The sequence below is a fragment of the Oryctolagus cuniculus genome, chromosome 13 (genome assembly GCF_051225735.1).
Source record: "Oryctolagus cuniculus isolate XC-2025 breed Fujian yellow rabbit chromosome 13, ASM5122573v1, whole genome shotgun sequence".
Taxonomy (NCBI): Eukaryota; Metazoa; Chordata; class Mammalia; order Lagomorpha; family Leporidae; genus Oryctolagus; species Oryctolagus cuniculus.
In genome coordinates, this window is record NC_142879.1 from 75,076,724 (window position 1) to 75,220,902 (window position 144,179).

General features: G+C 41.1%; 1 long non-coding RNA gene across 1 annotated transcript; it reads left to right on the top strand.

Annotated features, from left to right (window-relative positions):
- Positions 1 to 14,331: 14,331 nt before the first annotated feature.
- On the top strand, positions 14,332 to 59,743 carry LOC127483581 (uncharacterized). The gene is made up of 4 exons (XR_016219761.1): positions 14,332 to 14,435; positions 44,153 to 44,207; positions 49,902 to 50,048; positions 59,538 to 59,743. It is a non-coding gene; the product is annotated as an uncharacterized LOC127483581 (long non-coding RNA).
- Positions 59,744 to 144,179: the final 84,436 nt, after the last annotated feature.

Genomic DNA, 144,179 nt, shown 5'->3' on the forward strand with positions numbered 1-144,179 from the left:
GATCTACTACTTTTTATAATTTGAAGCTTTGTCAAGAAGTGCAAAAATGTGGAGCCGGTGCTGTGTGAAGCGGCCATCATCCCATATGGGCGCCAGTTCGAGACCCGGCTGCTCCACTTCTGATCCAGCTCTCTGCTATGGCCTAGGAAAGCAGTAGAAGATGGCCCAAGTGCTTGGGCCCCTGCACCCACGTGGGAGACTTGGAAGAAGTTCCAATTCCTGACTTCGGATCAGCGCAGCTCTGGCTGTTGCGACCATCTGGGGAGTGAACTGGTGGATGGAAGACCTCTTTCTGCCTCTGCTCTCTCTCTGCCTCTTCTGTGTAACTCTGACTTTCAAATAAATAAATAAATAAGTAAATCTTTGTTAAAAAGTGCAAAAATGTTTAAAATGTTATTCCTTCTTGATAATTTGACCTCCTTATCACCATTAAATGATTTGTTAAATATTTGCTCTTTTTTAATATTTATTTATTTATTTGAAAGGCACAGTGAGAGAGAAAGAGACTGAAACCTTTCATCCACTGGTGTACTCTTTTAATGGTTGCAAAAGCCAGAGCTGAGCCAGGCTGAAGCCAAGAGCCAGGAGCTCTACCTTGGTCTCCCACCGTGATGTAAGGTGCCAAAATACTTGGGCCATCACCTGTTTCACTCCCAGGCACCTTATCAGGAAATTGGATAGGAAGCAAAGAACAGCTGACACTCAAACAAGCACTCCCTTTTCTATCACACACAGTAGACTTATTACATGTATATCATTGCTCCCACATTCACTTTTCTTAGGCTTTGTTCTTTGTGTTTATTTTTGAAGCTTCCTTTGCTATGTTATTAAGTTCATCTTGTTACACACTCTTTTACCCATCTTCTGGTAGTTACTTGAGATTTTACTATGTTTCAATGACCAAAAGTGAATGCCATTTTTACAGTTCTTTCTAGGTAATTCGATGACCTTAAACCATTTTAACATCATCACTTCCCCAAGTTACATTGTTATGATGCATTACATTTCTAAATAAGTGTTAACACTCTTATGCTATTGCTATAATTTTGGTCACCTAATCTTGATTCTATTTTCACATTTGCTTCCTTTTTTCTCTCTGCCTCTTCCCTAATTTTTGACTCTTAAGCTAGAATATTTTCTACCTACTTAATCTTTAGTTTCCATTATCAACCGTCTATTGACAATAAATTCTCTGCATTTTGGTCTGTAAATGTTGTATTCTTGAATGATATTTTTGCCAGGTACAAAACTGTGGTTTTCAGTCATTTTTTTCCAGTACTTTAGGTGTATCATTCTAATCCCGTAATTTGTAGAAACATGGATGGAACTGGAGGGCATTAAGTTAAGTGAAATAAGGGGTTGGTGCTGTGGCATAATGGTAAGGCTGCTGCCTGCAGTGCTGGCATCCCATATGGGCACCGGTTACAGTCCCAGCTGCTCCATTTCCAATCCAGCTCTCTGCTGTGTCCTGGAAAAGCAGTGGGAGATGGCCCAAGTCCTTGGGACTATGCAGCCACATGGGAGACCTGGAAGAAGCTCCAGGCTCCTGGCTTCAGATCAGCCCAGCTCCAGCCATGGCGGCCATCTGGGGAGTGAACCAGTGGATAGAAGATCTGTTCCCCCCACCCCCGCCCCTCTGCCTCTGCCTCTCTGTAACTCTGTCTTTCAAATAATTAAATAAATCTTAAAAAAAAAAGTTAAGTGAAATAAGCCAGCCACATAAAGACTGATTTTATGCATATGTGAAATCTAAAAAAATGGATGCACAGAATTTAAAACTAAAAAGGTGGTTACTAGAGGCTAGAGAGGGTAGGGGTGCAGAGAGATGAGAAAGCTTGATTATTCAGTTCAAAGCTATAGTTAGACAAAAGAAAAAAGTTCTAGGGCTGGTATTGTGGCAAAGTGAACTAAGTTGCCCCTGCAATACCTGTATCCCATATTAAAGTGCCGGTTCAGGTTGAACCTGCTCACCTTCCAATCCAGCTCCCTGCTAATCTGCCTAGGAAAGTAACAGGGGGACGTGCATGGAACATCAGGCTAGTGGCTTCAACCTGGACCAGCCTTGGCAGTTGTGGCCATTTGCCATTTGAGGGCTAAGTCAGCAGCTGTAAGATATATAAGATTCTCTCTCTCTCTCTCTCTCTCTCTCTCTCTCTCTCCACGCTCCTCCTTTCTCCATATGGATGCTGATTCCAATCCCAGCTGCTCTGCTTCTGATTCAGCTCCCTGCTAATGCACCTGAGAAAGCAACAAAGGATGGCCCATGTCCTTGGACCCCTGTACCCATTCGGGAGACCCAGAAGAAGCTCCTGGCTCCTGGTTTCAACTTGGCCTAGCCCTGGTTGTTGTGGCTATTTGGGGAGTAAACCAGAGGATGGAAGACTTCTCTCTCTGACTCTGTCTCTCCCTCTCTGTAACTCTGCCTTTCAAATAAATAAATCTTAAAATAATAATAATAATATTAAGAAGAAGAAGATCTGGTGTTCTATTGCACAGTATGGTGACAATAAGTTGAGAAAGGATTTTTGAGTGTTTATCATACAAATGTTCTATGTTTGAGATAGACATGCTCACCCTGATTTGAACATTACACGATGTGTGTGCATGGTGAAATGTCATGGGAGTCTGTACTTATGTACAATTTTATGTATCAGCTGAAAATAAAAATAAAATCTTAAACATAAATTCATCATTCTATTGACTTCTGGTTTTGTTGTTGTTGTTTGATTTTAGAATTCAGTTGTCAGTCTAATGGTTATTCTTTTCTAAGTAGTTTACCTTTTCTCAGCCTCCAGCTTTCTTTTAATGTTCTACTTCAATGTGGTTTTCTTTTTAGTTATCATTCTTGGAGCGTAGGGCTTCTTGAATCACAGTATTGTTTGTCTTTTTAAATCTGTATCTTATTCACCATTTAACCCAAGTCTAATTTGCTATTAGAACCACATCTACACATTTTCAGTTACTTTACTTTAACTCAGAATTTTCATTTGAGTTCCTTTTATACTTCCCAGTTCTCTAATACAGTTCCAGATTATCCTTATCTCGTTGAACCTTTACAACAGAGCTCCCTTAGTGTCTATATTTGAGTATATTTGATCCAATCTCTGGATCTCCTGTAGGCATTTCTTTCTAATATTTCGGTAGGTCTTTCTTCATGTTGTCTAGCTTTCTCATGTTTAGATTATTCTGGAAATACTTTAACACAAAAGTCAGTGTTACCTTCCTACAGGCAGGATCTGTAGGTATGTTTGAGCCAACCTGGTACCTGGTCCCTGGAAGCACTAATGCTTCTGGAAATCTTTACTTGAAACTTATGGATCGAGATGGCACAAAGAGCTTCTCTGGTTGTTTGACCTACTCCTTTTCATCCATATGCCCAGGATGCAGCCCTGTTTAAGAGTGTGTTGCAGATGTCCATGGCTGGACACATCCTGCCTTTCGTAACCTGTTACCTTAGCCCTGAAAAATTGCCAAAAGTGTCAATCAGTCTCTCTATGTTTAGGAAGGAAGAGGAGAAAACAATGGGATTAATATAGTGAGGTTATTACCCTAACCCTCCAGCATCCCCAAGAGTCTCTCCCAGCCATTCATCTCTAATCTGTCAGCTCTCCATGATATACAAGTATCTCTTTAAAGGTATTTCTCCAGCCTAATTTTTCTTGGTAAGGGATTGGTTTGAGTTGTTTAATTTCTGAATATCAGAAGAGGAAGTAACCTTTTTCCATGCGCTTTCACTTTTATCAATTACCACCATGGCAGTAGGGGCTAAATATTGGCAAACTGAGTTTGTGGCTGGTAGACAACAACTGTTAGAAAAGAAGGGTCATTTATCATTTAAGCATATGTTGTTTGGATTCCACCCAAACAATTGAAGCCAGGTGCTTCTTACTTTATCCTTAATTTAGATAAAATAGATAAACCCAACCTCAAAGACAGCTCTCCAAACTCCCGGTAATTCTCCTTTGAGAGACTTATTTGGCTCTTACCTCAATTACTTATATTGCAGTTTAAGTGCTTTGTGTCTATTAAGTTTTCTCTCCTTGAGTAATTTGCAGGGTACTTTGGGGATGAGATTATATCCTGAAATGTTTTCTAGCTTCTGATATTTAAGGCCATCCATGTTATTAAAGTGATATATATACTCGATAAAATCCTAAGTGAATGACATTTGAACACCTCCACTGCACTCAAGAAAATGCTCAGATGTATTTGGTTGCCATTCAAGAATTTTGTCATTTGCGAATTCCATAATCTCCATTTCTCTCTCTCTCCACCGCCGCCCTTCCTGTGTCACTCTGTCTCTCATAATCCTGTTTCCCCAGAGACTAACACAGCAAGTCTCTGCCCTAATCTTGCTGCACTGCTGTGCTGTCTCCACTTCACCCTCACAGCCACACCTTTGTACCTTCCATTCCCCTGCCTGGTTGTCTCCCTCGGTCTCCTACTCTCCGCCCCACCAACTTCCTTGTCTTAAGTCTGCTAACCCTTACTCCACATTACACACTCATATTAGCCATCGCCTCCTCTGGGAGTCTTTCTGATGTACCTAAGGTTGGTATAACTACCTGTTCTAGGTGCTGTATCTTCCCCCATTGCTGTAATTTCAGTGTTGAATCATGATAATTTTTATTTGTATGTGTCCTATACCCAACTATTAGTTTCTAAAGAGACACATTGATCTATTTATTGTTTTCTCGTCTCAGTTTTGAATAAATGTTTAATAACTGGATAAATAGAGAGAAAGAGAGAGAGAGAGAAAGAGAGAAAGAATAGGCTAACATGATAGTCAATTTTGGAAAATTACTCAATGACAATGTGTAACAACATGAAAATGAATGCTTAAGAATATATTGTCAGACTTGATCAATTATAATAAAATCACGCACATTGGTGAAAACTGTTTAAAAAAAGAAAAAGAGATAAGAACAATGTCCATCTTTAAAAGAATGAAAAAAGAAATATCAGTCAGCCTAAAACACAGTGCCAGGGAAGTTACTAAGATAAATCATCAAAATGATCAATTTGCAATCACCCAGAAGAGCATAACAGACTGGGTAGTAACCAACATAGCTTTTAGAGGAACAAATCATGCCAGACCAATTTAATTTCCTTCTATGATGGAGTGACAGGCCTTGTAGATAAAAAGGATGCAATAGATGTAATCTCGCTAGACTTCTGTAAGCCTTTGATTCTGTCCTACCTGACATTCTCATCAACAAACTGAGGAGATCTAATCTAAACCACACAACTGTGCAGAGGATGCACAGCCCACTGGACAGAGGCATCCAGAAAGCAGCTGTCAATGGCTTTGCACTAACCTGGGACAGCATTCTTGTGGCGCCTAGGATCATTTTGCTATTTTACAGTCAAATAAAAGGTGAAAGTATAACCATAGGCATACATTCCAAAAAGGATATGTTTGCACAGGAACGGCGGTGAATATCTTTTTAGAGTCAGAAAAGTATTTCTGCGTGGAATTACTCGGCATAAAACGAATGGATCAGTCAGCAAACAAATACCCGAGAGTGACCTATTGTCTTACTCAAGAGATTGTTTTAATGAAAAGATTGCAGTTCTAGGCCTGTAAAATACCCTTTGAAGTATTAAAACATCACCCCACTGCCTGTACTGTTTTTCTGCCTGAAATTTCTGTTTATCAATACTCTGACATTCGCTTCTATCCTGTTTGTTGTGTGTCATGTTGATTTCCTGTTCCATCTTCTGCCACCATTTTCTCAGCTTCCTCCACTGTGCAGATGATCACCTCAGCCCTCTTCCTGCTCTTTTGCAACTCATCTGCCTTCACTCATAGCGTCTAACCCCCTGCTTTTGTCCATGTTTTCTTCCCCTGGCCCAAATCCTGAAGGTACTGCTAAGACCAGAGACAGGAAACTCAACATGCAAAAGAAGCTAGGAAGTAGCATTTAGAGATGAGGTCATCAGGGTTACCCATGATTTTTTTTTTAAGGACTAGTCAGTAGGTTTGTGTGTGAGACCTGGAAAGTGATGAATTATAGAGTGGGTTTGTTGGAATGGATGACTTAAAAGGATAAGCAGAACACTGAGTAATGTTAAGACCAGGTTTTTGGGATTTGGGAAAGAATTGTTCATCAGGAAAACAGCCCAAAGGTACAGTACAAGGGGTCAGACCAGCTCAGTAGTAGAAAAGTTGCTGAATTTGAAATCACAAGATCTGCCACATTTTAGTGCATTAACATTAGAAAAGTCATTCCAATTCTCCAAGTCTGATTGGTCCACTGTAAAATAGGGTGATTACCTAACCAAGCAACACCTGAGGGTCAAAAGAAACAGTATGTACGAAAGCCTAGTGTACCATCAAGCAGTACACAACAGTTAAATGATATTCATTACTATTATTAGAGAGAGATGACTGTCCTTTATGGGCCTCTGAAAGACTTTAGAGGAGCTGTACTGTGACGATTTTTATGCAAACTCCTGGCTAGAGATAAAGAGCACTCTGATCTGCTCTCTGGGGAAAGAATCTTAACTCTAAAATGGCCAATTAAATTACATGTGCCTTCTGGAAACAGAAAACTAACAGCTAAATGGAATTTCTGTTTGGTACAGAAGAGCAAGTTAGATTTTGTTTCAGATAACTTCATTTCTACGCCTGTTTTCTTCATAGAAACAATTAAGCTGGACTCAGAATAAGTATCTCAGGTAATGGTAGGCTACAGGAAGTAAAACAGAACACAGGTTTTATCAAGAAGTATAAGCCAAAAATACTTTAAAGTCCTCTTTTCTAGACATCTCATCAATATTTCAGATGACAGAAATTAGAAAAATAGCTAATTCTTTCATATCCTCCATTTTCTTTGTATATTTAGATTATTACAGATTATCATATCATAAGCTGACTGATTTGTGGATTACAAAGTTTCCTCACATATTTTACCTTCCTCAAGTCACATGGCCTCTGAAAAGCAAATAGTCCTCCGTAAAAGCTGTAAATATCACTCTCATGAAGCTGCTTGCAAATTCTAAAGGTTCAGTTGTAATAAATTTGATGCTTATATGTTCTTAATAATAAAAACACGAGAGTGTGCGGAAAAAAGTGATTTTCTGCCATTCAATGCGATGACTCAACAAGCCCGTTGCTGATGATGAAGTCTGAACAAAAGAGGTCTTGCGATGCTGACAACATGAGAAAAAGAGAGACTGAGGATGGGTGTAAACAAAGCCCATGCCCTGGAATTGTTAGCAAGGCATCAACCTGTTCTGGAGGAGAATATGCATTTCTGTAAAATATGGTGACGTTTTTCTGAAGTAGCTTTGAACTAGTCTGCTTGAGTCTAATTCACTTTCCGGAGCTGAACTCATGCGTTTCCATCATGGTCTATAAGAAAATGCCATTGTGCCATTTTACTTCAAGGTAAGTAGAGTTTGAAAAAGGCAAATGGCTTAAAGTAGAATGTGAATGGCTACACTTCGAATTTATTAACTATGGGTTATTGATAGTGGCAGTGTTCAAGGGGCAGAAATAAACGTAATGCTTGACTTAAACCTCAGATTAGTGCACTAAGAAATTTCATGGTAATTATCTGTTGGGTTTTCTTTTTTCATCACTTTATAGAAGAGAGAGAGAACTTGTGTTCCAGAAGAAAATGAGAGGAATAAGCAAATAAGATGAAGAAGTCCAGAGTTAATTGTCTCTGCTGCATTTTATACATACAAAAATGGGAGCAGAAAAATCTCAGCAAAGACAAGATATTTAAAACTTACCCTATATGGCTGAACATTGATACATTGCATAAAAAGTTTATTCTCCAGTGTCCAACCTCCAAATCCTGTGCATTCCACTCTAGCGCTATCTTGGAACATTGGCCACACTGAGGAAGTTCAAGAGCACATATGGACTGCACTTTAGGTCATTGTTTTTGCCCAAACTGAAGACAGAGACAGTGAATACAGAAAATGAGCATGGTGGGAGAGGCCAGAAAAACTCTGCTGTAAAAACCCAAGTGAACTTTACTAAAAAGAGGAGGAGTGTAAGAAAAGAATGCATCAAGGTCAGGTTGTAAACAGAAAGGAGGAAAAAGAAAAAGTCAGGCATGAGACTGCATACAGGAACTACTGAGAGACTGAAGACAAAAGATGAAATGTGGTATTTCATCCAAAATCAATGAGGTTGCAGAACTGAGGCAGGAATTACTTAATAAAACACAATTGTTCACAAGAATTTTTGCTCTGTGTCCTGCAGGATGCCCAGCCCCTTTCCATGCATGGCCTCATTTCATTCCCACTAGAATCCCATGTTAGCACAGCTGTGGTGGTAGAGTAAAAGAGGCACAGAGGCATCCAATAGCTATCCCTAAGGCACACAGCCACAATGCAGAAAGCCCTCACGAGGGGAAAAGGCTAAAATCTATCAAGTGCTACTATGTGCATTCATTGTTCTGAGCAGTTAACTGTTAGTACCTCACTCAGTGTTCAAACAAGTCCATGAGAAGACACTATTTTATCTATGAGGAAACTGACTTACAGAAAGATTGAATTGCCCACAGCACTCCACTGATAAATGGCTGAACCAAGATACAAACCCTTGCTAGAGAATCCAACTCCTTAAAATAGTTTTAACAATAATACCAACAAGACAGGTTCTTGTATAAGAATGAGTTTATGTACAATGTTTAGAACTGTGTTTATTATACCATAAACTTCTATTTTTTAAAAAAGCATTTTTTGCTTTATTTTAAAATATTCCAATAACATAGAAAATTAGAGATCAATCAGATTTAACAACTTTTTAACATTTTGCCATATTTGCTTCTTCTTATCTAAATACTGTGTGCAAACACACATACTATTTTTTAAAATAGGAGTGGATATAATAATATCACATCATGTGGAATTCATGAAAAGATCCTAAAATTAGGAAAGAAGGGTAGATTATTATGTATGGAGTATAACCAGGGAAGATGACCTTTATAATGCTCACAACATCTGTGTTCTACACAAGCTGGGCAGAGTTGAGAGGATTAAATTGGACATGTAAGTGGGCTTCCTTCTGATTTCATTCCTGCTGAGTTCAGTGTGGTTTAATGAAAAGAATGCCAGATTGGAAACTGGGTTCTTTTCCCAGCAAAAGGCATTTAATATTCAATATTTGTATTATACAAGCATTTAATATTTGTATTATTACTAATAATATACTCTACTACTTCTCAAAAGATAGAAAAGGAAGTCAATGGGGGAATAGAATGATCAATTTTCTGGGAAAAATTCATTTTAAAAAGGATAAACAATCTCTATTAAAATAGGGGATTTTCAAGGCTTCTCAACTTAAATTTGAGCATTAAAATTCTTTAATGCTCAAAGGAAATGCAGGCAGGATACTAGGGCATGAAATTAAAAGGCAACTAAAGCAAAAGTTGCCTGAGACAGAGGCAGTAGTTGGAAATCCAGCACAGTAGGTAAGCCAAAGAAAATCAACTTATCCAATTGTGTTTGTAGGGGGCTGTACGAAGGAAGGCTATATGGCATATTCCTGTGACTCCTCTCTTAATTGCTCACCACTGTTCTTATCTTATCCTCCAAGTTCCCAGAAAAGAGACACCAGCACGTTTTCATTGCTTCTCCACCAAATTATTAGCAAAGAGGGAATCTCAACTCAGGAAAACCTAGAGAACCAACAGGATGCCCTAATCAGCATGGGAGTGCCCACCATGCCTCCTGTACAAGTTCACTCTAATACAGGGTGAGCAAATCATTTATCTTTCCTTTTCAGTAATAAGCTCTGTATTCCTGGTCTGGACTTTTGCAGATTGAAGGGTGGTGGATTCCCTCAACCTAAGCACCAAAGAACAGAGAACTCCTGTTTGATCTCTTGACCTTGCTTTGTTGTCCAAGATGAGATTGTGTTGAAAGCAAAGACAGCTTCCTGGACTTGCAATCGCACCAGACCCCAAGCTCAAAAAGACTCTATGTTTGATTTAATGCTCTGCTGTCACTGTCTTGAAACTCTCAATAATTTAATCTTTGAACTGATGTTGTGTAAGTGACATCCAATGAGACAGTAGAGAACATGCATAAGCAGAGAAAAATACACAAAATATGTGATTCCTCCATTCCTTGTCACCCTACTCGAGTATTTGTGATGCCCGTGACCGTGATGCATGGAAAATCAAAGAGCCTCCAGAGAGAAAAAGCTAAGCACACTGGGTTGGCAGAATGTACTTGCAACAAGAAGTGAAATAAAGAAAAGTGAATTAGTTTTATGCAGTGTTTCCACAGTGCTGGTAAGAAAACTCATACACACACACACACACACACATGAGGTATAAAATATACTTTGTGTAATTTCATTAATTTCATTTACTAGTTAAATCCTCTTATATTTATATTGAAAATTAGCATGGTGTAATATAAAATGGATGGTAAAAATCCATGTTAAGAATTTATTTTTTTAATTTTTTTTTGACAGGCAGAGTGGACAGTGAGAGAGAGAGAGAGAGAGAGACAGAGAGAAAGGTCATCCTTTCCGTTGGTTCACCCCCCAAATGGCCGCTATGGCCAGCACACTGCGCCGATCTGAAGCCAGGAGCAGGGTGCTTCCTCCTGGTCTCCCATGCAGGTGCAGGGCCCAAGCACTTGGGCCATCCTCCACTGCCCTCCACAGCAGAGAGCTGGACTTGAAGAGAAGCAACCGGGACAGAATCTGGCACCCCAACCAGGACTAGAACCCAGGGTGCCGGTGCTGCAGGAGGAGGATTGGCCTAGTGAGCCACGGTGCTGGCCAAAAATTTATTTTTTTAAGATTTTCTTTGCATATAATGATATTAAACAGCAACTAAAAACTCCATGACCAGGTGCAGACACTTAGCATAACAGTTAAGATGTTCACACCGCACATTAGAAGACTTGGGTTCCATTCCTAGCTCCAGCTCCTGACTGCAGTTTCTTGACAATGCAGATGATGGGAGACAGTGGTGATGGCTCAGATAATTGGATTCCTGACCCTTCCAAGGACACCTGGATTGCATTCCCCACTCCTGGCTCCAGCCCCAGGCCAGCTCCAACTGTTGAGGAATGAACCAGGGATAAGACCTCTCCACCTCCCAAATAAATTTTTTTAAAGTAATTATATAATAAATACATCAGTATGTTTTATAAAAAAAATAAAATAAATCATGGCCAGTCAAAAGAGAGAGTGAATTTACTCAAACTTAACATTTTAGGACCTCTATCATCATGTTTCTTTTCTGCTTTTTTGAACAAGAAGCCCTGATTCTTTATTTTGTGCTGTGTGTGGATGTAGCTGGCTCTGGTTGACAGGTTTCATGTGCCTGAGAGCAAGGGTGCTTCTTGCTTTGAGTTTATCCCATTGTGTCCTGAGTCATTTCTCTGCCCCAGGAACTTCCGGAGTCTTTGAGAAGGCAGCATCAGTCATACTCCCATTGCTGTAGAGCCACTGGTTCCGTCATACCTGGTGCCTCTTTCCCTACCTCGCCCTCACCCCAGCTGGACTAAATCACCATTCTCTGTGTTCTCTGAGTCTTTAGTGTGCTCCACCAGAGCACTTCTCCGTTCACCTTGGCTCCATTCCCACATTCTCTCTTCCTCACTCTTGCATGATGCAGACAAGTCTCCCTGAACGTGGAGTGAAGCAGATGGCAGTAGCGCATGCATCAGGTGGCATCTCCTCTTCCCAATGTGCCTCGTACACTTCCCACTAGATACAAAATAAAATGCTTTCTCTCCTAGTCCCAAGTTGTAGAGAAGAGAATTGTTTCATTGTGTTTTCATTGTCTCCTTGAACTAAATACAAGGGCAAAGAATCTACCTAAGACTCATGCCCTAGAAACCAACAACAAATATCTTCTCCCTTTTAATGGCATTTTTCATCCATTATGGCACTGGTATCAGAGGAAAATGAAAGACATAAATGAGAGTACAGGGTTTTACAGATATGAATTTGATTTTTTATTTAGCTTCCAGCAAGGCCTCTAGTAATTATCTGAGCCTCCATTTCCTCATTTTATTAAACAGGTGTAATAATAGCATCCCCATCCCCAATAATGTTCTTGTGATATATACATGTTATTTCTATATTATCTGCCATACACTTTGCTGATCCACAATGCATAACTGATTTTATTATGGCTATTCTGACCTTCAAGGATTTTTTTTTTTTTTGACAGGCAGAGTGGACAGTGAGAGAGAGAGACAGAGAGAAAGGTCTTCCTTTGTCGTTGGTTCACCCTCCAATGGCCGCTGCGGCCGGCGCACCGTGCTGATCCGATGGCAGGAGCCAGGTACTTATCCTGGTCTCCCATGGGGTGCAGGGCCCAAGCACTTGGGCCATCCTCCACTGCACTCCCTGGCCACAGCAGAGAGCTGGACTGTAAGAGGGGCAACCGGGACAGAATCCGGTGCCCCGACCGGGACTAGAACCCGGTGTGCCGGCGCCACAAGGCGGAGGATTAGCCTAGTGAGCCGCGGCGCCAGCCAAGGATTTTTATACTGTGTTTTTTAAGCTTCACATTGGTGCTATATCCTAGGAATATACAGTTTGGAGGAAACAAATACCAAAGATGACTGTCTAGCACCTTTCTCTGAATCTGAAACAAGGAGCTCAACAGGTGTAAGCACTATTAGTATACATTCCACTTCTCTTATTGGAAAGACCCCATGATGAATTTGACCCTGAAATAAATGAATAGCACAAACTATGATGAGAAGTAAGGTCTGGGCATTCTGGGCTGGAAGGAAAGGTAAGGAAACATGTATATGACTGTCTTCATAGTCATGATTATGTCCATCTGTGTACAAGTGTGGGTAACAGGTAAAGGGGTGACAGGAATATTTTGTATTGAGTGTTTGTTTGAATGCCTAAGTTCCTATTCTTTGTTGTTTGAATGAACCCGTCACTACTATTCCTTATCTAATGAATCTTGATAAATGTATATATGTGTCAATAGAAATTTGTGCATATATTTACTTAGACTCCATACACTGAATCTGAACGTATAGGCAGAGACTCTAATTCCTTTAAGGTATGTTTCCCTTCATTGAGCAGAATTAGAACTATCTGCTTGATTACATAATACATTAGTAAGCATCAACGCCCAATGGCACTCCTGATCTCATGATGGCCGGCTACTGAACTTCTCTTTGTTGAAAATCCCGGGTATCAGAGGAAGGCTATTTTAGGAAGGATGCCTCCTTCATCAATAATTGCTAACAAGTTACTTTGAAGGCAGAAGGATAAGTCAATGTTCCTGGACATAAGATTACCCATCTTTTATGTAGCATCAAAATAATTTTATTCAATTCAACTCACTGATAAAAGAGTCGACTTCTTAAACTCAATGTTTAGACTCATATTGCCAAACTGAGTGAAATTAATATTTAAAGCCATGGTGTGTGGGTAAGTGTGTGTGTGTGTGTGTGTGTGTGTTCAAATGATAGTGGGTGGTTGGGGCAGAAATGTGGTAATAAGCAGTTAATGTCAATGGCTTGTGACATTAATGGTTTCAAGAATTGGACAAAGAGGAGAAACTTTTCTCAGTTATATCCTTTATTACCAATCCTTTGCAGAAGAGCTTAGATTTTCTTTATAAATTATGAGCCCTCTTTTATGCTTTTTCTCTTCCTTAACTGTAAGTCTTTGCAAAAATATCCGAGACCTTTCTCAAAATGTTTCCAGGATCTGATTTTGCCCTTATTGGTCTATTCCTTACAAACACAAAGCAGCTCCTTCTTTTATTGGTCATTTGTTTGGCTTTATTTCTTAGACCTCTTCAGCATATCTCTAACAAGGACAGAGTATTCCTAAAGACTTTTTTTTTTGGCCATGAAAAGAAAAGCTTTTCTACAGACCCAGTTCTGTGTACACTCACTAGTCCGATAATGGAATGTTAGCAATGTTGCCTGAAGCAACCCAATACATGCAACAATATGTGTATTCATTGGAACATTAAATACTGAAACAGTTCTAGAGCACAAACCTTATGATCTGCTGATCAGAAACCCTTAGAATTTAGCTTCATCCCTCTTCATTCATTACTCTCTATTCCCTAAAAATGCATTATTATTGCACTTTTATGGCAAAGTTTATGACAATTATCACCCAAATCCATAATTAGCAAGTGGTAACAGATAGGCAGATAGATCTACTTATGGCGACATCTCTGACAGATTGACATCCCTCCCCTACTTACCTTCAAAAATCCCTGCAAGGCTTCTCACTTTAAATGTGACCAAGCTCAAACATAATATTGGCAAGCCTAGTCTCGTGTTTGTGGAGGGGGAGGGGGGCTATAAAAGCAACATGTTCACACAAGCATGGCAGAGCCTATGCATAAACCATTTGGTTTTGCAATTAAAAACAGGTTTGGCTTCCTCTGCATCAGTAAGACAACGTCAACGCAACATTCATCCTGAAAATTTTCCCTTGTGAATTCAAATGAACTGTGAGTCTTGGGGTTCTCTTTGTTTTCCTGTGCATGCCTTGAGAGAGAATTTCTGGAAGGGTTCAATGTGTTTCTTCCTTTGGGTAGTGCAGCTGATGCATGTGTGGAATCATTGCTACCAGATCGGTCTCCGTTGCACTTTCCATTCCATGTTCCTTGGTTATGTGGTTAGAATTTTGGATTCGTCCTATCAGGTTTTTACTGCAGGTAAATTAACCCTCCAAACCTGAACATTTGCCCTAAGAAACAATCACTCATTCTAAAGATCTGCTTGCCATGAACTCCGTAGAGGGGACGTGAGCTTCAAAGATACTAAAAAGCAAACACTTTCACTACCAGAAAGTACAGCAAGCGTATATACAATGGTGGCTAATTATATCTTTTGCTGTTGTTGTTCTTGAATTGAACTATTAGATCCTAAGATATTGGGAGAAATCTCTACCTTAAAGCTAAAATGCTTGCCTTCATTGTACAAAGATAAACTCATAAGAACACTATAAAAGCCAATCCTAGATGCAGTGGATTCATTAATTTTCTACAAGATAGATTTTGTTTCCATTTTCTTTTCTTTCTTTCTTTCTCTGTTCAGTTGGATGGGAAAAATTTTATTTTCCTTTATTTAGGTGTTTACTATAAAAATATCAGTTCAAAAGCTTTACCACATAAAAAAATACAGAAGATGAGATTCTTACCCATGAGACTAAACAGTGAGAGCCCAGGTTACTCTATGCATGACGAGATAAATAAAACAGAGCACCAACACCCAAGGTTCTTCCATGGACGTAAAGAAAAGTTCTGTGAAAAAAGAAGTTTAGTAAGAATGTCAACTTTTTAATAATGATGATAATAAACATTAATTATAGAGGATAGTAGGCTAAAAATAATCTCAGTGTAGTATACATGATCTAAAAGTTATCATAGGATAACTTTGCATTCGTTTAATTTATAAATGTATCACCAAGTTTCACTTTAAAAGTTTTAGTTTACTTCTGTTTCTTTGGAATTATCTTATCTTATAACATAACCATGAAAACTTATCCAATACAATAATTATTAACATACACATCAACTTTTTATTGCATCATTCTGAAATCCGTAATTTAAGATAAATATAAAACATTTTATAATGAAATAAAATGTACTAACTGCACAAAATAAATAAAAACATACTAGGATATACGATAATATGTGTAACAGCATTAAAAATTCAAATATCCATTAATTTATTTTTTATATATTTCACCCTTGAGTGAGAGTGTAGATATAGTCATGTATTGCTAAATTTCTCAGAAATACATGTTTTGCTTGCTTTGGATCTGTGAACTTAGCAACTAAGAAAAGAGAAACTAAATTTTTCTAAATATGAATTGTTATTTTTGTTTTAAGGAAATCAATTTTCTCAATTAACAGGTTGTTAATTATAAACAAATATTTTCCATTGCCAGTTAAGTCCATGTATTAGAGTTTTTGCATCAACTACAACCTCCCATTTGCTGGACTAAATGTTTTCTAAACTTCCACATAAACAGCGACATACGAAGTATTTCACACTTGATCTTAGCCAAAAAGCCGAGAAGAAGTAGTATTTCAAACTTAAGCGAACTAAAGTAGTAATCAATTCAGCTTCTATCACAAAAGAACACATTTTTTGAAATTGTAAACATAAAATAAATGAGAGTATATATGATAATGAAAACAATTTAACAAATCACTATGTAATTTGAATCTCCCCTCCACTTATCAAAGCATCACTTATTGAAAATAATTTTCAATGTGCAAAGAATATTGTTGATTAATTTAAACAATGACATCTGTGCTTTTTATAAGCTTATAAATTTCACTAGGGAAGCTACTTTATAATGGAATATTCTTTATTAATTCAGTGTTAATAGCTCCATTTCCTAACTGTTATGGATCTGAAGTGTCATAAAAGAAAGGAAGGAATAGAGGGAGTTATTATGTCTTTAAATTTAAGTTTTCCAATGCCCAATAAGTGACATGATTAAGTGATTAAAGAAGGTTATTGACTTGGAGAGAGGTTAAATAATGATGCTTAGTTTTTGTGAAACCTCAAATAGGTCAAATGTAAAAAATTGCTTCTATGAGGAAGTTAAAGAATCAGTAAGTTATTAGTAAAAATTCTTAGATCTTAATCATCAGTTTATATTTCAGTAAATGAAGCACCTTCTGTGTAAAGAAAAGACAAGCTGGGTTATTATATCATTACACTAATTTCTCATAGGACTTAACTGAAAAATCTTACTGTGGAGTTTATTCCTAGCAACTAGAATTACATAGTCATTTTCAAAAGTGTTTGTTGTTGTTTAGTTTTGTCTTTAAGTAACACATGCACTCTTATAAGTTGGAGAATTTGCTTTCCCAAGTATTACCATAAATCACATTTCTGAACAGGCTTGCTTTATGGAAACAAAATGAAATTAGCACACCTGCATATTGGAACCACATCAGTTACCGTGTTTATGTAACACCAAACATGAAAAAGCAGGCAAGTCCTTTCTTTTGCTCCCTGTGGTTTACAGCGAGGAATCAAGTTTAAAAGTGAAATCGGTCTCTGTTCTTTGCATTTTTGCTCACACATAGCCCATAAAAACATGGCTGAAAGTATAGACCCACTCCATAAGTGTGTTGTAGAAGCCGCTAGTAAAAATGATTTTAAAATGTTTGGAAACTGCCAGGCTCTGAGAAAATGCTTATTAAAGGCTAATAAAATTGTGAAAATGGAGAAGAAAACATACAGTAAACTTTTCTGTGTGCCTTGAGAAAGTCGGTTTAATCTCTAGCCACGTGGGTTTGGCTGTGGTAAACTCATGCCAGACAAACAAGCTTGGCAATTATTTCACAATGGACTGGAAGGGAGAGTCAAAAACAGAAGTTCCATATTCACTACGTTGCTCAAGAAGACAGAGTCATTTTACCCCCCTTAGCCACTGTCTTACAGAATTCCACAAGTGGCTGAAAATTCTGCAACCCAGTCTAATCGCCCAGTGTCCACATTTTCAATATAAACCAAGAATGAGTTATGTTCAGATCACATCTAAAACAGTCATTGTATCTTTTTCTGCCAGATATCTGGAATAAGAGGCAAGTGAGAGAATCACAATAACAACTAGTCTTGGATGGTTTCACCAACAAGCGTTAGAAGAATCAAAGGCTTTAATGGTTCATGGTGCCGTAGATGGGTTTGCTTCTTAAAAGCTATGATTTTCAGTGATGGAAGTAAGAGAAGAGTTGTGCTTTTCAATTTTATGACATCTGTGTACAATGTTTAGTTTTTTGAGAAAAACTTATTTTACTCTATTTCAATTAGTTGGGTAATTCTGCATGATTGGCAAACTTCTGTTGATCTTTATTCATTAACACTTTTTTCCAATCTGCTTGATCTGAAGAACCTCCTGAATACTGCTCTAGACCTCAGAAGTCAAAAATCGCTAAAGGAGGGACAAATATTTGGTCTCACAATTAATTTTACCGATTAAGGCACCCACTTCCCATATCAGAGTCCTTGGGTTTGTCTCCTGGCACCAGATTCCAACTTCCTGCCAATGTGGATGTTGGGAGGCAAGGGAGATGGCTCAAGTTGTTGGATCCCTGTCATTCATAAGGGAGATCTGGATTGAATTTCTAGCTCCTGACTCTGGCCCAGGGACCTTCCAGCAGATGGAAGAGCTCTCTCTCTCTCTCTCTCACTCTCTCTCTCGTTCTCTCTCTCTCTCTCTCTTCCTCTCTAATAAATAAACATTTTAAAAGTCTCTAAAGGAGATCCTGAACATATGCATTTTAAAGCACTGTATTATTTCAGAAATAATACCACAGAAGATGCTTATGATTATGAGAATCTTGGAAATCCAACTTAGTTTGAGAATTCCAACTTAATTTGAACATATTCAATATTGAAAAAACAAAACTCCTAGGAACAGAGAGAGTAATCTATGTTATGGCCCCAAGAAGCCTGGTATTGGCTTTCCCCGGAGACTCTCTGAGATCCATTATATAGATTCTGACATAGCTCAATCACCAGTAGTTGTTGTCAAAATTGAACACACAGCCGCAGCTCACTAGGCTAATCCTCTGCCTGCGGCGCCAGCACCCCGGGTTCTAGTCCCGGTCAGGGCACCAGATTCTGTCCTGGTTGCTCCTCTTCCAGTCCAGCTCTCTACTGTGGCCCGGAAGGGCGGTGGAGGATGGCCCAAGTGCTTGGGCCCTGCACCTACATGGGAGACCAGGGGGTTGAAGTAACGGAAGGAAGACCTTTCTCTCTGTCTCTGTCTCTCACTGTCTAATTCTGCCTGTCAAAAAATAAAAAATAAATTAAAAAAAAATGAACACACACAAGTAGATGTACGCAAATATTTTTAAACACTGTCTCAAAAGCTTTAGAATTCAATGTACCTGTACATCGAGCTTAAGCAAAATGTGTATTCATGTAGAACAGCTTTCCAAGATTGCAACTTATAAAGGTAAAAGCTTGTAACATGTTAAGTTACTCTGAGTAAGATGGATTAGCACAGAGTCACAAAAGTATTGCGTTTTTATGGATTAATATTCCTGTACTGAAAATAACACACATTATAAAACCAGGAGATTCTGATTAATATAGCTATGAAAATTATTTTTCACTGTTAAAAAAAGATTTGCTTATTCAGTTAGTTGAAAGGCAGAGCAACAGAGAGAGAGGGATATACAGAGAGAGAGATCTTCCATCTTCTGGTTCACTCCCCAAATGACCACAAGAGTCAGAGCTGGGCCAGGCTGAAGCCACGAGCCAGGAATTCCATCCCGGTATCCCACATGGGTATAGCACGTGGGAGACATGGGCCCAGGCACTTGGGTCATCTTCTACTGTTTTCCTAAGTGCAGTAGAAGGAATCTGGATCAGAAGCAGAGTAGCCAGGACTGAAACAGACACTTGGATATGGGATTCCCATGTTGCAAGCAGCAGCTTAAACTGCTTATTTCACTTTTTGATTGAGAAAACTGTACCTAACTATATCACACACCACAATGATTAATAACTGACTTTTCTTTAAAAGAAACATATTTATGTAGGTTTCATCTGCACTACTACTTAATAAATAATTTTTATAAAAGAAAACATCAACAAAATGGATGCAACTGGAAACTATTAAGCTTAGTGAAATAAACCAGTCCCAAAAAAATAAATACCATGCATTTTCCTTGATCTATGGTAACTAATAGCATACCTAAAAAGTAATGTATTGGAGTGAAAGTGACATTTTGAGATTCAATGATTGTTTATAGTCCTTGTCTCGACTATTAAAGAACATTGCTTTCTGCTTCATATTATTTGTTGAACTCTTTACTTGGTGTAGGGTTAATCTTATGAGATTAAAGTAAACAAAATAGATCTTATAAAAATTAAGTGGGGGAGTGTGACCAGGAGGGAGGGTAGGGTGGGAAGTATCACTGTGTTTCTGACTCTATATATAGGAAATACATGCAATTTGTATATCTTAAATAATTTTTTAAAAAGTAAATAAAAAAACAGTTCAAGTAGGTTCGTTCACACAAACTGCTATTTAAGTTCCTCTAACCTAATGCCTCAAACGTCACTCCCCATTCCCCATCCCCACCAAAGATACAATAAATTGAAATAGTGAGGTGTAGATAAGTATATTTTCATCTTAACATGGAATTATTGTTCTAAATCTTTTGCTTAGAGAACAATTCTGGGTAAATTATTCATCATAGAAATGTTTTATGTGAAAAAGATAGTAATATTACATAAATTGACAGCTTCCTATCTCCTTACTATAAACAAAGCAACCAAGGCTCAGGAAGCTGTGAGGAATTTTCAAATAAGTGAGGCTAGTCAATATCCCAGAAAGACCCAGTAGCAATTAGGAAGAGAGCAGTAATCATTGTAATTATTAGTTTTATCTGTATACCCAATTAAATAGTTGTCATTTCCATAAAACTTCACAAGGGAAAAACTATTATGGATAATTTAAAGCAAAAGAAACAAAATGAAATTTTCACCTCCAGATACGTTGGTATCTTTGACTGCAGTGGCAATCTGTGCAAGAGATCCTTGCTTGCCCTTTTACTTAGCTTAAATGCCCCCAAGGGTATCCTAATAGCTATATGATATGTTTGCTTTGGAATCAGATACCTAGAACTGTTAGCAGTTGACCTAAAAACTCAGTGATAAATTCAACCTTGCCTGTTTGCTCTTTTGTAACCTGGATGTTATAATTGAACATTCCCATTCAAAGGTTGTCTTTAAAGTTAAAAGCAAGAGTCTAGAAAACTGTTCAAATAATATTCACAGGTTGAAGTCAAGGGTAATATCCTAACTTTCCAAATGAAAGGAGAAGTGGCTGTCTCTCCTTTTTTTTTTTTTTAACTTTTTCTATTTTTTTTTTTATTTTCCCCTCTGACGTTACAAACACAAAGTTTCACCTCCAAGCTATGTCAGCTTATTTCTTGTTTCCCTGGGTTTGGTGGCAAAAGAGTGGGAAACAAGACCAGCCAACAATCCTGGGAGATTTTCTTCATCTACTTTTATCTTCCTATCTTCACCAATACCATGCCCAAGTGTGCATAAGGCACTGTTGTGCATGAAATGAGAATTTACAGATGAGAGCATACTTTCTCCCAGACTCACAAATAAAACAATTGTGAAATTGCATCAATCGGTTCTGTTTGTGGCCCATCACATCCCTAGCTCAAGGAGAAGCTTAAATTAAAAAGAGACCCTAGCATCTCTTCCCCCTTTTATTTGCAAAAGAAATATCCAGTCACTAGCAACCATATAGCTCCTCCAGAAGAGGAATCCAAACTCAGGTGAGTTTGACCTGAGATAGAGGGTCAACACGGACCATCAAAAGGCAACAAGTACCTGTTGCAAACCTCTATTGTAGGTATGAGACTGCCACAGGGATATAGATCAGCATAAGATACAATCTAGCTTCCAAGGAATTTATTATCTTCATGAGTAAATGAGATTTAAACATGAGAAACAACCTTTGCCAAAAGGAAAAAAGAATGACACAAAAGAAGTATACAACTTAAGCAACAACTTAGCAATAGATACATCTTAACAGGATTTCTGAGAAAACGGTCCCAGACACTTTGAGATGACTCGTATGGAAGTAAGTCATGGATTTCGAGCAGTTCAAGATCTCAGGGTATTTGTAGGTGGAACAATGATTATTTCTGATGTAGGAATGTGCCCTAGCATCTCATTACTTCTGACTCCCCTTAACTGATTTAAAATATTCTGTGGCCGGCCGGCGCCGTGGCTCAATAGGCTAATCCTCCGCCTGCGGCGCTGGCACCCCAGGTTCTAGTCCTGGTCTGGGCGCAGGATTCTGTCCCGGTTGCTCCTCTTCCAGGCCAGCTCTCTGCTGTGGCCTGGGAGTGCAGTGGAGGATGGCCCAAGTCCTTGGGCCCTGCACCCACATGGGAGACCAGAAGCACTTGGCTCCGAGCTTCGGATCAGCAAGGTGCACCGGCCGCAGCGCGCTGGCTTCAGTGGCCATTGTGGGGTGAACCAACGGAAAAGGAAGACCTTTCTCTCTGTCTCTCTCTGTCTCTCTCTCTCACTGTCCACTCTGCCTGTCAAAAAAAAATTCTGTGGCCAAAGAAAAGCTGAGAGGTGAGATCCTCATCATAGAAGAAGAGCAATAGGACAAACATTGAAAAGTGTTTTCACTTTGTTAGGCTTTTTATTTTGTTTGGTTTCCCTGTAAGAATGTTTGGTGTTGGATTTGCTGACTTCTGTGGGAAGAATGAGGCAGGATCTTTCAGAAATCTCTGAACATGCTGAATAATTATGCTCTGTTTTTCTTTATAGACCATTCCAATATTACAGTAATGGTAGTTCCAACAAGTCAGTACAGATTTATAAAAACAAAGTTAATGAAGAAGTGAAGACTGCATTCAACTTGTCATTCTAAGTTTCTTTGTTATGTGTCGTCATTTTAGTCCAAAGTTTCTTTATAATTCTATATGTATTACTTGCATTGGCAATGTGTCCTGACAATGCATCCGCCATATATTTCTCACAATCCAGCACTGATAAGAATGTCTTTAAACCTTAGGGCAGAAGGAAAACTACAATTTTTGTAGCTGCCTGCAATGAGTGGGTCACCAAGGTCCTTGTCAGGGCTGTCACAGAAATAGAGCTGACTTCCCACAATGACCAAAGAGGGACGGGGTGGAGGGGATGCAAAGAAGGAGGGAAGAAGAAAAGGGGAAAAGAGATGGGAAAGAGAAGGAAGGAAAGGAGGGAGTGAGGATGGGAGAGAGGAGGTAAAAAGAAAGAAGAAACAAAAAAGAGCAGTGAGCCTGTATTGTTTCAGAGCTCTGTCTTGGCTTGTCACAGAGATATTTCACTTGACTGAAATAATAGTGCAATAAAGTCATAACATCAGTTACCTCAACAACAAGCCTGCCACCCACACAACCCTGCCATTCAAATATCTTGCTTGTTGTTCTCCTTACCTTATTATGATCAGCCTCTTAGTCAAGTCTCAGTTTGACTAACCTATTGCCATAGGCTACTGGTTGGTCAACTTTCATCCTATTTTACAAAGGTAATGAAATGGACCTGGACACTCCTGTTGACTCCACTGCTGTCACAGGTTCAACCAGATCATCGAGCTAAGCAGCTATGTCGGAGATTGAGGGGCTTTTAAGGACTAATAGCTCCTTCTCTATAGTCCATTCTCTTATAAAGAGATGCGTTCTCAATAGGAGCTCAGCTTGCATTCCAATAAGACATGTATGAAAGCGTGTGTTTTTTCCTTCTTCTCATTTACATTTGGATGAGGGACATTCCAGTTGCTTATGAGGAAATGAAGAACCAAAACTGTGAACAAAGATCAAAAATTACAGCAACTGATCTAGTATGTTGCTTACCATGTGCCAAGCAATGTTCTGAAAACATTCCCCATGCTGACTCATTTAATCATCATTACAGTTCCATGAGGGGGATGCTATAATTATCCTATTTTATAGACTAGAACATTAAGGCACAGAAAAGTTAATTGATTTGCCCAAGGTCACAGAGCTGAAAAGCAGCACAGTCAGAATTGATATCCAGGCAGTTTGTTTAACCCCTACACATCACTGAAAACATAAAAGAGCACACCTTAATGATGTTCTGTTACCATCAGCACATTTGCAAAAACTGATCATGTAAAAAGCATTAAATACACAAGAGCCAGGGTTATGGGGAAGAGGTGGGGAGTGGAGTTGAGGAACAAGTTCCCAAAATCCACATTAAATTTTGAGAATCTGAATCCATGTGTCAAATTTTCCATGTCTGAAGCATCTTTTGAAAAACAATGTTTCATATCTAAGAAGGATTGAGTCTCAGTTTCCTCACTCATATATAAACCTTTACTTTACAGAGTTATTGAGAGGATTAAGATGATGAACGCAAAGCTCATGGCATAGAGTTTAATGTATAGGAAATGATCAATGAATGTTAGCTCCTATTTATAATCATTATTGGATTTTCTCCATGTTCCTCACTATCTGATTTATCTTGTATTTATGTGTTTCCTCTCACTTCACGAAGTAAATAAATGTTTCCATTCACCCACCAAAACAAACCACAGTGCTATGCAATGACACCTTGAACCAAACTAATTGGGAGATAGCAAATACATAAGCTAGTACTCCCTAGACTTAATAATCAGGTTTCAAAGGATGCACTTCACATATGATGGTGAAAGTTATTTTAGAAAGATCTGTTAGAGCAGATATACAGATGGAAACTTGGATAGATACACTGGCTGAAAGAAGAATGATACAGCCAGGTAGTTGTAATTAGATAAGGTGCATCCAAATACATTTATGAGTCAGTAATTGAACTCCACGCTAGGGGAATCAGCAGAGCAAATTTCCACAGGGTTTTTTCCCTGTAGCCTGGTTTTCTTCCCATCCTCTCTCCTACCTTCAGAAAAGAATAGCAGATAATCAAAACATGTAAGGTACATGGTTCCCAGATTTGCAAAGAAAGAGGCCAGGACTGAGACAACCGCTCATGTGTGCAGGTGTTTGTCCCATTGTTCTGACCAGAACATCCCCACTCTGCCTGTGAAATGAAGTTGGAGTTCCACTGTCAGTGGTCGCAGACCAGAGGCCTTAAGTTTCAGAGACAATCAGAGAAGGTGATTCACAGACTATGATGTATGAAAAATCAGAGCAATTACAATGCAAAACACAAATGAGTACACATAGTTTAATTCATACTTCTGAATTTGCCACTAAAATCTCCCACAGCTGAGATGGAGAACACGTCTGTTTAATAGTCCATGACCAACAAAGGTATAAATAGTACAGTGGACATACGCATGTCTGTGATTGTCTTTATATATATATTGTGTGTGTGTCCATCTACATGTGTCTGTGGGTCTGTCTGTATGTTTGTCATTTTGTGAGTTGTTTCCATGTATATTTATGTGTGTGCTATACTACATGGATCTCTATGTATTTGTCTATATTTGTATGCTGGTGCATATTTTTGTGTGTGATCATATATCTATGCATGTCGCTGTGGGCCTGTGAAGAGTTATGCAGAAATAAATGCAAATGCATTCCAGAGCACAGTGTTTCTGTTTAAGTTGCCAGCCCCCAAAACACATTTGAACACATGAATCCTGTGTACATCCTAAACTTGAAAAATAAATGTTTTACAATATCTACAAACTTTTAACACCAGTAAAGGAATTGTAAAAAAAAAAATGCCTGAGACTGATATCAGATATTCATTTGACAAAATATAAACATGCAGAGTTCCAAACTTAAATATAACTTTATCAAAAGCAGCAATGATCCTGTGCAGTAAAATTTCTGATCTATTTTTTTAGAGACAGAAAGATAGAAATGGATCTTCCATCCACTGGTTCACTCCCCAGATGGCCACAACAGCCAGGGCTGAGCCAAGCTGATGCCAGGAGTCAGGGGCTTCCTCTGGGTCTCCCACATGGGTGACAGGGGCCCAAACATTCAGGCAATCCTCCACCACTTTCCCAGGCCATCAGCAGGGAGCTGGATCAGAAGTAGAGCAGCTAGGATGTGAACCTATGCTCATATGAGATGCTGACATCACAGGCAGCTGCTTTTCCCATTACACGGCAACAGTTGCTGATCTATTAATGAAAGCTGCTAAAAATATTTGAACAATGATTCACTGCTGCCGATTTTTAAAAAAAATAGTCGTTATTTTTCATGGCACTTTCAGGTTCACAGCAAAATAGAGTAGAAGGTAGAGAGATTCCTCACATACGGTTTTCCCCACAGATGCACAGCATTCCCCATTAATATCCCCAACCAGAGTGGTTCATGTGTTATAATTAATGAACATCCATGAAGACATCTTCTCCCGGAGTCCACAGTTGACAGTAAGTTGACTCTATAGATGTAGACAAATGTAATGACATGAATCCACAATTATAGTATCACACAGGGTACATTCAGTGCCTAAAGTCTTCTGAGCTCTGTTTATTCATTCCTCTCTCTCCTCTAACTCCTGGCAACCATCTATTTTTTTTTACTGTCCCCATAGTTTTGCCTTTTCCAGAATGTCATATAATTGGAATCTGTATGTGGCTTTTTCAGACTTTTTTTTCACTGTTTAAAGTGAAGTAAGTTTCTTCTTGTCTTTTCATGACTTGATATCTTATTTCCTTTTAGCACCCAGTAATATTCTATTATCTATATGTACCACAGTTTGTCAGTTCTATGACATCTTGGTTTAGTAGTTATGAAAGAAAGAATTCCTGTGAACATCCACTTGTAAGTTTTTCTGTAGACATGTTTTCTTTTTAATTTATTTGACAAGTAGAGCTATAGACAGTGAGAGAGAAAGACAGAGAGAAAGGCCTTCCTTCTGTTGATTCACTCCCTAAATGGCCACTACAGCCGGCGCTGTGCTGATCCGAAGCCAGGAGCCAGGTGCTTCCTCCTGGTCTCCCATGCGGGTGCAGGGGCCCAAGCACTTGGGCCATCTTCCACTGCCCTCCCAGGCCACAGCAGAGAGTTGGACTGGAAGAGGAGCAACTGGGACTAGAACCTGGTGCCCGTATTGGATGCCGGCACCGCAGGTGGAGGACTAACCAAGTGAGCCATGGTGCTGGCCCCTTGTTTTCAATTCATTTAGTGAATACCAAGGCTTGAGGTTGCTGGATTATATGATAAGAGTATATTTAGTAAGAAGTTTCTAACTGTCTTCCAAAGTGGTCATACCAGTTCCCACTCCCAAAAGCAACGAATGAAAGTATTGTCTACATCCTCACTAGCATTTGAGATTGTACCATTTTGGATTTGACCATTCTAATAGGTATATAGTGGTTCCTCACTGTTGTCTTAATTTTTTGATTTTTTTTTTTTTGAAGGACAGAGAGAAGGAAAAATAGGGAGAGAGCTCCCACCTGACTGATTGTTCATTCACCAAAGGCCTGCAATGTCTTGGACTGGGATAGGCATGAAACCAGGAGGCAAGAACTCAATGCAGGTTTGCCACAGAAGTGATAGGAACCCAGTTACTCGAGCATTGACACTGCCTCCTGGGGTGTACATTAACAGGAAGCTAGAATCAGCAGCTGGAGATGGGTGTTGAACCTAGTTACACGGAAGGGGGGCAGGACTGTCTTAAATGCTGGGCTAAATGCATACCCCTCATGATAGCTCTCATTGCATTTCCTTAATAATGTAGGATGTGAACGGTTTTCTCATATGTTTATTTTCCCCCTGTATGTCTGCTTTGGTAATATGTATATTCAGGCCTTTAGCCCATGCCATTTACTTTTACAAGAAACATTTTTTAGAAATTTATTTATTTATTGAAAAGTCAGATAACAGAAAGGAAGAGAGACAGGAGAGAGGGATCTTCTATCTGCTGGTTCACCCACAAGGTGGCCACAGTGGCCAGGGCTAAGCCAGACCACGTGAATCCAGGAGCTTCATCCAGGTCTCTTACATGGGAGGCAGGGGCCCAAACACTTGGATCATCTTGTGCTGCTTGTCCCAGGCTATTTGCTGGGGGCTGGATCAGAAACAGAGCATCTGGGATAGGAACCAGCACCCATATGGGATGCTAGTGTCTCAGGCAGCAGCTTTACCTGCTACACGACAACAGCATCCCCAGAAAAACATTTGTTTGACACAGAAAGTCTGTGGCTAATGAGGACAACTCCTGTAGACAGCTTCATAGTTGGGAAACACCCTGATACAAATGCTACGTTTACTTATTGGAATTTGGTATAAGTAAGGTGAGCGAATTCTAATCACAAAGCATTGAAAAGAATGGAATGTCTTAATTGGCTGATGATAAACTTCTGACCAGGCATATCCTCTTTAAAATATTTGAACTGGGGCCAGTGCTGTGGCTCAGCGAGTTAAACCGCTGTCTGCAGCGCTGGCATCCCATAAGGGAGCTCGTCTTGACTGCCCCACTTCCCAGCCAGCTCTCCCCATTGTGGCCATTTGGGGAATGAGCCAGCAGATGGAAGATATCTCTCTCTCCTCCACCCTCCCCCACCTCTCCCTCTCACTGTGTAACACTGGCTTTCAAAAAAATATAAACAAAGCTTTAAAAATAAATAAAAATTAAAATATTTGTAGTTAATAGCTTGCTTAAAACTTTTGCACACCAGTTTTTGTCTCTTACTGTGAAACTGATAGGAAGGTTTCTCCATTTATTTTTCTTCTAAAATCTTTGCCAATCATTAAATTCAGGATAGTTCTGCAAAAGAACAGAATATTAAACACCCCATATCTCTCTCTTAGGCCTACACCACTAGTATTAAAAACTGTTATAGGAGTGGCACTGTGGCACAGTGAGTTAAGTCTCCACCTGCAGCACCCGTATCCCATGTGGGCGCCGGTTCTAGTCCCGGCTGCTCTAGTCCAATCCAGCTCTCTCCTGTGGCCTGGGAAAGCAGTACAAGATGGCCCAGGCACTTGGGCCCCTGTACCCACATGGGAAACCCAGAAGAAGCTCCTGGCTCCTGGCTTTGGATAGGTACAGCTCCAGCCATTGCAGCCATTTGGAGAGTGAACCATCAGATGAAAGGCCTTTCTCACTGTCTCTCCCTCTCACTGTCTATAACTCTACCTCTAAAATAAATAAATAAATAAATAAATAAATAAATAAATAAATAAATTGTTACAAGGTGGTGTAAAGAGAATGAGAGAAAAAGAGGTGATTTGAAAAACAACTTTAGGGGCCGGTGCTGTGGCTCACTTGGCTAATCCTCCGCCTGTGGTGCCGACACCCCAGGTTCTAGTCCTAATTGGGGTGCTGGATTCTGTCTCAGTTGCTCCTCTTCCAATCCAGCTCTCTGCTGTGGCCCAGGAGGGCAGTGGAGGATGGCCCAGGTCCTTGGGCCCTGCACCCACATGGGAGACCAGGAGGAAGCACCTGGCTCCTGGCTTCGGATCTGCGCGGCATGCCAGCCGTAGCGGCCATTTTGGGGGAGAACCAATGGAAAAGGAAGACCTTTCTCTCTGTCTCTCTGTCTTTCTCTCTGTCTAACTCTGCCTGTCAAAAAAAAAAAGAAAGAAAAACAGCTTTAAGAAAAGTTTATAAGGCAGCCTGACTCTGGTGTGTGTGTGTGTGTGTGTGTGTGTATGTTATCACGGTAGATTTAGACATCAGGACACAGTCTACAATTCTTGGGCTAATATTCAGATGGCCTGAACCCTCATCTTCACCCTTCACTGATTCTCTGGTTGGCTAACCACAGGGTTGCCAGGGTCCAATTTGGCCAAGTGGTGTTGATCTGAATCCTCTCTCAACCACTTTAAGAGCTGTGTAACTTGCACAAGTTACTTAACCTTCTTGTACCTCGGTTTTCTCATCTGTAAAACAAGGATGATAATGGTCTTTAGTTCACACAGCTGTGGTAGGGGCAAATGAGATGATGTATACAAAGTATTATTCCAATCATCATAAGTACTCAGTAAATATTAGCCTTTGTTATTAGGTCTGAGTCACAGTTTGCTCAGGTACAACACAAGGTGGTCAGACCAGATGATGTAATGAAGTCTTTCAGTCAACCTCCTAGAAAACTACAGTATGGAGTGAAGCTACAAAGCCAACTTCCAAAAATCTCTGTGGCTACAAAGAGCCCTCATCTGATTTTGCTTACCAAAGCTCACCCATCACAGTGTCAGTCTTATGGATTCCTTTTACATGCAATTCTAACAACTGAGTTTATCTGATTTCTCACAATACAGCAAACTAGATGTCCAAGTTAGGAAAAGCAAAGAATGCTGGGAGAAAACCACCTGTGAGAAAGATTGCAAACGGGATGACATTAGCGAAAGGGACAGTAAACAACGGCTCTTATGGAATAAAGTACACATGCACAACCATGACTCCAACTCATTAAAAACTGTTGAGTTACATTTAATAAATTGCTCAAGGCTATGACCAATTTTAGAACTATTGCTTTCAAAAAAACCTTAGCATTTTATAGGCTTAGAGATGATCAGTTTTCTGATCTTTTTCCTTATGGACAAAATAGCACTGGCTATTGTTTAAGCCTCTCCCCAGATGTACTGGCCCTCTTTATCTCTCCTGTCTGGGCCTCTCTTGCACCATGCTCACCATGTGCAGAATAATTTTTGTTTTCGAAAGGGAAGTCACTATAGGGCTAGAGAATAACAAGTCATGTAGCCAACATGGTGGCAAAGCTTTCCTGTTCAAATATAAGATTGACTCCAAAATTCTGACATACTCACTTTTAAACCCAATAATTCTGATCACTTTCCTCCAGGCTCCCATCACCCGGCTCCTTTTCCATTCAAGAAGGAAACAGATTCCAGAATTAGGACTCAAAGAGACCTAGAATAAGGCATGAATCCTGCCTCAGCCACTTACAAGTTGTGCACCTTTGAGCAAGACATTGTAACTTCTTTATACATCACCTTGCCATCTTTAACATGTGAATGACAATGTTTCATTTTTCAGGGCTGTTGAAGACAGAAAATGGGATCATGGGAATAGAACAGGGCAGCATAGAGAAAGTGATCGTGATGTCCCATTAGCAATTCCTGCTGCCTATTTTAATTGTATCTAGGGCTTTGGTAGGTCTTCCCAACCACAGCTCATCATATCACATAGGATTTGCAATAGATGAAATATAGCTTTTGCAACAGACAGACCCAGACTGACAGTCTCTTTCCATCATTTACTCAGATGCATGATTTTGGCTGCCAGGACTCAGCTTCTGCCTTTGTATGTGTTAGGAACACTACCACTTCCTGCAAGAGCTGCAGGAGGATCTAGACAGAAGCATATTTAAAGAGTCTTTCTCAAAAGAGTAGACATTTACCACTGAGAACGGCTTATATTGAGTCTGTAGTCTTCATAACAGTCTTACATACATTTTCCTATTTTATTCTTAGAGGACCACTCACTGTAAGGTAGGTAGGGAAGGCATTGTTATGCCTCTTTGAAAAGAAGAGGGGCCGGTGCTGTGACACAGTGGGTTAATGCCCTGGCCTGAAGCACCAGCATCCCATATGGGTGCCCAGTTCGAGACCCAGCTGCTCCACTTCCAATCCAGCTCTCTGTTATGGCCTGAGAAAGCAGTAGAAGATGGCTCAAGTCCTTGGGCTCCTGCACCCACATGGGAAACCCGGAAGATGCTCCTGGCTCCTGGCTTCGGATCGGCGCAGCTCCGGCCGTTGCGGCCATCTGGGGAGTGAACCAGCGGATGGAAGACCTCTCTCTCTCTCTCTCTGGCTCTCTCTCTCTCTCACTCTCTGCCTCTCCTCTCTCTGTGTAATTCTTACTTTCAAACAAATAAATAAATCATAAAAAAAAAAAGAAGAAAGCAAGTGATAGCAAGTGGAGAGCAAAATAAGCAACCACTCCTTTCTTCATACTCTCCCAGCACTATTAGAATACTTAAAATACAGCCGGTAATAGGAAACCCCATCACAAACTGACTTCAATCACAAGAAAATCTATCCTGGTTCACATAACTGCACACCCACTATGTGGAACCACAGCTCCAGGCTCAGGGTGATCAGCACAATAATTGCCAACAAAGACTTTTCTTTCTATCCCTTCTCCTACAAGCATCATTTTTAAAAAAGTTATCTATTATTTGAAAGGCAAAGTGACAGAGAGGGAAAGATCTTGCATCTGCTGGTTCCCTCCCCAAATGACCACAGCAGCTGAGCAGGGATAGGCTGAAGCCAGGATCCAGGAACTCCATTTGGGTCTCCCATTTTCATCTTAATGTCATTTGCTTTCGTGGTTATCAGTGGCAGGAGATCTACAAATTCTCTTGTGAGTATCCAACAGGACAAAGAGAGAATGCTCTACCACACCCATTGAGTGGAAGTCCCCCCCACCACTTCATTCTCTTGGGTGTTCTTGTGTCATAAACTATCACTGGCCCAATCATAGGAAACAAAGACAAGTCTACTTTTATTGCCTATGAGTAAGCATGATCTGCCCTTGCAGTAGGGAATAGTGCTCCTTAATCATCTGGGGAAGGGTGGAGAGGGCATAACCAATTAGGTTATTTATGAAGGAGCCCAGGGGAATAGGTGTCGGGTGGGGAACCAACAGTGTCCACTGTGTGGAGCAATAGTAAAATGCACTACTTAATTACTAAAATACCATTTCCATTTTTAATTTACTTGCATTCTCCTTTCACATGATCATTGAAATAAAAATTATGACTACAGTAGGCAAAGATTCCTGTAGGTTATCTTTTTCTTCATAGTTCCATTATCTTTAAACCAAGCATCAACATCCTTCACATTTTTGCATGAAATATGACCAAAGTGATGGGCATTCATATAAAGCCAAGTTTTACTTTGAGAAATCAATTTGGAATATGGGCAGGTTTGATTTTACTAAAAAGAAGAAAGAATTTAAAGTGAAATAAACAGCGATAGAAAAAAATATACATGGGGGCCACAATATGCAGCAGAGGATGGACCCCTACTACGACCCCTGCTACGAGAGAGTTCCAGGTTCCAGCCTTCAGTCTGGCCCAGCCCCAGCCACCAAAGCTATTTGGGGAGTGAACCAGCAGAATTAAAATATTTTTCTCCCTCTCTGTTACAATGCCTTTTAAATAAATGAGATAACTTTTGAATTAAAAGAAAAAGAAAATGTGTAAAATAAAATTAAGAGCATGAATCATGGGGGTGGGGTGGAAAGTAAAGCTAGAAAGTGGGAGAAGTGCTGGTTTTGACCTACCTCTGCCATTGTATGTGTCATGGCTAACTCATTTAAGAATTGAACTGAGGTTGCAGACTAGCATGAGATATGATTTGCTTTGTCTTGTTTTATTAGCACCTAGGGTCTTGTTGTGTCTGAAATAACTACAGCTGGAAGCATAGTAACAGTGCTTATGAGCACAAAGACAACCAACCACCAGATTCAAGTATACCCAGTGGTGTATGGCAAAAATATGCTTAGAAGTTATCTCAAACTAATAAGCATCCATCATATTTCCAGGTATCAGGAAATGAATGTCTTCATCAGAATTACTGTTTGCAACCTACAAACGAAAAGTTGTGCAATTCAAGTCCACATATTTTTATTACCTTGATAGGAGAAGAAAATAGATGGTAAAAAGAAGAAAACTATAGGGACAATCCCCCAAATCTGCTACTCTGCAGAATTTAATTTCATTTCATGTTGGAAGAGAATGAAATCCATCCTTCTGAAGAGTCCACATATAGGCCAGCGCCATGGCTCACTTGGTTAATCCTCTGCCTATGGTGCCGGCATCCCATATAGGCGCTGGGTTCTAGTCCCAGTTCCTCCTCTTCCTGTCCAGCTCTCTGCTATGGCCCGGGAGGGCAGTGGGGGATGGCCCAAGTGCTTGGGCCCCTGCACCCGCTTGGGAGACCAGGAGGAGGCACCTGGCTCCTGGCTTCGGATCGGTGCAGCGCTGGCCTTGGCGGCCATTTGGGGAGTGAACCAATGGAAAGAAGACCTTTCTCTCTGTCTCTCTCTCACTGTCTATAACTCTACCTGAAAAAACACAAAAGAGTCCACATATGTTCCAGAACTGGAAATTACTTTCCTGGAATCAGAAGGTTTAGCCATTTGTATTTAAGGATGCCTCTTGAACTCTGCTTACTCACAACATTATAGCTGATCAATTTCACCAAGTGATAGTGAAACCATTGCTTCCCTGAGACACACAGAGCTCCTATGAGCCAGTGAAATGCGCTTACTGTTGCATGTCTCAGAGTCTATGCTGGTACAGATACTATATTTTCCTTTCCACTGCTCAGAACTCTTTCATCCTGATTAGAAGTTTTTGGCACACTTTGAACATTACATAATCATATGTAAGTACAGAAGCTTTTAGCTTCTTGTCACTGTTCATACTAAGCCATCTCCTATGTTGTAATATCAATGATATCTCCAAGAGATTATCCGAAGTTGTCTACTGGCTATATAATTTGTCTGACATTAATAGAGACTGAAGCTATCAGTAAACATACAGTATTTTTGTCATCTTCTCATGATAGTGGTTTTGATAAGATTTAAAGTAGCCTAGCTTAGCTTCCTTAAGTACTCAAATGTGTGTATGTGTGTTTTAAATAAGTGACTGTAGATGCCAGGTATGATCATCTTCTGTGACTAAATGCCAAAAAATTTCTACACTCTCTGACTTTGTCAGCTTTTGACATTTGCTTTTCCTTGTTGGAAAAAGTTGCCTTTTTCAACGTGTTAGTCCTCGATCCTGTGGGTGTAACGAAAGCTAACCTCAAGGAAATTCTCAGGAAAGCCCCAAAATGAGTATGAAAGGTATGTCTTCACTCTCAGATAAGATACTTCTCAGAGTGCCTCAGCAAATTGCTTTTTGAAAACCTTAGTGATTGAATAGAAACTTACAATTGTTTAAAATTTTAATACTTAAAAGTAGTTAACCTCTGATAGAGCCAAAAAGTTTTGCCAAACTGATTAGGAACCTGAAGAAAAAGATATCAAGATTTAATAAATTCATCAGTGCCCTGAAATTTCAGACATCTTCCACTAAACTACCCATCTCATTTGTTAAATGATCCTTATAAAATAATTTAAGTTAAAAAACACAGTGACCTTCTTAGGGTTGATATTTCAAAGCCCTACAATATCATGTCACTTTAGAGAATTTTCAACATGGCATCATTATATAAATAATCTATTTCATCCAAGTTAGTCTACTCACTGCCAAGCATGTTTTGACCTTTCCTTTTTAAAAAAAAGATAATTATTATTTTAAAACCTTTTTTTTTAATTTTTTTTTATTTTTTTTTTATTTTTGACAGGCAGAGTGGACAGTGAGAGAGAGAGACAGAGAGAAAGGTCTTCCTTTGCCGTTGGTTCACCCTCCAATGGCCGCCACTGCAGCCGGCGTACCGCGCTGATCCGATGGCAGGAGCCAGGAGCCAGGATCCAGGTGCTTTTCCTGGTCTCCCATGGGGTGCAGGGCCCAAGCACCTGGGCCATCCTCCACTGCACTCCCTGGCCATAGCAGAGAGCTGGCCTGGAAGAGGGGCAACCGGGACAGAATCCGGCGCCCTGACCGGGACTAGAACCCGGTGTGCCGGCGCCGCAAGGTGGAGGATTAGCCTATTGAGCCACAGCGCCGGCCCGATAATTATTATTTTAAAAAGATATAATTATTTTTCATTTTCTTGGAAAGGCTGAATGAGAGAGAGAGAAATAGAGATCTTCCACCCATTGGCTAACTTCTCAAATGCCCTGCAACTCAACCCAGGTCTCCCATGATGGTAGTGGGAAAACAACTGGTTGAGTTGTCACCTGCTGCGTCCCAAGGTGTACGTCATCAGGAAACTGCTTTCTGAAGCAGAGCAGAGACTCTAATTTAAGCATGCTAATATGAGATGAGAGTTCTGAGTGACATCTTAACCACTTTACTTAAGATTTTCCCTTATCTTTGCCTTTTTCACCTCTGTGACCTGGCTTTAAGTGATTTTGTTTCTCTCTGTTCATCTTGTATGCTGAGGTCAAGCCATGCTTTCTCCTTGGAGTTTTTGCAGATGGCTTCCTCTCTGAATCCCAAGAGTATGGGTGTCCACTCCAATGTTATAAATCTCTTGGATTATTGTTACCACTTTGTATCTCTGTTCAATTTTTAATTGGCTATACCTTTATATTTTATATGCCTCAAGGAGTTTTTCAGTTCCCAAAGATATTATATATTTGTCTTTATCTCCCTCCAATGTCTTGCACAATGCCTTGCACATGATCGATATCTAATAATTTCTTTAACCTGAATAGTTAAGGTGACATCTACTTAAATCATTTAATCTGAATTCAAAGATAAAGTGTTAGACTGCTATGGACTAGCTGTAAAAATTCTCATCAGGTCTGCGGCCAGATGCCGCAAGTAGGTTTCCAAATCCTCAACTTACTAGATAGTGACATATCTTGAACAAGTCATTTCACCTACTTTAGCTTCTGTTTTCTCAACTGTAAAATTGAAATCATAATAATGACTCTTATCTACTTCACTAGATTACGGTGAGAGTCAAATGATGTAATGTCTTTGAAAGTGTTTGTACAAAGTTAAGTACCTTCCAAGTATAAATGATCATAGTCTGCAAAAGAAAACACTACTTGTCGAAACCCCATGTAAAATGTAGCAAAGAACTCCTACAATTATCAACACTGGTTGTAGTTTTAAAGTATGTTACAATCAGTTTTAAATAGTGATATGAATCATATTGCTCACCCTACCTAACAGATGAAATTTTAAAGTTACCTAGAAGTAAAATAGTTGAAGTAAAATTAATGACCTCACCAATATAAGATGCCTTTCCTAATCTAGTTGGTAGCTTTGAGTCTAATAGCTCTACTGCTTCTTTCCAAACTTTTCTTTAAGTACCATTAAAGTTTTGATTCTTAGAATATAACTACAAAGCTAGCCGGCGCCGTGGCTCAATAGGCTAATCCTCCACCTTGCGGCGCCGGCACACCGGGTTCTAGTCCTGGTCGGGGCGCCGGATTCTGTCCCGGTTGCCCCTCTTCCAGGCCAGCTCTCTGCTATGGCCAGGGAGTGCAGTGGAGGATGGCCCAGGTGCTTGGGCCCTGCACCCCATGGGAGACCAGGAAAAGCACCTGGCTCCTGGCTCCTGGCTCCTGCCATCGGATCAGCGCGGTACGCCGGCTGCAGCGGCGGCCATTGGAGGGTGAACCAACGGCAAAGGAAGACCTTTCTCTCTCTGTCTCTCTCTCTCACTGTCCACTCTGCCTGTCAAAAAAAAGAATATAACTACAAAGCAACACACTAAAAATATCAGTCTCTTCTCTGTGTAGTTTCAGGAACTCTACATTAGCATAAATAATACCCTTGATCCCATAGCGTGGCTCTACATTTCTTCACAATCTTTCCTTATTCTTCTTGTCATATTTTTAAGTCCATGTCTCTTTTTTCATAAGCTCAGATGTTTGTTATTTCCTCATTACTAACTTCCTATGAGACAGCTCCATTTGGAAGTCCCACAGAATTTTGAATTTGAGAGAATCAGAACTTATCTCATCTTCCTCTCACCCCTCCCATCCTGAACCTTGCAACTGTTTCTGCATTTTCTATCTCAGAATATGCACAATCATCAACGCAGAGGACAAAGCCAGAAACCTAGGTGTCATCTTTAGCCTCATTCCTCCTCAATCCTTACTAATGCCTGCTAATAATGCCTCCTTTCCTTCTAAACAATTCATACCCATGTCTGTGTCTCCATGGTGGGGAACTCAGTTCAGCCCATTGATTGCATGGAGTATTCAGACAGTCTGAACTTATGCTTCCTACCTTCTGTGTGTCTCCATCCAACCCATTGCCCATCCTGTAACCAGAGTAATCCCTTTAAGAGTGTAAACCCAATTTTCTCAGTCCTCAACTTACAGTCTTTCATTGGCTCTCCATTTTCCTCTACAAGAGAGATAGGAAATAACAATGGATCCAAATTCCCCCATATGACAGCCCGGACCTCCACACTCACATCACCCCACTCCTTCTTTCAAGCCTTAACTTAGATGTCAATGCCCCTGGACTAATTTTCCAATAACTCACTTCCAAAAATGTTCTGGTAGACACCTGCACTTAGCACAAATGAACACGCTCTGACTCTCTTTTAATTAATTGCCTTCTGTTTACCTATGTGCCCAATAGCTTTGAAACTGGACTACTTTTTTACCAACTTGCCACAATCATTCTTGCTCTCAGATTTCCATCTATGATATTTTACACAGCATGTCACCCTCAATAAATAAAACAGATAACTGTTCTTACTTCTCTGTACATGCTTTCTTTCATCCTAAAATATTCTGCCTCTTTTGTTCTGTTATCATGAGTCATATTCATCTCAGAAAATCTCTTTTTTTTTTTTTTTTTGGAAAGGCAGAGTTAGACAGTGGGAGAGAGAGACAGAGAGAAAGGTCTTCCTTCTGTTGGTTCACACCCCAAATGGCTGCTATGGCCAGACTTATGCTGATCCAAAGCGAGGAGCCAGGTGCTTCCTCCTGGTCTCCCATGGGGTGCAGGGCCCAAGCCCCTTGGCCATCCTCCACTGCCTTCCCAGGCCACAATAGAGAGCTGGACTGGAAGAGGAGCAACCGGGACAGAATCCGGGGCCCCAACAGGGACTAGAACCCAGGGTGCCGGCACCAAGGGCGGAGGATTAGCCTAGTGAGCCGTGGCACCAGCCCCAGGAAATTTCTTAATCAGTCTTCTCTGGTCAGTCTTCACTTGCATCCCTTTTGAAGGTGTGTTTTAAAATGTGTGTGACATATATGTTCTTGGAATGCTGCAGATAAATCCTGTAAAGGTGAGACGTGTATATAATGTCTCCTAACATCAACTTTAAGCTCCACGGATATGCAACCCACTTCTTAATGCTTCAGTAATGCCAATCTCCTACTTTCCCTGGTTGTCAGATGGATGATACTCATTAAAAGCTATGTAGGGTGCACCATCATCTCTTATGGTTTCCACATCCCAAATTTCTGTGAATCATGGGTCATCATGCATCTGTCTCCCTCCACTCTCACATAACACTAATACTCCAAACAAACAAGGACACTTCCAAAAGTTTAAGGGAAAATGAAATTAAATAGAACTTTATTTTTTCTGCAAATAAACATTTACACATTCATACATCATTTTTTCATAACACACATTTCCATGACTTTTCTGAAAACCCTCCCATGCATGGTTTTCAAAATTCTGTACACCTAAATAAGTTTATCTCTTAATTTCATGTCCCATGACCTTTTGGAAGTACCCTTGTATTTCCCTCTAGCAAAGAACTAGAGTGTTTACCGACAAGAAAACAAAATGAATGTGACTTCCTGAGAGCCAACCAGGATTTGAAGACCAAAGATGTACTTCCTCCAAAATCTAGGACTCCTTTTATGTTAGACAAGCCATTTCCAATACTATTTTTCTCTTCTTTGGAAGAAGGACTCTAAGATTCCTAGACAATGGTGGATCAGAAAAGTAACAGTCACTGAAAGAAATGATTGATCTGACCATCAACCCTTGAGAGTCAAATTTAACTTATTATAATAAAGAAAAATCTCTTTAATAAGCTTGAAATCTAAGTTTGTTGTTGTTGCTGTTATTTTAAAGATTTATTGATTTGATTTGAAAGGCAAAGTTACAAAGAGAGAAAGAGAGAGAGAGAGAGAGAGGTGGGAGAAAAAGAGAGTGAGCAATCCTCCATCTGCTAGTTCACTCCCCAACTGGTCACAGTGGCTTGGGTTGGACCAGGATGAAGCTGGGAGCCATTGGCTTCTTCCAGGGCTTCCAAGAGGGTGCAGGGACTCAAGAACGTGAGCCATCTTCTGATGCTTTCCCAGACTCATTAGCAGGGAGCCAAATGAGAAGCGGAGCAGCTGGGACTCATCTGGGAGCTGGCATTATAAGGGGGCTTACCCTGCTGAGCCACGGTGCTGGCTGGGAAACGTGTTAGAAAAAAAGGGTGACAGAAAGCCTAGAGCCAGAGCACCAGCAATTTTAGTTTCACTTTCACATAACCTCTGCCTCTGTGTGAATTTTCCCAGGTAATGCCATGCTGATGTCTCCTACATAGAAGGAATTTGAGTTGGCAAATACAGAATAAGCTGGCATAGTCTCCCAAAAATGGGGAAGACAAGGAATCTGACAGAAAAATAAATATTCAGCCAAGCATGAAATGATTCAAGGAAAACACAATACATCTACCCTTATTGCCCTCTTTGTTTATTTTTGGATTTAAAAAGCTATATTTAATTCTTTCATTCAAACTGTTTGGCAAAAAAAATCCAATGATTAAATGAAAACATATATATATGAAAGAGAGAGAGAGTGAGAGAGAGAGAGAGCCAGCCATAAAGGAGGTTGACCTAAAAAGTCTAAAAAGTTGATTCTCTTCTATTGCTTCAGCCACCATATCAGATGATGTGGTTTGTCTTCCAAATGTTCTTTTGTTCCAGCCTCACTATCTACATAGTATCAGAATGATCACTAACTAACTACCACGCCACAAAAAAAACATTTTTTTATTACATTAGTGATACTATCTCAGTAATAATGCAGCCCGGTAAAAATATGTGTGTGTTTGTGCCTAATTTGGAGAAATCACTTTTTAAGATACATTCTTTAAATTGCAAGCAAATTAATTTTCTTTTTTTTTTTTTTTTTTTTTTTTGACAGGCAGAGTTAGACAGTGAGAAAGAGAGACAGAGAGAAAGGTCTTCCTTTTCCTTTGGTTCACCTCCCCAATGGCCGCTACGGCTGGCGTGCTGCACTGATCTGAAGCCAGGAGCCAGGTGCCTCCTCCTGGTCTCCTATGTGGGCGCAGGGCCCAAGCACCTGGGCCATCCTCCACTGAACTCCCGGGCCACAGCAGAGAGCTGGACTGGAAGAGGGACAACCGGGACAGAATCCGGCGCTCCAACTTGGATTAGAATCCGGGGTGCCGGCGCCACAGGAGGAGGATTAGCCTAGTGAGCCGCTGTGCTGGCCTGAATTTTCTAATTTAGAAAGTTAATAGAACTTTACAAATCCTAAATCACTTTAATCTCCCTTATTTCATATATTTGTGTGTTATCACGGTCATGTTATTCTCATGTATAGCCTACCCAGTATTCGCTTATGCTGTAATGTTGGAGTTAGCTTACATAGTTCCTGATTTGGGAGGGTGTGAGTAGTTTAAATGAAGAGGCCCTTACACATGCTTCTCCAGTGGGTGTCTTCACTCAGATCTGCCTTTGTATACACACGTAACAACTGAACAAATAGCACTGGGACCAGAAAATATATATAGCCTTTGTGACATTAACCCAGGTTGTGGCCAGCAAAACTATAGGACTATACATCCCCTGAACCTAGCCTTCAGTGATTTTTGAAGCTATGTTCTTTTGCTAGGTTAATTGGCATGTGAAAATACTGGATGTTCACATGGTTCTCAATGATTTTACTATTGATGAGACAGTTTATCGTTCACTGGGCTCCTTCACTGCTTTATTCTCTCTTTTTTTATTTACTTATTTATTTGAAAGGCAGAGTTACAAAGAGAGAGAGAGGCAAAGGCAGAGAGAGGTCCTCCATCTGCTGGCTCACTCCCCAGATGGCTGCAACTGGTGGGGCTGGGTTGATCTGAAGCCAGGAGCCAGGAGCTTCTTCCGGGTCTCCCATGCAGCTGCAGGGACCTGATGACTTGGGCCATCTAATCTTGCTTTCCCAGGCCATAGCAGAGAGCTGGATTAGAAGTGGAGCAGCCAGGACTCGAACCAGCACTCACATGGGATGTTAGCGACTTTACCGGCTATGCCACTGCACCAACCTCTGCTTTATTCTTATGATGGAAATCTATGGGCCGCAGTTGTGCAACAAGTGCTGTGCCAAGATCACAGGATACCATCAGTACCCCCATGGGTACAATGAGGGGATGAAAGCAGCAAAAGAAAACCACAGACAAAAATCAGTGCTGTCCATACCATTGAATACTCTATAGGAATAAGATGGAACAAAGCATTGTAACTTTAACAGCATTAAAGAACTTCAAAAGCACGAGGCTAAGTGAAGAAAGTAGACTCCAAAGTCAATAACTGTATGACTCCATGTATATGACATTTTGGAAAAGGCAAAGCTAAATTAACAGAAAGCACGTCAGTGGTTGCCAGGAACTGGCAGAGGGGAAGAATTCTGACTAGGAAGGGCTGGTGTTAGAAGCATTCTTTATCTTTATGCTATGTTGTCAAAATGCATAGATGTATATACCTCTAGAAAGGATCGATTTTATTAAATCTAATTGCTTTCTCAACACACCTGACTTTAAAGAGGATCGATTTTATTAAATCTAATTGCTTTCTCAACACACCTGACTTTAAAGAGTAAAAGTAAGGCCAGGTATTTAGCCCAGCAATTAAAACGCCCGTGTCTCACATCAGAGTGCCTAGGCTGAGTCCTCACCTCCAGCTCCGGATTCCAGCCCTGACTCCGGATTCTAGCTTCCTGCTAATGCAGACCCTCAGTGATGGTGGTGATGGCTCAAGCAATTGAGTTTTAGCCAACTTCCTACAAGATCTAGTTTGAATTTCTGGCTCCCAGCTTTGGCCTTGTCCCAACACTGATTGGCAGATATTTAGGGAAAGAAGCAGTGGAGAGGATCTCTTTTTGTGTGTATCTATTAATCTCTGTATTTGTGTTTCTTCACCTGTCAAATAAATAAATACTTTTAAGTGATAAGTGTAACAATTGAGGCTATTTGTTCATGGAAGTGCTACAGTCAAGCCACTGGAATTTGTATTTCTTTCACACCTCTTATTCACTGTCTGACCATACACAGTTAACCCTTCTGTACCTCAATTTTCTGATCTTTAAAATGAATGTAACAGTGCCTTCTTCATGACACTCTTAGGGCAGATAATCAGTGCAATGTGTCTGGTATATCATAGCTCAATAGGATTCATTTCCTTTTGTTCCAGTGCTACAGTGAAGCAGTATACAATATACAATGGAAAGTTGGCAAATGGCCAAAAGAACAATGAAAAAAGAAAGAATACAAATGTCCATGAATCATAGAAAGAGAATTTTGACCTATCTAAAAACAGAGGAAGAAGTATTAAATATAAACAGCACTTTTGTTTATACAATAAGCAGAATTTTCCTTCTTTCTCTTTTTTGCTTTCTTTCTCTTTTTTCTTCCTTACTTCCTTTCTTTCTCTGTCTGCCTTTCTTTCCTTTTTTCTTTCTTTTCATTCTTCCCTTTTGACGAATGAGAAGCACAGTGGAGACAGATCTAATCTAAACAAGCATCTAAACAAGCACTGTGATCATTGTCTGTTACTGGTAGACACGGAAATAGACCAACGTTTTAAAAGTGAACTTGGTGCAGGTACCAAGGGCAAGAAAGTATTACAATTACGGTCATTTAACTTTTCAAAATTTGTCCAAAAATGTGTTAGAAAAGCTTCAAAGAATTTATGTCTGAGGACAATCCTCATGATACATAAAGAGATAAAAAATTGGCAACTCCCCAAACACTAGGGGAAGGTTAAACAAATTTTGATATGCATGCATACTGGTATGCAACTCTGTGTGTGTTTGGTGTGTGTGTGTGTTTATGTGTGTTTGTGTGTGTGTGTGTTTTGAAATTAATAAATGGACATTGGATGGTAGACAACCAAAACAAAAACTTTTTGGAAGGGTCAGGATCTACCTACTGAAAAAATAATAGACATTTCTCAGGTGGTAAAATGGGGTCTTACACTCCAAGCAGAGGAATGCTATGCTCAGGGAGGCCAAGAGACTAAGGACACCTATGGTGGCCTCCAAAAGCCATAAATCTCAGCATGCTTCGAGTTTCCAAGAAGAAGTGATAAGACACAAAGAAAACACTAGCCAGCACCAGGCTGTAAAAGATTCTATACATCATATTCATAAGTCTGGGCTCTTTTTTAAGGAAAAAGATTTATTTGTTGATTTGAAAGACCTATAGAGAGAGAGATGGAGGGGAAGGAGAGAGATCTTCATCCACTGGTTCACTCCCCAAATGGCCTCAAGGCCAGGGATGGTCTAGGCCAAAACCAGGAGCCAGGAGTTTCGTTGGGATCTCCCACATGGGTGGCAGGGGCTCCAACCTATGGGCCAGCTTCTGCTGCCTTCTCACAGGCCTTTAACAAGAAGCTGGGCCAGAAATGGAGCAGCAGGACTCCAATGGGCACCAATATGAGATCCCAGCCTCTCTGACAGTGGTTTTACCTGCTAAGCAACAACACCACCCCCTAGACTCTTGGATGTAATAACAACCCATTAAAGCTTTTTTTAAGACAAGGCTTCACATATTGTTTTACTTTAGAAAGATACTTTCAGCAGGTAGGACCATTCCTCTTTCCTTTTACGGGCATGTACCCAATGTGATTAGATATAGAAAGATTAGTTTAAAAACTTAATAGTTTTGGGATCTCTCCCAAGGTCAGTACCCTAAGTAGGTGGATATGCGCACAACGAGATGCCAGTGATGTAAAACATCCCATTTCAGATTCACAGATGTTTGTAGAATGCATTATTTTCGTATAAAGGTAACTGTATTATTGCCCACGTCTTAGATGACTTTTTCCCAAAGGTGTGTTTCCCCAGCTTTGATCTGCCATCCCAGCCTTCTGGGCTATCATGTCCCACCTGCAGAAAGTACTTTTGCCTCTGGTATTTTTGATATTTTTCTTTTTGAATTCTTGATAGATTAATCAGCTAGAACCTGTGCCAGGTGGGACTACAAGCAAGCAATCGGGTTCAGGTGAGCCTTTCCCCTCTATTTTTCAATCTCTGAATCATCATTTTGTAGAATGGCAGTCACTACTTCCAAACAGTAATCAAGGCTTGGGGTGGCTACACCCTGGGCAAAAGACAGTCTCCTTGGCCAAACTTTTATCAGAAGGCGTTGCAGAAACTCATTAAGTCACTTGAGTCAAAGATCCGGGTGAATCATTCTAAACCTCCACCCAGTTCAACTTTTCCCTCTGGTGGCAATTAATTATATTTTACCTTTTCCCACTCCTACCTCCACCAACACACAATCACATGTTCCACGAGGACACACACTCAGAGTTTCAAGCTCATACAAGGTTCATTTGCTTGGTATTCACAGAAAGGAGATAAGAAAGAAAATGTCTATAACTTTTCTTTTGAGCTGACAGTAGGAGGGAAAACCCAGCACCTAGTCCTCAAAGTCAGGCAGTGTGGTTTTAAACTGCATATGCTGACTCCACATGTTATCTGCTTCAGAAGAAGAATGGAAGTCCATGGCCGGCGCTGCGGCTCACTAGGCCAATCCTCTGCCTGCGGCGCCAGCACCCCAGGTTCTAGTCCTGGTCAGGGCGCCGGATTCTGTCCCGGTGCTCCTCTTCCAGTCCAGCTCTCTGCTGTGGCCCGGGAGTCCAGTGGAGGATGGCCCAAGTGCTTGGGCCCTGCACCCACATGAGAGACCAGGGGAAGCACCTGGCTCCTGGCTCTGGATCAGCGCGGTGCGCCGGCCGAAGCGGCCATTGGGGGTGGGGGTGGTGGTGAACCAACGGAAAAGGAAGACCTGTCTCTCTGTCTCTCTCTCTCACTGTCCACTCTGCCTGTCCAAAAAAAAAAAAAAAAAAGAATGGAAGGTGAGTGTTGTACATGAAATTGTTCAAGTAATAGTATGCTACCTTATTAGTTATTCAAATAATTTACCTAGCTTGCATTATTAGATGCAGTAGGAGTATAGAATCTGAGAATGGATGCAGTCCTCATAACAGGTGCAAGGGCTCTGCAGTTAATGAGACTGGGTTGGAATACCTGCCCCTCTGGCACAGCTATGCATGCACAAGTTTGCCTGTCTCACAGAGCCATGATTCCATCTATTGGGATAGCATCTATCTTCAAGGACTGCTCTGGGATTTACTGTAATAATATATTCAGTGCCAAGCAAGTTATTTCCTTGGGAAGTAATAATTGGCAACAATAATAAACAGCCCAGTAACACTTCTCATTCCAAAAACTGTATCAGAATTAACTATCTTAGTTAACCCTCTCAACAAGCTTATGAAAAAATACAATGAAGAGACTTAGAGTCAGGGTAACTGAGACACAGAAAGGTGAGTTTACTAATTTAAGATCAGAAAGATATGAATTGAAAAAACTGAATCTAAAACCCAAATTCATGTATTAACCCACAATACCTTTGGATACAATCCCCTTTCTTCTTAAAAATTAAGGAGAGTCAAATTGACAATCTCCAAAATTCAAAGTCATATTGAAGGTTTGTAATTGAATCAGAAGCCAGGACCTGTAAAACTAAGTCTGAAGATTCCACTCAAGTGCCATTTCCCTGAAAACAAAACAAAGATAAACAAAATGAAAGGTAGAATAATGCACCTAATAAATACATGTGGTAGATTTTTGTAATAATGAACTCAAATATTTCACTACGACTTTGTGATCCTGAGTTATCTATTGCAGTGATTAGTTTATAATAGACAATTTTGAAATAGTCATAACAGGTCCTGTTATGGTTTGAATATGAGTTGGCTCCCAAACTCATGAAGATTTGAAACCAGAAAGTCATAAATTAGTGACATTTAGAGGGTGAAAACTTAATCCAACTAGGTAGACAGGAGTGGGGAACATCCAGCCCGTGGACCATATAAGACCATATAAGTCCTGGCTCTGCCAAGGCAACTGTAGGTGGGACGCAAAATTCAATAAATCTATAGCAGGCTAATTTTTAATTTAATAATTTTGTATGGTCCATGCATGATGCTATAAATATTCAAATGGCCCTCTGCAGATAAAAGGTTCACTCTTGTGTATGGAGATGAGACTTTTGTAAAGCAGATAGGGTGGAGTTCCCATGATTGAATCCTCATGGCTTTATAAGGAGAGGGAAAGAGGGAGAGGGAGAGATGTGCTCCTGCCATGAAGTGATGACGTCCAAGGAAGCCTCACCAAAGCCTCTTATGATGAATAGACTCTGAACCTCCAGAATTGTGAGCCAAAACAAGTGTCTTTTCTTTATAGAGTAGACCACCTCAGGTATTTTGTTATAGTAACCAAAAGCTAACAAGTGCAGATTCTTACCCTGCTTAAGGGTCAGACCCATAACACTCTGAAATATCCTGTCCCCAGGTCTCTAAGGAGGAGGAAATCAACTCCCACTCTATTCATGCCGTGTTGACATTGTAATTGGAATTGGCCTCAGGAACACTCTCAGGGAAGCAACGCTGGATCTTGGTCCAACCCTCTCTACTCGTTGTCCCCTCCACCTCTCTCACTCCTAGCTGCACCACCCCCCTCCATCACACTGCGGAGATAATGGATCCCCGAAGGCAGAATGGCAGTCAATGGAATTGGCATGGCCTTGCTGATGACTGAGCCCTGTAAAGCCACCTCATGGAAACAGCTGCCTGTTCCACTTACTCATAAGGCAGCCCATTTCCTTCAGTCTTATTAATAGCTCTAAGGTAAGCCTTCTAAGCCTGCTAGCCTTTAGGGATCAAGAACACATTTACCAAGGCATGGTTCAATTTCCAAGTTAACAGGGTGTTTCCCACAACCACCCAAATAGTTACACTGGCCACAGGAGCTCAAAGCCAATAACAATATGGATAGCGCCAGCTGTATTTGAGAAGATGGGCACTGGACTTGTTATCTGTGCTTTGCCTTCTGATAAGGGAAGAGGCAATGTAGGTCAGGAAGAAACTCACCCACCTTAATTAAAATAATCAGCAATGTAGCTACAACATGCAAACAAAAGCGATTAACACCTATGACAGGAAAAACTTAGCATCATAACGACAATAATAGTTGACATTTGTTGGGGTACTAACCATGTGTCCTAAACTCCTTGAATGAATTTTTTCAATTAATATCCTTCCTGCCTTCCTCTGAGGAGGTAGATTCTGTTATCACCATTTTACAGATTGGGAAAACTGAGGTGTGGAAAGATCAAACTTACCTAGCAAGTGAGGGAGACAGAATACAAACTCAGCAGTCTGATTTCTAAGACCTTATTCTTAACTATTTTATTATGAATCATCAAAAGCAGGACTTGCTAAAGCTTTTTCTATAAAGAGCCAGAGAGTAAATATTTAAGGCTTTGCCTGTCATGTATTTCCTATCACAACTATTCATGTTCCTCATTGTAGGCCGAAAGCAGTTATAGACAATAATCAAATTAGTAGTTTGCTGGTTCCAATAAAATATTATTTATGTGTACAAAAGTTTTAATTCCATACCATTTCACCTATCCACAAGTATCTTTGGTTTTTGCCCCAACCATTTAAAAATATACAAGTATATGAAAATGACTGGCATACAAAGTAGGCCCATAGGCCATAATTTGCTGGTCTTTGTTCGAAAATATTAAGATAAATTTAAAAGAAAGACAGCTGGAGAAAAATATGAATCATGTGGTTTTTCTGCCATTTTCTCATTGTATTTATTTCTATCTGAAAATTATTATGCACCTTCCTCTTTCTGGCATCTGAAGTGACACAGTCCAACTCCAAAATATAGTTCATATCTCCATGTTCAACAAGCTGCATAGCTTCAGGCAATTTAGTGAGTTTTAAGCCAGTGCTTCCTTGTTGTAATCAAGTAGTTATCTGACAGGTTGGTGGTTATAATCATTAAATTAAATAATACATGTTAAGCTGTTATCATAGTTCCCTGGCACATTGTAAAGTCTTAATAAATATTAACTTTTACTAGTTGTACTATTACTATTTTTTTTTATTTGACAGGTAGAGATATAGACAGTGAGAGAGAGAGAGAGACAGAGAGAAAGGTCTTCCTTCCATTGGTCCACTCCCCAAATGGCCGCTACTGCCGGCGCTGTGCCGATCCAAAGCCAAGAGCCAGGTGCTTTCTCCTGGTCTCCCACACAGGTGCAGGGGCCCAAGCACTTGGGCCATCCTCCACTGCCCTCCCAAGGCCACAGCAGAGAGCTGGACTGGAAGAGGAGCAACCGGGACTAGAACCTGGTGCCATATGAGATGCCAGCGCCACAGGCAGAGTATTAACCAAGTGAGTCATGGTGCCGGCCCCCACTATTACTATTTTTAATATTACTACTTTTTTACGTTTTTTTTTTTTTTAAGTTTATTTATTTGAGAGGCAAAGTTGCAGAGAGAGGGAAAGAGAGAGAGATAGGTCCTCCATTTGCTGATTCACTCCCCAGATGGCCGCAATTACCAGAGCTGCGCTGAGCCAAAGCAAGGAGCCAGAAGCTCCTTCTGAGTCTTCCATGAGAGTGCAGGGGCCCAAGAACTTGGGCCATCTTCTACTGCTTTCCCAGGCCATAGCAGAGAACTGGACCGGAAGTGGAGCAGCCAGGACTCGAACCGGCGCCCATATGGGATGCCAGTGCCCTAGGCAGAGGCTTTAGCCGACACATAGCGCCAGCCCCTGCTACTATTATCAACATCCTCATCATCCCAAATAAGAAGATCAAAACAGCACAGCCCTAATAGTTCACCTTAGCAATGCTATAATGGTGAATTCTCTACCTAGAAGGTGAAAGAAGTCCTTTAAACCTCATTTCCACACTCTCCTATCATACCCCAAACATAGCCCCACAGGAAAAAAAAAATTTCACCTCACTCTACATACTCAACATTCTAGGAAAAAACAGAAATCTATTGTGCATGGCACCAACCAGTGTTCCTTGTCTCCAGCCTACTTGCTATAGTGTGGATATGATATGCATTTTCCCCTCAAGAGTTCATGTGTTGAAATGTAGTCCTCATTTTGAGAGCATTAAAAGAGTGGAAATTTAATCCAACTATCATATTTAGAGGTGGGACCTTTGAAAAAGTGATGAGGATTATTTAAAGTCATCAGCATGATGCCTCCATGCTACTAAGAAGAAGGAGAGAGACCAAGGGATACAGGCACACACACGCATACGCACACATATGCTTATGCTCCCTGCCTTACCGTACGATGCCCTGCACTTCCCTAGGACTCAGAAGACCATCACCAGATGAGGCCCCTTGCCCTTCAACCAGAACTATGAACCAAAATAAACCTCTTTTCCTTGTCAGTACCCAGCCTCAGCTGCTTCATTATAGTAATGAAAAACAGGCTCACAGACCACTCTTCTGCAAGAATCAGCTATATTCTAATCTAGAACAGCTACCAATATTTCACTCCCCCATCTTGAGCTTATTTTATGCTTATTTGCAATGTTTGTGGGTCACAGTAAGAAAAAGATTAAAAAAAAAAAAACCTCATACCAAACGCCCTATGATTTAGAACAACCACATTTTTATCTTATTTAATCAAGCCCCATGTGTGTAGAATGCCTCTTTGTGTTGGTGGTCTACAGACTTATGGAGCATCAACCACCTTGTGTCATCACTGTTAGCTTCCTTCTCTAATAGTCATTGAAAATTTACTGTGTCTCTGGCATTGTTCAGTTCTCTAATCATTTCTGTTATGGCCGTGTTTGCTGCTACAGATGAAATGTACAAATAAGATGCTGATGAAGACAGCAAAAGTACCGCTATTGCTGTGTGCCCCAAGGAAAAACATGACTCTGCCAGAAGTCATGAAGTTGCCGTATTATCTCAAGTCTTTGGCTGTTTGCTTCTCAAAGGACTTGTGGGTAGGTAGCTTCAGTAAAGTTCATCATTTATCGGCCTGCAAATCAGCTGAGCATGACTTGGTTATCTGATCCTCTATTTCAGAGGACAGATGGGTTACGTTCTCAGAAGGGCATGACAATTCATCAGGAAGAGGAGTGAGCGATGGTTCCCAGAAAAATGCTTTACTGTCATCTTGAGGTTTCCCTATCACTGGTACCAAATGTTAGCCCCGGTGGTCTTGAATAGCAAGAAGAACCTTAGCCCATTTGTGAGAAAGAAATAGGCTCCTCATAATTTTTGAAAGTGTGTTGCCACAGCCCAGATGGTTTTAACAATTAAATACCTCAATTGGAAATGTTTGGATCAAGTCCAGATTATTCAGTAGACAATAGCAGACCAATGCCCATTTTCCTTGCAGAGTAGACCCTGTCATTTCAAATATTTTCTCTGTATTTTTCAGTGGTTTATTGTGTAAGAATTTACCCTGCTTCCCAAACTGGTTAGTAAATGTGGGACCAGTCTGTCAATCAAATATTCATTTAATTTTTTCCTAGAACCACAAAATTATTCCATGAAGAGCTAATGATGAACTTAGTGGCCCAAATAATCTCTTGATCTGGTTGTAAAATTAGGCACATTAATAAATATACAGAGAGATCGCTGGACACACAATTCAATCACATTTTTTCCCAGGAGATCAATCTTAGACAAAAATATACAGTAGAGTTTACCTCTGACACAGCCCCACTCCTAAATTTCTGGCATTATGATTCCATTCTCGCCCCTCTCCTCAGAGCTGCTACTTCCTTAAGAGTGATTTCATGCTTGCAGATTCCCCTCAGCACAAATCAGATAATACTGGAGGATATTACTCTCTCTTCCAGGACAATCTGATACTTTATTTAAAAAAAAAATAGTAATGCTTGACACAAGCAATACAAATCTAATAGCAGCATCTCACATGTTTGTAACAAGACAGTGGAGATACATTTTCTTAATAGGACTCTCTTTTAAGGGATTTCCCACCTCACGCCAATAGCCTCTGACTTTCTCTACCTATGTGCAGAACACCACTGAGTCCAAAGAGACATAGTAACTACTGAAAGTAAAGCTTTCTGGAATGGTCAAGGAATTAACAAGCAACTCAAATGCAATTCATCATCTCCTACCAAAAAAAAAAAAAAAATACAAGCAGTTTATGTGCACCAATCTCTTCTCTCTCTCTCTCTCTCTCTTTTTTTATTTTTTTTTTATTTTTTGACAGGCAGAGTGGACAGTGAGAGAGAGATACAGAGAGAAAGGTCTTCCTTTACTGTTGGTTCACCCTCCAATGGCCGCCGCGGCCAGCACGCTGCGGCCGGCGCACCACGCTGATCCGATGGCAGGAGCCAGGAGCCAGGTGCTTTTCCTGGTCTCCCATGGGGTGCAGGGCCCAAGCACCTGGGCCATCCTCCACTGCACTCCCTGGCCACAGCAGAGAGCTGACCTGGAAGAGGGGCAACTGGGACAGAATCCAGCGCCCCGACCAGGACTAGAACCCGGTGTGCCGGCGCCGCTAGGCGGAGGATTAGCCTAGTGAGCCGCGGTGCCGGCCTCTCTCTCTCACTCTCTCTCTCCTTGTCTCTCCCTGTCTCTCTCTCTCTCTCTCTCTCTCTCTCTCACACACACACACACACACACACACAGAGGTTTTATGAAACAACAATTGGAATAGAGAATACTGATGTGTAAAGGCAGCAAACGGCGCATGATATCTTACTTGTTCAGGAACAGCCTCGTTACTTATTTCATTATGAAGAACAGTGCCTAGAGAACGGCTAGCATACAGTAGTCATCAATCAATGTTTGTTCACTGACTGAAAAGTGAGTAGTATCCCCAGCACTTGGAAGCAGTCTCAAGATGTATTCACTGCTCTGGGTGCCCAGTGGGACCCCAGTCTAAGGAAATTCTCATTCATGAGGTTTAGGTGATGGGAGGTCCGGGGTGGTAGCAATGATTTCTCCTATATGTAGTTTCAGAAATCATGTCCACCTTTGCTTCTGCGACTGAAGAAAAAAAAAAGGCTTAAAAAAGGACCACCCTCACCAAGAAAAATGAAAACTCACATCCATGCAAAAACTTGCACACAAATGGTTATAGCGACTTGGTGTTCACCAAAAACTGTAACCCCATTGTCCTCATATTCAGACAAAATGAACTGAGTGTAGTACTCGCATATGATGGGTCAATGCTTAGCAATAAAACATATGCTAAGACGTGCAATCACATGGGTGAACTCAACAGCATTTTGCTAAGAGAAAGCAGCCAAACATGAAAGACGGCCCAATATATGATGACGTTTATGTGACATTCTTGCTCTGGCAAAACTACAGGACAGACGTACCTGTGATTGTGGGCAGAATGAGGGATGATGCAAAGTGGCAGGGGGAAATCGGTGGGCACGATGCACTTGTTCTCAGCTGTGTGGTGCTTCCTCATTTGTATACATCGACGAAAATTCAAGCACCCAAAGGAGTGAATTATAATTTTACCTTCATTTTTTAAATGAAAGGAAGAGGGTAACACTCTCTGAAGCTCAGGAAGGGACATAGATAATCTTACAGGTATTTGGGGTTTGGTCCTGTTAAAATCTATCTTCTGTATGCTTAGGGCCATGGGTGGAGGGGTTAAATTCGGCACCAGCAAAGGCAGCATCTTCTATGAGAAAAGACTTCTGTTTGGAGGCAGGATGAAAGAGTTGTGAATGTAATATTCTAAGGACTTCTGGGTCTCCTAACATGCTAATCCACCGCGATTATACCTTTTACCTGGCAAGAGTGTTGTAAGGATAAATTAGCCAATGTTTGCAAAGAACTTGGAAGACAAAAGCCCCACATGAGTCTTTGAGTACTGCAGTTCGCATTAAGACTGGACTTAAGGTGAAAGCATCTCAAAGCTGGAAGCTGGGCAGGTTTTTCTCCGTGTCGTTGATTTCTCAAGTGGCTCCCACACAGCTTTGTGTTTAGGGCTGAAGTGTGAGCAGCTTTAAGGACAAAAGGCAACGAACAAATGCTCTGAAAACAATGGCCAAGTGGCACCTTGGCCGACAGGATGTTCCAAATCCAAGAACCAGTGTGGGAAAACCAGCTGCTTGTCGACACATCTCACCTTATAGAGTAGATGTATTTCGCAAAGTGCGGTGCATACAAAGACGTAGGCTAAAGTTTATTTGGAGAAATAAAAGCATCGCTTTATAAGCAACCACGTGTGAATGAGCACGCTGTTCTGAATTTATAAATTAGATTTTCTTACAGAGGACTGGCAAGGGCAACAGCTACAGATCGATGCACCCAAACTTCAGCATTGACCTCTGTTCCTTTGGTAATAAAAAGCAAGCATGGCTATATGCAGTCTACACACTCTCCTACCAGGCCTGTTGTTACCTCTCTCTCTCTCTCTCTCTCTCTTTTTCCCTCCCTCCCTCTCTCTGGTGAAAAGCCAAGGAGTTGGAGGGAAAAGAAGGTGAACAAGAGAGTTTTGGCAAGGTATCCAGTGGGATGTCCTGGCCTTGAATCACTCGGAGACTTTGCATAGGAGAGTACTAGAAGTGCTGCAAGTTAAACTACACAACCATCCATTTGATGAGGAAAGTTCAGCACAAGAAATGTCCTCACTTTTTTTGTCCCCCACATAATGAACAAAATCATTGAAAGCCTGAAAGCGTGCACACTTCTGATGGGTAATACCACATGATGGAAATTTTTACTGGGTCAAACATTATGCGACCTGAATATTGGTCCCAATTCTGCTGTAAACTAGCTGTGGAGGACATTGAGCAAGGCACATGGTCCCGCTGGAACTCAGTTTCTTCATCTTTGAAACTGGAGTGTTGCATGAGATAATGTCTAAGATCTGTTCCAGTTCTAATGTCCACATTCTATTGTTCTCCTATAAGGCTTCAACAGCTGAATTAAAGCCAAGATTTTCCTTCCCGTTCCCTAATTTGTAGAGCATGCTCACAGGAAGCAATACCATTGGTGAGATTGCAATTATTTATTCCTTCATTCTTATATAGAGTGTGAAACTCAGATTGAACCTAAACCACACCCATCATTTAATAACATGCCTTGGTGGACTTAGAAAAATAATAAAATAGCTAGAAAGAAAAAGGCAGTTTGCATGATGACTGGGGAGACTCCTGCTGGTCAATGCTTCGTTGGAGAGAACAGAACCATCAGGCAAATACACACTATCCAATTACAAAGCATTAATTTTAGAGGGACAAGTGATTCTGACAGTGTTTTCTGCTTGATACTTGGATTCACCTGCCAACACTCCTGTAAGACTCGTAGTCAATCTACGAAACAGGACACCTCCCATAGAAAGAAGCCTTCCATAGCATTGACATTTAAGCCCTTTGAGAACACAAGTAGATCTGCAAGGGTAAATAAATAGCAACATTTCTGGGCTGCACTGATTGCCAGGAAGCCATATTTCCATAACAACATATATGGCAGAACCCAGCCACAGTACATGGCAGGAGTGCCAGGGACTTAACAAGCAAACTGTGTCCAGTCTGGAGACAGACTGAGACTAAACTAAAGTTGGAGACTCCCCTGACTCCAAGGGAAGGGCTGTAGATAAGTTATGCTATCAGCACAAGTGAAATGCCTAATTGGAGAAAAGGAAGAGAAGATGGCGGGTCATTGGGATAAAAAGGAGGGGAAGGGGGCAGCTCAACAAAACTCGGATTGTTGAAATGATTTTTGTTCACAGTATTGTCATAATGCATTTTATTTACCCAGAGGAAATAATAGAGAAGGAACATCAATTATCAATCAAAAAATCCACCAATTATCAATCCATCGATTGTCCTCCATCAATTATCAATCAAATCCAAACGAACACTGTGTGAGTGTTTAAGAGACTTTTACAACTGTTCTCTCCCTCCCTCTCCCCCTCTATCTCCCCCCTTCCTCTCTGCCTCCTCTCCTCTCTTCTCCTCCCTTCCACCCCCATCATTCATCCCTCTCCATAGTCTCTATCCTTTTTCTGTAATATCACCTGAAAACATGAAATATGACTTCCCAAAGACTTTGTGGCATCTGAGTGGTCCAGGCTGTATCTGCCACCCTTGCATTAGAGGTCATCTAGTTGCAGGAGATCTTCTGCCTGTCCTAGCACCTGGTGTCAAAGTGGAGCTCTAATTCTGTCAGCACTGCAGGCCTCCTCCACCAACCAGGTGTTACCAATCCTTCTCATTCATCCCTTCTGTACATTTGTATTAAACTTTTATTTTCAACAAATATTTTCAGTCCAACTATTGGTGAAAGGAATGCAAGACACAATGGGGTTTCCCTTGGATTTTCATCATGTTCCGTTCTATTGGTTTAGCTGTCTTTTATTGAGGCATTGGTATGTGCCAGGAATGGAGCTAGGTACTTGATATGCATTCATTCACCCAATCTGTACAACAAATCTTCAAAGCCTAGGGACTAAACACCCTGAATAGATAAGGAGACAGGCCCAGAAAGACTAAACAGAACCATAGTGAAAAGAAGACATTCATCGTTTGAACTCCAAGGCCTAGTATTTTTCTAGAAAAAATAGATGACAGCTGAGCTACTCTGACTGAAGCAGAGTATGGGCGGTCCAGAGTCTGCACAGAATACCATCCCTCACAGCGTGGAGAACTCTGTAGAAGTTCTGCATTGGGAAACTATTGTACTAGAGCAGGTGTTTAGCCTAGCAGGTAAGAAGTCAGTCAAGATGCCTGCAGCCCACATCAGAGTGCCTGGGTCTGAGTCCCAGTGTTGGTTCCTGATTCTAGCTTCCTGTCCATGCTGATCCTGGGAGGCGGAAAGTGATGGCTCACGTTGGGTGCTTGCCACTCATGAGAGAGACTTGGCTTGGATTCCTGGCTCCCAGCTTCAGTCTACACAGCACTGGTTGTTAAATGAGCAGATAGGAGTTTCTCTCTCTCTCTCTCTCTCTCTCTCTCTCTCTCTCTCTCTTTCTCTCTCTCCCTCTCATAAATAAACATTTTTTTAAAAAAAGAAAACTACTGCATTACCATACTCCTTTAACACCCACATAATTCAAGTCTCCTTAAATACAAAGCAGCATCTTATTAAGTAACCTAATTTCCACAGTACGGAAATGCTCTATACCATGAACACGGAGTGTGCTCAGCAAAGACATTGCTCACGCTCCATGACTTTAGGACAGAACGGCTGTCATTCTTCGCGGAGTTTCCATGGCCATCAGGTTTGATCACTGCTGCCCACAGGGGTGAGCAAGTTCTCTGTAATGTAAGACTTCAGGACGTACTTCCTAGAAATAGGCTTGACAGAGCCAGAGATTTCCAGGAGGCCATTCTCTATGGGAATTTTTGTGACATCTCTGACAAACAGAATTCAGGAATAAAAAAGGCGTGTCGGGTTAGTGGAGCACATGACTAAATACTGTCAGAGAAAGGCAGGACGGCATCAGAAAAGTAGCTATCAGGGTAGGAGGCGTAGGAGGGGTTTTACTCTAGAGGCTTCTGATGTTGGGGAAAGTGGTGCGAATCAAGCACAGGGTGAGTAAGGCAGGCATTGGGCTTCAGGCAGCACAATCTACTGCCAGGTGCTGCAAGAGGACTCTCAATGCACTCATTTTTACTACTCTTAGGTAACAAGTTGTTACTTTTTTAGTTTTTCCTCATCTTAAGTCATTGGCTGTAATCTAGGTACTGTTGGAGGCTTAATGTTAGAATATAATCATCTAGGGCCAGCGCTGTGGCTCACTTGGCTAGTCCTCTGCCTGCGGCACTGGCACTCCGAGTTCTAGTATCGGTTGAGATGCCGGATTCTGTCCCGGTTGCTCCTCTTCCAGTCCAGCTCTCTGCTGTGGCCCGGGAAGGCAGTGGAGGATGGCCCAAGTGCTTACTTAGGTCCCTGCACCCGCATGGGAGACCAGGAGAAGCACCCGGCTCCTGGATTCGGCGGCACAGCACCGGCAGTAGTGGCCATTAGGGGAGTGAACCAACGGAAGGAAGACCTTTCTCTCTGTCTCTCTCTCTCTCACTGTCTAACACTGCCTGTCAGAAAAAAAAAAAAAAAAAAAAAAAAGAAAGAATATAATCATCTGGGGGGCCGGTGCTGTGGCACAGCGGGTTATAACCCTGGTCTGGCATCCCATATGGGCACGAGTTCGAGTACCGGCTGCTACACTTCCAATCCAGCTCTCTGCTGTGGCCTGGGAAAGCAGTGGAAGATGGATCAAGTCCTTGGGCCCCTGCACCCAAGTGGGTGACCTGGAAGAAGCTCCTGGCTCCTGCCCTCTCTGTAACTCTGCCTTTCAAATCAATCAATCAATCCTTTTTTAAAAAAAAAAGGGGGGAATATAATCATCTGGGATAGGGGTTGTAAACTACAGCCAATTGGCCAAATCCAAGCCACTTCATGTCATTTTAAACTAAGTTGTGGGGCCGGTGCTGTGGTGAAGTGAGTTAATCCCTGGTCTATGGTGCTGGCATCTCTTATGGGCGCCAATTCAAGACCCGGCTGTTCCACTTCTGATCCAGCTCTCTGCTGTGGCCTGGAAAAGCAGTGGAAAATGGCCCAAGTCCTTGGGCCCCTGCACCCACGTGGGAGACCCAGAAGAAGCTGCAGGCTCCTGGCTTCGGATCAACATAGCTCTGGCCATTGCAGCCAGTTGGGGAGTGAACCAGTGGGTGGAGGACCTCTCTCTCTCTCTCTCTCTCTCTCTCTCTGCCTCTCCTCTCTCTGTGCAACTCTTACTTTCAAATAAATAAAGAATTCTTAAAAAATAAACTAAGTTGTCTTGAATAAAAGAAGGGGAGTGGGGGAACAAATTAAGTTGTACTAGAACGTAGTCATGTCCAATCGTTTGCATATTGACTATAATTACTGCATGCTACGGTGGCAAAGTTGTGACAGAGACGGTAAGGCCTGCAGAGTCTAAAACGTCGATAGCTGGTCCTTGAAAGAATGTTTGCCTACTGCTCATCCAGGGCATCTCATTCCTATCTGTGTTTCACCAAAACTTAGGTTTTAAAAAATTGTTCTATCACTATGAGAGCCCTTGTCCTGACTGTTGATGTACAACTTAATACTTTATCCCTTTTAGTATTTTTTTCTTCTACTTAATACTATTGGTTGAATTCTGTAATTAATACACAGTTATTCTTAAGTGTTGAAATTTAACTGAAAAGTGATCCCTGTTAAATATAAGAATGGGAATAAGAGAGGGAAGAGATGTACAATTTGGGACATGCTCAAGCTGACTTGCCCCAAATGGTAGAGTTAGAAACATACCAGGGGATTCCAATTCAATCCCATCAAGGTGGCATGTACCAATGCCATCTCACTAGTCCAAGTGATCAATTTCATTTCACAATTGATCATAATGATAGGACTAAGAGTCAAAGGGATCACACAAACAAGACTAGTGTCTGCAAATACTAACTGATAGAATTAAAAAGGGAGAGAATGATTCAACATGGGAAGCAGGATACACAGCAGACCCATAGAATGGCAGATGTCCTAAACAGCACTCTGGCCTCAGAATCAGCCCTAAAGGCATTTGGATCTGGCTGAAGAGCCCATGAGAGTATTTCAGGCATGGAAAGCCAAGACACTCTGGCAAAAATAAATATATAAAGAGGACTTAAATGAAAGATCTCTGCAAGCGAGATCCCAGAGGAAAGAACAGGCCGTCAAAGAAGGAGGTACCTTTCTCTGAAGGGAGGAGAGAACTTCCACTTTGACTATGACCTTGTCTAAGTAAGATCAGAGTCAGCGAACACAAAAGCCTTCCATAGCCTTGGCAACTCATGACAAGAGCCTAGGGAGATTACTGACGCCATAAACAAGAGTGTCAATTTGTTAAGTCAACAACAGGAGTCACTGTGCACTTACTCCTCATGTAGGATCTCTGTCCTTAATGTGCTGTTCAGTGTGAATTAATGGTATAACTAGTACTCAAACAGTATTTTACACTTTATGTTCTGTGTGGGTGCAAACTGATGAAATCTTTACTTAATATAAACTAAATCGATCTTCTGTATATAAAGATAATTGAAAATGAATCTTGATGCAAATGCAATGGGAGAGGGGTTGGGAGATGGGAGGGTTGCAGGTGGAAGGGAAGTTATGGGTGGGGAGCCATTGTAATCCATAAGCTGTACTTTGGAAATTTATATTTATTAAATAAAAGTTTAAAAAGTCATTAAAATCTGTTAGAAATTGAAAAATTGATAAAATACAAAAATATGTCATGATAATAAAAATCAACAAAAAAATTGTTCTATCAGCATTTTCAACCTTCTTTCTCTTTCTTATCTCCAAACTCTCATGTATATTTATTTGTCATATTTCCCAGCAGACCCAATTCCCAAGCACTGTAGAAATAACACCAGCTCTTAGATCCCATGAATTCAGCCTGAATGATTGAGCCCCTTTATATTTCTTCTTCTGTCTTTTTGTCTTTCTGTTTTTTGTGACATTGTTCATTCTCTTCTAAGGCTTCTCAGTTCAAAGTAATAGTCTAAAGGAGCCCAGTGATTCCCATGACTCCTGAGACTCCGCGGTGCTATCCGTGAACTTGTGATCCACCCTGCAGAGCCCATCTTCCTGCATGTTGGGAGAGCCTGATGGGATAAGGTCAGCACGAGGCTGGCACCACATTATAAAGCTCCTATTTCAATGTGTCCAATATGGCAAGGCTTTAACAGAATAAATAAAAGTCGAATCGCAATGAAGTGCTTTCAATGACATCCCTTGGAAGCCTCTTTGTGTAGAAAGAAAAAAAAATAATAAAAAAAGGCCAGGATAAGACTGTTCCTTTAAGGTAGTACCTGCAATGTACACTTTTCTTTTTTCCAATATTCACAATTAAGCCCCCTCCAAATAGCTTGCACACTGAAGTTTATAACCTCAGCCTACACAAGTCCAGTGCAAAAAGATCTACAGCCTGCAGGCAGAGCAAGGAAGCTCTTTAAAGATGAATCATTTTCATAAATGAGTGCAGAGGGAGGTTAGGCCAGGGGACAGGGAAGGTTACGTGTGTGCCTGAGATAAGGCCTCATCCATCCTCCTCTTACTGTCAGGTCTTGATGGGTGAACATTGCCTTGAGCGCCCATAAAACATGTTGTTTGCAGAAAACTTGCAGGTGGTTCATAAAAAAGTCCAAACTGTTACTGTGAAATTTATCTCCCACTGTGGGATCTGTTTATAATAGAAACGAAGGATCTCAAATAGAAATTAAGTATCTCAGCCTGACTTATATTGGCTGGGAGGATTGAAAAATTCAACCTGCTTCCCAATCGTTGTACTAAACACGTCAAAGTATTTGTATTGATGACATCTTGACAAGATACGAGTATGTTCAAAAGAAAAATCACGTCCATTGCGTGTGCAGTCCTTATCCCTGAGGTGAGAATAGGCGAGGTGAAACTTTATGGGGAGAATTTAATCAGACAACTGAACCCTTCATCACATTTTATTTCTGAAGAGTGCCAAGGATCTGTAATTTACAATTTTTCCATCTGTATGGTCAAAGTGAAAAGGACATCGCTATTTTTCTTGTTGTTAGGAGATGTCTATTATCTTGAAGCCAAAAAGATGCAGGCAGTGGTAATGTTGGCCATAATTTGAGTTATCTCCATATAGAAATGGAAGAGAAATGCTGAGACAATTCATGTAGATAATTCAGACCCTAAAACCTCTGGTACTTGAAATTAAGAGATAAGTGAAGGAGAAATGCTAAATTTTGTTTGTGTTTGTTTTTCTAGAATTGCATTTATAATTGGCACAATTTATCACATCACATGAGCACATACTTGTATAGTGGTTTTAGGTTACTGAAAATAGTTGAGGTCATAAATTTCAGATTGATGAACTTAGCACATTGATATGGAAAAATATTATGTGGAGAACAATTTATACAACCCAAGCATGTTATAACTAGAAGGGACCTTGGATAGTACACAGCCCAGAATGTCAGTCCCAATCACAGATAAGGAGTGAAAATTTGCCCCCTAAAAAAAAAAAAAATTCACTAGAAATCCCTCTACTTTCACAGTAGCTATGATCCAAGTCTTCATCCCACCCTCAATGCTATGGTTTTAACATTTGGTTCCTGAATTCATGCAGAAGTTTAAACCCCAAAGTCAGAAGCTAATGGAACTAAGAGGATGAAAACTTAATCCAATTATGGTTGCTACAGGTGTGGCCTTTGGAAAAGGATTGGACTGGGTTGGGTCATTAGGGTGTAGCTCCCATGATTAAATCCTCCTGGCTTTGCAAGCGATCACATATACATGGACTGGTGGCACCTGCTGTCTCTTGCCCTGTGATGCTCTACACAAACTCAGAACTCCGCCAGTAAGAATGACATCATCAGGGGCCAACACTGTGGGGCAGCAGGTGAAGCTGTCACTTGTAATGCCAACATTCCATATCAGAGGGCTGCTTTGCGTCCTGGTTGCTCTGCTTGCTGCTAATGTGCCTGGAAAGGCAATGGAATATGGCTCATGTACTTGGGCTCCTACCACACATGTGGGGGACCCAGATGGAGTTCCAGGTTCCTGGCTTCAGCCTGACCCAGACCCAGCTATTGCAGCCATTTGGGGAGTGAACCAACAGATGAATTATCAATCTATCTATCAATCACTCTATCTTTCAAGTAAATAAATGATTTTGTTTAAAAAAGTCATCATCAGGGGTCCAAGCAATGGGTCTGACCTGATCTTGAATGCGAACCCCCCAAAATATAGGCTAAATAAACCTCTTTCCATTGTAAAGTTTATTGCCTTGGATGCCCCACTGTAGTAATGGAAAGCTGACTCTTGCACACAAGTTCACCCAAACCTATCCCCCATGGCTTCTCACCAGGGTGGAGACACAGGCCCGGACTATAAAGTGGCCTGAAGTGTCCTACTTCTAATCCCACACAAACAGGTGAGATATGAGTGCCATGAGGAGTGACCTAAGGAAATAGCAAGAAACCATAGATGTCTCACCCCAGTATCTCCTCAGTCCTCCTGTCTACTTCTCCTTGCCTCGGATCGCACATCCTGGCTGTTGCAAGAATCGTCGTGACCTCCTTCACGTGAGGCCCTCTTTCCTCTGACCAAATGTAGTCAACGCCTCCTGCTCTCCTATAAAATTGGCACTTTCCAAGTTCTGCTTGCATCTCTCCCTGTAAAAAAAAAAAAAAAAAAAGCTAAGTTCTGAAAATCCTAGAACTTCATGTTGCCCGTTTGTTGATAGTGCTAAGTCAAAATGAGTTCGACAACTCTGGTGGAAAGTGTTATCCAAAAAGAATGAATTTATAATGATGGCGATGCAGGCATTGTGGCAACTAAAAGAAGAGCATATTTGGAAATCAAGCTATGGACTGAATACTTATGTTCCTTTAAAATTCAAATATAGAAGCCCTATTCCCCCTAAAAGGATTTTATCAGGAGGTGGATATTTAGGTAATGAAATCAGTATTTTCATAAGCAGAGATACCAGAGACTTTGCCCCCTCTTTTCTCACTTTCTCTGCCGTATGAGAGTCCAATGAGAAGTCTGCCATCTACAAAACAAGAAATGGATGCTTAACAGACTCTGGACATATCAGCACCTGATGTGGGACTCCCTAATCCTCCAAAACTGTGCAAAATAAACATTTGAGGTTTTTTGATAAAGATTTATTTATTTATTTGAAAGAGTTACACAGAGAGAAGGAGAGGCCGAGAGAGAGAGAGAGTCTTCCATCTGCTGGTTCATTCCCCAGATGGACACAATGGCCAGAGCTATACTGATCCGAAGCCAGAAGCCAGAAGCTTCTTCCAGGTCTCCCAAGTGGGTGCAGGACTTGGGCCATATTCTACAACTTTCCCAGGCCATCACAGAGAGCTGGATTGGAAGTGGAGCAACTTGGACTCAAACCACCACCCATATGGGATGCTGGCACTACAGGCAGCAGCTTTACCCACTATGCCACAGTGCCAACCCCAACATTTGTTTTTGTTGTTGTTGTTGTTTTTGGTGTTTTTTTTTTTTTTTTTGACAGGCAGAGTGGACAGTGAGAGAGAGAGAGAGACAGAGAGAAAGGTCTTCCTTTGCCGTTGGTTCACCCTCCAATGGCCGCCGCGACCAGCGCGCTGCGGCCGGCGCACCGCGCTGATCCAATGGCAGGAGCCAGGTACTTATCCTGGTCTCCCATGGGGTGCAGGGCCCAAGCACTTGGGCCATCCTCCACTGCACTCCCTGGCCACAGCAGAGAGCTGGCCTGGAAGAGGGGCAACTGGGACAGAATCTGGCACCCCGACCGGGACTAGAACCCGGGGTGCTGAATCCACCCAGTCTATGGTGGACTGTATCTGAACTAAGACAGGGGCTACACAATACTTTAAATAATCAGCCATATATTTTTATATATTTTTTGCCAGTTCTTGCCTTGCATTTCAGATATTGAAAATAAGTATCAGCCAACTGATTGGAATATTAGGTTGGAGATACCTAGCAAATAGCATAAGCCTAAAGATATTTAATCAATAGTCTCTTTTTAGAAATTTTATTTAAGGTATAGAAGTTTCATGTATTTATTATACACAGATTTAGGAACATAGCAATACTTTCCATCCTACCCTCCCTCTTGTCCATGCTCCAACCCTCCTTCCTCCTCCCTCTCCTATTCCCACCCTTACTTTATACAAAGTCCTATTTTCAGTTTACTTTTATGACTCATATGATTTACCCCAATAAGTAAAGAGTTCAACAAATAGTATAAAGAAAATAAATTGTTCTTCATTAGTGTCTTAAGATGACAGTTTGGATATCAGTTGTATACATTGTTGAACCATAGATATTTTCAAAATAGAAATGATTTCATCTGTCTTCCAGTGTTCAATACTGCTTCTAGCAAGATTCTAGCATAACTCAGCCTATTTTAATGTCACTGAGTCACTCTCCTAACCCCCAAAGATCTCAGTGAAAAGATTCCCCTCGATCTCTTTCTCATTGCAACATTTAATATCATTTAATCTCTCATTTAATATCCCATTTTAGTGTTTCAGTGCCATGGAATGCTTTCCAGTCCAAGGCCCTCCCAGGACTAGGCTTTAATAGTTGCGAACATCCCCCCCACCCCCCCTCAACAACAAAAAAAACCTAGACTCACTCATCTAGTAAACAAATAGATCTTGAGCACTCCAACATGCAAATAGCATATTAAGTAGTAGATATATTTTACATAGCCTGCAACCACGCAAATCAAGAAAGCAAACGTATGAATAGTTTTATAAGTCATGGTGTATAATACTATCAATAGTTAAGACATATAATGTGGGGCCAGCACTTGGCACAACAGGGTAAAGCCCTGGCCTGCAGCACTAGCATCCCATAAGAGCACCGGTTCAAGTCCCTGCTGGTGCACCTAGGAGAGCAACAGAGGATGGCCCTGCACCCATGTGGAAGAGCTGGAAGAAGCTCCTGACTCCTGGCTTCAGATCTGCTCAGCTCTGGCTATAGAGGCCAATTGGAGAGTGAACCAGCAGATGAAAGACCTCTCTCTCTACCTCTCTGTAACTCTTTCAGATAAGTAAATTCAAAAAAAAAATCTTTAAAAAAAACTTATATAGTGCTTACTACCACAACTAAAAGTACTATGCTAAGAACATTACTTAAAATAACTGATTTATTCCCACAATACTGTACAGTGTTATTATTTTTGTTTTGCAATGAGAAAACTAAGACCTAGGCAACATTAATCGTCCTAGGCCATTTACCTAGAAAATGGCAGAGCTGGGAGTTCATTTGTTGAATGAAATTTGAAGACGTTGAAAAAGGCACCCCTTTATAACCTTTATGTAAAAAGAAGAATCAATCTACTCTCCATTCAACGTGCCAAGCAAATGTTTCCATTTGTTATCAAATCATCTTGGTTTTAACTTAATGTTTGAAATGATAGTTTTCAACAAATAAGGCTATAAAATAGACTAAACTGGAGTATAGTATCACTGTACCAATCATGTTGGTGTTTTGCCAATTGAAATTTGGTGTTGAATTGCTAATACTGCAGTCTTCATCCACCCAAAAGGAAATCATCAAAATGAAAAAAAGTTTCAGAGTCAGCACTGTGGCATAGCGGGTAAAGCCGCCACCTGCAGTGCCAACATCCGATATGGGTGCCGATTCGAGTCCTGGCTGCTCCATTTCCAATCCAGCTCTCTGGTATGGCCTGGGAAAGCAGTGGAGGATGGACCAAGCCCTATAACAGGGACCTATAACAGGGAGCTCAATCTGTACTGGAGCCCATATGGAATGTCCGTCTCGCAGGTGACAGCTTTACTTCCTATGCTACAACACCGGCCCCAAGAATAGGTTTCTAATGTTCTCACCTTTAAAAAAAAAAAAAAGGTAAATAAGTGAGGTGGTGGGTATGATAGATATGTGAGTCTGATTGAATCTTTCTACAATATATACAAAAGTAAAAACATTGCACGGTCCCTCATAATTCAACACAATGATTATTTGCCAATTAGGAAGGCAGGATGGTATAAGGTAAAAAGTGGGAGGGGAGGGACCATGGAAACATAAAACCCTCAATTTTGAGAGGGCCACATTAAAGTTTCTGGGAAAGAGGTTTTTGACTTAACACCTCGAAGGAGAGAAATATAATGCACATTATATCAAAGCCTAGCAAAGCAAAGAGAACATTTAATATATAGAAAGTTGTTTGATTTAACAAAAAAAGAGTATGCTCTTTAAGATCTTTAAATTCTTATTCAAAGGCACTTGAATCTCATTTTCTTAGAGGGAAGCATTCATTAAGAGTTTTGAACACATTGGCCGGTGCCACAGCTCAATAGGCCAATCCTCTGCCTTGCGGCGCCAGCACACCAGGTTCTAGTCCTGGTCGGGGCGCCAGATTCTGTCCCAGTTGCCCCTCTTCCAGGCCAGCTCTCTGCTGTGGCCAGGGAGTGCAGTGGAGGATGGCCCAGGTCCTTGGGCCCTGCACCCGCATGGGAGACCAGGAGAAGCACCTGACTTCTGGCTTCAGATCAGCGAGGTGCGCCAGCCACAGCACGCCGGCCGCAGCGGCCATTGAGGGGTAAACCAACAGCAAAGGAAGACCTTTCTCTCTGTCTCTCTCTCTCACTGTCCACTCTGCCTGTCAAAAAAAAAAAAAAAAAGAGTTTTGAACACAGAGAAGACAGACATCTAAGTTTTTGATTTAGTATGATCAGTCCATTTCAAGACAGCTCTCAACATATCCAACAAGGGACATAATCAGTGCATGTATGATGACATGTTGGGTGCACAGGAGGTCAGAAGGAGAGACTAATAGAGCAGTTCAAGTGATTTTAAAAATATTTTGTAGAGTTATTTCTATGAAGAAGACAAGCAGAGCAAGAGAAAGGAGGTGGGGGGAGTGGATAGTGCTCCTATCTGCTACTACACTCTCCAAACGCCTGCAATGGCTGGGGGACCAAAGCCAGAATCTGGGAACACAATCAGGCCCTCTACACAGACAGCTGGAACCTAAGTACTCCAACCATCACTGCTGCCTCCCACAATGCACATTATCAAGAAGCTGCAGTTAAGAGCCAAGGTCAGATATTGAACCCAAGCACTGTTATGTAGGAAGCAAGCACCCTAACCAGCACTTAACTGCTGGGCCAAATGATCGCACCCCAAGTGATATCTGTGTTAGAGCCCAAGCTAGAAAGCAAAAATGCATAGGAGTGACAGACGAGAAAGATTTTGTTGACATGATTTGACATCGAAAATTGGAATAATGAAGAGGAATAGGAGAGAATATAATAAGGATAGCAGTGGTAATATAAAAAGGTGCAATGTATTAGATTTATGATATGTAATTACTCAAAGCATGCCCCTTTGGGAAACATTGATTTGAACCCTCTTCAACCACAATTTGCACAAATACTATCTGAAACAAAGAAACTTACAATACAGTGAGACAGCAGAGACAAACATGTCAGGACATGTGTTGCCAGCGATATGTACAGGTCGGTATTAAAACTGTATATGAAGGATAATAATCTGTGGATGAGGTAAAGGAAAATTCTGCAGAACTGTTGGCTTCTTATTTAGAAGAATCAGGCCACTTTAATAAATGGCAATCAGTCTCTTGGTGGAGAAAAAAGGAAAATAACAAAAACATTGTAAGGCAATTGGATAATGAGACTTAACAGTATACTCTAGGAGAGGCTGGAGGAATATAATTTCAAAAAAACATAATCCAGCCAACATTAAAAAATGGCAACCAAATTTTCCTCTCACCTAAAGCAATCACAAACCTGGAGAAAGGACATGAAATAATAATCTATAACTACGTCCATCAAGCAAGAAAGGATGGCTGTCCTTGAAGTGAGGAGCAAACAAAATGAACCTTACAACAAGCTCTTGGGGGCCGGCGCTGCGGCTCACTAGGCTAATCCTCCGCCTTGCGGTGCCGGCACACCGGGTTCTAGTCCCAGTCGGAGCGGTGGATTCTGTCCCGGTTGCCCCTCTTCCAGGCCAGCTCTCTGCTGTGGCCAGGGAGTGCAGTGGAGGATGGCCCAAGTCCTTGGGCCCTGCACCCCATGGGAGACCAGGAGAAGTACCTGGCTCCTGCCATCGGATCAGCGCGGTGCGCCAGCCGCAGTGCGCCGGCCGTGGCGGCCATTGGAGGGTGAACCAAAGGCAAAGGAAGACCTTTCTCTCTGTCTCTCTCTCTCACTGTCCACTCTGCCTGTCAAAAAAAAAAGGGGGGGGGGGACCAAGCTCTTGGGAGAGTTTGCAGACCCCAGTGTGGGGAGGAACAACTGAGAGACAGCATGGCAATTCCATGTGTGGTGGCTCCAGGGGAACCAAAATGTTTCAAGAACAAAGTTTCAGAGAGGAAAGAGGTGGACACAGAGAGAATACCAGAGACCTGTAGAGAGTCCTCCTCTAGTCTTCAACTTAGTTCTGATCAGCTTATGCACATAAAGTCAGGGAAAAGAATGCCAAAAGGGATTGGAAAGCCAGAGTGCCCGACCCCTCACACCAGGCTGGGGTAGTACCAGTTCCCAAGAGCCAGGCTGGAAAGTTTCAATATTCACAAGGCATTGAGTCGAGTACACAAACAAGTCTTTCCTTTGTGATGAAGAATAATTAGCCCTGGGCTGAGCACTGCCCTGATCAATCTAACAAATTCTAAAAGCAAGACCCCAAAGGATCAAATGGTTTCTGAGAAACACAACCACATTACAGAACAAAGTTTAAGAACACCAATAGGACCTAGAAAATTTGCAGCAAACCAGACCCAAATCTAGTAGGAGAAGAGAAATAATTAAAATCAGAGAAGAAATTAACAGGATTGAATCCAAAAAAAAACATTACAAAAAATCAGCCAAGCGAGAAGCTGGTTTTTTGAAAAAATAAGCAAAATTGACACCCCATTGGCCCAACTAACTAAAAAAAGAAAAGACCCAAATCAATAAAATCAGAGATGAAAAAGGAAACATAACAACAGACACCACAGAAATAAAAAGAATCATCAGAAATTACTACAAGGACTTGTATGCCAGCAAACAAGAAAATCTATCAGAAATGGATAGATTCCTGGACCCATGCAATCTACCTAAATTGAACCATGAAGACATAGAAAACCTAAATAGACCCATAACTGAAACAGAAATTGAAACAGTAATAAAGGCCCTCCCAACAAAGAAAAGCCCAGGACCAGATGGATTCACTGCTGAATTCTACCAGACATTTAAAGAAGAACTAATTCCATTTCTTCTCAAACTATTCAGAACAATCGAAAAAGAGGGAATCCTCCCAAATTCTTTCTATGAAGCCAGCATCACCTTAATCCCTAAGCCAGAGAAAGATGCAGCACTGAAAGAAAATTATAGACCAATATCCCTGATGAACATAGACGCAAAAATCCTCAATAAAATTCTCGCCAATAGAATTCAACAACACATCAGGAAAATCATCCACCCAGACCAAGTGGGATTTATCCCTGGTATGCAGGGATGGTTCAACATTCGCAAATCAATCAATGTGATTCACCACATTAACAGACTGCAGAAGAAAAACCATATGATTATCTCAATAGATGCAAAGAAAGCATTCGATAAGATTCAACACCCTTTCATGATGAAAACTCTAAGCAAATTGGGTATAGAAGGAACATTCCTCAATATAATCAAAGCAATTTATGAAAAGCCCACAGCCAGCATCCTATTGAATGGGGAAAAGTTGGAAGCATTTCCACTGAGATCTGGCACCAGACAGGGATGCCCACTCTCACCACTTCTATTTAACATAGTTCTGGAAGTTTTAGCCAGAGCCATCAGACAAGAAAAAGAAATTAAAGGAATACAAATTGAGAAGGAAGAAGTCAAACTATCCCTCTTTGCAGACAATATGATTCTTTACTTAGGGGATCCAAAGAACTCTACTAAGAGACTATTGGAACTCATAGAGGAGTTTGGCAAAGTGGCAGGATATAAAATCAATGCACAAAAATCAACAGCCTTTGTATACACAAGCAATGCCATGGCTGAGAAAGAACTGCTAAGATCAATCCCATTCACAATAGCTACAAAAACAATCAAATACCTTGAAAAAAACTTAACCAAGGACGTTAAAGATCTCTACGATGAGAATTACAAAATCTTAAAGAAAGAAATAGAAGAGGATACCAAAAAATGGAAAAATCTGCCATGCTCATGGATTGGAAGAATCAACATCATTAAAATGTCCATTCTCCCAAAAGCAATTTATAGATTCAATGCAATCCCAATCAAGATACCAAAGACATTCTTCTCAGATCTAGAAAAAATGATGCTGAAATTCATATGGAGGCACAAGAGACCTCGAATAGCTAAAGCAATCTTGTACAACAAAAACAAAGCCGGAGGCATCACAATACCAGATTTCAGGACATACTACAGGGAAGCTGTAATCAAAACAGCATGGTACTGGTACAGAAACAGATGGATAGACCAATGGAACAGAATTGAAACACCAGAAATCAACCCAAACATCTACAGCCAACTTATATTTGATCAAGGATCTAAAACCAATTCCTGGAGCAAGGACAGTCTATTCAATAAATGGTGCTGGGAAAACTGGATTTCCACGTGCAGAAGCATGAAGCAAGACCCCTACCTTACACCTTACACAAAAATCCACTCAACGTGGATTAAAGACCTAAATCTACGACCTGACACCATCAAGTTATTAGAGAACATTGGAGAAACCCTTCAAGATATTGGCACAGGCAAAGAATTTCTGGAAAAGACCCGGGAGGCACAGGCAGTCAAAGCCAAAGTCAACTATTGGGATTGCATCAAATTGAGAAGTTTCTGTACTGCAAAAGAAACAGTCAGGAAAGTGAAGAGGCAACCAACAGAATGGGAAAAAATATTTGCAAACTATGCAACAGATAAAGGGTTAATAATCAGAATCTACAAAGAGATCAAGAAACTCCACAAAAACAAAACCAACAACCCAATTAAGAGATGGGCCAAGGACCTCAATAGACATTTTTCAAAAGAGGAAATCCAAATGGCCAACAGGCACATGAAAAAATGTTCAAGGTCACTAGCAATCAGGGAAATGCAAATCAAAACCACAATGAGGTTTCACCTCACCCCGGTTAGAATGGCTCACATACAGAAATCTACCAACAACAGATGCTGGCGAGGATGTGGGGAAAAAGGGACACTAACCCACTGTTGGTGGGAATGCAAACTGGTCAAGCCACTATGGAAGTCAGTCTGGAGATTCCTCAGAAACCTGAATATAACCCTACCGTTCGACCCAGCCATCCCACTCCTTGGGATTTACCCAAACGAATTTAAATTGGCAAACAAAAAAGCGGTCTGCACCCAAATGTTCATTGCAGCACAATTCACAATAGCCAAGACCTGGAACCAACCTAAATGCCCATCAACGGTAGACTGGATAAAGAAATTATGGGATATGTACTCTTTAGAATACTATACCGCAGTAAGAAACAACGAAATCCAGTCATTTGCAACAAAATGGAGGAATCTGGAACACATCATGCTGAGCAAAATAAGCCAGTCCCAAAGGGACAAATACCATATGTTCTCCCTGATTGGTGACAACTGACTGAACACCAAAAAGGAAACCTGTTGAAGTGAAATGGACACTATGAGAAATGGTGACTCGATCAGCATAGCCCTGACTGTTAATGAACAACTTAATACATTATCCCTCTTAGTAGTTTTTTTGTCTGTTCTACTTAATATGACTGGTTTAATTCTGTAATTAATACACAGTTATTCCTAAGTGTTGAAATTTAACTGAAATGTGATCCCTGTTAAACATAAGAGTGGGAATAAGAGAGGGAAGAGATGTATAATTTGGGACATGCTCAAGCTGACTTGCCCCAAATGGTAGAGTTAGAAACATACCAGGGGACTCTAATTTAATCCCATCAAGGTGGCATGTACCAATGCCATCTCACTAGTCCAAGTGATCAATTTCAGTTCACAATTGATCATAATGAAAGGACTAAGAGTCAAAGGGAGCACATAAACAAGTCTAGTACCTGCTAATACTAACTGATAGAATAAATAAAGGGGAGAGTGATCCAACATGGGAAGCGAGATACTCAGCAGACTCATAGAATGGCGGATGTCCTAAACAGCACTCTGGGCCGGCGCCGCAGCTCAATAGGCTAATCCTCTGCCTAGCGGCGCCGGCACACCAGGTTCTAGTCCCGATTGGGGCGCCGGATTCTGTCCCGGTTGCCCCTCTTCCAGGCCAGCCCTCTGCTGTGGCCAGGGAGTGCAGTGGAGGATGGCCCAGGTGCTTGGGCCCTGCACCCCATGGGAGGCCAGGAAAAGCACCTGGCTCCTGGCTCCTGCCATCGGATCAGCGCGGTGCGCCGGCCGCAGCGCGCCGGCCGCGGCGGCCATTGGAGGGTGAACCAACGGCAAAGGAAGACCTTTCTCTCTGTCTCTCTCTCTCACTGTCCACTCTGCCTGTCAAAAATAAAAAATAAAAAAAAAATAAAAAAAATAATAAAATTAAAAAAAAAGAGAGAGAGTTTATAAACAGCACTCTGGCCTCAGAATCAGCCCTAAAGGCATTCCAATCTGGCTGAAAAGCCCATGAGAGTATTTCAGGCATGGAAAGCCAAAACACTCAGGCAAAAAAAAAAAAAAAAAAAACCCTAAATTAAAGATCTCTGTGAGTGAGATCCCAGTGGAAAAACAGGTCTTCAAAGAAGGAGGTACCTTTCTCTGAAGGGAGGAGAGAACCTCCACTTTGACTATGACCTTGTCTAAACAAGATAAGAGTCGGAGAACTCAAGGGGCTTCCATAGCCTTGGAAACTCATGACTGGAGCATGGGGAGATTACTGAGGCCATAAACAAGAGTGTCAATTTGTAAAGTCAACAACAGGAGTCACTGTGCACTTACTCCTCATGTAGGATCTCTGTCCTTAGCATGCTGTACATTGAGACGTAATGCTATAACGAGTACTCAAACAGTATCTTTCACTCTGTGTTTCTATGGGGTTGCAAACTGTTGAAAGCTTTACTTAATGTATACTAAACTGATCTTCTGTAAAAAAAAAAAAAAAAAAAAAAAGAAGAAGAAATTATCAATTCCCAACTTGACTCTCACTGGGATTAAACATGACAATAGGTCTGATCTGATTTCATCATCATTTAAAAAATCATCTATTTTTTTCACTTTATGTTTCTGTGTGGGAGCAAAATGTTGAAATCTTTACTTAATGTATGCTAAACTGATCTTCTGTATATAAAGAGAATCGAAAATGAATCTTGATGTGAATGGAAGGGGAGAGGGAGTGGGAGAGGGGAGGGTTGTGGGTGGGAGGGACGTTATGGGGGGGAAGCCATTGTAATCCATAAGCTGTACTTTGGAAATTTATATTCATTAAATAAAAGTTAAAAAAAAAAAAAAAGAACACCAATAGGAGCACCCACAGTACTAAGGGAGACAAATTTCATTACGGCATCCAATCAGAAAAACCAGCTATGCAAAGAAAACAGAAGATACCCAGCACAGACCCAGAACAGACACAGATATTACTATCTAACAAAGCCATTAAAACCATTACTACAAATAAGATTGCAGAATTGAGAGAGTCACTGATTGCAACAGATCACAACCAATTAGGAGACATAAGGCCTTTCCGAAGTAAATTATTTGGGGGGAAGTCAAAGGTATTTTCATATCAAAATTGACATTCAAGGGTCCAGCCTTGTGATCCAGTGAGTTAAGTTACTGCTGTTATGCTGGCTGTCTTATCAGAGCATGAGTTCAAGTCCTGGCTCCTCCACTTCCAACCCAGCTCCCTGTTAATACACTTGGAAAACAGTGGAAGATGGTCCAAGTACTTGGGCCTCTGCCACCCATATGGGAGACCCACATGGAGTTCCTGGCTCCAGGCTTCAGCATGGCTCATCTCTGCCTGTTGCAGCTATGTGGGGAGTGAACCACCAAATGGAAGATTTCTCTGTGTCTCTCTCCCTCTCTCTCTCTGTCACTTATCATTCTGCCTTTCAAATAAACAGATATATCTAAAAAAAAAAAAAAAAAAAAAAAAAAAAAAAAAAACAGAAAGAGAGAAATGACATTCAAGACATGCCCAAAGGCTGAGATACAGGAAGACTATTTAGTTAAAACGATTAGCAGCAGGCCCTGGTATATCTCCCAACCCCTGAGAAGTTCTGAGCAGGATGGAGGATGGAGAGGTTAGGATGGACTGAAAAGGAAGAACAGAGAGCTGGTTGTGCCACTGCGATAACAGACCAGGTGTTTGTTAATAAAGAACTGAGCTAGTATGGAAGCAGCAGAAGCTGGAAGATGCAAGAGACATCACAGAAGCAATGTGTCAGGGGAAAAAAGCAGCAGGATTTCTGGAGAGCTGGAAGGCCTCGGGCTGTAAACCATTTAGGCTCTTTTAGAGTTTCCTCTTATTATCCATGAACTCCAGACTGGAGTTAGCAGTCTGGGTCTATTCATGCCAGCATGTCCCATAAAGATATAAAAAGGTGATACACAAGTTCACAAATAGACACATACACAGATATAAAGATACACAGATAGACTGATACCATGTACATCAACTCATAGATCCAGGTAGTATGTATAATTGGAAGGATACCTGTTTGTTATTCCAGAACTCAAATGTGCAATACAAGGAGGGAGAGAATGTTCCAAACTTTGGCTCCAGATAGTTCTCAAAACTGGGTGAGAGGTCAGAGAGTGAGTGGGAAGAACAAGAGTTCTCACTTTTTCCAAACCAGTTCTTTTATTTCTCCACTACCTCACACTACCAGCCCAACAGGATTGCCTGTTGATTGAACATAATGCACTCCTACTGCTTCCCCAAATGCCCTGAGTCCATTTATGTGCACACGGTTTTAGGTTCTCTTTCTAAACACACACAAACAGCAATGAGTGACATTGCATTTGTTGAATCAACCATACTAGGCTTTAAGCCTATGTGAAGTTCCAGATATTTCAAAACCTCAGGCTCAGGCCACTAAACTAGCCCTGAGGCTTTTATGAGAGCTATAATCCTCAGCCGAGTACAAGCAACAACATCTTGATGGGTTGCCATCCGAGGTGGTGGCAGTGTGCACATTTCATGAAGGCTGATCGCAATTTAAGTCACCAGCTTCTGTATTATGCAACTCTTGAATTACTAGGTAGCTGGGTTGGGTTTGTTAGCTAATGCTACATGATAACACAGTAATAACAATTAACTCCATCACACTCAAAAGGAAGTACCATAAGTATCCCGCACTGTGGCTTAGAAAGCAGAGGTAATTATAGCTCTAACCTATAATTTCATGGTTTGTCTATCTCTATAAGCATGCCACTTGATAGTGACAAAGGAGAAGTCCTGCAACTTTCATTGACAAACCAGGGAAAAGGGCAAAACACTGAAGGAATTTACCCATAAAATTCTGAATTTTTACTTAAAGCTCAAAAGCTGAGATCTTATCTATCCTAGTTTTAACCAGAGAGATAAAAGGTTTAGAAAGGAAGAAAAATAATGCAATAGGCCATTGTAGCTCATCTATGAATAAAATTCTTTGTTCTCCCCATTTGGTTTCAAATTGAGTGTGCAGCGGTCTGTTTAGTGATTCCTGTGGAGGAAGGCAGAGAATTGCCCTGTGTACAAGTGGCCTCTGGCTCATGGCATCTGGCTATCTGCCCAAACAACTCTTCCTCCCCTGTTCCACAATTCACACACAGTGATGAAAGACCTGGACTCTTGAGCTAAACCCTGGGTTGAATTCTGCCTATTTTCCAGACACATCAATTTAGATAAATTACTTGCCCCATCAACCTCAAGCTTTTCATCTGTAAATTGGGACTAATAATTCATTTGGACTATTATTGAGATAGTCTGGAAGAATGTTTTGCAAACTCTAAATACTGAAAACAAAATCATTTTACCATATTTTTTTTACCTGACATACTCTAAGAAAAGGCAATATGTGAAATAAGAAAGACTAAAATGCATGTAATTAGAAATTTGTGAAATAAAAACTAGTATTCAATACTTCCTAAACCATCATATTTTATTTTTAATTTTGCATTCTTTCTTTATTAATACAAAGACAACAGATTTCATGTACTTCATAGATACAAATCTTCCCTTCTCCTTCTTTTCTTTTGTTCCTTTTAAATTTTTGCGATAACATACTTTCAATTTACTTTATAATCACAGGCTTAATGGTCCTCTAAATAAGGAATTCTATAGATAAAAAGTAGAAAGACTACCTTAGGAATATAGACAAGGCTTATAAGTAACACTCAAATCACAAGACGTCACTCATGTCCAGTAAGAGGAATTTTTTTGTACTCTATAAGCCATCATGTTTTTAAAATGTGCTATTATTCTTTCTAAGGTAACACTGTTGCATTTGGATGAAAATGCATAGTCTATTAAGCAAGGCCACATGAAGAAATAGTTTCATAGCTATGTGTGAAAATATTAGGCAGTCAACCATGGTTACTGCCTAGATGATGAAACAAAATGTGCCTGAACTGAAACAAAAACACCTCTAGCTTTGTGTTCTAGAATAACCTTTCATGTCCCAGGAGAGAAAGTCAAGTAGGGTTCTCTCACTGGCCATAAAATTTCTGCCTATCAGATTGGAATGTTTATAATCAGGTGTGGAATATTTTACAAGTGTCATTTCCTGTTATAAAGAGACAAAGCCATCTAGGTCTTGAGGCCCATTTTCTCCAAAATCAGACCAAAAAAGGTTTTCCGTTTATGAAAGAGGTCGTGAAATAAAAGCTGTCAATGAAGAACACAATGAGATATCTGGGGTTAAGACTCTTTAAAAATCCTCTTAGGGCCCTGCTAATGGTACCAGTGTCTGCTCAACCCTGACTCTAAACTTAACCTCTCTCACTCCCAAGCCAGCTTGGATGCAAACCAGCTCCACTTTAGGCGTATCTACATAAGAAACTGGTTTGTCATTCCCAGGCATAGTGAAGCCCTTTTAATAAACTAGGTCAGGATGGTATCCTCATCAGTTAGTGATGTGAATAGTACAAATAAAAGCTTCCATGACATCTCATCAGAACATTTTCTTTTCTCTTCTCTTAAACCATTATTCCCTAAAAGACCAAATTTCCCCAACCTGTCAGTCATTACCACTACAAGCTGCCCAAGTGCATTTGAAAGCCATCTAGTAGCTAATTTGCCAAGACAGATTTAAAAGAAATGAGACAGCTTATGGTTGTGGTCTGTCTGGCTTCTTCCACACAAAGAATTCCAAAGCACACAGAGATTCCCTTTGATGATGGTGGACTATTGCCTAAACATTGATTACCTCTTTTTCCTATCATTCATTTTTTCTCCCTCTCTGCACATGGCTACCACCAGTTTCAGATTTCTTTCTTAGCCCTACCGCTTAAAGTTATCTACTCAACACACTGGCAAAAGGAGTTATTTCTAGGTCAGAGCTAAGAGAAGGAAAAAAAAAAAAACCACTCATAGATATTAACTAAGTTGAGTGATTTTTTCTTATCTACTCAAAGACTTACATGCCTTTTATGCCAATGAACTGCGGCATATACACCAGAACATGAACTAATTCATCATAATGTGAAAAAAAAAGAGCTATACAAATGTAAGATATTTGAGAAATATGTGGCATGTATCATTTGGAACTAAAAAGATGCTAGAACAATTTTATCCAGCCTACTCCACATAGAGCAAGTGCACGGTGATTACAGTGTAAGGAAGAAATACAGATGTTCGACTCTGGCCTATGGATAAATGCTGAATTGATGATTACCTATCAATGATCATGGACAAATTACTTGATTTCTCAGGGCCTCAACTTCTTATTTGTGAAATGGGATAAGGGATAGAATTGCCTACCTCACAGAACTGTCAGAAGTAATAATGAACTAAATTGACATAAAATGTTCAGCTATCTGTGACATGTAATAAACCATCAATAAACAGTAGCTATTATTATTATTATTATTATTAGACTATTTCTTTGTATTCTGGGACCATCAAAGGCAGAAGTTTTTATCTCATCACAGGTAAAACAGAAATAGTAATAATAATATTAAGCATGTATATAATAGTAACCATGTACCATGCATCATTCTATTAAAAATTGATGCGCAGAGAGGTAAAGAAATTCGTCCAAGGTCACAAGAGCTAATAAGAGATGAATCTGGATTTGATTCCAGTCAGTGCGACTACAGGGTCTGTGCTGATAGAAATTACATTCTAAATACATTCTGATTATAGGAACCCATTATAATTGTAGCCCCTCTGTTATTAAAAGGGGGGGGGGGACCAAATAAACTTGGATAAGAGGAGTGGATCCCAAGCTGACCAGAAATGCAGGAGGCCATGGGAGTCAGGCTCTCAGTCATGACTCAGAGGAGACAGAACTGGAGAGACTTGTTTTGAATTCCAGACCATGCTGGGACCACAAAAAAAGGAAGTGCAGCTTTTCTCTAGAGCTCAACCAGCGACATGGCAGCCTGCTCTGTGGAACCTTCCCCTTTCTTTCCTATCCATCATCAGAGGGGAGTTCCCTATTCACTCCTCCAAATCTCTCCATTCTGTTCCCACAGTTCGATTCATCCAAAATCCAATCTAAGATTTCCAAGAAAGGAACCAGCATGTGGTAGATTGGAGGTGATGTTGAAGTGGACCTGAAAGAGTGGGGCCCATGCCACTAGCAGGGCTCCTCTGATGTCCTTTGGTAGAAGCTATGGAGATAGGAACAGTCTGTTCCCACCTCAAAATAGACCTTGCCCATTGTTACCTTGCTGTCCCTTCTCCTCCTCATGATAGGAGGCAGAGGAATGCAGAGGTTGAATTCAGTCTTTGGAATGAATGAGCCTCCAAATGCAAATCTCGCCTCTGCCTTAAGTGCCATGTGAAATGGCACAAGAAACCTTAAAGCGTTTCTCATGTGTCCAATGTCTACAATAGCAGCTTCATAAATTTGAGTACTAAATGAAATAATATTTATAAAGAACCTTGAAATAAGTCTTAGCAGCATTCAGTAAATAATTATATATTTTTATTCCATATTTTATATTCAAGGCTCAAAAATCGTCACTAAAAGTACTTCTGTCATTTGAGTTTTGAGGCCACCAAACTCCTTGCCCTGTTTCTCTATAAATGCTCACTTTTTCTTTAAGAGCCCCAATAGCCAAAGCATCCAAGGGATCAGAAAGACCTCGGAACAGAGAGGAGACTAGGCAGAGGAAGCCCCTACATCAGAAGATATATGTGGTCAGCACCGCGGCTCACTAGGCTAATCCTCCACCTGCGGCGCTGGCACAGTGGGTTCTAGTCCCGGTCGGGGCACCAGATTCTGTCCCAGTTGCCCCTCTTCCAGGCCAGCTCTCTGCTGTGGCCTGGGAGTGCAGTGGAGGATGGCCCAAGTACTTGGGCCCTGCACCCCATGGGAGACCAGGAGAAGCACCTGGCTCCTGCCTTCGGATCAGCGTGGTGCGCCGGCTGCAGCAGCCATTGGGGGGTGAACCAACGGAAAAGGAAGACCTTTCTCTCTGTCTCTACCTCTCTCACTGTCCACTCTGCCTGTCAAAAAAAAAAAAAAAAGAAGAAGAAGAAGAAGAAGAAATATGTGCTCCATGCAGCACATGTATTGTCCATATGACCTTTTTTCCTTGGTAACTTGATGTCCCCATGAATCGTGTTGACATGACACGCAGCCACAATACTTCATTTTCCTGCCTCCCTTGAACCAAGACATGCCTCATGTGCTAAGTATGACCAATGATACGAAAGGAAGGATGTTGTGGATTTGCAGGAAGCTGATGGTAGGTGAACGCTATTGACCCACCTAATTTTCTCATTCTCCAACCTACAATCTAGGCATCAGCTCGTGTTCCAAAAACCACTTCAGGAAATGAAGGCTTCTTCAAGGAATGATTTCAAAACCAACAGGAATAGCCTGTGTACCTGAAATCTGTCTGTAGGGCCTCCATTCCAGCTCTGGACTACTCATGTCCATGGTTCCATTGTGTGAGACAGAAACAGCCTTTATCTAGTTCAAGTCCCTGCTCTTGCAGGGTATCCATGTCAGACTGGTCCTATGTAGCTATTTTAGACAACATGGGGGAATCTGGAGGACATGATGCTAAGAAGTCAGACTCACAGAAGCAGGAGGTTAAAGGATAGTTACCAGAGGTGAGGAGGGCAAAGAAATGAGGAGTACACCAAAGGGTACAAGTCTGCAGCATGTGGGTGAGGAAGTGTGGTGAGCTAATATATAGCACTAGAACTACTGTAAATAATACTGTACAAGGGCCGGCACCGTGGCGCACTAGGTTAATCCTCTGCCTGTGGCACCGGCATCCCATATGGGTGCTGGTTCTAGTCCCAGCTGCTCCTCTTCCAGTCCAGCTCTCTGCTGTGGCCTGGGAAAGCAATAGAAGTTGGCCCAGGTTCTTGGGCCCTGCACCCACATGGAAGACCAGGAAGTTCCTGGCTCTTTGCTTCAGATCGGCACAGCTCCGGCAGTTGTGGTCATTTGGGGGGGTGAACCAACGGAAGGAAGACCTCACTCTGTCTCTCTCTCTCACTAGCTGTAACTCTGCCTGCCAAATAAATAAATAAAATCTTTAAAAAAATAATATTGTACAGAAAAGTGGCTAACAGAATAGCTCTTAGGTGCTCCTACCACACAAAACTGGTAACTAGGGAAGTTGTTAGATCATTTGCTTGATTATAGCAATCATTTCACTATGTATGTTTATCAAAATGGCAAGTTGCTTTTTTTTTTTTTTTTGACAGGCAGAGTGGACAGTGAGAGAGACAGAGAGAAAGGTCTTCCTTTTCTGTTGGTTCACCCCCCCAGTGGCCGCTACAGCCAGCGCATTGCACCAAGCCGAAGGCAGGAGCCAGGTGCTTCTCCTGGTCTCCCATGCGGGTGCAGGGCCCAAGGACCTGGGCCATCCTCCACTGCACTCCCGGGCCACAGCAGAGAGCTGGCCTGGAAGAGGGGCAACTGGGACAGAATCCGGCGCCCCGACCAGGACTAGAACCCCGTGTGCCAGCGCCTCAGGCGGAGGATTAGCCTATTGAGCCGTGGTGCCAGCCAAAATGGCAAGCTGTACACTTGAATATATATAATTTAAAAATGGACTGTATATATAATGCTAACTGTTGCAAAGAATACTATTCTCAATGAATGTCAAATAATTGAAATCTTGGAGATGTTGCATTCATCAAAAGACAATGAGTAAAGGGAAAGGGCAAAATAAAAGATGGAAGGATATCTAGAAGGCAATCAGAAATCATCTTACTAAGACTTATTTTAAGGTTCTTTGTAAATACTACTTCATTTAATACTCAAACTTATAAAGCTGCTGTTGTAAACATTGGAAAGAAAAACTGCATTCCATAGAAGATTTGTAGTTTGTCCAGTGTTGTTAGCTTACAGGAAAATTGTTATGGTTCAGTACTCCACACTTAGATCCCCATCTGATTCACAAAACTTTTGAGCAATGCTGGGTAGACAACCTGAACATTCTGTCTGAGGACTGCTTATTTTTGTTTGCTTTTGTTTTTTGGTATGTGCATCATAATCCTTACCTTACAGAGATAATACAAGAACTATTTAAGACATCACCAGAAATATTGTGCTATTATTATACTATTAAATATTGTATGGCATTAAATATCATACATTTTCTTGAGCCCTTTGTCAACCAATTATTTTTAACCATGAATACCACCACTCCAAGCTTTAATCTGAAGTTGAATATAGAGTTCGATCTCCGACACGAATTCCCAAAGAAACAACCAGAAGGAGAAGTCAAAGACGGCCAATGCAGTCAGCTTATCTAAATGCAGGCAGCTTATCCAAGCTTATTTGACAGAGAATAAATAAATAGCTATAATATCCTTACTTAGTTCCCAAACCATTCAGCTTCTTTGGGACTCTGTTTTGTCATTAACAAAATGTTGCTTCCTCCCCCCACCCAAAGTAAAATTTAGAAGACTTTAATTAATTATTTCAATAAATACTTATTAGGTACCTATTACATTCCAGGCACTATTCTAGGTTTTCAAAATACAAAAGTAAATAAAAAAAATAATTTCTGCACTTCTTGAGCTTCTATTGGCATCAGAGAGACAGGAAAGATAATTTGAGTTAACTTTATTAAGCTTTTGCTTTTCCACAGCAACCCTACTTCACGATTGTGCAATGGAAACCATATGGTCGCCATCGTGCTTCGCCGGATGCTGTGTTAGGTTTTGTCAACAGAGGGCGCTAGAGGGAGATGTCACGAGTCCGGGAGGAAGATGGAACCTGCTCCTCCAGTCGTTCCGAGTCCGCTAAGGGTGGGATCCTTGAAAGGAATCGTGGATTGCACACAGAGCAGGTGAACCCAACTTGCGGTTTTCCCGTGCTACAGAACCCAGCCTCATTACCACCAACCCCGATAGACCCCACCCTATCCCCAAACTAGCAGGATTCCCCCTCCTCCGAGGCCTTCATTTCAGCTCAGGGAGTCCTGACACCAGGCTTCTAAATTTTAATAATCCCTGTCTTTTTCTGTTGTTCTCCCCAACAGGTATTAGTTTGTCCAGGTTGCCAAACCAAACCACAGGCTGGGTGGCTTAAGCAAGAGAAGTGTATTGTCTCACAGTTCTGGAGGCGGGAATTACAAGATCAAGGTGTCTGCAGGGTTGGCCTCTTGTACAGCCTCTCTCCTTGGCTTATAGGTCTTTTCTTCCCCCTCTTCATGTTGTCTTCTCTCTGTGTGCCTCCATTTCCTAATCTTCTCTTCTTATAAGGATATCAGTCATATTGGATTAGGGTCCATCCATAGGATCTCATGTAACTTAATGTCTCTCTAAAGGTTCTATCTCCAAATACAATCTCCTTTCTGAGATACTAGAGCTTAGGCTTTCAACGTACGGAATTGGGGGAGCACAAACTCGGCTCCTAACACCAGCAGCCTTAGCTGTTCCGTGTAATACCACCTGCAGTGCCAATCTCAATTGCCTTTTGTTCCATTTCCAGTTATCTGATTATTTGGTAAAGATTCTTTTTCTATTAAATTCTCTCTGTTGATTTGATTATGTGGTTTCTGGCTCTTGCATGGACCCTGTCTGATGCTGTATGACAGATGGTGATAGTATTGTAAAGAACAACAACAACAAAAAGATAGAAGGCAGAGAAAAGGGATAGAAAGTGAGGAAGGGAGAGTGGGTTTCTACTAACATAGGCTGGGCTGCAAAGGCATCACCAAGAAGGTAACATTTGAACAAAAACCTAGAGGAGGCGAGGAGCAAGCCATTGCTTTTTTTTGTGGCAAGAAGAATGTCAGGCACTAAATGCTCATTGAACACTGTGCAATAAAGCACTGTACAATAATCCTTGCTCTGATAGGTTATCTTTCCATGCATACATATCAGGGGCTGCCGGAGAAAGCTGGGAAGTATTGAGCAATAATCACATTAAAATAAAAATTATCAAGCATCTGCGGGATGGCAAATGTTCATCTAACTCAGCCTTCACATTCTATAGACCTCGACCCAGAGAGATGAATTCACTTGACCAGGTTCCCACAGGGGATTGACAATGAAGCTTGGACTCCAGTCTCCTGATACCTACAGTTCAGCGGTCTTTTGACAGCACCACTGTTTGCTTCAACAGCAACAATTGGGACAAGTCTTAAGTTCGCTGAAGGCAGATAACCAGGGATCTATCTACCAAGAATGCCAAAATCTCAGGCAGGTGTACACATCCTTATTACTCTGTCACATCATTGGAAGACACTCTAAGGAATCTTTGTCACACGCACATAAAAGAATGGTCAATAGTGAAAGCCTTAGTAAAGAAGTAAGAGCAATACTAGTATATGCTCTCCATTACACTTTAGGTTTGCTTGGATCATATTGCAAGATACAAGCCCTTGGAGCTTCTTCCAGCTCTAAATCTCATCTCAGTTCTTTTCTCTCCTCTCCAAACTTGCCCAAGATTGGCCCCTGCAGAGGTGGCATTTTGCCCTTTGGGATGGTAACATCTTCCATGTTACTTCATTCTCATTAGGCCACAGGAATGCCCAGGGCAGAATTGCTAGCTTGGAGAAACCAAATCCCTGGCAACAAACAGAAATCTGGTGATGAGGTTAAGGCACAAAGAAAGGCCATGGCATAACTTATTCTTTTAACAGTTTTCAGATTATCATCTTGCAGGGCTCTCAATGCTATATATTTATCATCATATCATAAAGGCAAAGTCTTTTCTTTCTAAAGAAAATTATGCTATTCATATGTTTATTAGCTCTTCCTTGGGCCCAGGAGCACAGTGTGGCCATTGCACATCACCTCCTGACAGTGGGCTTACATAATTACCTTGTGGGGAAAAAAAAAAAAAGCAATACACCTAAATGTCTGATTCCTGCTGACTTGCCTTCCTAAGTCATAGGCTTCAGGGTGTGTTCATCCTAAATAAGAACTCATACATATAAGATTTTTTCTTTATTTACTTTAATGAGTCATTTCATTACAAACATCATTAGCATCATCAATAAATATTTATTGGTGTTTACATACATACAAGGCACTGAGGCAGGTCAGGTCAATTAAAGATATTAAATTCATGGTTACTACCATTAAGATGATTTGTCTGCTCAAAGTAGTAGAAACATAAAAGACTTCAATAATTTTCTGGTTCATTTTGAAATTGATGCTTCAAGTATTTGGGTACCTGCAACCAACCTGGGGCACCTGGATTGAGTTCCAGACTTACTGGCTTCAACTTTATCTAGCCCAAGCTGTTATGGGCATTTGGGAAGTGAACCAGCAGATAGAAGATCTCTCTCTCTCTCTCTCTCTCTCTCTCTTTCTTCCCTTTAAAATAAAAATAAATAAATGACTTTTAAAGTAATTTTCATCTATGAGACTATTTAGCCCTTTCACTCTTATTAAAAAAAATGAAATTGGAGACTTTGAAGGCAGGATAATTGATTACTCAACCTTACCCAGGTGAGGAGGAATATGGGTTTAAAAATAAATTTAATAATCATAAAGACACACAATGAGTGTGATGTTGACTGGGAAAGTTTTAACTACACAGTGTCATTTCAATTAAATAAGCTTAACTTTGCATTAAAGATTATTTCCATAGAGAGATGTCATCATATATGCTATGCACAATATTAGTTTAAATTTGACTGCCACTTAAAATACACTTCAATAGAACTCATCGCTTTTGGGAGGTGGGATTGAGGTAGACTGAAAGATATGGAGAAAATACGTCTTTTCTGTGGTACTTCTTTATCCACCACAAAGATTGAATAATTTTATTTAAAAAAATTTTAGGTGGATGAATTCAAAGTGAGCATCAAAATGAAACTCAGCATACAGAGAAGCTCAGAACTTGGCCTAAGCGTATAGCAAAACAGAGGGACCCAAAAGACTGACCAAAGCCTACACAATATCCCACAAAGAATTTATACTTGACAAACAAACTACCAAACAAATTCCAACATCTAGAATTCACCATGGACTCAGGAAAGTATCATAGAAGAAAGTCCCAACAACAAGTAGATCTGAATGCCAAAAGAACAGAGAAGAACAAGAAAAGGAGCCACAGTGGATTCCCCCAGCAAAACAAAGCCCCCTCAGGGAGTTGGGTCACATGTGATCGAACTATCAAGAGACCACAAAATTGATCTCAGAATTGATATTTCTAAGCATTTCCCTGTGTGTGCTTATAGCATTTAAACTTGGCGGATCCACTGGTAATTCAGCCAAAAATCTTCTCTGAGATAAATCACAAGTAGTATTTACATTTGGTCGTTGGCATAATTTTGCCTTTTTTTGCTTGGTTTACTTGCTGTGTTTTTGGTGTGCTTTTTGTTTCTGTTTCGTTTTGGTTTGCGCTTGATTTGGGCAATATTGTGATCATCGCGTGGATAATACGGACAACAATTCAGGAAAGACCAGCTGTAGCAGTTTGGGATGATTGGAAATCCTTCAGGAAGGAGGTGAGACTTGAGCTGGGCTCAGGATTTGAGACTGCTTTTATTTCACTGCCAATGGAAGGCAAAGCAAGTGAAAGTTTGGCATCCTGCCCCATTCCCTAAACTAAAGCGATTCTTTTTTTTTTTTTCCTAACCCACTGCCATGGGAGCTTTCGTCAAAGAGTTAGCTACATTTATCCAGAAAACTCATACTCGTGCTTATTTGTTGCTTTGCATGTAATTTGTATTCCCCTAAACATTAATTGTTGGATAGTAAACATAGTTTCACCCACAGTGCTTTAGAGCACACATAAAATTCACACCTTTTATGTAAACACGGTGTTCTGCAGCCATGGGAAAACATCCAGCCCAAGCTGCCAGCACGTCGCATGGTTCAGTCCATCTCGTTAACTTTCTCTCTGACCTGACACCGCCCTTGAACCGACAGATGTCCCTGCATCCATGAAAAGAGGCAACCTAGCAATCGGCCGTGCTTTGTATCTCAATTTGCTGAAATAGATATCACTGCTGGTAGCAGAGACACACAGTAAATGGCTGGAAAACAGGGTTACTTTTCACAGCTTGTAAAATGCCAGCGCCGTGGCCCTGTTTTCTGCTCATTAAGCAGCCACCCTGGAATCCGCCCCGCCCTCCCACGCGGACCCTCCTACTCTCCCAGCTACCCTCCAAGGGAGCCTAGTGGTCACCTGAAGCCACCTGCCACTGTTGCCTCTTGGGTCTTGTCTCCCAGGGTGCTCTCTGCCCTGCACGGCTCATTTGGTACTCCTATGATTCTTCTCAGCCCTTTCCTGAAGCATAATAGCAACCTCCCCTCCTCCCCGTTCCTACTTGTACCTGCAAGTGTGACACTGCAGGTGTTTATCTCCTCAGAGGTTACCAAAGTCAGTGCAAAGCAGGGCGGTTCCCCTAGCAACAAAAATTAATATGCATGAGAGTTTCCAGGCTAGAGCAATGTTTCTTTCCAATTATATTTACTCATTTTCGTGAGGTGTGTGTGAATTGAATGCCCTGAGTTTCATGATAAACTGTCCCCGTGCCGCTCAGTTTCAAAATGCGATTTGTGATTGGAGCATGCGAAGACACTATGTTAAATAAAAATTAGTCTTAATATTCGATGCCTCTGTTCCCAAAGCAGGAAACTCATTGCTGCGCAGTTTTCGTTTACCGTAATACATCTCTGCTTTGAAAACTGTGATAGCAGAAAAGTGTGTAAAGGAGAAGGAAACCGCGCTTCAAAATGTCAAACAACATCTGTTTCCCATTTCTGAGAATTACAGAGCTTTCTCCCGCCCTTTAACCCTGTAGCCCACATTGTATCTGTCCCTTCATAGTTTATGGGCGTTATCTTCTGAAGCCTTTCAGTAAATGAAACCTGATATAGAAAGTGAATCTCTCCTTTAGGTTCTCACTAAGGATTAGGGACGAGATTTATTAGAACAACACTGCTCAAGCTGTGATACTTTAAGGTTGTGTCAACACTGCAATCATAAGCCCGTGCTTCCAAGGGTGTATGCACTGTCTGTTAAAATAATAATAATAATAATAATTCTCTAGCTGCAAATTTGGAAAGTGAGGTTGTGAGTGGAGCATCTATGTCTGGCTTATTTAAATGTTTAAAAGAGGCTTGCAATACACCTTCCTAGGGGTAAGAAATTTATATCCTGGGCTTTGTAGTTTGTCCTTCAATACTAAACCCCACAACCTAAGCAAAAAAGGAATGCTGGGATTATAAGTTAGATAACTAGATCCAAAACCCTAGATATGATTAATCTAGGAAATTGCAAAATGGGTCAATACTTTAATATGTATTTGTAAATTTTTATTTACAATAATTGTACATATTTATTGGGTGACACTGTGACATTTTGATGCATGTGTGTAATTGTATTGAGCAAATCAGAGAAACCAACATTTCCCCTTCTTTTTTTTTAAAGATTTATTTATTTATTTGAAAGTCAGAGTTACACAGAGAGAGGTCTTCCATCCGATGATTCATTCCCCACAACGGCTGGAGCTGCACCGATCCGAAGCAAGGAGCCGGGAGCTTCTTTCAGGTCTCCGATGTGGGTGCAGGAGCCCAAGGACTTGGGCCATCTTCTACTGCTTTCCCAGGCCACAGCAGAGAGCTGGATTGGAAGTGGAGCAGCCGGGTCTCAAACCGGCGCCCACATGGGATGCCAGCGCTTCAGGCTAGGGTGTTAACCCGCTGCACCACAGTGCCGGCCCCAACATTTCCCCTTCTTTAACACAACTTTATGATGGGGGCTTGGAGGGTTCTTCCTTCTGCTTATTCGTACAAAATATGCCAGCTTTTTCTGTGAACTGTGGTTTTCCCATTATGCTGCATAACACTAGGAACATTTTTTTTTTAAGATTTATTTTATGTATTTGAAAGACAAAGTTACATAGAGAGGTAGAGTCAGAGAGACAGAGACAGAGGTCCTCCATCTTCTGGCTCACTCCTCAAATGGCCTCAATGGCCAGAGCTGAGCAGATCCGAAGCCAGGAGCCAGGAGCCAGGAGCCAGGAGATTCTTCCAGGTCTCCCATGCAGGTACAGGGGCCCAAGCACTTGGGCCATCTTCCACTGCTGCCCCAGACCATAGCAGAGAGCTGGATCAGAAGTGGAGCAGCGGGGACTTGAACCAATGTCCATATGGGATGCCAGTGCTGCAGGCCAGGGCTTTAAGCCCCTGCTCCACAGCACCAGCCCCAACACTAGGAATTATTCCTTTGATCCAATCCTGATTTAGTATCCATTATGCAAACACCTTGTGTCTCCCATGCCACTCTCTCAGCTTCTGGTGATCACTATTTGGCGTTCAGAATGAGGGGTTTTTCTGTTTGATTGTTTGTTTAGTTTGTTTTTAGTTTCCACATATGAATGAAAATGTGTAGCATTTGTCTCTCTATGTCTAGCTTATTTCACTTAACATGGTGTTCTCCAGTTCCATCCTTCTTGCTGCAAATGACTGGATTTCATTCTTTGTAGCTAACTAATATTCCCTGGGGTACATATACCACATTTGCTTTGTACATTCATCTGACGATGTACACCTTGATTGATCCCATGCCTTAACTATTGTGAACAGTGCTTCAATAAACACGTTGGACAGGTATCACTTTGATAAAATCATTTCATATCTTTTGGGTACAGGCCAGGAGTAGGGTTGCTGGATCATGTGGCAGTTATATTTCTAGTTTTATAAGAAATCTCTCCACTGTTTCCCATAGTGACTAAACTAATTTACATTTCCACCAACAATTTACAAGGGTTCCCCTTTTTCCACATCCTCCCCAACATTTGTTACTTTCTGTCTGAGGTTATCACTTCTGCGGTTTTGATTTGCATTTTCCCAATGGCCAGTGATATTGAGCATTCTTAAATATCTTTGTTGGCCATTCGTATTTCTTCTTTTGAGAAATGTCTACTCACATCACTTGCCTATTCCTTAACTAGATTGTTTGGAGCTGTTTTGTTTTGTTTTGTTTTGTTCGCCATTGAATTTTTTGAGTTGCTGATATATTCTGAGTGTTAATCCTTTGTCAGATAAGTAGCTAGCAAATGTTTTTCCCCATCTGTTGGATGTCTCTTCATTTTATTGATTGTTGCCTTCACTGTACAGAAGCTTCTCATTTTTAAGTAATCCTACTTGTCTAGAACTGCTTTTGTTGCCTGCAATTTGGAGTCTTAGCCAAAAAAAAAAAAAAAATCATTGCCTACGACAATATCTTGAAGTGCTTTCGCCATGTTTTCTTCTAGCAGTCTCATAGTTTCACAGCTTACGTTTAGGTATTTAACCCATCTTGAGTTGATTTTTGTATATGGTGAGAGGTGGAACTTTAATAAAAAATGAAATTTGGTATGTATTTTGAGAGCAATGCAGAAGCTACTTCCTCACATACAGCATTATTCTTTCAACTAGAACTGCAGCTCAACCAGTCAAGTGTGGAATCTTCTAAACGATCTCTAACAATCTCTCCTGCCATTCAGACAAACAATGGCTGAGAGGGCTGACCAAAAAAAGCATTGGAGGATCAGGGTCAGCCAACAATAAAGCTACGAATGTACTTCAAAAGGTTCATGGGAAAAAGGGAATTCAAAGATAAATTGACTTTGGTGTCAAAAAACATGTTGAAATCCATGAACCCTTTTCACATGACACATATGTTCCATGGACCTGTTAAAGCTCCCTTTATTTGCGTTTATCTTGTCTGCCCTTCTCCTTATGTAAATCTTACCTTCCTTCTCCCTTTGCACAGTGTCACCTGCATCCCCTTCCTCATCCGTAACCGTGACCATGACTCTAAGATGGTCTTTCTATGGTCCCCGCCAGTTGACATCATCCTTCAATCAAAACTCACCTCTCTCACACGTGATTGGTCCAGACTGCCTATCTGGTACAGAATCCACTAGGCCCTCACTGCCTTCCCAACAGCTGCTAAGTCTTGCCTGCCTTGAAGACGTTTGTGTCTGTTAAAGCTGATGGAAACTGTGGCATCTCTACAGGTGCAAGGAGGAAGTGTTTTTAAAGGTCTTAAGAATGTTCTAGAGAGAACATCACAGAGGAACAGTGTGCCTCTCCAGCAACGAGGAGGTTTAAACAATTTCTCACTGGCTCTGCACTACAAAGTCAGTCATCAAATGTAAGCTGCATGAGGGCAGTGCTTTGTTGTTCTGTTCCTAAAAATGTATGGATCCTCAATAAATACCCAGGAAATGAAGAAATTAACAAATTCATGGACACATCAAACACCTCTTTATCAATTCTCAAAACCTTAATCGTAAGTGACTTATAAACGGTTACCTCAAGGGACCAGCGCTGTGATGTTGTAGATAAAGCCGCTGCCTGCAGTGCTGATATCCCATGTGGGCACCGGTTTAAGTCCCAGCTGCTCCACTTCCAGTCCAGTTCTATGGCCTGGGAAACAGTAGACGCATAGGAGACCTGGAACAAGTTCCTGCCTTGTGGCTTTGAATCGGCCCAGCTCTGGCCACTGTGGCCATCTAGAGAGTGAACCAGCAGATGGAAGACCTCTCTCTCTCTCTCTCTCTCTCTCTCTCTCTCTCTGCCTTTCTGTAACTCTGCCTTTCAAGTAAATAAATACATCTTAAAAAAAAGAAAAAGCATGTTACCTCAATGTAAAAAACAAATCTAAGATGGTAAAGAGACAAATATCTATATGTTGACATCTGGAGTGATGTGATACAGAAGAGAATTTCATAAGAAATAAGCAAGTAAGAGAAATACCCAAGAGATATATCTGTTCTCTCTTTTTTCAAATGTTTATTTTATTTATTTGAAAGGAAGAATTGAGAGAGAGAGAGAGAGAGAATCTTCCACCCACTGGTTCAACCTCCAAATGGCCACAATAGCTGGGGCTGCACCAGGCTGAAGCCAGGAGGCAGGAGCTTCTTCCAGGTCTCTGGTGTGAATCTTCTGCTGCTTTCCCAGGCCATAAGCAGGGAGCTGGATCAGAAGTCCAGCAGCCAGGACTCGAACTGGCACCCATATGGGATGCTGGTGTCATAGGCAATGACTTAACCTGCTGTGCCACAGCGCTGGCCCCTGTTCTTTTATCCAACTCTTAAATACCACTCAGACTTTTACTAGGCACAATTTGAAATTGAATGAGAATTTAACTTTTCTGTCTCACTTAGCATCTCCTAATTCTCAAATATGTAAATATCTCAAAATAAATCAGTGATTTTTTTAAAAAGATTTGCTATTTATTTGAAAGAGGTAAAGAGGGGGGGGGATGGAGGGAGAGAGAGAAAGAAAGAGAGAACGAGGTGAGAGAGCAATCTTCTATCCACTGGTTCACTTCACAGATGGCCACAACAGCAAGGCAGAAGTCAGGAGCCAGAAGCTTCCTCCAGGTTTCTCACATGGATAACAGGAACCCAAAGACTTGGGCCATCTTCTGCTTTTCCCAGGCACATTATCAGGGAGCTGGATCAGAAGTGGAGCAGTGGAGACATGAACCAGACCCCATACGGGAGGCCAGCATTGCAGGCGGCAGCTTTATCAGCCACACCACAATGGTAGCCTCAGAAATCAGTATTTTTAAAATATATAGTGGTGTTCCCAGTTCAGCCAACTAAATGACAAGTGCTTTGAAGACAACAAGATACAAGCTCTCTTTTTTTTAATGCCAACAAAGATCCTGAACAGGGGGATGCACATTTAATAAAAGTGTGCTGGGTTTGGAATCCTTCTTAAGAATCAAGCTCTCAGGGCTGGCACTGTGGCATGATGGGCGGCTGGAAAGCAGTGGAAGATGACCCAAATGCTCGGGCCCCTGCACCCACGTGGGAGACCCAGAAGAAGCTCCTGGCTCCTGGCTCCTGGCTTCGGATTGGCACAGCTCCAGCCATTGCGATCATTTGGGGAGTGAACCAGCAGATGGAAGAAATCTCTCCCTGTCTTTCTTTCTGTCTATCTGTAAGTCTACCTGTCAAATAAATAATAAAAATCTTAAAAGAAACAAATAAAAAGAATTGGGACTCTCTCTACCCTTCTTCTCTAGTAAACAAGTTTCTAAACTGCAGATACACATTCCAGGTCTTCCTTGATTTTCATCTACTCTCTCGTCCTCTGCCAAGGTTCAGAAAAAGTGAGAAAATGAAATAAAAAAAGATTAAAAGAGAGAGAGTAAGATCTTCTAGATATTCTGCTGATAAATGACAGAACTTTGAGGAAGTCTCATGGATTACTTACTCCTATGTATTTTCTCATTTTTATACACTAAGCTAATAGTATTGTTATGAAGAAAACCGTCTGTTCATTTGCTAATAAAGTTTGATGCCACTGTCAGCTGGTCACATAACCACTCTTGGTCTGTCCCTTTTCTCCCTTGTCCCTCTAAACAGCTAGACCAGATGGGCTCAAAAAGTATACAGGGCTCCAGCACCCAGCTCCTTGCAGCTATTTCTTTTTTCTTTTTCTTTCTTTCTTTCTTTTTTTTTTTTTTTTTTGACAGGCAGAGTGCACAGTGAGAGAGAGAGGCAGAGAGAAAGGTCTTCCTTTACTGTTGGTTCACCCCCCAATGGCCGCTGCGGCTGGCGCACCGCGCTGATCCAAAGCCAGGAGCCAGGTGCTTCTCCTGGTCTCCCATGGGGTGCAGGGCTCAAGCACTTGGGCCATCCTCCACTGCACTCCCTGGCCACAGCAGAGAGCTGGCCTGGAGGAGGGGCAACCGGGACAGAATCCAGCGCCTAGACCAGGACTAGAACCTGGGGTGCTGGCGCCGCAGGCGGAGGATTAGCCTATCGAGCCGCTGCTCCGGCCCTTGCAGCTATTTCTAAACAGCCTTTCCTGAGAATTAAAATTGCATTCCAATTTCTCACAAGCCCTCTCATTCTATTTCAATTCGCCTGCAGAGTTCTGGTGCTTTCCATGGAAAGCAAGGATGTTCATCTCTTGGAAGTTGTCCTCTTCTGGCCCCTTGCAAATAGGGAGATCCTGCATACGGTAAAAAAAAAAAAAAAAAAAAAAAAAAAAAAAAAAAAGCATTGTGCTTCTAAGTGTTTATGTCCTTAGCCTTAATAGCAGTTTCTTCACAAGAAAAAGAGAAAATATCTCCATGCACTGGCACAATCACAGTCTGATTTCTTTCCAGCAACTAACAACGACAACGACAACAACAAAAGCGAGGGCTTTTTTTTCTGTTTGTTTAATTAAATTCTTTCAAGCCGTGTGGAGCAAATACTGCTGGGTAGATCTTGTAAGAAGAGATAATTAAAACACAAACAAACTAGTTCTTTCATTTGGAATAGCAGCCACTGCACATGCTCAGGACAGCTAGCCCCACAAAATCCCAAAGGATTCTTAGTATGCAAACCGAGTCGGCTTTAGAAACAGGTTCAGAGGCTTGTTAGAGAGCTCTAAACCCCTCCACACTGGGAATCAGGCAGGATATCTCGGGAAAGTCAGACTTTTCCTGAGACACCGCCAACGAGCTGGGCAAATGAAATGATGCCTTTGGCAACAGGCTCTTGACAGACTAACAGGGCTCAGAAAAAGAGCTTTCTCACTCTGCAGTCTTGGGCTAAAGCAAGACAACCAGGTATCTTAGACCTCTCAAAGGAGAATGAAAGGGAAAGAGGGAGAGAAAAACATTTTCATAGTTTAAATATGTTTTCCCCAAAATGCTAGTAGATCCTGTTTTCAGATTCCACATGTTGAGAGTGATGCATAAATCCCACCACACTATCTATGATGTTTTCAGCGGACTGTCAGTATAGCTGACAGCCTTATTAAATGCAGTAAAATATACTGACCTTGTGGGTTCTTTGGGATAGGTCTGAGGTAACATAGCATTGGGAGTGAGATACACCAAAATCTGAATCCCGCCTTGCTTGTGGGGGCTTGGCAATGCCACCGCCATTTCTGAGCATCAATCTTCTCATCTTAAAAATGAGGACAAGGGCAGCTGGCCTTGGAGCAGGTGTTTATCACGCCACATCTGTGAGGTCCATTGCACCTGACCTCAGCACAGCTGTGATACATGTACATAGGTGTCCCAGCTTGGCACAAGCCTTGGTGTTTGCAGCTTTTCTGCCCGTTGGCTTTCTCCAAAGACTTTGGAAGCCACTCAGTTCATGCAACAGCACAGTCTAAAAATTCACACGGAATTAATGTCCCCACCCTGCTCCCTTCCCAGGGCAAACCAATAGGGGACAGGATTTGCCAGATCAATGCCCTGCCTCCCAGCTCTCCTGCAGGACAAGCCTGAAGCAACTTCACACTGTCTTTCTCTTGTTGCTGTCCCACTCTCTAATCCTGCACTTCCAAGTCCGGGAGTCAATTCCCAAACGAACCACCAGCTTACAAGTCTTGTTTCAGGTTCTGCTTGTGACATCTCCAAACTAAAGTGCTTCTTGTATGTTTCTCCATATTTCTCACATGGGTTACATAAAATAACACATAGAAAGATTGCTCTATAAAATCTCAATAAATGGGGAGATGTTGGTTACAAATATTAAAATATTTTAGCTATTATTTGCATTTAAGGCCATGCTGAAAACATTGACATCATACCATTATTTCATGTATTTTTCCAATTACAAATATTTCTTCTAGGTTTATAATAAAAGTTTTCAGGGCACCAAGAATGTATGTGACATATTTTTAGCAGATGAAATTACTCACATTCTATCAGGCCTCTGTTACTGTATTCTTCTGTGTTCTCTCCCTAGAAAAGTTTCCAAGGCTTCACCCACCAGCTAATCCTACTTATCCTTCAATTTTCAGTTTATTTATCTATTTATTGATTCATTCATCCAGTGTAGTTTCTTGAGCATTGTTGCTAAGTATGCACCAGACACTTCCACCTCAAAAATACAAAGACTCAACCTGGACTTCATCTCTTTCTTAGGAATCATCCTTTGCTTCCCTTTACAGCCAATCTTCTTAAAACAGTCATCCATAAATTTACCCAAACAAAATGAAATCAGCACATGAAAGTTATCTGGACCCTCATGTTCATTGCAGCTCCGTTCACAGTAGCTAAGATATGGAATCAACCCAGATGTCCATCAACTGATGACTGGATAAAGAAATAATGGTGGCCGGCGCCGCGGCTCAGTAGGCTAATCCTCTGCCTTGTGGCGCTGGCACACCAGGTTCTAGTCCCAGTCGGGGCGCCGGATTCTGTCCCGGTTGCCCCTCTTCCAGGCCAGCTCTCTGCTGTGGCCAGGGAGTGCAGTGGAGGATGGCCCAAGTGCTTGGGCCATGCACCCCATGGGAGACCAGGAGAAGCACCTGGCTCCTGCCATCGGATCAGTGTGGTGCACCGGCCGCAGTGCACCAGCCGTGGCGGCCATTGGAGGGTGAACCAACGGCAAAAAGGAAGACCTTTCTCTCTGTCTCTCTCTCTCACTATCCACTCTGCCTGTCGAAAAGAAAAGAAAAGAAAAGAAAAGAAAAGAAAAGAAAAGAAAAGAAAAGAAAAGAAAAGAAAAGAAAAGAAATAATGGTGTATATACACTATGGAATAATACTCAGAAGGAAAAAAAAAATGAAATCCTTTCTTTTGCAACAAAATGGATGTAATTGCAAACCATTATACTTAGTGAAATAACCCAGTCCCAAAAGTCAGATACCGTATATTTTCCCTGATCTGTAGTAACTAATAGAGTGCACCTAAAATGTATTGTACTGGAGTGAAATTGGCTCTTTGAGATATGATGATCATTTATAGCCCCAGTCTTGACTAACGTTTTTCTTCATAATATCTGTTAAACTCTTTACTTAGCATAAGGTTAATCTTATGAGTATCAAGTAAACTAAAAATAATAGTTGTAAAAATTAGAGTTGGAATAGGATAGGGAGGAGGAAGAAGGCTGGGAGCATGGACAGGAGAGAGGGTAGGGTGGGAAGTATCAGTATGTTCCTAAATCTGCATATAGGAAATATATGAGATTTGTATTCCTTAAATAAAATTTTAAAAAAAATAGCTGTCCTTATAAACTGTCTTTACTGGCTCATCTTCCACTGCACAGTAACTGAGCATCTCACAGGGCTCATGGATTGCATGCATATTAATACATTCCAGTGGACAGCCATCTTTATTTTACTTGGCTTCTCAGTAGCAGTTCATGCTCTCGGCCACTCATTTTTAATTTGGAAGATAATTTACATCCAAGGCAGCCAACAGCAATTGGGCACTACATCTCCAAATTCAGTTGCTCAGTGGACAATATTTCCTTGGGAGGATGTATCCATTCCCATGGTTTTGAAATCCTCTTACATGCCAATGGCTCTCAACTCAGCCTCCACTTCAGACTTTGTGAAGTCAAACACTTACTTGGCAGCTCCACTGGATATCTTGTAGAGGTTTCGAGTTTCAATGGACTAGAACTGAACTCCTGCTCTTCGTGCCCACTCTGCTTGTCTTCATCTGAATTAGTAGCAACTCAATTCATCCATTGCCTCTTGCCACAAACCTAGGAGTCCTTCCTGACACCTATTACATTTGTACTTGTTCATCCAATTCATTACTGTGGGGAGCAACCCGGACTAGACTGAGTTACTGGAATTAAGACTTATTCTATGCATCTGCTCTCCCACAATATGGCGCTGGGAGAGAAGAAAACAGCTTCTACACAGATGCCTCCAGTTCAGCCAATAAACTGTAGGACTTGCTCCTGATTGGAGGAGAGCAGCGTACTCGGCGTGTGGGCAGCCGAGTTGGGATTGGCAGAGGAGGACTATAAAGGAGGAGAGAGACGGCATGCACCAGGAACATCTAAGGGGAACATCTAAGAGGAACATCTGAGCAGCCCCCGAGAGAGCCGGCCGGCGGTGTGCCGCTCCCCCGCGGAAGTGGGGAATGTGGCAGGGGGAACCGCCCTTCCACGGAGGTGGAAGGGATGGTAGCCAACCCGGGAAGGACCAGCAGCCAACCCGGGAAGGACCAGCAGCAAACCCGGGAAGGACCAGCAGCAAACCCGGGGAGGGCCGAGCAGACAGAAGAACAGCGCAGGGTCCTGTGTCGTTCCTCCACGAAGAGGGGGAGCGACAATTACCAACTCCTGAAAACTCTGCCTCCAAAATACATTTTTTAAAATATTTATTTATTTATTTGAAAGTCGGAATTGCAGACAGGTGGTAGGGGTAGAGAGAAATCTTCCATCTGCTGGTTCACTAGCCAAATGGCAGCAATGGCCAGGGCTGGGACAGGCCAAAACCAGGAGCCCAGAGCTTTTTCCTTGTCTCCCATGTGGGTGCAGATGTACAAGAACTTGGGCCACCTCCCGAGCTGGATTGGAAGAGGAACAGATGAGAATCGAACTAGCACCCATATGGGATGCCAGTACTGCAGGCCATGGCTTAACTTGCTGCACCACAGCACTGGCCTCCTAACAATACATTTCTAACTTAGTCTCTTTCTCCACTGCTACCGTACTACACTGATCCACCGTCATTCTTTCCTAAGCTCTTACAGTAGTTTCAGAGTTGTCTTCTTGCCTCCATTCTTGATGACAATTAATTCAATTTCCACACAGGAACCAGAGTCAACTTTTAAAATATAATTTTATGATATTGCTTTTTTAAGCAGAAAACTAGAATAGCAAGGCCTGCATTCCAGCACAGCTGGTTAAGCCACCACTTAACATCCCATATGGACACTGCTTTAAGTCCTAGCTGTTCCACTTCTGACCCAACTCCCTGCTAATGCATCTAGGAAAGCAGCAGCATATGGTCCAAGTGCTTGGGCCCCTGCACCAATATAGGAGACCTGGATGAAGCTCCTGGTTCCAGCTCTGGTCTGACCCAGCCCTGGCCATTGCTGCCATTTGAGGAGTGAACCAGCAGATGGAAATTTCTGTCTATATATGTATACATCACCTTCTCTCTGTAACTCTGCCTTTCAAATAAATAAAAGAAAAAAGAAAAGAAAACTAAAATAGCATTTCTATCTGAAAAAAAACTCAAAATTAATTTTCAACATGGCCCCAAGCTCACTTGGAGTCACTATTCTTCAATGACTATTCTTGTGAACTGATCTAAGCCAAGATTTTTGTGTGCTATCATCATGTTCCATAGGGTAAACAACAGGAAGCATTGAATTTCTTTGAGGTGAGTAACTTTAGCTGCTACCCACAGCCTTACTACTAGACTAAAATGAAAATCGAAATCAAAGGCCACAACTGGCTATAAATATGGTCGTTTATTGCATCATTCTCATTAGTAAAGTATTAGTTCACTAATATGGACAAAACGAAATAGCACAAACAAGATGGCTTAAACAACAGAAATTTATTTTCTCACATTTCAGGAAGTGTAAAGTCTAAGATCAAGGTATCAGCAGGATTGGCTTCATTCTGAGATCTTCTCTCTCTCCTCAGCTTGCCTATGGCTACCCTCCTTCCAGGACTTTACAAGGGTGCCCCACTATCTATGTATTGTCTGTGTCCTCTTTGCCTTTCACAAGGACACCAATGACACTGGCTACTTGGATATGACCTAATTTTACATGAATTATCTGTTTTTAATGCCCTATCTTCAAAGACAGACATATTTTGAGATATGGAATGTTGGAGTTTCAACATATGAATTTCAGTCTCAGGGAACATAATTTAACCCATAATAGCAAGCAGAAGAGAATGTACATCGTATCGTGTAAGGTCCTACCTGTCTATCCTTTTTGGTACTTTAACTCATTGCTTAAAAGATCAATCAAGGCTGACACAGCAACATTTCAGAGGCAGCATTCTGCTATCCTTGTGGTTGGACCAGACAACCAGAAATTCTTGTAACAAATGGATCCGCCAGGAATGATTCAAGCCCTGGAGAGCAACAGTCTCAGTTTTGTTGGATTCTGTAATCTGTTCATGGAAGTGTGAAGAGCATCTAAAATATTTTGCCAAATCCACATAACTTTAATTTCACCAGTGAGCCCATTTCTAACATTCATCATACTAACTAAAATGCTATTCATTTCCCTATAAAACCCAGCCCTGGTGTTTACTTAGCTTAAGTTGTAAAGCCCAGACCCTGACTAAGATACTGATGACAGAAGTATACCATATTGGCTGCCCTTTCAGCGTAGCCTCTCTGATGTAATTCTAGCTAACCAGCCTTAGAATGTGAAGTTTTAATTGGAGCAACCGACAGCCCCTGGAGCTAGGGTTTTAACTAACCATTACATTCTCAAAGCACCATTTACGCACAAACTATCTCAGAACGCCACCATGTAACAGCACAACCATTCTCTCAGTCCTGAATTTTACCAACCTGTGCCATTTTGACCACCTCATCTTCAGCCTGGTACACTCTGCCCTCTACTCCCCACACACTAACTTCTGCCCACCCCTCTGCCCCCAGCCCAAATATCCAAGAGTCAGGGATAGCACTCTCCATCTCTCAGACATGTTAATTTCCTTGTTGTCCCTTTTCATAGCCCCCCATGCTTTTCCTCAGAGTGTGTGGGGGAATTTCCATTAATGAATAGTTTGTTAATTGTCAGTTGTCCGTGAAGATCCAGGAGAGCAGAAACAGTATCTGTTTTGCTCATCTCTGTAATCCTAGTGATTAACATTTATTCTCTTAGTCATCTGTATTTAAGAACAATAGATATTCTTTGAGTACCTATTATGGGCTGAAAGTGAAAAGACATGTCCATGCCTTCATGCAGCTCACCATGTAGTAGAGGTGATTCTTTTATATATATATATATATATATATATATATATATATATATATATGTAACTATATATATATATATATTCTTTTTATGTAGAGTTACAGGCAGAGAGAGGTCTTCCATCCACTGGTTCACATCCCAAAGGGCCACAATAGCCGGAGCTGCGCCGATCCAGAGCCAGGAGCCAGGAGCTTCTCCCGGGTCTCCCACGTGGATGCAGGGGCCCAAGCACTTGGGCCATCTTCCATTGCTTTTGCATGTGCATTAGCAGGGAGCTGGACTGGGAGAGGAGGAGCCAGGACTCAAACCTGCGCTCATAGGGATGCAGGTGCCGCAGGCAGAAGCTTAGCCCACTACGCCAAAGTGATGGCCCCTGTAGAGATGATTCTTGAATGCAGTATGAAAACTGCCTCTGGCCTCAGCCCAAAGGGCAGCCAGTTCCTCTCCCCCGAGCTCCCGTATCCAGATAGTATCAGTCACATTGCACAGTGCTTAATGGCTTGCCTCTCTCCTCTACTGGACTTTATGTTTGAAAGCAGAGAGTTTTGGGGCTGGCGCTATGGCACTGGAGGTTAATCCTCTGCCTGCGGTGCTGGCATCCCATACCGGCACCAGTTCTAGTCTTGGCTGCTCCTCTTCCAATCCAGCTCTTTGCTATGGCCTGGGAAAGCAGTAGAAGATGGCTCAAGTCCTTGGGCCCCTGCTCCTGCATGGGAGACTGGGAAAAAGCACCTGGCTCCTTCCGGGCTTTAGATTGGCGTAGTTCTGGCCGTTGCGGCCATTTGGGGAGTGAACCAACGGAAGGAAGATCTTTCTCTCTGTCTCTCCCTCTCACTGTCTGTAACTCTACTTCTCAAATAAATTAAAATAAATCTTAAAAAAAAAAAAAGCAGAGACTTCTTTTTTTTAGTTTGTTTCTTTATCCTCAAAATTGCCCTTTAATGTTAGATAAATTAGCCAGGATTTTAAAAAAAAAAAAAAACCAAAGTCAGACTTATACTGGAATAGCTGGAGTATCTGCTCAATTAAATAAGCTCAACAGGAAATTCTGAGTTTGGGAATGAGATGAGTCACAATTCTTTTATTCCCTCGTTATTGACTTCTTTTCACATTTCCACCAGAAGTGTCCATTCACAAACTCGCACTGTGGACAAGGAGAAGAAAGAAATGCATTTCAGTGAACCATGACCCCAACATTTGCAAAAGGCTTCCAAAAGTACCTGTTTCCATTGGCAAAGGCATCCTGACAGGCCCTGAATGAAAAAATTCCAACTGCAACATACCTAACTTTGACTGGAAAGAACAATTGTCTTTTAACAAATAGATGGTATTCAAACTATTATTCTAGCCAGTGCCACGGCTCACTTGGCTAATCCTCCGCCTTCAGCGCTGGCACCCCGGGTTCTAATCCCGATTGGGCACCGAATTCTGTCCCGGTTGCTCCTCTTCCAGTCCAGCTCTCTGCTGTGGCCCGGGAGGGCAGTGGAGGATGGTCCAAGTGCTTGGGCCCTGCACCCCATGGGAGACCAGGAGAAGCACCTGGCTCCTGGATTCGGATGGGCGCAGTGTGCTGGCCATAGCGACCATTTGGGAGGTGAACCAACGGAAGGAAGACCTTTCTCTCTGTCTCTCTCTCTCACTGTCTAACTCTGCCTGTCCAAAAAAAAAAAAAAAAAAAGAAGAAGCTAATATTCTTGGCTTTTTTGGAATAATTGGCACCAGGCCTTGAAAACACAACCTATTTCCTGCTTCAACCCTCTATCAAAATAGAATTACAAATTGTTGGGGAAATATTTACTATAATATCTATATTTTTCTGAACCCCTAGTCATAAAATATAATCTGGCAATGGGATTTCATTCCTTGGGTTAGTTTTACTATAATCCTTTTCAATTTCATTAATTTTATTATGATTATTTTTAAGTTGCAATTTTCTAGACCTTGAGACTCTTTAAGGAAAAAATGAGATTGAACATTTAAAGTAAAATTTTAAAAGGAAAATAAGGAACCTAATAGTCATTACTACGCTAAACTGCTAAATGCATCCCTCACCATCATTTTTTGTACCATCACAAATTTTGCAAATGCTTTTATTTTCATTTAAGGCTGGCCTAGCAAATAGGCCTGGAGTGGTTTTAGGGAGAGGCAGCTCACCCAGCTGTCAAAACTTACCTCTCAGTTCATTTCTTAATGCCAGAAATTATAACATTAAAAATTCATGCCTTTGGTTTAGGGCTTGGTTCCCTAATAAGATGCAAATATTCCTGGGAAAGACCACACTTAAAATAGTGACGGCCATTTCCACCCAACTCGTGTTCCAACATTTAAATAGAGAAAAGAAAGAGTATGGCTTTGGGTCCTTCTGTGAGTGAAAGGTCTAGAAACATTCTCTGGAGCTTCTAAATACCAGCACATTTCTGCCTGACTCTGCCCTGGACAGAGATTTGGAACACTAGGAGTTGAGCTGTGCAAAGCAGTCTTGCTAGACCTGCATGTGTCGAAGAGAAAGAAAATCCACAAGAAAATCTTCCTCAAGACACTTCGTGAAGTTTCTCATTACTTACCCGATTAGAATAAACAGCTGATAATCTCCAAGTAAACTGCTTCTGATGTCTTTCGTTTAATACTAAGCTGCTATATTTAGCATTACTAGATAAATAAATTCGTTCCTGGCTAACACTGGAATTAAAGAACCCAGAAGGGCTTTCGGAAATTCCCCTAGGTAATTGATACTTTTAACTGAGTCAGTCCTGAATTAAGTACGTGATGATGAGATGTAAAACCTAGGGGCCAACCATCTATGGCTTGTGATTGCCTCAGAAAATCAACGCATCAAATATCCTATTCAAACTGCATCTTGAGGCATGAAGAAGAAAGCTGAGCATCAATTCACTAAGATGATTAGGGAAGGAGTTACCTGTGATGTCATTAAATTCCTTTCCCTCCACCGCTCTAAGGTGGGAATGTAGCTGTCCTGCTTTTCTGATCAACGTGCCTTTTCCTTCCCTGAGAGACAGGCACTGTGAATGCTGCACACTCCGCTAAATGAGCTCAACAGCCAGCCCTCTCCAGCCAAGGCCAAGTCTCCAGCCGAAGGCTTCCCGTGGCACAGCTGTCTTGCCTGATGGTCAAACAAGGAATTGGTCAGACTGAGAGCAAAGTAGACATTCCACAAGTATCAGAAATCATAGCACACGATCACTCAAAAGTCACATCTACACTCTCAGTCCCTACTGAGTGTGAAATAATGACTGTGGTGATGTCCCATGGTAAGATGAAAAGCTTTAAAATTGCTCCTCTCAAAACAGATCAGTTATTTATACGAAAACGCCAGACATCATTGAGGAAGCCATATTCACAAAAAAAAAAAAAAAAAAAAAAACAAAACCTACTTCACTTTAATTTAATCAACTAGGCTCAGTTAATATTTTTCTGCTTCATGAAACCCTTGATCAAGACCAAGCCTATTACTTAAGCAAATAGCATGTCCTTGGGAATAGAAAAGTTAATATGCACATTAATATTGTTGATACGCAGCAATCAGACTAAGCTTTCACAACTGTGGATGCATTAGATAAGATCAAAGTGACCCAATTTGACAATTTGCTCTCTTAATATCAGGAGAATAGCAGGTCTTAGTTCTCTCTTTGTCCACTAGACATTTTGAACATTTATTTAAACCAGTCACAAATTAGACCACTTAATTTGTCAGTCAACTATGATTTAACTACAGGAGAATAGAAATGATCTTAATGTCTTACAGAAACCATGAAGACTAATAAAATTTATAATTTCAATTTTTTCTGTACTTCATTAACAAGATTAAGGCACCAGCCCACTTAGAAGTGACATCATAGGACTTTTAAATAGGGCTTTTCTGTTCCAAAAGAATATTATAAAACTCGCTCATCTCCAGAACCCAAGCCCGTTTCCCTACACCTTTCAGTCCACAAGTTCTACTTTCTAATACCCAAGGCATCCCTTTCCCATCTTCCTGCCACTGCTACTCATCCCTCCCTGAAGGTTCTATATGGCCTCTACCCTCTCCAATCAGAATGAAAAATTTAATAATAGAGGACTATTTCATATCAAGTCTAAGGTATCTGTACCTTAATAAGCCATTTTTTTTCTGGAATCTTTGGAGTTTAAAACATCCTGGACCCAAGTAACCACTTTCCATGGGGAATGGAGGAGAGAACAAAAATACACAGATATACTGATATCCCACCATGGGACAGGCACTAATAGTGATGGGTTCTAATTCTCATAATAACCTGCTTTTAAAAAGATTTATTTTACTTATTTGAAAGAGTTACAAAGAGAAGAAGAGCCAGAGAGCAAGAGCGAGAGAGAGAGAGAGGCCTTCCATCTGCTGGTTCACTCCCCAAATGACAGCAAAATGGCCAGAGCTGTGCTGACCCGAAGCCAGGAGCCAGGAGCTTCTTCCAGGTCTCCCATGTGGGTACAGGGGCCCAAGGACTTGGGCCATCTTCTACTGCTTTCCCAGGCCACAGCAGAGAGCTGGATGGGAAGTGGAGCAGCCAGGACTTGGATCAGCACCTGTATGGGATGCCTGCACCGCAGGCCAGGGTTTTCACATGCGGCGCCACCTCTCCGGCCCCCATAATGGCCTTGTGATGGTAAACACTAATTATTCCTTTTTTAATGATTAAAGAAATTCCCTTAGATCACTAGCTAAGAAATGTTAGTCTCAGGATTCTAACCCAGGGTTTCCTGCTGCTCCTCTAGTGTTTATGTGTCTGCCAGGCTTAACCCACGTGAATGCCTAATGAGGGAACGTTAACACGTGTCCACGAGGGATACTGTGGATAAATGATGGCCTTCAGGTTGCAGTCAGTAACCACACAGCAGTCTCTGCTTGTGGCTTCCATTTCTTTTCATTCTTTCTTGATCACATTGTAGCTTCAATGCCTTTCCCATTCCGAACTAGACTTGTGCTTTCAAAATTGATTATTATTCAGTCAGTCTTTCGAGTGGAAATCCTCTAAAGGCCTCAAGGCACTGTATAGGAAAATACTGCATAATGAAAAATAAACATTTGGGTTACCAGGAAGGGACAAATAAGAACCCTGCATTCTAACTTTTTTCTAGCCCTGGACAAAAGCAGGAAGTTTGACCAAGCTCTAAAGGGTTCTTTTTCTCTTTGTTCTAGCTACTCTACCTCTCACACTAAACATGAAACTTCTACGTGACATTTTCTTACAACCACTGCCTTCCTAAAATAAGGATATACTGCTGCCCCAACATCTACAAGATACAATTCCCACCCTTGTCGGTCTTCTCTACTCCTCCAAAATTATTGAGACACCAAGGAAACGTTAAGTCATCCAGGGGAGGTGATTCACTTATCCAATTAGAGTAAGCAACGTGATGCCTCTGATTATGCACACTGCCTTGTTGACTATCTTCAGCTCCATTGCAAGCCATACAAGAAAGGAGATTAAATCCAATAAACCCTGAAATGTTGCAGACAAAGGCACCAAGAGGAGTTGACAGAAGAGAACAATTGAGACTCTTCTAAGTCTTCTTCAGTTACCAGGTCTTATGGTTGAATTGTGCCTCCTCACTCAGAATGCAAATAAAAAGATATGTCATATATGTCAGAGTCCTAGCCACTTCCTTTAGAAGACAGAGTTTTTACAAAAGTCATCAAGTTCAAATGTGGTTAGCGGAGCAGACCCTAATCTAATATGACTGGTGTTCTTAGAAAAAGAGAGGAAAACTCTCTTCCCAAAATGGGATACTAGGCACCCTGTCTTTTCTTTACACATCAGGCCCTGGGGGTGATAAATAGATAATCACAAAGGTGAGGGCATGAAACAACAGGAATGTATTCTCTCAATTCAGTTCTTAAGAACGGAAGGAGGAAGTCAAGCTGGTGCAGGACCATATTCCCTGCAGAGTTCTCTGGGGTGAATCTCTTGTTTGCCCTTCCAATGTGCAGTGACTGCTAGTGTCCTTGGCTTGTGGCTGCATCACTCCTCTCCATCACCACCATCACCCCCATTTTCACACTGCCTTCTTCTCTGTGTAGCTCTCTAGCTAATCTCCTTCAACCTCTCTCATAATGAAACAAGTGATTGCATTCAGAGCCAACTTGGATAATCTATGCTCATCTTTCTCAAGATGCTTAGTCATGTCTTGGCTTTATTACATGATATTCACTCCCTTTTTTATATTCATAAGTTCTGGGAATTAGGAAGTGAACAAACCTCTGGAACATCACTTTGCTCTTCCTAGTACAGGCCTTAACCACAGCCTCTGAGGTTACCTTTCTGAAGCCTACCTTTCAAAGCTACTCCGTGTAATCTTCATTTCAGCTGTAGTCCCAGACCTCATATCTAAGACTTGAAAGGTTAAAATTTTCATGTCAATTTGAGTTGACCTTCTTCTTCTTCTCTCTATTGGTAACACTTAACCAGTTTTTTCTTTATAAAAAGAAAAAAATATTGGTTCTTCATCATCCTAAGATATAAGAGTAATAAAATAGGCCATGTTTTCTCTCCTCATTCATAGTCTTTCTCTTAATTCACCCCAGGTTCTAGTCAGGTATATGAAAGAGCACATTAAAATGTCTTTATGAAATGCCTCAGTCTTAGAAAAGTTATGCAAGCTGTGAATTTTTCTACTTCGCTGCCAGGATCACAAAGAAGCTACATAAGGTGTATAATTTCTACATCCACATATACTGTAGGGTGTCAATGCTCAAATACCATTTTTCTCTAAGTACTTATTAATGTAAAAAAATTTTCTTTGTTTAACTGTTTCTTTGTTGGCCTCAACCATTCAAATCTCCTTCTCTCTAGATTCATACAGCACAGGGGAATAAATTGAAGGGCAATAAGAACTTCTAAAAATACTCTGGAAAAAAATAGAAATAAGCCTAAGATTTAATTTACAGCTTTGCAAAAGGTAACATTTGATGGAGTGATAGAGTCTTGATCTAAGAGTTGAATAAAGGAGAATATCTGGGATTGAGTATAACTTAGGATTTGATACCCAGAAATGAATGTATATTATATGTATATTGTTTCTGGTCATTCAGAAAAGGTTTTTAATATTATACAGATCTATAAATGTATTTGGAAGCGTGATTCAAGAACAAGAATCGTTTACTGCACTTCAAATAGAAAGATTGTGGAGAACAAGTGGCTCTCAATCCTAACTATACACAAAAATCTAAGAATTTTTTAGTTAATTCTTACTTAGTCAATTGAGAGGCAAAGAGACAAAGAGAAGAGATAAAAAGAGAGTTTTCCCATCTACTGGTTCACTTCTCAAACACCCCCAGTGACTGGGGCTCCTTCCCAGAGAACAAAAGTTAGGAGACAGGAACTCAATTCAGATCTCCAGTGTGGGTGGCAGGAACCCAATTACCTCAGCCACCACCATTGCCTCTCAGGATCCACTTTAGCAGGAAGCTGGGGTCAGACGCCTGAACTAGAAATGGAACCTATGCACTCTGAGGGGTGGGAAAGAAGCATCTTAACCAGTGTCTTACCCTGGAAACTAAACAATGACCCCTGAGAGCTTTTCTAAAATTAGCAGCTGGGATAGATGTTGTGGCACAGTGGGTGAAGCTGCCACTTAGGACACACCCATATCCTTTATTGGAATGCCTGGTTCGAGTCCCTACTACTCCACTTCTGATCCAGGTTGCTGCTAGTGCACCCAGGAGGCAGCAGAGAGTCCCTGCCACCCATATAGAAAACAGAAATGGAGTTCTTGGCTCCTGGCTTGGCTTGGACCAATACTGGCTGGTGCCAGCATTTGGGGAATAAAGCAACAGGTAGAAGACCTCTTGGTCTCTCTCTCTCTCTCTCTCTCTCTCCCTCTCTCTCTAGCAATGCCTGGGCTCATGATTTCTGGGGTAAGGGTGTGGTTGTGTTTTTGGTGGTGTTGTTTACAGATTCCTCAGATGATTATAAACATAGAACCAAGATTGGAAACTCCATACTCATTTTACTGAAAATAGAAATCGAAACTAATAGTGAGGTGACTTGCTAACTTCTGCCTCTGTGTGTGATTAAAAACACAAAAAGAAGAGGCTGTCAACAAGCAGAAAGAAATAGTGAGAAGATTATCAAGAGAGAAGGGGAGTCTGCAAACAGAAGTCTTGGCTGGCTGCTCAGCTGGACTGAAAATGCAAATCTTACTGAACTCCTTCCTCACCTGGTTGTGTGGATCCCAAGGAACTGGCTTTAGACAAACAACAGATCTACAAACCTTCTAACTAGAAGTTTGAAGTTTGGAGGAGGCAGTGCAGAGGAACAAATTCTGAAATTCCAGGACTAGAAAATTAAGAAAAGTAAAGGAATCTCCACAGAAAGCAGTTTCATTATATTACCATTTTTGTGCTTATTTTGTTTATGTTTTAAAGCCTATTGTAATTTGCGTATACTTGGTGACAGTAGGTGAATAAAACTAGTTAAAATCTGGTGGCAATTACTATAAATTTCCTGTCCATTTTCTATATTTTAACTGCTATCTTTCCTACAAATTAAAAAAAAAAAAAACAGAATGATTTTATATTGATTAACGGCAATTTTGCTACATGAAATTTTTGCCTCTGATTTGAAAAATCACTTGGCTGCTACTACTTGATTAATATCAAAATAAATGGTAAAAATCTAGTTTCCTTCTCTTTTTCCAGTTTCCTGAGCTGGGCTGCTATTCTCACCAACTCTTATTCAAGGTTTTGATGTGCTAATTTGCTCATCAGTTACACACTAGCCTTCTTTGGCTTAATTAATAAATATTTTGTTTTGACAAAGGAAGGGGAGACACAAGTCTAATTCATGAATTTGATCATTGTGCGTCCCCCCACTGTGACCCTCACTTGAAATTGGTCTTGAGTCTTATCAGCCAGCTCCGTTTTATGCCTTGTCATTTGCATATCAAATATATCGTTGTAAGCAGACTTCTCCCAGCCATGGCCTGCAGTTACAGAGCCAGCTGCCCACTGGAGCTGCAGAAAAACATCTGTAAACCCGCAGTGATTACAGGAGAAGAATGGGGAGCAGAGGATTACCCGACACTCCTATTCAATCTCTCCTCCAGAAATCAAGATCTTGGAGGTGGCCTGTTTTCATTTACTTGATTTGTTTATTTACTTACCTTTTAACGTAAGCATTTACTCTTCCTCTGAAATTAGAGTGTCAGTTCAAGATGAGCCAATATTTAAACTTCTGAGTTTCTTCTCATCCGAATCTTAGGATACTCAACAGATCCTAATGATGACATGGCGTGAACGCATTATCTTTAAGAAGAATTATGGTACATTGGAACCAGGTGTCTGACTGTGCATAGGAACAGGCTGAGAGTGGCTAGCAACTGATTCAAATCAAATCCCATTTTATCTGTTTTTTGTTTGTTTGTTTGTTTTTAGCATATGGGAAGCTCAATGTACAAAACTCTGAGCATCACCGTCATTCTTTTCAACTCCTTCATATTTGACCTGCCTGCATTGTCCAATCTGCTCCCTGCCCTGTTATCGTTTATATGAAACCCTGTGTTAGATTATGTGGGTGTAATATTCAAATCTCTGGCCGGGTGAAGAATCTTTCAAAGATTTTAGAATTGTGTTCCAAAGTCGTTGTACCCAGATGACCCACTTATCTGAAGGGCACTTTAGAGATGTGATCTCTGGCACTTGAAAGCATGATAGCCAACCAACAGCCAGCCCTGAGGCAGATGTCTGGCTTTTAAGAACTCCACATGTAGCCTCTGAAGCAAGAGTAAGAGGAAAATAATGCTATCCTGGACCATATTAATTATGCACTTAGTAGTATCATTGTCTCCTTTAAAAAAAACCTAAACTATTACAACATAAAGACTCATATCAGTTCTATTCAATGTACTCTGTGAATTAGGAAGGAGCATTGGAAAAATAATACTGTGATCCTTTATCTTAAGCACTATTATCTAGAATATTATTACATGGTATAATGGCAGGAGTGCACAATTTGGAGGCTGAAGACCTGAGTCTTATCTAACTCTTCTACCAATTAATTGTATGCCATTTGAACAAGTCCCATTCCATGTACAGACATCCATTTTTCTATTTGTCATATGAGACACTTGGATACCAGGCTTACATATCTTTTAAATATTTATGTTTGTTTTTTTTGAAAGGCAGAGTGACAGAGACAGAGACATAGAGAGAAAGATCATGCATTCACTGATTCACTCCCCCTAGAGCCTGCAACAGCCAGGTCTGGGCCAGCCCAAAGCCAGGGACCAGGAATTTCATTCTGGTCTCCCACGTGGGTGACAGAGACCCAAGTACTTGGGCCATCATCTACTGCTTTCCCTAGCACATCAATAGGAAGCTGAGTTGGAAACAGAGCCATCAGGACGCTGATATAGGAATCAGCATCACTAGCAGTGGCTTCACCTGCTGCGCCACAATGTCAACCCTATGTACTTACGTATTGCACTGTGCATCGCAAAAGCGCTACCAAGTGTTCCTTTGAAAAGATTTATGTGGGCAAAGAATTTTTGAGACTCACCATATTGCATGCACACACACACACATACACACACACACACCATTCTGGGAGAAATAAAATAAACATGAGCATATCAAATGTCTCCTTGAGATATGCTAATATCATTCTACGGCATATATCAATATAATTTTTTGGTGTTTTACAAACATACTTCACCAAGAATCCTATGTGAATTCAAACTCCAAGACAAGATTGCTCAAAGAGCCTTTGAACTATAATTGGCCCTGTCCATTATAGGGGTGTCCAGGATGCATGTGGGTGATCGAGTGTGTAGTACTTAGAACTGGGATCCCAGAAGCCAGACAGCCTACGTTCAGACCCATAGCTTCTCTACTCCCTAACTTTGTGATGCTAGTTGGGTAATTTAGCTTCTCTGCATGTTAGTTCCTTCATCTATAAACAACTGAGGTGGTAGTGTCATCTATGAGTATTTCGTAGAGTCATTTTGAGACTTGAAACAGTTACTATAACATGTTAAAATGCTTAGCAGATTACATAGTATCTTGTAAGTATTGCATGAGTATTATTATTGCAATTTTTAAAATCTTGATTAGATGCCACAGCCTAGGAAAAGAAAGAGTGGATGAAGAAATTGTCATTAGTTCAGCATGCATTCTAGTCTCTACCAGCTGCTCTTCACTTACAATCTTGTTGCATCTCCAGTAACACTAAGATGAAAATACGGTTTCTTCATCTTAAAAATGAGTCAAAGTTCCAAGGTATTAAAGAAATATCCTGACTACCTAAATATTAAGGAGAAAAAAATAAAATAAATCTTAAGCTCAGATACTCCTAACTTTAAAATTCAAGTCCTAGGAGCACACATTTGGCTTAGCAGCTACAAGACGTCATCCCATGTCAAAGTGCCTGGATGTGAGTCCCAGCTCTACTGTCAATACCAGCTCCCTGCTAAAGGGCACTCTGGGAAGCAGCAGGTGTTGGTTCAAGTAATTGGGTCTTCTCTCTCTCTCGTTCTTTTTTTCTCCTCTCCATCATCCTACTTTTCAAATAAATAAATAAATCAAAAAAATAAATAGAAATTACATTTAAAAAAACCTTCAAGTCCCATCCTCTACATCATACCACCTTCAAGGGCACAAAGGACAAATCTTTTTTACCATTTTATAGATAAAGAAATGTTTAATAAAACCCAAAATATTTCTCAGGATCACATAGCAAGATTTAAATTAGAAAATCAAAAAAGGAAATATTTCTTAATTCTGATCTGGCTACAATTTTTGTAACTTTGATTATTTTGTCTTTTAAGTGCCCACCGTACGCATTCCATCAAATTTTAGTAGAGATTTTTACCTGACTCAGATTATGTTTTTTAGAGAAGTAAAGGTCTGAAGTAGCCATTTAAAGGTCAAATTAATTCTACTGCCTCCAGGAAGGATTGGATCAAAATAATTCTCAAACGATAATCCCTTACTGCATTCTACTTTTAAATATCCAGAGAAGAAAGTTCCTTGACTTTGATAGAGACATTCAAATATTGATGATGTGTTTTATATCATCATATATAAGAACCTTTGAGACACTTATAAAAATAAAAACACCTTCGTCAAAAAAAGCAGGAAATATTGAATAAGAAGATGAATTGATTTTCCAGGACAGAGTATAGTACTGGGCATTAAGAACTGAAATTCAGGACTGAGGACTTGGGAAAGTAATTTATTGGATATTAATCTTCCCTTTTAGCAGGCCAGGCACAACTTTACTTAGATATGTCTGCAGCATCGAAAGTTTTAAAATATGGGGTCAAAAATACATCCCTGCCACACATCCCATAGTGCCATTCTGCTTGGTTCATCTTATCACTAAAACTGTTTTTTTACAGCAATGTCAAAGATGATAGAGCTTAGAGAGATTTCCATTTTGCAAGTAAAAGAGGGCAGACAGGTGGTCCACAGCCTGTGGCGTGCTCAGATGGAGCGCCAGCTGCCTGATTCTCATCGCTGGAACCTATCCTGGGATCACAGAGCATCCGATTGTGCAGACAACTTGCAAGGAAACGGGGAGATACTTGGGAGATTCCTCAGCACCTGGAATTCCCCGTTTGGGCTCAGTGACTGAGAGAAGGGAGTAGGGGGAGACACTCTGATCTGGCTGAGAAAACAATCTCTTTCTTGGGGAATTTGTAATGCTTAGAAAATCATGAAGTGGTTAACAGAGGACTTCTTTAACCTGCTCATACATGGCAGATTAACCCGGTTTCTGTCTGCATAACATCAATAATACCTTCAATGGGTTGGATTTGGAGAAGGGGTTCAGAATCACAAGGGTGTTCTCTGGAAGTTCTGTTTCATTGCCTTTCTTCACTTTCAGATGTATCCACAGGGAGGAGTGGGCTGTACCCTTGCAACCGCACAATACAGCACCTACTGCAACAAGGAACATGTTTCAGACTAAGCTTGTACTGAGGATGCAATTGCTTGATACTTAGAGAATCACCATATATTGAGGGTTTTCTTTCTTCAGAACTAAGAGAAGCAAATGTTGATTTTTGGTTCCTAGGGGTCTAAGAAACTAACTTACCAAAAATGCAAAAAATAAGCAGGCACAGTGGCTCACTAAGCTAATCCTCCGCCTGCGGTGCCAGCACCCCCAGTTCTAGTCCCGGTTGGGGCACCGTATTCTGTCCTGGTTGCTCCTCTTCCAGGCCAGCTCTCTGCTGTGGCCCGGGAAGGCAGTGGAGGATGGCCCAAGTGCTTGGGCCTTGCACCTGCATGGGAGACCAGAAGCACCTGGCTCCTGGCTTTGGATCAGCATAACTCCAGCCTCAGCGGCCATTTTGGGGGTGAACCAACAGACGGAAGACCTTTCTCTCTGGCTGGCTCTCGCTCTCGCTCTCTCTCTCTCTGTCTAACTCTGTCAAAAAGTTTTTTTAAAAATGAAAAAAATAAGTGGAAAATGCCTGCTGAGAGATTTGTTGATACAAATGCAAAAGAATTCTTTTCCCTGGCACTTCCTGCCTTTCTACCCAAAGTTGTAACTAAAGACAATGCACAGCAAAATGGTGGCTGCTGGGGGAACAGTCTAGAAGACCGACATTCAGAAATTGTGTTGACTTCCTGTACCATCCAAAATCATTCCAAAGTTCCCCCTCAAATGTGCCATTGAATGAGAGTGAAGAGAACTGGGGTTCCGCTTGTTTTCCTGGTGCTTATTTCTTACCAGTTTTACCTACAGTGTAAAATGGCCACGTCCATCATAAGAGAGAAATGTTCCCTATTTGAGCAAAAAAGCAGCTGATATTTACAAATTGCCAAATAGAAACACCCATTATGAATCTCTCACGAGCACTGCAGAGGAAGATGACCCAAGAGCACTTACTACCATGACACTCTGCTGTAAGACGACCCAGTATTCTAGTGTGGTGCTCATTCTCATAGTTTAGGTTGTAAAACACCTTTTGACCCTTCACATTGTCCACTTGCTCATTCTAAATGTTGAATTCATTGCTAAGATTCCCAAACATAAGCCTTTCCAGTCTTAACTTACCACTTCCTTTTTTTGGGAATACTTTCTGACTGCTTTTGTGAAAGGAAGGAAGGAAGAGAGAGAGAGAGAGAGAGAGAGGCAGGGAGGGAGGTTGGGAGGGAGGGAAAATACTTACCAATACAGAAGCCAATCAATGAGTAGCTATCTTAAAGGATGATTTAAATGTTAATAATCTATTTCAATATAGAAAGGCCAGGGATTTGAGAGATTTCTCATTTAAATCACACACCCAGGTGCACAAAAATCACACAACATCCTGACCCCTAAAATCTCTTTATCCAGCTTCCCAAGCACATAGGCAACAGAAATCTCCAGAAAGTCCCCTTTAACATACAAATAAGGTTTTACCCTAGAGGGGCTGCACACTAGCCCATTACTGAGCATTAGCTGAGATTAGTTTATCAGATTAACAGAGCATAGACCTGAAGAAAAGAAAACACTGCACAGGTACGTTTAACAGGGCAGGGGGCCAAACACTGTCTCCTCGGGGAATAGGGACTCAGAACCAAAGGAGTGCAGCTAGGCAGCAAACAATCAGCCCAGAATTCTAAGTCAAACAGAACCCAGACTCTAGCCTTGGGCAAGGGGAGAAGTCTCTAAGCCCGAGTCTATTGTCCAAAGCCCACACATGTGGTAGGTGAAGGAGATTAGGAGCTACTCTGTGGTTGAATCCTGGCTCTTCATTTCCAATCTTAACTTTTCTATGCCTCTATTTCCTCATTTATAAAAATATGACCTCACAGGACTATTGAAACAATTAAATAAATTAACCTGTATAAAGCACTTAGAATAGTACACAGACTATGTGTTAGCTATCATCATCAGGAATCAACAACTAAACAAATGGACCCATTCTTTTTAAACACACACACACACACACACACACACACACCCCTATAGAAAAAGATTGAAAGAGTGTACAATTTCCAGCTCTCAGGGGTGCAAATTATGGCTGATTCTTTTACATGTTCTCTTCCTTAGGCATCTTCTAAATTTCCTAAAACAAATATGATAAGCTTGACCTTTTGGAATGCTCCACCTGAAAGGATGATGCACTGAATTTTATTTATTAATAACAAAAATTTGGAAACTGAAAGAGGTTCATAAACAGGAATTACTGCAAAAAAGTATGATTTAGTATATTAGAATTATGAGCCTACAATTAAGAAATCTGTTGTTGAAAAATATTTTTGGCATAAGAAAATACTTGTTATATGGCACGTAAAAATAATGATGCTAACTAAAATTTAATTCCTAACTTACTAAAAATAAATATACTATTGGGACCAGCACTGTGGCATAGCCGGTAAAGCCACTGCCTGAAGTGCCGGCATCCCATATGGGCGCCAGTTTGAGTCCCGGCTGCTCCACTTCCAATCCAGCTCACTGCTATGGTCTGGGAAAGCAGTAGAAAATGACCCAAATTCTTGGGCCCCTGCACTCAAATGGGAGACCCGGAAGAAGCTCCTGGCCGTTTCAGCCACTGGGGGAGTGAACAAGCGGATGGAAGACCTCTCTCTCTCTCTGTCTCTCTGCCTCTGCCTCTCTGTAACTCTGCCTTTCAAATAAATAAATAAATATTTAACACAATATATAATCTTGTAAGACTGCAAATGGCATAATATATACATTCCAGAAATACTCAAATTATCCCCACATCACAGGATAGTAGGTGCCCTTAATTACTTCTGCGTATTATTATAAAGTTTCCAAGTCTTCCATAATAAACATCTGCATCTTTTAAAATGGAAAAAAACACTAAATATTATTAAAATAAGTGAAGACTAATCATCAGCACTTTAATCAACAAAGGGAGAACTTAAAATTCCAGCAAAGAGTTAAATAAGGAGAAAAAAGTGGGTTGATCTCAAGTCTCTCCCTCTGCCATAACTCGCATCACCTGATTGCCAAGGTGGATGTGTAAGGACGAAGAAAGTCAAGCAAGCATTGGAGCTAAGGAAGGAAAGTTCTGGAAGAAACTTCTAGACACCGGTCAAGAAATGAGAGTTGAATCGTGAGTGCCTCCTGAACACAGACATGTTTAAGTATTAAGAACAGAATATGGGGCCCAGCATTGTGGCTCAGTGGGTTAAAGCCCTGGCCTGAAGTGCCAGCATCCCATATGGGCACCAGTTCAAGACCCAACTGCTCCACTTCTGATCCAGTTCTCTGCTATGCCCTGGGAAAGCAGTAGAAGATGGCCCAAGTCCTTGGGCCCCTGTACCCACGTGGGAGTCCTGGAGAAAGCTCCTGGCTCCTGGCTTCAGATTGGCGCAGCTCCGGCCGTTGCAGCCATGTTGGGAGTGAACCAGCGGATGGAAGACCTCTCTCTCCATCTCTGCCTCTCTCTGTGACTCTGTCTTTCAAATAAATCTTAAAAAAAAAAGAACAGGCCGGCGCCGCAGCTCAACAGGCTAATCCTCTGCCTAGCAGCGCCGGCACACCGAGTTCTAGTCCCGGTTGGGGCGCCGGATTTTGTCCCGGTTGCCCCTCTTCCAGGCCAGCTCTCTGCTGTGGCCCGGGAAGGCAGTGGAGGATGGCCCAAGTCCTTGGGCCCTGCGTGGTGCGCCAGCCTCAGCACGCCAGCCGCAGCGGCCTTTAGAGGGTGAACCAACGGCAAAGGAAGACCTTTCTCCCTGTCTCTCTCTCTCTCACTGTCCACTCTGCCTGTTAAAAAATAAACTTGTTAAAAAAAAAATGGACCAGTGGGCCGGTGCCGCGGCTCACTAGGCTAATCCTCCACCTGTGGCGCAGGCACACTGGGTTCTAGTCCCGGTCAGGGCGCCGGATTCTGTCCCAGTTGCCCCTCTTCCAGGCCAGCTCTCTTCTGTGGCCCGGGAAGGCAGTGGAGGATGGCCCAAGTCCTTGGGCCCTGCACCCCACGGGAGACCAGGAGAAGCACCTGGCTCCTGGCTTCGGATCAGTGTGGTGCACCAGCCACAGCGGCCATTGGAGGGTAAACCAACGGAAAAGGAAGATCTTTCTCTCTCTCTCTCTCACTGTCCACCCTGCCTGTCAAAAAAAATTAAAAATAAATAAATAATATCTGCCTCACAATGTTTATGAGCCCCAAAGCACCTGACACAAAGGTTAGCCTGGAATCTTAACCTGATTCTTGATATAGGAGGGAATTTTAAAAACATGGAAAAGTGAAGACTTTTTTTCCCTCATAGTCATACAGCCTGGTTCTGGTGCTTGCGCTGGGGATTTCCTTGTTCAGCTAGGTCTTCAGGATGAAAAGGGAGCAATGTGGGGCCAGTGTTGTGTCAGAGCAGGTAAAGCCGCCCATCCCACATGCGTGTCGCTCAGTTCCTGTCCTGGCTGCTGCACTGTGATCCAGCTCCCTGCTAATGGCCTGGGACAAGCCCCAGAATATGGCCCAAGTGCCCCTGGGACCCTACCACCCACACGGGAGAAACACATGATGAAGCTCCTGGCTCCTGACTTCAACCTGGCCCACCCCTGGCCGTTTGGGAAGTGAACCAGCAGGATGGAAGATCTCTCTCTCTCCCTCTCGCTCTAACTCTGACTTTTAAATAAAATAAGTAAATCTTTTTTAAAAAAGAAGAAGAAGGAATGATGTGCACTCAGAGGGCCCTCAGCTCCCTAAGCCATCCTACTGTGAAGATTATCAGTCAACAAAATCACCCTGACACCCAGGACCTGCACGGAGGCTCTCTACAAGGGCTGCCTCCCAGAGAAACTGGAAGCAAATAGCGAATACTCCATATTTGAAAATGCCTTAGAAAAGAAAATTCTTCAATGCAGCGAAGACTCATTCCATCTCTGCTTTGAGAAACAAGGTACCAGAAGTATTTGTTCCTAACAGCTTAAAGCATACTGCAGTAACCCAGGCGCCTGGATAAGCATCAACTGTCCAATTAAACTGATGATCTCAAAATCTTAAAAAATCCCTTCATTACAGCATTTAGAATAGTGCAGATCTCCAGTTTTAACAGCTTTCCTGGGGAGAGCTATTGCTACAAGTAGCAGCGGTTTTCCACCGTGTGTCATAGCTGCAAACATCCCTGCTCACCTTGCAAATCCAGACACCTATCCTGACACTTTGGTTACCTATAGAAAAAACATATGCATTTCTCAAAGTAGCAGAACTCCACAGCTTTTCAAACTTCCTATTCCCTAGCACCGAGGCGGGGGCGGGGGTGGGGGAGAGAGGGGGAAAAAGTAGCCGAGTTCCTCTGAAGCCCCCTCGTGACATTTCCAGACTTATTAGCCAGTTTTCACACTGACTTCAATCAACCTCTTTAATCCTCCAAGGAAAGAGCATTTTTAATTCACCGATTGGCTGATAAGCTTGAAGCCAAAAAATGATTTACACGTAGATGAATTGTGCTTACAAGATGGAACTTGGAGCATTAGAAGCGGATCTGAATTTCCTATCTGTCATTTTCCTTGCCACATTCATTTTTTCTCTGCCATTACCCTTGCTGATTGTGATCTTTCAGCGCTATTGGGCCCCTGCTTCCACAGTTTTTAATCTGCCTTTAATCCCATAGATTTTAAATATTCCCGGCACCGAGAGACTGGAGGCAATTAACTGCCCTTCTGATGCGCTGCTTATCAGTTGCCTCCTTGTATCTCTCAGAAGCAGCCTCAAGACACTTCCAGGCTGACAAATACTACCAGCATTTCAGATGAAGCATCCCTGCAAATGGGAATGGGAAGTCCAGCTGTGCACGCTGACGCTGAGCAATCACAGTCGTGTTTGGAGCCAGAAGCAGGGTAGAGGAGGCCAGGGGACAGGCACCGTGCACCAGAGGCCCCATGCCCACGCTTGCAAACAATACCCTCGTAATGTGTTTTTGGACTTTCAAAAAAAGTGCATTGTCTAATCTGTTTAATCTGATTGCTGTTTTTCACTAGAAAGCCTTCTGCTGCTCTCCGGCTCTAATGAGGAATTCAGATGGGATGTCACGAGCAGACATCAGGTAGAATAAGCTATTGGAGTGTGGCTCTCATGCCTTCCCTGGGTAGTGTTTAATTTTGTGCCCATTTCAAAATAGTTACCGTTCAAATCTACCCGTAGGATTTCTCCACCACTGGTTGATAAATTTCCAACACGTTTAACTGATGTCTGTTCCAACTTGATGGAATTCAGATTTTCTAACAGGACTTTCAGCAGCTGCATCAAAGGCGAATGAGTTCTGAGTGTAACGGAGGACTCTAATCAAGGTGTCACAACTGAGTCACTATGGAAGCAAAGAGAATGTTATCTGTGAAAACACACGTGCTCATTCACTGATAATATGCATTTACATGGACTTTAAGAAAATGCCACTCCCTAGTTAAGCTCACCCGATTGTCTTTCTAGGCGCAACCACACATACAGAAGGGCTATCCCTTGGCCTTATGTTGAGGATAAGTCAACTCTATCATTGACCCCATCATTGATTGCTGGTTAAAAGTTTGATCCTATTTCTTTTTTCATAGATGAGTATTAAAATGAAAAGCCTCTGAGTTCAAGGCTGTAATCAAACAATGGAGGCAGAGACTCTCCCCCATCCCATTGGCTATCTCCACATCTCCAGTGGGATCTCTTCCTCAGACAGCCTGTCACCTAAGCAGACATCATATTTGACAACTGTTTAGCTTCCAGACGACCCAGCCATTTAGTCTTTTGGGAAGAAAGATGTTTATGCTGTTTTGCATTGCACACAAACACATCCAGTTCTTGCAATCTCTTCTTAATTAGGTCAGAATGCCATCAGTTCACACAGAGCTAAATGCCTGTGCGGGTAATTCCCTCTGCATCTTCAGCCACATTCATTTTGCTTTGTGTTGCCATCCTAGTGGATGTGCCATGAGTTTTCCACTGCAGGAACAAATGTACTTCCTCCGTACAGAAAAATGATATAGGTTTCTGATTTCACTCAATTTAAGGGTTGGTCTCCAAAGCAAACAATATTTTCTAGAGGTAAAAAAATTGGTGATAAATAAACAGGCCATTGTGTTTCCAACAAGAGTTCTCTGTCTTTTGGAAGCTGCTCTATTTTTTCATTTACAAAAATTATGGAAGGTAACGTCAAACAGGGAGGAAGGATGTGGTAGGGGAGAGAAACGATGCATTAAGTGCATGTGGTTAATTGATTGGCTCTACTTTCTCTACTAAAGGAAAAACACAAGCTCTCTCATTCAACCCCTACAGAACTGAGAACATGGGAGATGGATGGATTTTACAGTACAGCAATGCTGTGTTGAGAGGTTGTTTATAAACAGCACCTAGCACCATAAACAAGGGGAACATCAAGACAAGCAAGTGATGAGGAAGAGGCCAAAACTTCGTTATATAACAGGAGAAACATGGGGTAGCAGCTCTCACTGTGTTGTTTTGCTGTGACTTGCAGCTTTGCTTAAGCATTTTAAAGATTCTTGCAGGTCTTTTTCAAGCTGCCAGCTCTAGCCTACGAATTATGGTAATGTGCCACTTCTGAGCCCTCGGCAGGATTTGCAACAGAGAAATCACATCAGCCTATGCTGATTAACAATTCCATTCCATCCAGAGATTTATATAAAAAAACTATCTTACATTTTGCTTTTTAATAAGAATGATCGCTATCTCAAATTGAGTCCCAGCAAATTTTAATAAAGGCCCAAGGTTGAGTGGCATTTTGCATGCTGATTTAGCTATGATTGCTCGCTTTTGATGAGCACTAGCCTGGCATGTATAGCTCTCCTCAGAGCAGGTTTAAAGACCAGGAGTAAGGAAAAGGATAAAAATAAAAACTTCCAACTAAAATTCGAGGTCTTTTCTTTGTATGATTGATTACTGAATAAATACCAACATGTATCTTTGGATCCAACCTGAGAACGAAATTCCCTACAGCTAAACAGCTGTTTTTTAATGGCTTTTAATATACCAACCTGTCAAAATATATTAACTTTGATGACTGCAATTATTATTTTTAAAAGATACTATCAATCTATTTATCTATCTTCTGCCCTGATATTTCTTCTCAAATCAAATGGAAACCCACAAGCAAGTAGCATTTGGATTTTCCATAAATAAACCGTCAATAAAGAGATATATTCTGGGGGGAAAAAACTCTCCTTTGTTGAAATAGAAGGCACATTAATTATTCTGAACAATAAAGCTAGAGGAAAGCTAATATTCTCATCCCATGCCAAAGGTCAGTAAAAGACATCTACAAGAAGTCAAAGACTATACTGGTAGCACAGCCCTGTACCGTTGTTCCAGGATTTTTGTGGATCTTGACAAAACTAACAATTCACTAGTGATATTTTTCCTGGGATGAAGTTAATGATTGCTGTTGGACATCATTTAACTCCTTTGTTTCTGATATCATTGCTATGCAGATCTGTGTACCATAGTTCCATGCTTCCATGAAGCTCACCCCAAACAGTTAAGTGAGCATCCTCTGGAAGCTTGTCTATCTCCCCACAACACACAAAAAAGCTTTGATTGGCCAACACAAAGTAGGATTCAAAGAAAACTGAAGAATACAAATCTGATTCAACTCATTGGCTAAAGGCCACCAAATTTCACCAACCAGAAAGGCTGTAAGTTTCCAAATCGGAGGTCCTGCCCAAGAAGAAGGCTGCTCCTTAATCACAGAAATAACTAAATCTAAAATGCACAAAGTCATTTCCAGCTGAATTTTAGCTGTAAGAAAGTAACTTGCCAGTAGCCAAGCCCTCTTTGGATACGACATTTCCCCCCCAACAAAAACCCTTATTTGGTTTCCTTGTCTTTTAGGGGAAAATGAAGAAATAAGTCAACAAAATAAAGAAGGTAATCACACGAGTTATTATATTACGTAATAATAAGTTGGCGAGTTAGTGTATTGTCGAAGAATTTTCCAAATAAGTGAAGTTTATCCCTTCATAGTTTTTTGTATTTTGATCACTTGGATTAAAAATATTACTCATTGGGGCTGGTGCCGTGGTGCAGTAGGTTAATCCTCCTCCTGCGGCGCACACATCCCATATGGGCACCGGTTCTAGTCCCAGCTGCTCCTCTTCCAATCCAGCTCTCTGCTGTGGCCTGGGAAGGCAGTGGAGGATGGCCCAAGTGCCTGGGCCCTGCACCCGCATGGGAGACTGGGAAGAGGCACCTGGCTCCTGGTTTCAGATCGGCGCAACTCCAGCTGTTGCAGCCATTTGGGGAGTGAACCAACCAAGTGAAGACCTTTCTCTCTGTCTCTCCTCTCAATGTCTGTAACTCTATCTCTCAAATAAATAAATAAAATCTTTAAGAAAAATATATTACTCATAAGTATTTTACTTTTTATACTCTCTTAAAGAGAAAATCTGCACTACTTTGCTCTTTTTGCTTCAGTTGCTCCCGATGGACATTTTCATGATGTGTTAAGTATTATAAATACATCGATTAAAACAAATGAAAGTAATTTACTCTTAAAATAAAGATTTACTGAAGATTGGTGATAAACTGAACACATTGCAATGTCCCAGGGAATGCGATACTAAATAGACATAAATCCTATCCTAAGGCAGCTTGCCTGAACAAACCAAGAATTAAACATTGGAAATAAATTGGGTGCTGTGGAGAGACACTGACTGATGAGACAATGATCAGGACTGGATTCTTAGTGATGCGAACCCCAAAGTGGAACCTGAAGGATCAATAGTAGCTAAGTTAAAGGAGAGTAGAGATCCTGGGGTCCGAGGAAGCGAGAACATAAATGAATCCTAACATCTGTAATCAGAGGGGCTGTCAGTGTATTCAATGCATTCAACGAATTTTTACAGGCGTCTATTGTGCGTCAATCACCTATCTACTTGCTGGGTTATAGTTAGAAATAAGAAGTCTAGTCCTGACCTCATGAAATTTACATTTTAATAAAAGATGACTCAAAATCATGTTTGAAAATGTGAACAAACAATACATGTAAAATGGAATATGTACCACAGGAGCAGGCATTTGGTACAGCACTAAGACCACTGTGTGGGACAGCTACATCCCATAGTTGAGCACCTGAATTCAAGTTCTGGCTTTGCTTTCAATTCCAGCTCCCTGTTAATACACATCCTGGGAAGCAGCAGGTGTTACTAAGTACTCGGGGCCCTGCCACTCACCTGGAAGACCCAGACTGAATGTGTGGCTCCTGGCTTTGACCTGGTCCAGCCCTAGCTGTTGTGGGCATTTGGGGAGTGAACCAATAGATAGAAGATGTAAGTCTATCTGACTGTGTCACTCATCTGTCTTTCAAATAAATACAATAAATATTTTAAAAATGAAATTAAGTACTACAAAAGAAATTAAGAATATAAGAAGTATCTTAGGTGGAATTACCAAAAAAAATATTATGTAAAAGGAAATTTATAACAACCAGAATTATTTAAAAAGTAGTCAGATTCTATAATTGAAATGCACTACAGTTTCTCTGAAAAGATTAACTTGGAAAAGAGTTAAAGCTAAAGACAGGGGCTGGCATTGTGCTGCAGTGGGTTAAGCCACTTGCAAAGCCAGCATCCTTTATTGGAGTGCTGGTTCAAGTTCCAATTGCTATTCTTCAGATCCAGTTTTCTGCTAATACGCCTAGGAAAACAGTGGATGTTGGCCCAAAAACTTGGGCCCCTGAAACCCATGTTGGAGACCCAGATGGAGTTCCTAGTTTCTGGGAACTTCAGGAATTGTGGCCATATGGGGAATGAACCAGTGGATAGAGGATGTCTCTCCCTCACTCACCTCTATCTCCCCTCTCCTTACTCTACCCTCAAATAAATAAATAAATATTTAAAAAAAAAAAAACTAAAGATAAACCAGGTAGGAAACTGTTGCCTTAATCTAGGTTAGAAAGCAAAGCAAAGTTGCATTAGTATAATGGTGTTCAGCAGAGGAAGGGGTGCCATGGAGAAACCTAGTCAGAATTGACAGCATCTTAGCATCAATAACGTGGGCTGGGCATCTAAGACTGGAGATTCGCATTAAGGTTTTTGGCTTAGGCAGCCATTGGAGGCACTGGTACTGAAATTGGAAACGTTTGAGAGAGAAGCTGGCTTGAAGGTGATGATGACAAGTTTTGAGTTTTGATCATGTGGAATGTGAACTTGAGTATAAGTGTACACATGAGTATGAGTGTTAATATAAGTATGATGTGGGACCACCAGGTAGATATGACAGATATGTAGATGGGTGCATAGATCAGAAGCTCATTAGAAAGACTCAGAAATGTCTTCCCTTGTGCTAAATGGTTCTACATTGCTTGTTTCTATTTACCCCACTTTTCTCAATAGCAAATAAATGTAGCCTATTTTATTGCCCCAAAATATCCTGCATATTTTCACATGTTGCTTTTTATTTATATTTTCTAGCTGCAGCACAGTTTTTTAAGTCACACTGCTTACCTATTAAAATCCAACCACTTAATGAAATATTTAAATGCAAGAAACAAAAAATGTAGAAGAATGGGAAGAAAATAGGGGTTCTACAGGGTTCCTTTTGGGGGAGAGAATAACTGACCAAGAAAGAAAGCAGGAAAAATGTCAAAAATATGTTTAGTCAATTTACCAAAAAAAATGGAAATATGAAAGAATGATTTATCTCACTTAAAATGTAAGATTAACCTCATAAAAATGTAAGAGGGCCAAAGAAAAACAATGATGAGAAACTCTTTTCACCTAAAGAGTCCCAAAAAGGTAAAGAAAAATTTTTGAAAAATCTACGTATGTTGGAAAGAGTGAAAGAAAGCGGGTGTCTGTGTGCTGCTAGTACAATGCAAATTTATAGCATTCTGGAAGAGAACTTGGCAAACATATCTGGTCAGTCTTGAAAGATTTATCCTTTTCCCCCGTGGTAAAATCATTCTAAGAATGTGTCCCAATGAAAGAATCAGTAATGTACATAAATCTTTATGCATAAGGATGTTCATTGCAGCTTTATTTATATTTTTATATTTATATATATTTAAACAGTCCAAATATTCCATGCATAGGCAATTTCCCTTTTTTTGGTCAAATTTATTTATTTATTCCAAAGTCAGAGTTACAAAGAGAGAGGAAGAGACAGAGAGAAAGAGAAAGATCTTCCATCTGCTGGTTCAGTCCCCCACTGGCCACAGCAGCCGGGCCTGGGACAGGCCAAAGACAGAAACTAGGAGCTTCATCTGGGTTTCCCACATGGGTGGCAGGGGCCCAGACCCTGAGGCCATTCTCTGCTGCTTTTCTCAGGCCTTTAGCAGGAGCTGGATTGAAGTGGAGCCGCAGAGACATGAACCAGCGTCCGTACAAGATGTCAGCATCGCAGCCGGTGGTTTCTACTCACTACATCATAATGCTGGCCCCAATGATTTCCTAAATAAATTACAATACATAAGATGGAGTCACATAATGTATAAAGATATAACTTAAATCATATTTAATGCATACCCAAAGAAGGCTTGTAATTAACAAGAATACTTCAAAGCATGTCTGAAATAATGGAATTAAAAGATAAATTTACTAAGGTGGGTGTTTAACCCACCTATCAACTAAGATGCTGGGTAAGGGGGCCCATGTTTCATATCAAAATACCTAAGCTCAACCCCCGGCTCTTATTCCTGATTTCAGGTTCCTGCTCATGTAGACCTGGGCAGCACTGGTGATAGCTCAAGTGTTTGAGTTCCTGCACCCTCATTGGAGACTTGAATTGAGACTGAAGCTCCTGGCTTCTGCCCCAGCCCAGCTCTGGTTGTTGCAGGCACTGGGGGAGCGAACCAGGGAATAGGAGCTCGCTCTCTCTCTCTCTCTCTCTCTCTCTGTCTTTCTGGCTTTCAAATAAATAAGCTTTTTTAAAAAAAATCTATCTTTCTTACAAATGTATTGCTTAATTCAATTTTACACAAACAATTTGAGATACTCTTTTACACCAGAAGTCTTCCTTGGGCTATTAAATATTCTTTAAATCATATTTTATGCATTGTACGATCCATCTTATGTATTACATAAGTTAAGAAAATATCTATTAATTAAATATTGCATCTTTTTTCTAATATAAATAACCATTATAAAATATTATTAAAGATAATTTCATTTTGTGCAAAAAAATTTTGAAACTGAGGCATATATATGAAGGACCTTCAAAAATTGCATGTTAGGAAAAACTGCATGAACTTCAAAAAATTTTTAACAAAAATAAACTTATCTTGTATTCCCATTTTCCATAAACTTTTTGATACAACACCTGCATATTTTCATTTTTAATATAATAGTTATTATATATATATCATATAAAAATGAAAATAGATACTAAAATCAGAAAAAACTCTACATATGTGGGTAACCATTTTATATACTTTTGTGACTTCTGCCCTAATAGCTAAAGCAGTCTCATACAACAAAAACAAAGCCAGAGGCATCACAATACCAGATTTCAAGATATACTACAGGGCAGTTATCATCAAAACAGCCTGGTACTGGTGCAAAAATAGACATGTAGTCCAATGGAACAGAATAGAAACTCCAGAAATCAACCCACACATGTACAACTGACTTATTGTTTACAAAGAAGCTAAAATCAATCCCTGGAACAAGGACAGTCTCTTCAACAGATGGTGCTGGGAAAACTGGACCTCCTTATGCAGAAGTATGAAACTAGACCCCTACCTTACACCTTACACAAAAATCCACTCAAAAACTTAAACCTATGACCTGATACCCTCAAATTACTAGAGAACATTGGGGAAACTCTTCAAGACATTGGCATAGGCAAAGACTTCTTGGAAAAGACCCCAGAAGCCCAGGCAATAAAAAACAAAATTAACAAATGGAATTATAATAAGTTGAGAAGCTTCTGTACTGCAAAAGAAACACAACCAAAGTGAAAGGACAACTGACAGAATGGGAGAAAATATTATCAAACTATACAACTGACAAAGGGTTAATATCCAGAATCTATAAAGAGCTCAGGAAATTCAACAACAACAAAACAAGCAATTCAGTTAAGAAATGGGCAAAGGACATGATCAGGCATTTTTTCAAAAGAGGAAATCCAAATGGCCAACAGACACAAGAAAAAATGCTCAGGAGCGCTAGCCATCAGAGAAATGCAAATCAAAACCACAATGAGGTTTCACCTCACCCCTGTTAGAATGGCTTTCATACAGAAATCAACAAACAACAAATGCTGGCAAGGATGTGGGGGAAAAGGCACCCTAATCCATTGTTGACGGGAATGTAAACTGGTGCAGCCATTGTGGAAGACAGTATGATGATACCTTAAAAATCTGAATACAGGGGACCTATGCTGTGGTGTAGTAGGCTAAGCCTCTGCCTGCAGTGCCAACAACCCATATTGGTGCCAGTTCACGTGCTGGTTGCTCCTCTTCTGATTCAGCTTCTGTTTATGGCCTGGGAAAGCAGTAGAAGATGGCCTAAGTGCCAGGTGCTTCTTCTGGGACTGCCATGTGGATGCAGGGGCCCAAGCACTTAGGCCATCTGTTGTTTAATCTCTGTCCCTTAGCCAAATAAGACACTCTTGGGCCCTTTTTGTAGATAATAAAACTGAGTTGCAGAGAAGGGCTGTAACTTCCCCAAGGTTACCTAATTAGTTAATAAGAAACTGAAGACTGAAATCAAAATCCAAATGCTCTTCCTATTAAACCATGAAAAATGTGATGCACTAGCTTGCCAAATAGAGAAAATAAAAATATATACTTACTGTTGGTTTCCTTTACCAAATTCTGTCATTCAGTGAACCACAAAGCTACATTTTTAAAAATCATGGAAAATATAATTAAAATGTCTGTTTTTAATGAAAAAAATTGCTGAAATTCATACATACAAGAAATTAAAGTTCAAGGAAAATGCATATTACCATAACACTATGCATGGTTTTCAAAATTTTTTGATTCACAGTAAACTCCTCTTTTAATTCCATTTTCTGTGAACTTTTTGAATGTATTTATTTATATGTGTGACAGAGAAATGCCAGAGACACTAATAAAGGAAAAGAGAGTAGCATGAAGGAAAAGAGAAAAGAAATAACACAGACGACACTGAGTTTCAAGTTTGGCTTCCTTAAGAATGATAGTTCTACCTCATTATCCAGAACGCTATTTGGAGATATGAAAGTGTCAGGCATACAACATTCTGTGGGAAAAGAATCTAAAACAGAAATGGGAGCGTTCCAGAGACTGAATCTGGAGGCAATCCCAAAGTCAGGGCAGGAGGACAAAACGCAAAAAGGAAAGCAACGGCTCCCACTGTGGCTTGGACCTCCCTCATCACCAGTCTCCCAAAAAAAGGAAAGGAAAGAGAAGAGTCTCTTTTCCTGAGAAAGTCAATTCAGAGGATGGTGGTGTGGTATAGCGGGTAAAGCTGCCACCTGCAAAGCCAGTATCCCATTTAGGCACCGGTTAGTGTCCTACGGCTCCACTTCCACTCCAGCTCCCTGCTAATGGCCTGGGAAAAACAGCGGAGGAGGGTCCAAGTGCTTGGGCCCCTGCTACCCACGTGGGAGACCTTGAAGAAGCTCCTGGCTCCTGGCTTCTGCCTGGCCCAGCCATGGCCATTGTATTCACCTGGGGATTGAACCAGCAGATGGAATCTCTCTCCCTCTCTCTCTCCCTCTCTCTCTCTCTCTCTCTGTCTCTCCGTGTGTGTGTGTGTGTGTGTGTGCAACTTTGACTTTCAAATAAATAAATAAATCTTTAAAAAAAAAAAAACAGAGTATCAATTTGGACCCACAGCAAAAGTTATACAGTTGATGCTGTGAATTGAAGCCAGTAGTCATGATTTGGAGAAGTCCTGTCGGACCTTTTCTAATTAGCAGATATAAAGAAAGAGAATATAAAGATATAAAGAAAGAGAATCCTGGGACTGGCGCTGTAGCGCAGCAGGTTAAAGCCGTGGTCTGAAGTGCCAATATCCCATATGGGCGCCAATTCAAGTCCTGGCTGCTCTACTTCCAATCCATCTCTCTGCTGTGGCCTGGAAGGGCAGTGGAGGATGGCCTGAGTCCTTGGGTCCCTGCACCTGCATGGGAGACCTGGAAGAAGCTCCTGGCTCCTGGCTTCAGATCGGCTCAGCTCCAGCCGTTGTGGCCAACTGGGAAGTGAACCATTGGATGGAAGACCTCTCTCTCTCTCTGCCTCTCCCCTCTCTGTGTAACTCTGACTTTCAAATAAATGGATAAATCTTGGAAGGAAGGAAGAAAGAAAGGATAGGAAGGAAGGAAAGGAGAAAGGAAGGAAAGGAGGACGGGAGGAAGGGAGGAAGGAAGGAAATCCTGAAGAATGGGGGCAGGAGGGTTGGGATGGATCAAAATTTTAACTATGAAGATAAAGAAACAAATATAGAAGTAATGTGGGGATACAATAATCTCAAAGACAACCTTTTCAAGCATACAAGGATTTATAATGTCTGCTGTGGTTGCAATGCTGAATGTCCCCAAAAGCCCACATGTTAAACCTTGGTCTCCAAGATGTCATTACTGAGAGGTGGAGGGACCTTAAAGAGGTGGAGGTCCTCAGGGCAATGCAAGTATGTGCTTAGAAGGTAGTTCCCATGAGATCTTTTATATTCTCACAAGAGAATGGCTTTAAAAAAGCCTGAGTTTGGTCCCACCCAGTAGCTTTCTGCTTCCTGCTTCACATCATGGTCCTTCCTCACACGCCACCAGCCCCTCACAAAAGCCAGTGCCTGCACCATGCCATTATACTTGGGGCCTCCAGAACTGGGAGGCAAGTAATTGTCTCTTTACTTCATAAGTAGACTGACTTGTGTATTTTGTTGTAATTACAAAAAAAAAAAAAAAACTGACTAATACCTTGGCTGAGGGTAGAAGAGGGAAGCCAATGGGTAAGAAAATAAAACAAAGAAAAGAATTCTTGCAAGGATCGCAGGAATACAGGCATATGTGTCAGGACTGACTTAGAAAAACAATAAAAGAACACCTCCTCCAGTTCTCCCAGCAAAACTTAAGGAAGATAAGAGGATGGACAGAATGAAAGACTTCAGAGATGGGACCAAGGAGATAGCTGACCTTGTAGAATGCATTTAATTCCCTCTGTGAAAGAAAAAGGAAGCAGGTAAGTCAGGCTCTCTGAATACACACACACACACACACACACACACACACGTAATGGAGAAAGTTTAGTGTGTTAGGAAATAAACGACAGATGACCTCCAGCTCCTCTCAAAGTAAATTCTGAAGTGGATCAAATCTACACTTTCTCTGTGACTTGACCCTAAAGTGAACTTATCCATCAGGCAGTTCATACTGCATACAGTAATTTTAAAAGTCCAAAAAATGCTTTCCTTCAAGCCTAGAGTGGGGAAAATGAACTTCTAAGGTGGAAGCTTAGAGTCACCTTTTTTGCCAAAGCAGTCATAAAATATAATTTTTAATGTTTTTATGTAAGAAGAGATTCACTAAGGCCAAAGGACCTGGAGTCCACAAAAGCCTTGAGAAAAGGCACTCTCAGAGCAGCAGAAGACAAACAGAAAAGCTTCCTGGACACAGAAAAATAGAAGTGGATGCAGGTAAGGCTGATGTGCCTGGAGACACAGGGCATTATCTGCAAAATCTTAGAAAATAAGGGTTCCTTATGATACAAGGTCAAAGGAAGCTGCTGGTAGGTGCTAATGATTCAGTGTGATGAGGTTAAGTCAGGTGAGTAAATGGACTATGATAGCTAGAGATAAATTTTAGATAAACAAGGAATCCGGATAGTATTACTAAATTGAATATTCCCCAGTAGGCTTCTTGCACTGATATTGCAAAGTTAGATTCCGGTGTAGTGATGAAAAGTGAACTGAACTAGGAGGTGACCTAGTTCCAGGTTCCCTTTACTGCTCTCCAGGTGTATACATCGGTCAGATAAGGCTTCCTAAATAAGTCATGTCTGGGGATGGTTCTATTCATACGATGTTCCCTGAAAGCAATGGGCTACATATTTTTGATTCCTCAATATAGCTTCAAACCTTAATTTCTATCACTCTGTGGTTCTACCGTGGGTACAGTGTGGACTGTGACATAGGAATTATTTGCATAATGTTTGTGGGTCCAAAGGGTTAAGAGTTAGACAAAGATTATAAACAGATACAAATGCATAGGTACAAGAGGAATGGGTAGTCCTTCTTTTGTTCAAGAAGAGAAACATTTTTATTATCATTACATCACTTCTCCCTTTTTAGTAATAAGCCATGAAAGAATATGCCTCCACTTTTTCATTTCTTGCCTTTTGAAGTTAATTTCCAATCCTAACTGTAAATCAGAAATGGTGCAATCTTTTGATATGTTACAGAGCAATGGAAATTTAATTTATATAATATCTTCCCTTTTTTAAGTGCCTCGTTCAATTGAAGCAGAAGCAACTGTGAATGATGGCTAAGTTAAGAATAAAAAGTAAGATCAAAGTGATGCCTGTCATTATGATTTCAAACAGCATGTGCCACTTATGGAGTTTTGTGTAAAATATAATAAAGGATGTGGTCGGCTAACTGAAATAGAATATGAGCATATAGAAAGTGAAGTATTCTGCACATTTCTGAGTTACTATGTACTTACAAACTCCAAAGGACAATTGTGAATATGAGTAGCGCATTGGACACTTAATGGTTATGTGAATGTGTGTGTGTGTGTGTGTGTGTTCACAAGGGCATGCAGTACACTTAGGGACATCCTTGGACAAAATAAGTGCCTCACGTGGGTTCTCAGTGTCAATGATTTTTCATGACTGGAGGCCCCAAGCATGAAAAGGTTGGTAGATTCCAAAATGCTACAAATGGCACTGAGACAGAAGTCGGGGTGGGCTGTAGAGGAAGAAAGAGAGGCCAAAGAGCTAGCTGGGGCGAGGGTGAGGGGATACTAATGCCTCACAGGCCAAGTCTTCACACTCTGCAGAGCGCCTTGAACCAGCATTAACCCATTGACAGTGGATCTGTAAATTCTTAAACTCAGTGTTAATTTGGAGAACATGCAAAACACCTGACGGAAGTAAAATGTCTATGGGAAGAAGAGGCTTTTATGGGAGATGAAATGGGGCTATTTGGACAACAGCTCTCAATACCAGTAACTTCTAAATGTGCGCATTCACAGACTTATAAGGAGTTAGAGAGGAGTCTGCTTTGCTGCCTGCCGAGTAATCTGCCTAATGTCCACAAGGCCTTCTAGAGCACACACAATGAAATTCCTAAGACACTGGCTTAAGTGGTGAGCCTGCTAAAGCCTATTTTATTTCAATGAAACCCCAAGGGAAAAGATAACTGCCCACATCCCTAAACTGAGGAGGGAAGTGAGCCCCAGAGGCAAACCCACTGGCAAACACTATCTAACGTCTGTGACACCCAAGGACTCTTTGTCAAGAGAACCAGACCCAGCTCCTGGGTGCTCCCTGACATCCCTGCCCAGAGTCCTGATAAGATGCTATCAGCAGGCCCCTCTAAGTACTTTAAGCACTTTAAGCAGATCACTGCGGCAATTACCATAAAGACTGAAAGATATGGGCCTTTATTGATGGGAGATTAATATTGGACGGGAGGCCATTGATTTTTCTCCGCCTCTTGTTTGTGATTATAAACTTATTTTTCAGACCCCCCCTGAGGTTGATTGGTTTATTCACCATTGCATTGAAAAGCCAGTGAGTATATATTTAGGAAGAGCTATTTCAACATCGATTCCTGCTTTTAAATTTAAGTGTAGTTGTGCATGTTTGTTTTTCTCACTGAAGTATTAGAAGGATATGCAAGTATAAGTGGTTTTATCCAAGGTTTCTTATATCCCATGCAATAACTGTCATTTACTAAGTGTCTACTATATTCTAGGCACTGTACTAGAAATTACATATACAGTATAATTTAATTCTCATAAAATTATACACAGGGCAAATATGTAATCTTTATACTCCAGAATGATTGGGAAATTTTCCAAAACTCAACCAGATAATAACTACGAAGTATAGGTCTCTTTAATTTTAAAGATAATTTTACAGCCCTCATTGCAGAGGTATTGGAAAAGTAGTATCTAGTTGTGTTATATATTTACTATTATTATGAAAGAAATATAAAAAGTAAATGAGAGAAGAGAGGAAGAATAATAAGTAACAAATTAAACAATCTCACCATTTCAGCACAACTATCTTCAATTTTCTTCTTCTAATATTTTTGTTTTAGATTTATTTTATTTGTTTGAAAGGTGGACTAACAGAGAGGAGAGAAAGAGAGAGAGAGAGGAAGAGAGAAAAATCTTCCATCTGCTAGTTCACTCCACAAATGGCCACAACCAGTGCTGGATCCAGGCTGAAACGAGGAGCCAGAACTACCTCGAGCTGTCCCACACGGGTGACAGGGGCCCAAGCACTCGGGCCATCTTCTACTGGTTTTCAAGGTACATTAGAGGGAACTAGATCAGAGAAGGAGCAGCCAAGACATAAACAAATGTTCTAATATGGGATGCCACATTGCCGATAACAGCTTAACCTATTGTACCATAACGCCAACCCCTTCTTCCATTATTTTTTGTATTTGTTTATTTATTGATTTGAGAGGCAGAGAGATAGACAGAGCCTATCTGTTGTTTTACTCCTCCAAATGCCCAGGAGTAAGGAACTCAATCCAGGTCATTTTCATGGGTTGCAGGACCCAGTTACTTGAGATATCACCTGCTGCCTCCCAGGACACTCATCAGCAGGAATCTGGAATCAAGAATGAAGTCAGAATTTGAACCCAGCTACTCTGAAATGGGATGCAGGCCTCTCAAGTGACATCATCTTCCAACTGTTTTATATGTAAATTTTTGCTTATAATTGCAGTGGCAACACATATCACAAGATGCTTTTTTTCTCTTCGTGATGTCATATTTCATTAGTAGTGGTACATAATCTTGGTACTTATCATTTGTATGGATACCTTCCATCCCATCCATTGGATATGCTATTGCAGACTAACAATTTCTTTTTTTGTTGGGCATTTAGTTTACCTTTGGTTTTTGCTATTTTAAATCACCTTGTATTGAATAAATCCATGTACTCCTCTTAAGTTAGATGTTCAGAAATAGGACTCTGGGTGGCTCAGTTTCTGTTTTTGATGCTGGTGAATGCAAGTAAACATTTATTAGATGTTTGAATCATGACCGTCCAGCATTCAGGAGAGTAGTCAAGGCTAAGCAGTAATATCTGTGCAAAGAGATACAGGTACTGGAGGTGTGTGCAGCCATGACATTGTGGGAGTTCTAAAACATGACCCCTAAGTAGTTGACATGTCTCCCAGTGATAGGAAAGATCTGTGTCCTCTAGCCATGAGTCTGAAAGTGCTTTGAAGAAAAGAGTTTAATGGCTGAGAGGGAAGAGCACTTCAAAATGCAAGAAGCAGATGACACCACGTAATTTCAAAGCTGTATCATAAAATGTTGAGAAGCTTCTCTTTTCTTTCATCTTGCTCACTCTTCAGATATTCCCAGGTGCCATGCTATGAGCAGTCCTAGTACATGGAGAGGCCACTAGCAGGTGCTCTTTTTCAGTCTCAAATGGGACCAGCTTTCCAGCCATCCCTGCCCAAGACTCAAACATGTGAGAGAAGAAGCCTTCCAAAAACTCCATCTCTTATTGTTGGAATCCTAAACTAGCCATCTGACCCTTTCCTGATGTGGTCTCATTTGACCTAGAAGAGATTCAGGCTATCTCCTCTCTTTCCTGTTTGAATTCCTGACCCACAGAATACAAAAGCATAATAAAATGGTTGACTTTTCATGAAACTCTGTTTAGAATAATGTGATACACAGCAATAACTGGAGCTGAACTTGATACCTGGAAGAGGGTACTGCCTTAACAAAATCTGACATCTGTCATTGGGGCCCAGTGACAGACAGAAGCCTACTGGTCCTCAAGGAAGCCATCAACAAGGGCTTGAAGAGAAGTGAAGGCACTGATTGGAAGCTAGAGGAAGGGGCCGTGGTTAGGTTTCTACAATAAGCTTTGCAACTCTGCCAGATAGAAAACATACTTAATTTACTCAACCCTGAAAGGATGAAGAATTTTTGGAAGAGTGTTGAAGGACCACCTATCTTTTAGCACCCCAAAATAATAATAAAAGACACAAATTAAAGAAATATTCCACTTTTTACTACAATTTGAAGGAAAAATTAAAGAGGTGAAATTAACAGTTAACAAATGTGGCCAGCGCCGCGGCTCACTAGGCTAATCCTCTGCCTAGCGGCGCCGGCACACCGGGTTCTAGTCCCGGTCGGGGCGCCGGATTCTGTCCCGGTTGCCCCTCTTCCAGGCCAGCTCTCTGCTGTGGCCAGGGAGTGCAGTGGAGGATGGCCCAGGTGCTTGGGCCCTGCACCCCATGGGAGACCAGGAGAAGCACCTGGCTCCTGGCTCCTGCCATCGGATCAGCGCGGTGCGCCGGCCGCAGCGCGCCGGCCGCAGCGGCCGTTGGAGGGTGAACCAACGGCAAAGGAAGACCTCTCTCTCTGTCTCTCTCTCTCACTGTCCACTCTGCCTGTCAAAAAAAAAAAAAAAACAGTTAACAAATGTGAAGAGGATGTAACAAATGACAGGGTCCTCCAATTAAAAATGGCTATGAGGCAAACTGCAAGGTACTATCAAGAAAATGTGGTCTTAGAACCATTCCTATGCTTCGGAGTCTGTGAAGATAATAAAATGGCAGTTATTTATGCCACTAGGTTCAGGGTGGTTTGTTATGCAGCAAAACATACTCAAATCATGCACAAATGATGTTTTCAGAATACATACATCATGAAGGAAAGAGACAAACACTTCCAGGCCTTAAGCAAAGAAGAAGATATAAGATATCTGATAAACATAATAACAAGAGATATTCCTTAAAGGAAAAGACTCCTGACTAATAGCAAATGGAATACCTCTTCTTTCATTCAGCATAATTACGTTGAGATTTAGTCATGTTCTTTCATGTATTCCATTGCAGGGCTATAACACAATTTGGTTATCCATCACACTTTGAAGAATATTTTAGTTGTTTCCAAGTTTGGGTGATTATGAATAATGTTTATAAAACCATTCATACCAAACCTAACTTTTCATATATCTAAGGTAAATTCCTAGGCAAACAGCTGCTGAGTCATGTGGGATGTATATGCTGCCCCTTTTAAGAAACTCTCAGAACAGTCTTCAGAAGAGCCTCGCCATTTTACAAACTCACCAACCATGTAAGGGAGTTCCAGTTGCTCCACATCTTTCATCACTTGATATCATCAATTTTTAGTACTTTTTTAGCCATTCGAATAGATGTATAATGATATCTCATTGTGCTGTTAATTTGTATGTCCCTAATGACTAAGGGTCCTTTCATTTGCCTATCTGCCTATCCTTGTCATCTTGCTGCAGTCTCTGTTCAAATTTTCTGTCCATTTTTAATTGGGTTGTTGATTTTTGAAAGCTTCTTGTTGAGTTTTGAGGGCTCTTAATTCTGGATGCAAAGTCCTTTGTTCGATATGTTATTTGGCAACATTTACTCCCAACCTGTGCTTGTCGTTTTAGTTTCTTCAGTGTGCTCTTTGAAGAATAAAACACTATTAACTTAGATGAAAGCTAACTTATAAGTTTTCCTTTTATGACGGGAGGGCTTATCTACAAAGAGTCAGAATGAGGGAATCCTTTGGAGTGTTGCATCTATTCTGTATCCTGCTTGTGGTAGTGATTTTAAGAATCTATGTGCATGTTAGGACATATTGAACTATACACCAAAAAAATGTAAATATTTTGGAAAGCTCTTTCACACCACTAATTTATAAAGTGGGGGCATGGAGATGAGCATGCGTGATATGAGTTTGAGAGCTTTCTGTTGCACAAAGTGTTACTTTTATTAAAGAAACTATTAAACAGATTAAACTATTAATTCAACTATTAATCAGCCTTTTACTCTGACATGTGTCTATAAGCATGAAAGTGGCATAGGTTTGTAGTCTGAGCTCCCTTGTGGCTGAACATCATATACATGCTAATTTCAGTTGTCGACCAATAGTTAAAGGATCTATTCTTTCAGGAAGTTTGCCTAGCAGAAAAGATGCTTACACATTACAGACAGTGTGACTGTTTCTTTAATATCTAAATGTGATGAGACACAGGAAGAAAGACTTGTGGAGAACGATCTACTTGCAGATCGCCTAACAACAAATGAACCATGGCAAGAATCTAGCACCCCTCCCAAACATTTGAGATCCTTCAAAACTGTTCAGATCATTGAATCCACCTACATATAAACAAGATGAAACAATCTGGCCCTTCTTTTTCTTTCCTTTGAAACTAACCAAAGTCTGAAGGTCAAAAGCACTTTCTAATTGGTTTCCTTGTGTTGTTTATTGTACTTACCACTGTGCAACTAACATTTGCATTTCCAGTGAACCATCTAGACATTTTAGCTGGTTTTAAATGACTTTTAATGGTTTTCTGTGTTTCAGCATAACCAGTGAGTCCCATATTAGGGGACAACTTTCACTTACAAAAGGGCCATTGTTGATGTTTTCTTATAGGTACAAACGTGAGGTGTGCATTCCAGCATACAAGGTGGTATATGTTTATTTATTCTCATCCTTCCATCATCAATACAGAAGTGATGCTGGAATTAACCAGCGTGGATCACTAACATTTTCTTGATTATGCTCTGCACTTTCCAACTTCCTTGGCTTTTCTTGCTTGATTTCCTCCTTTGAAACACCCATTGTCACTTGCTTCTAGGCTCCACAAAACCTTGATTCTACAAGCTAGAATAAAGTATGACTTTATTGTTGGTATACAATCATTATTTTAGCATTAATCACATTTTTCATATATTGTTTATTATATATTGATGAGTGTCTCCATTCAATCACAGTTTCTCCTAGAAAAAAAATCATGTCTTATTCAACTCCATGTTTTTCAAAGTGCCTTGAACATCTGCAGATTTTTCCACCTAATCTCTGGCTTTTCTTTTCATTCTCTTGACTGTGTTCTTCCAGAAGCAAACTTTTTAACTGTGATGAAGTCTAATTTATCAAGTTGTCTTGTATGAGTAGTGCTTCTGATTTCATATCTAAAAATACTTTACCAACTGCAAAGGTTAAAGTGAGGGGAAAGCATCTGTTTACAAAGGAGCAAAAGGGGATTTGTGTTGGAATTGTTCAAGATCCTGTTTGTGATAGTAACTAAGATTCTATGCGTGTATTAAAACTCATGGAACAGTAAACCAAAGTACATATTTAGCACTGTCTAAAGCACTGAAAGATTGTTTATTTGTTTCACTTGCATCATTAAAGGAATTATTTCTGTGAATGTGTCTTGAGGATTTAGCTTAGCTAAACACAAGTCACATTCTCACCTCCCAGCAAGCTAAGGGAATTGAGTAAGATAGTGTCCCTCCACTCGCAATACAGGTTAACCATCTGCTCCATACTAAAGGACATTTCTCCCTCTCCTTTCCATACTACACTGGCAGTGACCTGTGAATTACAATAAACAGTAGAATAAAAGCATTGTCAAGCTGTGGAAGTGCTCCATCTGCCCCTACATTCAGTGATGGGAAAAGTGTCCTGTCTATACTGTTTGTCTACGTTGCTAGCTTTCTTTCCTGGGGAAAAAAGTGACTTGGACATAGAAAGAAGAGGGAGAAAGAAGAGAACTAACTTCTCCATGTCTCTCGCTCCCTTTTCAATGCCTGACTGAAAGCATACCCAGAACAATGCTTCTGCAAGATTCCAGCTAAGAATGCACTAGGACACTTCAATTCTGCTCTGCCATGGACCCTGCCATCTTGGGAACTGATCTGCTCTGCCTTGGAGAGCTCATTCAGCTCAGATTACTGCTGGGTTCCTCCACAGTATTTAGTCAAGAACTATATGCAAAGTGCAGGGTGGTGTTTGCTGAAGCACTGAAACACAGTGCTAAACAAACACGAGATTCCTTGCTGCCATGGAACTCGCAGCTCCAGGAACAAGATACACAACAAACAGATGGCTGCACAAGAACATCCAGCATGATGTCAAGTGATGAAAAGTATAACAGGAGAACCAAAAAAACAGAGCAGAAGGATCGAAGATGACCAGGGAAGCTGTGACAAAATAGGATGATCCAAAAGTAGGATCTGAAATGAGATTTTTGAACAGAATCAGGTGGGGAGTTATACAAATGAGAAAAAAAAAAAAAAACTCTATGAAGATTATTCAATGCATCACTCTAGGAAAAAAACTTCTATTATTTGGAGAGAAAAATAGAATCTTATATTTTAAAGAAAAATAAATTCCAGATGACTTAAATTAGTTAGTATAAAATAGAAAGTCTTTTAAAAAATAATGAAGAAATATAGATAAATATTTAGAATCATGGGTTAGGAAAGTTTGAGCTAAACATCTATGCAAAACAGAAACTCTAAATAAAAAAAAGCTAAATCATACAAAGATGTAAAATTCCTGCATATTTAAAAGCCCAGTAAAGAAAACAAAAAGGGACATGACAGAATACTAAAATGTTTGCATATGTAGGTTTGAAATATCAATATATGAAGAATTTTCTTACTTAAATTTGTTTTCCAGGAAAAAGTTCAAATCACAGCATTAAAAAGCAAATCACAGATGAAAAAAAAGATATAAAAGCTACCAATAGGAACAACATATGTCCTGCTTAACATGTCAAAGAAATTCAAATTAAAACATGATCATTTGTCATTCAAGTTAAAAAAAAATTTAAAGAGAATTTAGGGCAGGGAACAGGCACTTCATAAGCTGTTATAGGGCATAATACAATTGACAATATGTAAGTGCACATGCTCAGGAAATAAACTAAGATTCATGACTGAGAATATTGAAATGTTACTTCTCTCCAAAGCCACCTTGTTCAAGGTGGGAGATGAAAGAGAGAAGTGAGGAAAATGATGAAGGAATAGGAAAGTCTGTGTGATTCCTTAGTGGCAAACAGAGCAGCTAAACACGTACCTATTTAATATGTCAACATTCCAAGTGTGATTTGAGTTGCGAGATTTGGTAGCAATATATATACACACATATTCAAACTATGTATGCATGCATGTATAAATATAGTGCAGATTTCATAACAATTAGAAATAATCTAAATTTTTAATATTAGAAACTTGATTAAATAACCTCTTTTCCAAACTTTGCATCTACTTGCAACCATATCATAATTTGGAGAAGTATTTGTACTTAATTGCAAAGGATTTTTTAAAATTATAATAGTATATATATTATCCCAGTTATATTTAAGAAAAAATCGATTATTCATGTGTATAATAACACTGTAATTAGAAAAAATATGAAATTATACATTTCTCTTTTTTTTAACATGAGAAGAGAGAGAGAGAGCTCCCATCTGCGTGTTCACTCCCCATGTCCTCAATGACGTGGGCTGGGTCGGGCTGCAGCCCAGAGTCTGGAACTCAGTCCAGGTCTCCCACGTGAGTGGCAGGAATCCAATTACTTGGTGTCTGAACACTGCCTATTAGGTTCTAGACTAGCAGGAAGCTTCAGTCAGGAGAGAGCCATGCAGTGAGCACACGTACTCCATTATGGGACTCCAGCATCCCAGCCAGTGTCCTGTCAGTCTACACACCTCCCCCAGGCCATATATTTCCATGCCAAAATCATGACAGTGATTGCCACTGGACACAAGAATTACAGGTAATAAACTGAATATCTTTAAAATGAGTACAATAAACTGGTTGTTAAGCCCAGCAGTTAAGACATCTGCTTCCCCCCAATCTGAGTTCAATTCTTGGCTCTGGCTCCTGACTCCTGCTAATGCAGACCCTGGGAGAAAATGATGGTGGCTCAAGCAGTTGGGCTCCTGCCACCCTTTTGGGATACTCAGATTGAGTTCTTAATTCTTGGCTCCAATCCCAGCCCAGCTGTGAGCATTTGAGAAGAGAATTAGCAGACAGAGCATTCTCTCTCTCTTTCTCTCGCTCTCATTCTTTCTCTCTCTCTCTCTCTCTCATATAAACTTTTAAGGATTTAATTTAAAAAGTTAATTTAAAATAACTAAATAATAAGCCCTTTATATGTGATAGTCCTAAAGGTTTTATAATCATCTTCTATCACATAACAAATAAAGCTCTTCCTTTTTTTTTTTTTTTTTTTTTTTTTTTTTTTTTTTTTTGACAGGCAGAGTGGACAGTGAGAGAGAGAGAGAGACAGAGAGAAAGGTCTTCCCTTTGCCGTTGGTTCACCCTCCAATGGCCACCACGGCCAGCGCGCTGCAGCTGGTGCACCGCGTTGATCCCATGGCAGGAGCCAGGTGCTTCTCCTGGTCTCCCATGGGGTACAGGGCCCAAGCACTTGGGCCATCCTCCACTGCACTCCCTGGCCACAGCAGAGAGCTGGCCTGGAAGAGGGGCAATCGGGACAGAATCCGGCGCCCCGACCGGGACTAGAACCCGGTGTGCCGGCGCCGCAAGGCGGAGGATTAGCCTAGCGAAAGCTCTTCTTTCAATAGATTCATAAACAGCAGCCTGTTTAGCTCTGGTTTCAACTGGATATTTGATAACCACATAAATCAATAGCACAGATATATTTCTCATGCACCCTAATTTTCTCTGTAACCAGTTCATGCTTCTCCATTTGAGGAAGTCATTCCTGAACATAGTCTAAAAGGCTGGGAAATAGAAAAAGAAATCAGGAGATAATTATGAAAGGATAAAAACTGTTAACACTTGCATGCATTACTTTGGAGATTTTAAACAGTTTTACTTATTTAAAAGCATCATAATTAAATACCAAATACGTAAGGTATTTGAGGAGGGCAAATATATATCTCATTGTTTTACAGATAAAGGAACTGATAAGCCATAAGTTTAAGTGTCTGACCTGAGAAGAAAGCTTTGACTCCTTGCCTTCCACACTGAATCAAAGGGAGAGATTTGAGACCAATAACAGCACGGCGAATGAGCTGTACCTTCTGCAACCAAGCCAAATCTGGACAACCGGTGCACAATTATTGTTTAAAATATATACCATACTAAGCTTCATTCTCAAAATGGACCTCATTTTATACTTCTAAAAACTCTACCAGGCCGGCTCCGCGGCTCACTAGGCTAATCCTCCGCCTGCAGCGCCAGCACCCCAGGTTCTAGTCCCAGTTGGGGCACCGGATTCTGTCCCGATTGCCCCTCTTCCAGGCCAGCTCTCTGCTGTGGCCTGGGAGTGCAGTGGAGGATGGCCCAGTGCCTGGGCCCTGCACCCCATGGGAGACCAGGAGAAGCACCTGGCTCCCGGCTTCGGATGGGTGCAGTGGGCCAGCCGTAGCGGCCATCTGGGGGGTGAACCAATGGAAGGAAGACCTTTCTCTCTGTCTCTCTCTCTCTCACTGTCTAACTCTGCCTGAAAAAAAAAAAAAAAAAAAAACACTCTACCAGAGCCCTGATGATAGAGAGAAACACCCTTGGCTATGTCAAAAGGAAGGCCAGGATCTTTGGCCCTAAATCAAAAATGCATGGCATGGAAGCAAAGCATGTGGCTAAAGGATACACAGGCGCCAAAACCAGTCAACCCCAATATGCTCCCCATTTCCCCCATAAACGAAATGATGGAATAATGGCATATACCCAGGTAACTATATGCCGCTGCTCCTGGTGTAGCTTATGGAGACAGAAAACCAGTCTCTTAGAACAGGCTTGCAAGAAGATTACCCCCAGAAAATATTCAAAAATGTCCAGCTGAAACAAACCTGAATTTTTCTCAAGTTGTTGGATGCAAGGAGCAGCGATAACCTACCACACATAGAAATCCTACCAAGAAATCTGACAAGGGACAAATTTAGCAGTTTGTGTTACATATTTCTCCATGCATTTGCACCCAAAATTGCCTCATTCTAAATAGGTTATTCTTCTCTTCTTTGCATTTATAGCTTCTTATCTCAGTGATGTATGGCATAATCTACTTCAAAATCTACAATCAAAACATAGTTGTAATCTTAAACTCCTCTCTCCCGCTTAAAGTCCTTATCTAAACTTTCCCCAACACCCCATATCCATCACCATATTCTGTCAAAGCATATGTTCCAAGCATGTGTCAAAGACATTCTACCCAAGCTCCTGCTCACTCTCTGGTTCCTACTGCTCCAGGCTCAGCCCCCTACCTCTCACCTGAATAACTGCCATCACTTCTTAACTATTCCTGTCTTTATCTTGTCAGTTCATGCCTGAATTCCATGCCTTGCCACCCAGCTCTTCTTGGTGTCATTGCCAGAGATTTTTAAGGACTAATTGTAAGAGTGGTGTACAAATTTACTGTAAGAAATTTGAAAATCATGCTAGAAAATAATAATAAAAATTAAAAATCCCTCAATTCTACTTCCCTAAGATAACCACAATTTTTTTATGTCTTTTAAAAGCAACACAGTCAAGATGCTTAAACAGGACCACTGAAGTGACTGGTCCAATGCAACGACTCACCTAATTTAAATGAAAGTATAAGATTGAGATAGAAAGTAATTCTTTCATATTCAGAGAAATTTAATTTCATGATATATTACCTTCAGTGTTCTCATCCTGTCAATTATGCGGATAGTCCTATTTTTTTTAAATGAGAATGATATTGCATCTGCTTCATAATTTGAGAATAGTTTTTATCTAAAGAGAATGAAGAGGGCCTGGCACTGTGGTGCAGCAGGTTAAAGCCCTGGCCTGCAGCACCTGCATCCCATATGGGCACCAGTTCGAGTCCTGGCTGCTCCACTTCCGAACCAGCTCCCTGCTATGGCCTGGGAAAGCAGTAGAAAATGGCCCACGTCCTTGGGTCCCTGTACACTCATGGGAGACTGGGAAGAAATTCCTGGTTCCTGGCTTCAGATCAGCTCAGCTCTGCCCATTGCGGCTATTTAGAGAGTGAACCAGCGGAAGGAAGACCTCTCTCTCTCTCTCTCTCTCTGACTCTATCTCTCTCTCTGTAACTCTCTCTTTCAAATAAATAAAAAATAAATCTTAAAAATAAAAAGAGAATGAAGAAATTTAAGAAAACTTTTGGGTAAAAGGCACTAAAAAAAAAAAAAACAAAATGAGAGTCCTAAGAGGAAAAATTAAAATTTTTTTAAAATTTTATTTAAGTTTTACCAAATTTATGTATTTCATATATACAAAATCTGGAACATGATGGTACTTCCCGCCCCCACCCTCCCTTCCGCCTATGCTCCCACCCTTCTTCCTCTTCCCTCTCCCATTCCCACTCTTAATTTGTACAAAGATCTATTAAGGATATATGTGTGTGTATGTGTGTGTGATATGTGTCTGTGTGTGTATATACATACATACATACATGTACACTGCAGAAAGAAATGACCCCCCAAATCTCAGTGTCTTACAGTGACATGGTTCTTGCTCATGCTACATGACTATCTTGGGTCACCTGCAACTCCGCTCTACTTGGTCATCTCACTTCACTTCAAGGCCCAGAACAATGCAGTAACTTTGATCTGAGTATCGCTACACACTTGAAGAAGGGAAGAGACAACCTGGCGAACCCAGCCTGGCTTTTAGAACTTCTTTCAAAAAGTATG